The sequence below is a fragment of the Lissotriton vulgaris genome, chromosome 11 (genome assembly GCF_964263255.1).
Source record: "Lissotriton vulgaris chromosome 11, aLisVul1.2, whole genome shotgun sequence".
In the NCBI taxonomy this organism is placed as follows: Eukaryota; Metazoa; Chordata; class Amphibia; order Caudata; family Salamandridae; genus Lissotriton; species Lissotriton vulgaris.
The window spans coordinates 970,473,241-970,577,140 of NC_141699.1; the positions used below are offsets into that span (position 1 = coordinate 970,473,241).

The window sequence follows — 103,900 nt, forward strand, 5'->3', positions numbered from 1 at the left end:
GCCAATGCGGTCCTCCGTCATCCCGCAGACCATAATTTTGGCCTCTTTGAAAGTGCCCATACAATAAAAATGCTGCAGTTGTAAATACATATCAACTACCATTTATTGCGTTTGAAACATTTTATTGTATAATAAAACCTAATAAACATAAGCTGATTATTAAAGCAAAACAAAACATCAGTTGGCATACATATAAGAGACAAAAGTAGTACATAAAAATCAACATACTGTAACATCCTACCCTAGTATACAAGTAGTACCACATTCTTTATATACCTGAATTAAATAGGCACACAAAATAGTACCGTATATAAAGGCCCAGTTCAGAATTACATGGAAGGTGCTCTGTCCCAGACTACACAACGCTGCAGTTTTCAGTGGGTGCTATCATCCCACACAGGGGGAGTACACCAGATTATGCTGAAATAAACATGTGGTGCCCCAACATAGGCGCAGTTGTAAACCACCAGTCTGCTTACAAAGTAAAGCGCCTGGCAGCTATTAAATGAGGTGGCACGTTTCCCCTGCAGGTGGTTGGGGTCTGTCACCATCCTGTCAGGTGGGGGGTATACAACCAGTGCGCCTCCTGACTGCTTGTTTGTCTTTTGGCCCGTGTCAATAATACAGTGCAGTCCTTGGAGGAGTAGTCAATTTGTATTCATGAAAGAGTGACACTTGTGATTCTGGGATGTGTAATTCCCAGATAATGCCTGAACTAGTCCCCAATGGGCTATTTGTACATGGTATTGAATTGTAAAGACTTATGAGCCCTGCTAATAATAAAAAAGATTTCCCCAAAAAATTATAATAATACTGTGCAGTCCCAAGACAAAAGGTTTTCCCACATTTGAATGTGGACATGCCCAATACAAAGGAAAGCATGCACACTTAGAATCTCTCCTATGTGATCCACACTACATAAAGGGCTATGGAAGTGTCTGCAGCCTCTTCTGTAAAACAAAAGCCAAAATGCCCATAGGACGCAGAAAGAGGGTGCACCCTGATGCTTCACTATGTACGAGGGCCTTTGGTGTTCGTCTGTACTAAGCAAGTGACAGAGTTAGTGGAGTGTTTATTGCCCTCTATGTCACTCTACTTCTAAGCACCTAATACAGCTTGTACAGTGGTTACTGTCATCTGTTCACCTACATTATGCTTCATATAAATAGTGCACAATTTAGGTATTTGTGTCTGCCTACAATGTGGACCTGATACGAATAGCAGTACCTACAAGGTGGATGGTACAATTCAACAAGACTCTAAGATACTTCAGCACAACTGACTTTGCATCAACATTACGGTGGCATTAGTCTTGCTGGCAAGCCAACTTAAAACTTATCAGTACTGTATACATTATTATCAGAGACTATACTTGCCTCTTGGACACAACTTTACAACAGAAGTTTATTAATTTTCGTACAGTTGTGTGTGTATATAATAAAACAACCGACACACCATAATTGATCTATCTATTCATCTTTTTGGGTTCTGGAGTAGCATGCAACTCGCCGAAAAGCGCTTCAACACTTCATCAGGGGTAGCAAGCACTATATAAAAGCAGACCATTTTCCTCTTCTACCTTTTTCAACCCAACTAACAGACCAACATGTCCAGTTCTCAAATTAGTTTTATATTTCCCTATACTAATTCATTCATTCACCATTTTTGGATGCTGGAGTAGCGTGATACTCATCGAAAAAGCGCTTCAATGTTCGTCAGGGGTAGTAAGCGTTATATAAATGCAAATACATTACAATTACTGTTTACAGCGGGCTGCACTAAGACGAGGATAGAAGTAGAGTGGGGCTTAGAGTTGATCTGCCCAGAACAAAGCATTCTACGGAAAGTGTGTGAACAGTCTATATGTTGTGCGAGTGGCAGAGACAAACACAGCATACAATATCTATCGAAGAGTCTATTGGCTCAGTCAAGGCTTCTATTTTTAATACAATTCATCTTCGCAAGCACACGGATAGGAAAAAAGCTTTCTAATTATACAAAAGAAAATTGGATGATTTTGAAAAACGCTCCGGGCCACAACCATCTCCCATGTAGCAGGAAGGATACACTGTGAATGTGAAATCCTTTGTGGAAATATGCGCCTCTACAGGAGTTACATTTGAATTATCAAAAACATACCTCCTCCCAAAAAGAAAATGTTACTGGGCCAACTGGAAAGTAAATGTAACGGAATAAATAGGCTCTTTGGGCAAACCAGGGTTAAATGTTTCAGAAGGCAACAATTCAGTGAACCAGGCTACCAAAGCACAGGAATGCGGCTGGAGCCTCCAGCTCTGGGTCGGATTCCTGGAATGATACACGCGCTTCAGGGAGCAGATGCAAGGCGCATGCAGCGTTCTCGTGAACTACCTTGACTTATATGGTTCAAAAATCTAGGCGCTTTCATTATTTGGTATTAAAACGCATAGATATATAAGACAGACCCCACGCTCCGGATCTAAAAAAATTGATTCTTAGGCATTCTGAAATTTTTTGTGCAAGGAAGGATTTAAAATTAACTATGTCGCCTGCAAAAGGTGAGAGGGTACGGTGTGCATGATTTGGTTCCCATAACTCCTCGCAAGAAGGAGCTCGTGAATTTGAGTCTCCACAAAGCTGCCATGGGATCTCTTACGGGTCAGTTCATCTCTCCAAGCTACTAAAGCAATACATTTCTCCTTGGTTAATGCTCAGAAGCCAGCAGACTAAGTCCATTTTTCATGGGGTTGTCGTAGTCAATCTGCCATAGATTCCAGGCACAGGGTGATAAAAAAAAAACGCCTTATTAAAAGAACAAAGATCGGTCAGCAGGTTTTACGGCTCTTTGTTAAACATTGAAAAGGTCCCAAAGCAAGAGAGGGAAAGCAGAAAAGGGGAAGGTGATAAAGAGAGACAGCAAGGATAAACAAGCACAAGCACAAGCGTGTGTTCAGAGTTTAAAGCCCTTACTAAAAGCCTCGCAGGGCAGCGCATGTGCACTGGCTCAGACGAGACCTAAAAATGGTGTACAAAGCAATACAAGTATAAAGAAGGGTTTTAATATACAAAACCATCCAGTGATCATATTAATCTTCATAGAGTGGTGAATTCACTGGTGTTACCTAAAAGAATACATACACAGGAAATACAAGAATGGTTTGAAAAAATGTAGGTCAGACATTTGAACAACCGTGCTAGCGTTACATTTCAAAGCTTTTCAGTCCAGGACATACAAACCACACAATCAATGCATTGTAAGTACACAACACCACATGAGATCAGCATTCACCACACTGAAAACATTATAAATGCAAATTATTATTTTAAAAATTTACGTGTAAAAGATGAGATTTTGCACTGAAAGGGTAGACATCCATTATAACTAGATGTACTTTAAAAACACCTAATGAAGGTTTCCAGCAAACTAACAAGGGAAAACATATGGAGCTTGTTAGGTGTTGCCTGATGTGTGCCGATTGCATACAGGATTACAGTGAGGCAATAGCTAGGAGTTAATTAAACCAAGTAACACTTTACGGAGGGAAAGGTAAGCATATAGCCCGCGGGCAGGTCGTAACAGGCACTGCTTATCATTCAGGTCAGCGCCGGCAGAAGGAGAACAAGTACTCAGCTGCTGAAAACACAAACACAATTTAAAATAAATAAACACACACCTTTTCCCCTGCGAGACTGAAAAGGTGAAGGCAGGTCTGGGGCAGTTGCAGGACCAAATGAGTATCAGCGCAACCGGAGGAGACGCAGCGCCATGTGTGCTGCAGAGGCAGGAACGGACTAAGGAATAATTTGGCCAACACTGGAAATAGAAGGGCAGGGCTAAATCAGCACAGAAAAAGACACCCTCAAGCCTAAAATTACTGCGGCCCCATTAAAAAATGCAAATAAAAGGCATGCCATGAGGAGTGAAGGACGGGCCAAAGCAAGTGGGACACAGACACCGTTGATTCCAAAATCACTGCGGTGAACTAAAGAAATGCAAATGAAAGGCACGGCATGGGGCGGGAAGGGCAGCAAAGCAGTTTCAGAAAGAAGAAGGGGAGTTATGGTAAGAGAGAGCACGAGGAAAGATTAACTTAATTGTGGAGGTCAAAGGACAACTGAGTGGGGTGAACGAGACACCGTGAGTTGTATTTTGAGACTGTGTAAGAAGGGGAGCCTCCTGAGGCCGCGACGGAGTCCCCTCGAAGCGCCTGTGTTGTGAGAAAGGGTTTATTGGCCTGTGGGCGCCGAGTGAGGCTTTATCTAAGGAATGCCTGCTTTTGTGGAAATGAAAGGCCAAACCGCCCAAATTCTGGCAGCCGTGAGCGTGCCTGGAAAGGACAGTTGAGGGGCTGGAGTGTACTTCGCTTTCCCAAATATTTATCATTTCAGTGGCTTTTTGCAGAGAGAAGTGGGACTGGGGGAGGGTGGCGGGTGAGTAGAGGAGAAAGCCAAAGCGGTCTGATGGCTTTTTATTTTCTAAGAACACTACATCATGCTCTCTGAATGTAATGAATCAACCCGCAAAAGATGTTTTTTTTAAAGGGTTGTTTGATAAATTAGGAGTGTTGTAGAGGCGCGTGCTGGCGATCAGCAGCACGGCTCTCCGGACAGACACAGAAACGATTACGTTGGTACCTGGAAGTTGCTAGTGGATTAAATACCTTGGTTCTCTGCGGACTAAAACGCAAACTAATTTTAATGGCCGAGGCGAGACTTGAGTGAAATGAATGTGTCCGCCTGTAACGAAGCTGGTGAATGTGTCCGCCTGTAACGAAGCTGGGGATATGTAAGGCGCTCTGATCTGGCGCTTGAGAGGGAGGGGGGTGGGCTGCCTGAGGAATGAATGTGTCCGCCTGTAACGAAGCTGGTGAATGTGTCCGCCTGTAACGAAGCTGGTGCTATGTAAGGCGCTCTGATCTGGCGCTTGAGAGGGAGGGGGGTGGGCTGCCTGTGGAATGAATGTGTCCGCTTGTAACGAAGCTGGTGCTATGTAAGGCGCTCTGATCTGGCGCTTGAGAGGGAGGGGGGTGGGCTGCCTGTGGAATGAATGTGTACGCCTGTAACGAAGCTGGTGCTATGTAAGGCGCTCTGATCTGGCGCTTGAGAGGGAGGGGGGTGGGCTGCCTGTGGAATGAATGTGTACGCCTGTAACGAAGCTGGTGCTATGTAAGGCGCTCTGATCTGGCGCTTGAGATGGAGGGGGGTGGGCTGCCTGTGGAATGAATGTGTCCGCCTGTAACGAAGCTGGTGCTATGTAAGGTGCTCTGATCTGGCGCTTGAGAGGGAGGGGGGTGGGCTGCCTGTGGAATGAATGTGTCCGCCGGTAACGAAGCTGGTGAATGTGTCCGCCTGTAAGGAAGCTGGTGCTATGTAAGGCGCTCTGATCTGGCGCATGAGAGGGAGGGGGGTGGGCTGCCTGTGGAATGAATGTGTCCGCCTGTAACGAAGCTGGTGCTATGTAAGGGTCTCTGATCTGGCGCATGAGAGGGAGGGGGTGGGCTGCCTGAGGAATGAATGTGTCCGCCTGTAACGAAGCTGGTGCTATGTAGGGCGCTCTGATCTGGCGCTTGACAGGGAGGGGGGTAGGCTGCCTGTGGAATGAATGTGTCCGCTTATAACGAAGCTGGTGCTATGTAAGGCGCTCTGATCTGGCGCTTGAGAGGGAGGGGGGTGGGCTGCCTGTGGAATTAATGTGTACGCCTGTAACGAAGCTGGTGCTATGTAAGGCGCTCTGATCTGGCGCCTGAGATGGAGGGGGGTGGGCTGCCTGTGGAATGAATGTGTCCGCCTGTAACGAAGCTGGTGCTATGTAAGGCGCTCTGATCTGGCGCCTGAGATGGAGGGGGGTGGGCTGCCTGTGGAATGAATGTGTCCGCCGGTAACGAAGCTGGTGAATGTGTCCGCCTGTAAGGAAGCTAGTGCTATGTAAGGCGCTCTGATCTGGCGCATGAGAGGGAGGGGGGTGGGCTGCTTGTGGAATGAATGTGTCCGCCTGTAACGAAGCTGGTGCTATGTAAGGTTCTCTGATCTGGCGCCTGAGAGGGAGGGGGGTGGGCTGCCTAAAACGCGAACTAATTTTAATGGCTGAGGCGAGACTTGAGTGGAATGAATGTGTCCGCCTGTAACGAAGCTGGTGCTATGGCACTGAAAGCGATCGCTTTCGCGATCCGTGAACAGTGATGTAATTAGGGGGGGGAGGGACGGAACTGAAGTGCTGGCGGGCAGAAAGGACGGCCGTGGGAGGTGGGAGGAGATTGGGGAGCAAATGGGTCTGATAGAATGAAGCTGGTCTGCCTCCTGGCATAGCCTGTGGCCGTGAATAAGTGACGGCGGGGGGGCGCGGGGCAGCGGAAGCCTTTGATGTGGCAAATGCTGCTGGCAGGGGGAAGGCTCAGGCAAGCTCGTCCATGAGGAGCTTGTCACGTGATGCGAATCTCGTGAACTGTTGGAAATCCTCCTTGAAGAGAGCCAATCAGCTGCCTGAAGAGAGCCTTTGGGGAAAGAAGCAGATCAGCGACATAAGGGCTCACCCCTGTTTTCTATTTCTGCGAAATAGAAAAGGGGCGAGCCCTAAAAGCGGTAGTCAATGCCTTGATCACGTCCCGTCTTGACTACGGAAATGTCCTCTATGTGGGATCAAATAAAGCAAATCTCCACCGATTACAGATGGCCCAAAACGCGGCAATTAGACTATTGTGTAAGATATCAAAAAGAGAATCGATTTCTGCATTTTGACGTAAACTACACTGGCTAAACATTGAAAATCGAGTGAAATTTAAAACACTCACTTATATGCACAAAATAAAAACCAACACAGCCCCAAAATATCTCTGCACCCTGGCCAAAACATACACTTCATCCAGAAACCTAAGATCGGCCTCTCACGGCCGTTTTTACGGCCCCTAAATTCAAGCTAGCACGTATTGGAGGCAAATCTTTTGCCTACCTAGGCCCCTTATACTGGAACTCTCTTCCTATCTCACTAAGAAATGAAGCAAACTATCCCAGTTTCCGCAAGTTGCTAAAAACCTGGCTGTTTGATAAATAAGTCACATTCATTCCACCTATCAACTGGCTACTCTGCGCCGGGAATCCCTTTTCGGGTAGCTGTTGCGCAATACAAGTGCAAATAATAATAATAAAGAACTGTATAAAATATTGAATGAGTTCGCTTCTCCGCAGGTGGAGCAATCAGTATTTATTCCCACCTTGGAGTGGGTTAACTCACTGGCAGCCCATTTCGACAATAAAATTAAGTCGATTTACTCTACGTTTGCAGTCTCCGGACCTGATGTCACCCAAGTCAGAGAGGCATCCCCCCGTAATTCCTCTATCCTAGAACATATTGAGCGTCCATCTTTTACGGAATTTGAGCCCACCACGACAGCTGAAGTATTAGAAGCCCTCAGGAAAGTGAAGTCGGGTTCCCCCACCAACTCACTGGCCCCTCAAAAGTGTAATGAGATATTCCCGCCTCTGGCTAGCTCCCTCACCAATATCTTTAATACCTCATTTGAGCTTGCAGCCATATCCAGTAGCTGGAAGGTGGCCCAGGTAAAACCCATTCTTAAAAAACCCACCAGTGACCCCACTATTATGTCTAACAATAGGCCAATATCGCTACTGCCCCATGCTATTCAACCTGTATCTCACCACCCTGGCCAACATTATAAAATCTCATGGCTTTTCTACGGAGAAGTGTGGCTCAACGGTTAGAGGCGGCAGACCCGGAGGCAGATGACGGCCCAGGACCAGGGTTCAATTCCCGACACAGCAGGGTGCGGGACCAATGTCAGCGGGCTCGATAAATCTCACCTCGGTGCCACTCTAACCATGGGTCCCACGCTGCAACTCTGGGCAATAGCTTGCTTAATCTCCACTCCGGCCCCACCACTGACGGGGATGCCTGGCTTCACCTTGGGGATGCCCAGTAAAAAAGGGACCATCTCACAGGGAAAGCCAGGACGGGTTCCCCAGCGGTAAGCGCTGGGACGCTCCACGGTAACCATGCGCTCTATAAAACCAAAATTCATTCATTCATTTCGGAAAAGTACTGGAACACCTAGTTAACAAGCGTGTCTCCACTTTATTTGAAGCCCATGCGCTTCTAGACCCCTCGCAGTCAGGGTTTCGTGCTGCTCATGGTACGGAAACTGCAGTAATTGAGATAATGGACAATATCCGTCTCACCCTAGACCCAGGCGAGTCCGCAATTTTGATACTAAATGCAGAAAGACAACGGTGTCAGGTTTGAGCCCAGTTCAGATCGCCCTGTGCAGGTGTCTTCCCTTGCCCACTCGACCTTCAGGATTGAGCCTTATGCTACTCACACAAGCTGGTCACTACTGGTGGCAAGATACCGCTGTGCACGGAGCAGGCATTTCCCTGTTGCCTGAAATCGCCAGTTCTGTTAGCGTTCTAGTGTTTCCCCTCGAACGCTGGCTCAGTGTACTTGAAGCGCGAGCGTTCTTTGAACGTCGCACTTCAACGGAATTTCCTCCGAGAGGCGAAGGTGTCATTCGCGCTCTCTTCACAGTTAGTTATTTAGAGTATCTAAAGTCTAGTTTTAGTCAGGGTAGTGATTTTAGCCCTGAATCTTCATTGTCCGTTTCTTCCCGAAGCTCCGGCGGCTTTCCTGTTTGCCGCGTCAGTCACCTTCGAAGTCCCGCTTACCTCACGGACTTCCTTTCTGAGGTTTCCAAGCGGTTCAGTCCCATTCATAGTCCCCTCCCTCCAGTCACACAATTTTTCCCTGCTTCGTGAAACTCTCCGTTAGAGAACTGCATTCCTGGTCCTCTACTGAAAACTCTTCCGTGACAGCTTGTCATTCAGCGGCAGCGGAACCTTGTTCATGGTGAGCTCGAACCAGTTTACTTGACTGAATATTAATGTTCTATTGCACCGCTTCTTGTGTTGTGGAAACTTGGTGAAACACTTTTGAAAAGACTAGTCCATGCCAGTTTAGACTTCACGCTCTACAGTTAATTGAACTGAACTTTTGGCTGCCTTCCTTTGGGTGTGAGAATTGGAGCTGGAGCTGCGTACTTCTTCATCCACACAGAGTCTACAAGTAGATAACAATATATATATATATTCTTGTGTACCATCTATACTTCGTTCTCTGAGCCACAACAGCAATGCTCCATGGACCATCTCCACTGCAGCCTTACTGAGACCTTCTAGAGAGCAGCTTAACCTCACACACTCACAGGTACTTAGGATAAGGTATAGGGTAGTTTAGGAATCCGCACCTTGTAGGTCAGAACTTAGTAATTGTTGTTTTGTTTTGCAGAACTATCTTCACCAATCCTAGAGCGGAGAAGATGAATGTGTGAGCAGTCTCTCTGTTTGTCTTATCCACTTCCCCTTTCCCTGACGTCCCTGTCGCAAGAGCAATCCGGCTCAGGGGCGAAAGGGAATTGGGAGCTATCTTCACCTTCGGTGTGGTACCCCCGCGGAGCTCAGAAACTACAGGTACTTTCTGACAGATTGAAGTGCCAGCTGTTGCTCTCCGCTTGAGTATCATGGCCGAAGGATTTGATTTGAAGGCCCTGGGATCCATCCTGGAAGATTTGCAAAAGCAATTGATGGAAACCCGAGAGGAGGTTAGAAAATCCAATCAGGAGACTAACTTTCTTCGTCAGAAAATAAATGAACTCACAGTTAGTCCAAGCCCAGATTTTGGGGGTCAGAAGTCCCAAACCTTTAATCCATCTCCAGCCACCAGTGAGTTTTCCACCCAGGTAGTGCATGCTATGTCTCCCACTATTCCTCTAGCCCCTCCCGAAAGATTTATGGGTGATCCAAACAAGGCACAGGTTTTTGTTACTCAGTGTTCGTTACATTTTTTGTGCAAACCGATAATTTTCAAGGAGGATCAGTCCAAAGTGGCGTTCATGCTGTCGTACCTGAGTGGAGATGCCGCATCTTGGTCGTTGCCTTTGGTGTCTGCTAATGATCCTGTGCTGTACAATTTCAGGGACTTTAAGACAGAATTTTTACGAATCTTTGATCAGAGAGCAATCTCTCAAACCACAGATAATGAGCTTCTTGATTTAAAACAAGGAAATCGAGAGTTGGTGGCGTATTTGGCTCAGTACAATAAGCTTATAGTTGAAACTAATTGGCCTGCAGAAAAAAGAGCAGCCATATTTTACAGAGGTCTACGAGATGAATTGAAGGACGGTCTCTCTCAGATTCCTAAGAGACCCACAGACGTTTCAGAACTCATCGACCTGGTTCTTCAAATTGATCAAAGACAATCTGAGAGACGTCAGGAGCGGCGAAAAGAAACTCGACCCCTTCCTCCAAGATTTGACCGAATGCGTCCTGAGAGTGTTAAGGCTAAGGAAGAAACCACCATAGAAGAACCTATGCAAATCGGAACGGTTCGAGGACCTCTTAGCACGGAGGAGCGTGAAAAGAGAAGGCAAGGCAAATTATGTATGTACTGTGGAGGTTCAGGACATTTTGTCAAGGAGTGTCCACGGAGACCTAAGACGGCGTCATGGGTAAAAGACAAGCTCCACCAGTAGAAGGAGTTGCTCTGGTGGAAGCCGATTCTAAGTCAACTCCCTTAATCCAGTCCTTGTCAAACACCATGCAGTTTTCAGCTCCTCATCTCATACTCTCTTGCCAAATCATTTTTGGAAAAGAACAGAGTGCAAATGTAGCAATTATGATCGATTCTGGAGCTACTGGAAATTTTTGCGATATTTTGTTTGCTAAGCGTTTGGGAATAAATTTTGTGAGAAAGGACAAACCGGAGCCGGTGCGAGCTGTTGATGGAACTCCTTTATCTTCCGGTCCGATAGCCTTTGACACGGAGACCATCTCTGTGATTGGGCCTGGAGAACATTGTAGTTACCTCCGATTTAGTTTAATTGATGCTCCTCAATTCCAACTCATTTTGGGCCTGCCTTGGTTAACGGAACATAACCCGAAGATTGATTGGGCTAAGAGAACTGTAGACTTGGCTTCCGAATTTTGTTTGGAACACTGTTTTCATTCCCCCCCACAGAAGAGAGAGTCCAGTGAAACCTACTGTTTGGCTAATCAACCGCAAGTAATTTGTTTGGTGGAACTTCCAGAAATTCCTGCGCAGTATCAAGACTTGAAAGCAGTGTTTGATGAACAAGAGGCGCAAAGACTTCCCCCTCATCGGGACTACGACTGTACTATAGAATTGGAACCAGGTGCTTCGCTGCCATGTAGTCGCATATATGCTCTTTCAGAATCTGAAAATTTGCATTTGAAGGAGTACCTTGACAAGAACTTGGCCTCTGGATTTATTCGGCCCTCTCAGTCCCCAGTTTCTTCCCCTCTTTTTTTTATTCCGAAGAAGGACAAAAGTCTGAGGACTTGCATAGACTACAGGGCCTTGAATTTGGTGACCAGAAAGAACCGTTACCCATTGCCACTTATCTCCGAACTTCTGGATCAGGTGAAGGAGGCTCAGATCTACACCAAATTGGATCTGAGGGGAGCCTACCATTTGGTTCGGATGGCAGAAGGAGATGAGTGGAAAACGGCATTTCGGACACGTTATGGTCTTTTTGAGTATCAGGTCATGCCCTTTGGGTTGTGCAACGCTCCTGCAGCATTCCAACATTTTGTAAATGACATACTTCGAGAATTCCTGGATCGATTCGCAGTTGTCTATATTGACGACATCCTAATTTTTTCCAAGAACACTGAGGAACATGTCCAGCATGTTCGGGCCATTTTGGAATGTCTCTTAAAAAATCAACTCTATGTGAAATTGGAGAAATGTGTATTTCATTCCACCAAGGTAGAGTTTTTGGGGTTCATACTCTCCCCAGAGGGAGTCTCCATGGATGAATCGAAGCTCAAAGCAATCCGAGATTGGCCTGCTCCTTGTTCAGTAAAAGAAATCCAAAGTTTTTTAGGTTTCGCCAATTTTTATCGGCGATTTATTCAGAATTTTTCGGCAAAGGTGAGCCCCATTACTCGATTGTTGCGAAAGAACGAAAGGTTTGTTTGGGGGTCTGAGGCAGAAGAGGCCTTCCAATTCCTTAAAGAATCATTCGTCACAGCTCCCATTTTGCAACACCCAGATCCTTTGGAACCATTTTTTGTAGAGGCGGACGCTTCCAATCTGGCCATAGGGGGAGTTTTGTCCCAACGTCACAAGAAAACTGGACAACTTCATCCTGTGGCTTTTTATTCTCGAAAACTTACCCCAGCAGAAGTCAATTACGCCATAGCTGACAAGGAATTGTTGGCAGTCAACGTAGCGTTTCTTGAGTGGCGACATTACCTGATGGGAGCCAGACATGTGGTAACCGTATTTACTGATCATAGAAATCTGCAATTCCTTAAGTCAGCACGAACTTTGACTCCACGACAGCTCAGGTGGTCTTTATTCTTTGCTGACTATGACTTTGTCCTCACGTATAAACCTGGAGTAACCAATGGAAAAGCAGATGCCCTCTCTCGGTTAACTGAGAGCGAGAGCCCGGAGGCGAAGACAGAAGAATTTCTCATTCCTATTAATAAGATTGTGGCAGTCACAGTGGATGATGAGTTTGAAGAAAAGATAGTCCTGGAATTCAAGAGGAAAGAATACTCCAATTGGGAGAACGAGGGTCCAGACCGTTCTGTAAAAGATGGGAAACCATATTTTCAGGAAAAGATGTTCGTCCCTGGAGAGAAACTGCGAGAGGAGATCATCCACAGGTTTCATGATCAGCCCATGGCTGGCCACAAAGGAGTCTTGAAAACCTTGGAGTTGTTAAAGCGAAATTTTCTTTGGCCAGGTATGGAAGCTCAGGTTCGACAGTATGTTGCCACTTGTGAACTATGTTTGAAAGGAAAAAGTCTCAGACAGTCTCCACAGGGACTTTTAATGCCTTTACCTGTACCTCCCTATCCATGGCACACTGTTTCCATTGACTTTATAGTAGAGTTACCATCCTCACAAGGGAAGTCAGTCATTTGGGTGGTGGTCGATCAATTTTCTAAAATGAGTCATTTTATTCCCCTCAAAAGCCTTCCAAACGCCACTGAGTTAGCCACCTTGTTTGTACAGCACATAGTTAAACTACATGGAATCCCGAAGGTTGTGATTTCTGATAGAGGTCCTCAGTTTGTGTCTAGATTTTGGAGATCCTTTCTCAGAGGTCTGGGGGTGGACTCTCGTTTGTCCACCGGTTATCATCCTGAGACCGATGGACAGACGGAGAGGGTAAATCAAGATTTAGAGCAGTACTTGCGTCTGTATCTAATGGATCAGGAGGGAGATTGGCCTTCTTTACTAGCTCCAGCAGAATTTGCCTACAATAACTCAGTGCATTCCGCCACTGGTTATTCTCCTTTCTACTTGAATTCAGGTCGGCACCCCAACATGTTGGTGGGTAGAGTAGTTGAGGATGTCCCAGCTGCAGAAGAAGTAATACGAGAGTTACAGTCAGCCTTTCAGTTAGCCACTGCAAATTTGATTAAGGCAAAGGCTTCCTTCAAGAAACAAGCGGATAAGTGTCGTAAGGCAAATCCAGTCTTTCATCCTGGGGATCAAGTTTGGGTTTCCACGCGTCATATGCGCTTGCGGGGAAACCGAAAGTTTCAACCCAGGTTTGTAGGACCTTACTCAGTAGACAGAATGATAAATCCAGTTAGTGTAAGGCTTCACTTACCCCCAACCTTAAAGATCCACCCCACTTTTCATGTATCTCTGATTCGAAAGAATCCACCTAATCTTCGTAAGGTTCTTCCACCAGTTTCAGTGCAGGTTGATTCTTCGGAGGAGTTTGAAATAAAGAGAATTCTGGATTCCAAGGTTAGGAAGGGACAACTATTCTACTTAGTGGACTGGAAGGGTTACGGTCCTGATGAGCAATCTTGGGAACCCAGTTCTAATGTTCACGCTGCTAGATTGGTGAGGGAGTTTCACAAGACTTATCCACACAAACCTAGAAAGGGGGCTTTGGTGGGGGGTACTGTCAGGTTTGAGCCCAGTTCAGATCGCCCTGTGCAGGTGTCTTCCCTTGCCCACTCGACCTTCAGGATTGAGCCTTATGCTACTCACACAAGCTGGTCACTACTGGTGGCAAAATACCGCTGTGCACGGAGCAGGCATTTCCCTGTTGCCTGAAATCGCCAGTTCTGTTAGCGTTCTAGTGTTTCCCCACGAACGCTGGCTCAGTGTACTTGAAGCGCGAGCGTTCTTTGAACGTCGCAATTCAACGGAATTTCCTCCGAGAGGCGAAGGTGTCATTCGCGCTCTCTTCACAGTTAGTTATTTAGAGTATCTAAAGTCTAGTTTTAGTCAGGGTAGTGATTTTAGCCCTGAATCTTCATTGTCCGTTTCTTCCCGAAGCTCCGGCGGCTTTCCTGTTTGCCGCATCAGTCACCTTCGAAGTCCCGCTTACCTCACGGACTTCCTTTCTGAGGTTTCCAAGCGGTTCAGTCCCATTCATAGTCCCCTCCCTCCAGTCACACAATTTGTCCCTGCTTCGTGAAACTCTCCGTTAGAGAACTGCATTCCTGGTCCTCTACTGAAAACTCTTCCGTGACAGCTTGTCATTCAGCGGCAGCGGAACCTTGTTCATGGTGAGCTCGAACCAGTTTACTTGACTGAATATTAATGTTCTATTGCACCGCTTCTTGTGTTGTGGAAACTTGGTGAAACACTTTTGAAAAGACTAGTCCATGCCAGTTTAGACTTCACGCTCTACAGTTAATTGAACTGAACTTTTGGCTGCCTTCCTTTGGGTGTGAGAATTGGAGCTGGAGCTGCGTACTTCTTCATCCACACAGAGTCTACAAGTAGATAACAATATATATATATATTCTTGTGTACCATCTATACTTCGTTCTCTGAGCCACAACAGCAATGCTCCATGGACCATCTCCACTGCAGCCTTACTGAGACCTTCTAGAGAGCAGCTTAACCTCACACACTCACAGGTACTTAGGATAAGGTATAGGGTAGTTTAGGAATCCGCACCTTGTAGGTCAGAACTTAGTAATTGTTGTTTTGTTTTGCAGAACTATCTTCACCAATCCTAGAGCGGAGAAGATGAATGTGTGAGCAGTCTCTCTGTTTGTCTTATCCACTTCCCCTTTCCCTGACGTCCCTGTCGCAAGAGCAATCCGGCTCAGGGGCGAAAGGGAATTGGGAGCTATCTTCACCTTCGGTGTGGTACCCCCGCGGAGCTCAGAAACTACAGGTACTTTCTGACAACGGTGGACTTCAGGCGCCGCACCTACCCCTGTTTATTAACTAAGGTCTCTGAACGTATTTATAATCTGATGGTGTGCAACCACAACTCCTGTACCCACCGTTGCGGGGTACAATCCATAGGCTGGAAGCAAAGTCACTGGCGATAATGGAGTTGTGCACTACCAAGGTATCCCAACATTAATGCCAACGAGATGCAGAGAGTGTCCTAAGAAAGGACACACTTGGCATCTCGTTGAATAAGCACGATATTGAGCGCAACGATGTGGCCCTTATCAAGGTGGCCTACGTACTTCACGCACTACTTCTGGCTCGGCGACTGCGAGACACGAACGACCGCTTGGTCCAGGCGACTACCACACAACTTCATATTATCGCCCTGACGAAGTTCTATGAACGAAACGCGTTGGCTGTTGCTTTTTAATCTCTGGATTTATACAAATAAAAGACTTTTTGCTACGAAGAAACTGATCGATCTTCTTTATTAATGTTGGGATACCGTGGTAGTGCACAACTCCATTATTGCCAGTGAGTACGCAATTTTGATCCTATTAGATCTTTCAGCTGCCTTTGACACCATTTCCCACAGCCTTCTTAACCGACGGCTGTGGGAGATTGGTGTCACAGGCAAAGCCCTGGCCTGGTTTGAGAACTATCTTGCGGATCAGCATACATATATTAAGGTTAATACCTTGGAGTCTAGTAAGACCCCTCTTTCTGTAGGGGTTCCACAGGGCTCTATTCTTAGCCCCATGCTATTCAACCTGTATCTCACCCCCCTGACCAACATTATAAAATCTCATGGCTTTTCTACAGTGTCCTACGCGGACGATACTCAGGTGCTCATCACCTGCAGCTTAGATTTCCTTGATACCCGTACCAGATTTAAGAAGTGCATGATCAAGATTAGCGAATGGATGAGTAAAAACAAACTCCAACTAAACTATAGCAAAACAGAAATTATGCTATTTGGTAAGGCAAAGACAATCTGGTCACAGGACTGGTGGCCCCAAGAACTCGGACTTTGCCCCGAACCCAAAGAAGTGGACCGTGATCTGGGAATCATGATCGAATGTGCTCTTTCTATGAAAGCACATGTCAACCAAGTATCAGGCATCTGTTATAGAATATTACGGAAACTTCGGAAAATCTTTAAATGGCTACCTCTCGAGTCCAGGAAACCTTTGGTTCACGGACTAATTATCAGCCATCTGGATTACGGTAATGCCATGTTCGCCACCATCAATGAGTGTCTGCTGACTAAGCTGCAAACCCTACAGAACGCCGCCACGCGTCTGGTGCTAGGGTTGCCTCCCAGGTCTCCCTCCCTGCACAGTCTTAAAGAGCTACACCGGTTGCCGGTGCGCCAAAGAAGTCAATTTAAGATCTTTAGTCCTACCCATAAACTCCTCCACGGCACAGGGCCCTCTTACTTGGCGGAGAAATTGGTCTGGTACAAACCCGCCAGAGCTGTAAGATCCAGTTCTAAATCTCTCCTAGTCCAGCCGCAGGTTCGGACTTCGAGAAATGGATGTCGGGCTTTTTCTTATATAGCCCCCCAACTCTGGAACAAGTTGCCTTCCCATCTGTTGTCCCTATCCAATCACCTGGCTTTTCGCAGGGGCCTAATAACCTGGCTCTTTCCCAAGTAATCTCTCCCAACCCTCCACTCAAGCAAGGTTGTCGTCTCCTTCTCTGTTGCCGAGCGCCTTGAGACCTTTTGGGGAAACGTGCGCTATACAAGAACATATGACCTATGACTTAATTAAAAAAAATTCCAGGCCTGAAATTTCTTTGGAGGTTGCATGCAGGCAGCCTAAGATATCCTGCAAGATTTTCTTGATGAATCCTATTGCAACTACAATATGTGCTCTCTCATGTAAACTCAGGTTGTTAGAAGCTTTTCTGCAACTCAAGATACGCCTTACTTTACATCTGGTGTGGATGAATTTTTTCATGTTTACCGAGATCTCCTTTCTGAGTAAAACGTTTCTGGTTTTCCCCTCCTGTATATGGCTTTAGTCCAGTGTGAATTCTCTCATGTGAAGGGACATTCTATTCAAGACTAAACCTTATCTGTCATTCAGACCACACAAGGCTTTTTTCCCCTGTGTTAGTTTGCTCATGACAAGTGAGAAGTAATTTGTAACCAAAACTTTGCTTGCATTTCGAGCACTCATAATGTTTTTCCCCAGAGTGGGATCTCTCATGAAGCATAACACTTGCTTTCAGATTCAAGCTTTTATGGCATAAGGATGTTTTCCAGTGTTGAGTTTCTCATGGTGAGATAGCGTTTTTCTCTGCAGCTTTTCTGGCATTCAGAGCACTCATAAGGTTTTTATCAGTATGGAGTTGCTTATGGTTAGTGAGGCTGTGCCTATCAAACAGGAATTTCTGGCATTCAGAGCATTAGTGATGTTTTTCCCCTGTGTGCGTCTGTTCATGTAGAGTGAGATTGCGTTTAAAATTGATGTTTTCCTGGCATTCGGAGCACTGAATTATTTTGATGGTGTGTTTTCTTATGGCGCTTGTAACCATCTCTACCTCTGAATCCTTTCTGACAATTAGGGCACTGATATTTTTTTTTCTCCAGTGTGGTTTCTCACATGTTCAGTGAGATGAGATTTATGGCTGAAACATTTTTGGCATTCGGAGCACTGATTAGGTTTTTCCCCAGTGTGGATTCTTATATGCTTATTGAGAGTCCTTCTTTCACTGAAACATTTCTGGCATTCGGAGCACTGATAAGGTTTTTCCCCAGTGTGGATTCTTATATGCTTAGCGAGAGTCCTTCTGTCACTGAAACATTTCTGGCATTCAGAGCACTGATAAGGTTTTTCCCCAGTGTGGATTCGTATGTGCTGAGTGAGACTGCTTTTTTCACTGAAACATTTCTGGCATTCAGAGCACTGATAAGGTTTTTCCCCAGTGTGGAATCTTATATGCTGAGTGAGACTGCTTTTTTCACAGAAACATTTTTGGCATTCAGAGCACTGATAAGGTTTTTCCCCAGTGTGGGTTCTTATATGGTGAGTGAGATTGATTTTTTCACTGAAACATTTGTGGCATTCAGAGCACTGATAAGGTTTTTCCCCAGTGTGGGTTCTTATATGCTGAGTGAGACTGAATTTTTCACTGAAACATTTTTCGCATTCAATGCACTGATAAGGTTTTTCCCCAGTGTGGGTCCTTGTATGTTTAGTGAGTTTGCTTTTGTCACAGAAACATTTCTGGCATTCAGAGCACTGGTAAGGTTTTTCCCCAGTGTGCAATCGCATATGTGCAGTTAGAAGTGATTTAACGTTGAAATCTTTTGGGCATTCAGAGCACTGATAAGGTTTTTCCCCAGTCTGGGTTCTTATATGATGAGTAAGACTGCTTTTGTCAATGAAACATTTCTGGCAATCCGAGCACTGATAAGGTTTCTCTCCAGTGTGGGTTCTTCTATGCCGAGTGAGACTGTTTTTGTCAATGTAACATTTCCGGCAATCCGGGCACTGATAAGGTTTTTCCCCAGTGTGGGTCCTTGTATGTATAGTAAGTCCTCTTTTCTCACTGAAATATTTCTGGCATTCAGTGCACTGATAAGGTTTTTCCCCATCATGGATTCTCATATGCTTAGTGAGATAAGATTTCCGGCTGAAACTTTTTTGGCACACTGAGCACTGAGAGAAGTTTTTTCCAGTGTGCATTCTCTCAAATTCAGTGAGATGAGATTTATGGCTGAATCTTTTTTGGCACAGGTAACTTTTTTCTGCAACTTGGGTTATTTTGCTTTGATTGAGGCGGGTTTGAACGCTGGATTTGTTGTCACAGCCCGTGTTTTTAGAAGGTGTATTCCTAGAGTTACATTTAGTTTTCTCTTGCTTATATGCCACGGTAAGAGTGAATCCGATTTTAGAGTCGGGCTTGTTTAGATAATGTTCAGTTTATCTCTAAAATAAATTGTGTGTAATCTTCTTAACACTTGAATTTAGCAAAATATGTCTAGAAGCAGGCCTGTAACATCTGTCGAAATGTTTTTAGCAGATAATAGTCTTTTGGTTATAGCCTCTCCGGAAGCAACTTATTTTGTGACTGAAGTTTTTCTCAAATCTATTTGTATAGGTTCTTAGCAATGCAGTGATAAGGTGTTAGTCTGATATTTAATGATTAAACTGAGAAGTACATTTTTGCACTGACGTAATGGCAGTAACTGAGGGCGTAACATGCACAGTACTGTTGTGGCTCACCAGTCGCAGAACATCAGTTCCTTTTACCCTTTCTATGTTTGGTGTAAGGTTAAGGTTTGTAGTTCTGAAGACGAGGATGTATTTACATTAGCTATAGCGCAGCGGTACTCATTTAATCAGTTTTTAGATATCACTCCTGCACAACAGATAAGTTGAGGCGATTTACATAGAATTACAGAACAGTACACAATAAAAAGGAAACAATCTGAGATGGTCATGAACACAGTAAAGTGGTGAATTTTTAAGGTTTTCGCCAGAGTGAGCAGAGTGGGTCATGGTGTTATATCCCGAGGCAAATAGTCTCAACCTTGCGTAACTGGTTAAAAATGGTTGTTGAACAAAGGTGATTTTCCAATCTTTTGGTTGTTAGCGTGTCAGCTTCGGAGTCTTCTTTCAGCGTCTTTTCTTTGATGGTCTGCAGAAGAAACCTTTTGTTATATCTTCCTTTTATGCAGTGTGTGCTTCCTCTCTGGAATTACATGATGCTTTAGATCATGCGTGCTTTAGATGAACGTTATTCTGTCATGCTGAGGCAATTTGTCTTTCTGATAATATTTCAGATGAGGATGTTGTGATTGGTTTTTCTGGCATTATTTCTGATGCGGTGTGCACAGATATGGCTTTGCTCTGGGTTAATGAAATGCAAAATTGGAGACTTCACTTACAGGTATAGTACTTTCCTCAGCTCCCACTTCTTCGCAACACCTAGATTTTGGAAATTGTTTAAACTTAGAATGCTGGATGTCCTTCAGTTTTTCAAAATAATCCTTCTTATGGCACGAACATTCAGTTGCTTAGTGCTAAATCTTGCTTTCTTCGTCCGTAATTTCAATCACCTATAGTATGAAAATTAAATAGTTAATACATAATACATGTAGATTTCCCTAAAAATAATTTATAAGCCATATCAATGCAAAATGATGAGCTGTTCTTCAGACAGAGCAGAGTGTAGAATGGTAGCCTGAGAGTACTTGGATGTAGGAGTGAGGAATTGTAGAATGTCCAACATTTTATTAAGCTTACAAAGGAGCCCTGAGTTACCACCTACTTGTATCTGGTATCCTGACTTTTGAGCTCTGGCCTCTGCCACACGCAAATCTATTGTGTGCTGCGAGGACTATGCCTAGACATATCCCTCAACTATGGTCCAGAGTATGAATCAAGGGCAATGAAATTCAGGAGTACTTTCATGTGTTCATTTTATTCCACCTGATTATCAGTTGTTAGGCTTTTCTGCACCTGGATTTACCGGGTGCAGAAAAACAGGACACAATTTTTTTCCAGACAGAAATATTTGACTGAAAAGATGCACAAGACTCTGGGTGCAGCAGAAGCAGCCAAGACTCATGCTGTTTTTTTACTAACTGGGAGAAACACCCAATTCTTCCCTCTGTTAGAAAATGCTTTCCTCTTCCCTCCCCTGCGTCACCCATCTCCCCCCAACCAACCACATGCATATATATACCACCAGCTTAAAACAAGTGGTAAATAAAAGCAGAAAAACACTATGAAATAGTGAATGGCATGTGGTTTGACAGGCAGGAGAATCTGTTCATTGTGGCAACTCCCCAGCCCATGGCGTCTAACTTGTAACTGGACGTTACTGGGATAAATCTACCACAAAACTATTACATGAGATTTTTCTGCCACCCCAGTACTGTGCAACTTCTAACAAAGAACTATGAGAGGTCTTTGACCGGTCCTGTGACCTGGAGAGTCACACCAAGTGAGCCCTTATTTAAGGCAGAGGACTGTCATGGGTTTACCAGATAGAGCGGTGGTGGCAATGCACCATGTTGTAAGGACCAATAGCCTGATAAGATCTTTGCAACGGCCCCCCGCGGCGGGATGCCTGGCTTTCACCTTGGGGATGCCCTGTAGGGACTATCTCACAGGGAAAAGCCAGGACGGGTTCCCAAGGTAAGCGCTTAGAGACCTCTGGGTGATAAGCGCTATATAAATCCAATATACAATACAATACAATACAATACAATCATGGTCAGTGGAGTGGCTTCCTACTGACACACCCATGTAATGCTCCATTTCTATACCTGTGCCCAGACTTTGCGCTAACATCAAGTGCGTGTTTAGGGTGTTGGTGTGCGTAGCATAAATGCAATGTGAGAGTGCGACAGAGTAAACAGCACCTCCTGCCTGCCAGTTGTGTATACAAGTGGGACCATCTATCCCTCTTTTATACCCCAGTTCAAAGTCCTCTGTTACCAAGGAATAAAGTGCTCTACAAAGTACTCAGATACCTGCTGTGCCACCAGGGATGGTGTCCGCCTGACAGTCTATCTAAGTTGAAGGGACATCACCTGCAGGCTGAATTACTTAATGGAGATGTGTACCTGTCCTGAAGAGCCTAGACGTCTGCCTAGAAGCCTGCCTGTCTGGTAAGAAAGGGAAGGGAGTTTGACTATCCAGCAGAAGGACAAGGCTGTCCTGGAAGAAGCAAGGTCTGACACATCCCCGTTATCTGTAGGGCGGGCCGAAAAGTCATCCAGCAGGACAAGCTAGTCTGAGGGACACCCCCCAAGACTCTCCCAGCAGTTCAAGGCTGAAAATAAAACTCTACGACAACATGATTGTTGAGGTCCAGTAGGACGATTGTGTGCTGCCAACAGGCCCATTCAAGGTTGCATTTGCCAAATTCCTAACACAACAGGGTCTGAATCTACTGACTTCTTGGAGAGCCTGTGTTGGGCTTTTAGCTGCTGAATTTCTGACTACTCTGTGCCAGAGGCCCATGAGGGACTACAACTACTCCAGTGTCAAATACACCCTGTCTGGGCTTACGCCTGTGGTCCAGCCGGCCACAGTGTGGGCTCAATTGCTGATGGTCGGGCCTCCAGAGGGGCTGCACTTACCGACAGGCCAGGTGTGACTGCTACCTTGGGACTGCTGATTTTCAGGCAACTGTAAAGAAAAGACAGAGTGGGTGCTCTACTGAATGCAGCCCTACATCCAGGACAAAAGCGCTCCACAAAAGCCTGCTGGTGGGTCACTGCTCTCTCGAGTCTTCGGGCGTGCCAATACAGTGTCGGGAAACAGGAAAGAGACCCAGACAAGACTGACTCATCCTGTGAAAGGATAAGACGCTTACGACAGAGCATATACGCATTGGGGTGACTGGAGTGACAGAACTGACCCTATACTATATTCATGATACTCCTAAATGCCCCTAGAGGGGAAGAGGGTATCAAAACCAGACGCACCTGTCTGCAGCACATGGTAGTCTGTCATGCCTGCACTATCTTTTCACCCAGACTGTCCATAAAGATGATTTTAGAGCCGCTACACACATAGCAGGGGGAATCTCAGACCATTCACTGGTGGAGGTGCAACTCGATGGTTTGGTTGTGGATTTCATGCTACCCCCAAGGGTTGATCCGTGATATTTAAAAGACAAGACATTCAAAGCTCGTATGAGAGATGGAGCAGACTTCTATTTTAAGGATAGCGGGCGGCCTGTTGAATCAGCTTGTGTGCTATAGGATGAAATCAAACCAGTGATCCTTGAGGACACGGACAACAAGGGGACGGAAATACTGGGAGAGACTTCCTGAAAGACCTGACCCTGCTGATGCTAACGAATGAGGACCGAGACGCACTAGTCCACGACCTGACAGTAGACTAAACATATAAGACAATAAGAACCTTGCAAACAGGGCACGCGACGGGGCCTAATGAGCTCCCCATAGAATTATATAAAAGCATGATGGATAAAATCATTGAGTACCTCCAGAGTAGGTTTCAGACTTCCTGAAAATAAGGGTGTCTCCCAGAGCACCAAAGAACGTCTGAGGTGGTGGGCATCCCAAAAAAGGATGAACCAGCAACTGAGTGTGGGTCTTCTAGACCTATCTCCCTGCTTAATTTTGAGACTAAGGTCCTTGCGTAGGCCCTGGAGATCTGCCTGCGGACAGTAATTGCAACAGAGGATCATCCTGATCATTCGGGCTTTATTCTACACCAGAGAATGTGCTTCTCGGAAACCTTAATGGAGTACCACATGCAACAGGGGATTCCTTTGTTGAACCAGTGGCACTGCTGTCAAGCTCTTGTATGTGGCCCCTCTAGCGCGCATGCGCGTCAATAATACAGTCTCCCGAGTCTTTGCCGTCCGACAGGGATGCTCCTTGTCTCCTATGCTCTTCATGCGTGCGTAGGTTCGCCAGGACCTCTCATATGAGGTATTCCAGTTGATCAGGAGTGGGATGAGAGAATCTCCCTCTACGCTGACGTTTTGCTGTAGGACACGTAATCAGCCTTCTCGAGTGAACAAATCCTACACATTTTTCACATATTTAGAGATTATTCAGGATAGAAGATCAATGGGAAGAAGTCCTTAATCTTCCTGCTGGAGGCAGGGACCCTGCGGCTGCACTCTAGGTGCACAGTTTGGGAGGCACTACATGGCTTTAAATATTTGGGCGTGTTTATTACAAGAGAGCCACAGGCAGGAACATACTTCCGAAATTAGACCAGCTTTGCTGGGATGCCCCACACTTGCGGGCACTCCCGCTTTCCTTACTGGGCTGGGTGGTCCTATTTAAAAGTGTTGACCCTCCAGGGTCTCCTGTACATCGTGAAAAAAACGTCCTTTAAGATCCCACCAAACCTTTTCTTTCAAAGGGTAGACCGAGAACTTTGGCTCCTGATGTGGGATGGTGGCGCTTTGCGCTGAGTAAGGTGCAGAGGGGAGTTTCAGGTGGACTGGCGGTCCGAAGCATTGTCAAGTATTACTGGGCCACGCAGCTAGTGTCAGTCAACAACTGGGTTTTTGCGGACCGTGACGATCCTGCTTACCGGGTGGATCGATGGACCATGGGCAAGAGAGGTTACCCCGGTGCTGTATCGAAGAAAGTATGAGTGCACCCTACCTACTCTACCTAAACAGTGGTAAGGGTGTGGAGAGAGGCTACCAAGTGCTTAGGCTGGGAAGGTAAGCGGACTGAAATGACTCCACTGTATGATAGTGATCTCATATAAGTGCAGTGGGAGGATTGCAGGGCTTCATAAAATGGGGATTGTTAGCTTAGAGCGGCCGGGCGATGTGTGGAGGGGACAGGCACCTGTGCCCTTCACGATCCTACAACAAAAGTATGAATTAGGTGACTAAAAACGGTTCTGACATTTGCAGGTGGGTCATGCTCTGCAAGGTCACATCTGGGAAGGGGGAAGTTGCCTGATGCATCCCCACTGGAGGACCAGCTGCTAACTAATCCCCGACCGAAAAAGCAATCTCAACCATCTATAGGAAGTTGAACTACAATTCTCTGGATCCCTTGGGGATGTTTCAGGCGGCCATTCACCAACTTTTATGTTTTTCAAGAACAAGCTTCCAAAGCTGGAGTTTGTTTTTAAAAACCAATAACTAATCACTCTCACACCCTTGGAACTTTCTCCCTGATTAATTTACTCCCAGTAAGTGGGATTCATTTAAAAACAAATTCGCATCACTACTGCCAGGTATTCCCTGGTGGTCCTGAATAGGAGAAAACTACATCAGACTGCCTGATCAAGAGAGGAAGAGCCGTCCCATGTATTTACAGGCAGACCATCCGTTTGTTGGACGGGATACTCCACCACGCTTGTGAAGGAGTACCCTGCTCACCAAACTCTAAATCAAGACCTTCATCTTGTCTGTGCTATGCATGTATCTCTAGGTCTGCTTCATTATGTCCATCAGTCTTTGTATTATCTACCTGTCATTGAGGCTTATGTGTTAAGTACAGGTTAATCTTACGGTGTGTGTGGGTTTATTTGAACCCTGCGGTTTAATATGCACTTGTTGTTTATGCAGTGTTATGTGGTGTTGTCACACCCTTGTAATTATAAAAAGTATGTGACTTGCGACCAGGTGCCTCTTGCCCGTGACGTCTGAGGAAGTAATGGTGCACAGTTAACAGCAGCAACATTGCAAAGTGTCAAGAGCCTGATTTAGAGTTCGCTGGCCGGGTTACTCAGACACAAACGTGACGGATATCCTGGCCGCTGTATTACAAGCACCACTGAATATAATATATAGGAGCCTTATTTCTTTCTTACGTACTTTCTATTTCCTTTGTTTTTATTATCTTTATTTTACTTTTTTTTCTCTTTCTTATTTCTTTGTCTGTTTCTCTCTATTCCTGGTTTATCTTTCATTCGTTTCTTAATTTAAGAATGCTTAGCCTCCTAAAGCATTTTATTCATTTGCATTTCTTGTTTCCTGTCATGGGGATGACTGCACAGATATCCTTACAAGTAGGATCTTTTGAATTCTGCATGAACCTATTTACTAATGGTCCTAATTGAAGGTGCCATTTAGAAGTTAAATATATGTTTCTTTTTTTAATTTTTATTTCAAGTCATTTTTATTGAAATTGAAATAGGAAACAAAAGCAAAGAACAATACAGTAAGTCTTCCGTTACAGAGATGGTTCGATGAGATTATTAAAGAACAAATACACAAATCTAAAGAAAATCAAATCACATGTTGCTTGCATAGCCGACATATAAACATATACATACATAATGCATGGGAGCAGAGGTTGAAGTCAGTAGGGATATCACCACCGGTGCACCTAAATGTTGTATCTAAACCACCAGAGGGGCTTGACCCTTGATCACATTCTAACCAAAGGTGTTCTGAGTACACGAAAGCCCATATTATCTCAAGGTGGATCATAGTGAAAGGAAGATATGTCCAATGATTTCCATAATTTCTTATTAGAAGGCCTCCATGTAGGCTCCTGGAATGCCGGGTTATTAGCACCTCTCAGGAATGAAAGCCATTCCTGCCAGATTTTGAAGTTCACCTCTGGAGCATTCTTCCATTTGCATAAAATCACTTTACATGCAAGCGTTAGCATTAAGTCTAAAAGCTGACGATCCTGATCAGATGGTAACTGTGGTTCGAGCGCACCCAGCATGACATAAACAAATTCCTTTGTAGGCCTTCTCTTGAAAATGTGGTTAATGCAGTCAAATATTTTTCCCCAATATATTTCTAGAGAAGGGCAATTGAATAGCATATGTGCGAGATCACCAGAGCCTGAATGACAGTTCCAACATGTAGGTGTAGCCCTTAGGTTACATTTAAAAAGCTTTTCCGGGGTCCAAAATGCCCTATTTATAAGCATATATTTTGTCTGAAATAGGATGGGAGACACTTTGTGGGCTAGAGCAGTATTATGTATCACTTCCCAGTCAAACCCTATCCCGGTAAGATTGGGTTCAGCTTCCCATTTCAATTCCACCTTTCTATGGGCTTTCTTAGGTAAGGGCAGTAAAATGTTGTACACCTTAGAGACAAAGTGTCCCGCAGATATAAGTCGTGGAAGATGAGCTATTAACCACGGTGTGTGGGGCGAGAAATTACGAGCTGTCAATATCGCCTTGATTTTTAGAAATTCGTAGAAAACCATAGGAGTGAGGTCATATTTTCTTTGTAAAGTCGAGAACGGGAGCAGGTCTTTACCGTCAAATAGGTCCATTGCCATGTTAATGCCTTTCTTGGACCAGGTATCCCAATAGAGACTTTTGCCATTTTGCTTAAGATATGGGTTTCTCCATAAGGACATGTAGGATGATGTTTTAAATGTCATGTTTGTTTTGTGCGTTTGATCGAGTCTCAGCAAGGCTCGCCTAGTATTTAACATTATATATTTAGAATGAGGTAGGTGTGACAGGTCCATGGTGAGCAAGGTTTCAAGAGGGACGTGATCCGTAAGTGATACCTCAATATCAACCCATACTGGAGTGTAGGACGGAGATTTTATCAACCACTGCGCTCCCTGTTTACACAGGAAAGCTGTCTGATAGTTCCTGAACGAAGGAAGACCCAGGCCGCCTTTATCTTTTGCTAATTGCAGCTTCCTCAGTGATACCCTGGCTTTCTTGCCCCGCCACAGGAAACCACCAAACAGCTTATCCACCTTAGTAACAAAGTCGCCCGAGAACGTCATGGGGAGCATGCTAGCCAGATAGTTTACTAACGGAGTGGACATCATTTTGAGCGTCTCCGCTCTGCCCCACCAGGTGAGGAATTTGGGGGACCAACCATCCAACAGTGTCGATATCTTTTTTAGGGTTAGTTCCTCATTTGTTTTCAGGGTGGATATCAGATCTTTATCAAAGTCCAATCCCAGATACTTAAAACACTTCGGTTGCCACGTTAGACCGGAGTCTCCAATAATGCCCTTGTCACCTATGTTGTTCAGGAGTTTGACTTCCGTTTTATCCTTGTTTAGTTTGTAGCCTGAGACCCGAGGAAAGTCCTCAATATCGGACATAAGTGCGGGTATGGCTTCCTCTGCTCTTTCCGACATCACAAGGACATCATCCGCATAAGCTGTCAGTTTCACGGTGCAATCCCCAAATGGAATGCCTGCGATGTTCGAGTCGTGTCGTATGTGGTATAGGAATGGCTCAATTGCCAGTAAGAACAGAGAGGGGGACAAGGGGCATCCCTGTCTTGTACCCGGTTTCAAGCAGAAGGCAGAGGAGAAAGAGCCACCAGCCCTATCTCTTGCCGAGGGACAGCAATATAAAGACATTACCAATGTTGTGAATGTGTCACCCAAGTTAAATTTGTGTAAGACTGCTTTCAGGAAAGACCAGTCGACCTTATTGAAAGCCTTTTCAGCATCCAATGTTATTGCTGCAGTTGGTGTGCCTAGGAGCTTTGCTTTCTCCAACACATGTGCCAGAACCCTTGTATTGTCGCTGGATAATCTATTTTTAAGGAAGCCTGCCTGAGATGGGTGAATTAACTGGGGAAGGACCTTCTGGAGGCGAGCGGCGAGTATCATAGCCAGGATCTTACAGTCAATATTGATTAGTGAGATAGGTCTGTAGTTTTTCGGTTGCATTGGGTCTTTCCCATCTTTGGGGAGTACTGCAATGATGGCTTCTGACAAAGCACCTCTGACTTCACCCTGGTCGTTTATTTCATGGAATAGGTGTATTAGGGGTTCACCTAATAGAGAGCGAAAGGTTTTGTAAAATATAGCCGTGAACCCATCCGGACCTGGAGCTTTCCCTGACTTCAGATTTTTGATTGCTTGTTCTATTTCTAGAGCACTGATCGGTGCATTAAGAATAATTTGGTCACTAGTGGAGAGTTTTGGGAGATCGCATTCGTCCAAGTAACTCTGAATCCTCCCCTTCTCTACAGATTCATTTTTTGCATAAAGATTTTCATAGAATTCCCTAAATACCTCTGTTATTTTGTCCAGTTCCGACTGTGCGACCCCTGATGCATCTTTAATGACATTAATAGTATTCTTCTGAACCTTAAACTTCAAATACGACGCCAGACTCTTCCCAGCTTTATTAGATTCGCATAGTTTGAATCTCAGTGCGCTTTACAAGTATCATCATTACATCTCCTTCTCTTGTCTAGCCAAACGCCTGCTCTTTCGCTGATTATTTTGTTGTATTCATATTTCTTATTAGCCAGGGCATGCAAAGACATATCATCTCTTTCCCTCAAGTGCTTCCTCTCTAGGATTACAATTTCGCTCTCCAGGGTTTCTAACTTCTCGTTATAATCTTTGTTCATCGCTGATCTAATTTTGATACAAACTCCCCTTATGGTGCTTTTCAGGGCCTCTCACCTTATAAGATCTGAAGTGTCCCCTTCTTTGTTAACCTGCAAGTAAGAAGAGATAGCAGATTGTATTGCAGTACGGTGATGTTCTATACTTAGGATTTCATCATTCAGTCGCCACGACGTTTGCCGAGAGGAGGGTTTAACATTAGCAATGGATAAGGAGATGCAAGAATGGTCGGACACGACTCGTGGCTCTATGGATGTGGAATCTATTCTGGGGACCCCGTTCTGTGATATAAGAATGTAGTTGATTCTGGAGTACGAGTCATGAGGTGAGGAATAAAAAGTAAAGTCCCTACTCGTGGGATTTTGTAGCCTCCACGCATCCACTAAGTGAAAGCGTTGGCATAGGTTGAGAAACGACTTATGAGATTTATGTGGTTTGAAGGGACAGCGGGAATCCCTATCTAATGTTGCATCCATAGGGAGGTTGAAATCCCCAGCCAATATATGAACAGCAGAGTCAGGGATGTTCTCAATTTGTTTATTCAGGTCTTCCCAAAATTTTAGGTCGCTAGTGTTAGGTGCATATATGTTCGTGACATAGAACTCCGTATTGTCCCTACTTAGTCTGGCCGTGACCCACCTCCCCTCGCCCCCAGTACTGGAAGATAGAACCTCAACCTTCGACTTCTTCGCTATAAGTATCAAAACGCCATTCTTTTTACCCAAGGCATCCGCACCCACCACTTCACTATAAAATTTGTTCCTCGGGTGGTAAAACTGTTTGGTCTCTAGTTTAGTCTCCTGCAACAAGACGATATCACCTCTCAATCTCCGTGTATAATCTAAAATCTTTTGCCTCTTGACAGGTTGGTTCAATCCTTTAACATTCAGAGATAATATCTTACGTGTATCGACATTAGTTACCCCCAACGGAGTATTAAATGCATTATGTGTCATCAGAAGACATCACAATCGTATCCTCAACCATATGACTCAAAGAGTACAAGAAGTAGCCTATATGGATAACATCATCGTGTGTCCTATAAAGCCAACTCGTGTGGCTACAGACTCCACAACTTTTCCAAATACCATGGACTGGTACAATGAGGACCATGCAAGCAGGAAAAACCAAAAGCATAGTACACAAAACACACACCCCACCCCACAATCCCCTCAACCCCCCCACCCTCCCCTCCCCAACTGTAGATAGTAGACATGGTGACTAGAGAGAAACTGCAACGTTCCCCCCCGTGATTATACACCAAGATGTCAATTTGGAACAAAGAACCTATTACAGCAATCCTATAGGCTATTGCTGAATAAACCATATATGCGTATTATTTTCTGGGGACCATTCACTTGTGCTCCGAGGCAAGGAACCCTAGAACAGAAGAAATGTGAGTACTATACTTCTATCTTGACACAAGGATCTAATATGGGCTCGACAACAGGAACAGCTAACGTTATCACCCTGTGAAAAGACATGGTGAGAACAACAAATTAAAACCAAACTTCCTAATTCCAGATGACATTTGTAATAAAGCACAAGATCCTTATTGTATAGCAACAACGGAATATAGCATATGTGGGACCACTTGAGGGTACAGAATAACAATATGATAAGATAATGATAAGATAATGAGCACACCGGAAGGTAAGTGGGCAATAACAGATGCATCTCCATGGCCTAGGAGCATCATAATAATCGTAATCAACAGTAAATGCAGCAAAATAGTAATAAAACTTAAGCAGAATCCGACAGAGTCATATAGACGTCATCGATAAGAAAGAGTAACACTTATGTAATACTTGAACAGAGGATGCTCATTTGTAGCCTGAGGCCAAAGCCGATTCTGACAAGCCATCAGGATTATTAGTATCCATGTCTAAATCCTCAGGACCATCCAGCATGCGTTTGAGTTTCATGGGGTCTAAGAAGATGTGTGGGGAACCCTGGACGATCACTCGATATTTCGCTGGACCCACAAAGCCATATTGGAAGCCCCTTTTCTTCAGTTGTGGGCGGAGTGCCAGAAATGCCTTCCTAACCTCCACCGTTTCTTTGCTATAGTCCTGCGAAATGTAGATTTTTGCAGTCTTCCAGAGGATATGGTTGTTTTTCCGCACAATATCGAGAATCTGTTCCACATGTTGGTAGCGTAGTGGCTTGCAGACAATGGGTCTAGGGCCTTTTTGATTTTTGTTGATCCTGTCCAGCACCCAGTTGGTCCTCAGATCCTTCCGGAATTCCAAAGATGCGAAGGTTCCCCTTTCGGTTTCTATCCTCCAACTCAGCAAGTTTCCGCGTCGTCTGGTCCGCGACTACGGAGAGGCGCTTAAGAGCGCCACAGGTCTTGACCTCTATGTCCTCAAGTCTGCTGACCCTAGATTCTGCTTCCAACAATCTCGCATTGGTGTTACGAATATCTTGTCTGATTGCCACTACCTCCTCTTTAGTTGATTTGGCTAGATCTCTTACTTCATCCAGTCTGTTTAATATCATCTCGATTGGGTCAGGGTTGTCCTTGTTCCCTTTGTTAGGAGAGTTCGGAGTTGATTGATTAGATTTGAGTCTTTTCAAACTTTTCGCCAGATCTTTGTTATCTGCCATTACTGCTTCTGTACTGTCCTTTGAAAAGATAGGAGCGATAGGTCGCCAGCACCAGCACAAGGGTATATTCACGAGAGCAGGCTAGCTGCACACAGGATAGATGGGTCGTGCAGGGTGCCTTCAAAGTGGATTTCAAAAGAGAGGGTACCCCACTGTCACCAGGGAACAGGGCGCAATAGACAAAAAGTCAAAGGGAAATCCCTGGGATATGTTTGTTAGCCTGTAATATCTATACCCATACAGTTACACTATAGTATCTAGATTACGAACTACTATAGATCACTGTTCAGCGGGGAGAGATTTGCATAATGATTTCCACAAAGAAAAATATTTGTTAACAATCTAGTTTTTTATTAAAATAAAGAAATATTTTGCAATAAAATTACACACATTTAAAATTTCAAAGAAACTTTCCCTGAAAAGTAAAAGTTAATCTGTGAGATATACATGGAAAATACAGAAATAAAGCATACAAGTACATGCACATTATGTTACATATCATGGACACAAAAAATTGTTACCAAAGACAGCATATGAAACAAAGTAAAAAGACCCCTTTAAAACGGTGGCACTTGGATATTTTTACCACTATAGATTTCCGGATCCACTAGCTTGAAATGACATGTACAATCCTACACACATGCGACAAAAATACATGTACATTCAGTGTGTATTTAAGCTTAAAGTGGATTCTCTCGTTCGCATTTCTGAACGAGAGAATCCACTTTAAGCTTAAATACACACTGAATGTACATGTATTTTTGTCGCATGTGTGTAGGATTGTACATGTCATTTCAAGCTAGTGGATCCGGAAATCTATAGTGGTAAAAATATCCAAGTGCCACCGTTTTAAAGGGGTCTTTTTACTTTGTTTCATATGCTGTCTTTGGTAACAATTTTTTGTGTCCATGATTTCTGAACGAGAGAATCCACTTTAAGCTTAAATACACACTGAATGTACATGTATTTTTGTCGCATGTGTGTAGGATTGTACATGTCATTTCAAGCTAGTGGATCCGGAAATCTATAGTGGTAAAAATATCCAAGTGCCACCGTTTTAAAGGGGTCTTTTTACTTTGTTTCATATGCTGTCTTTGGTAACAATTTTTTGTGTCCATGATATGTAACATAATGTGCATGTACTTGTATGCTTTATTTCTGTATTTTCCATGTATATCTCACAGATTAACTTTTACTTTTCAGGGAAAGTTTCTTTGAAATTTTAAATGTGTGTAATTTTATTGTAAAATATTTCTTTATTTTAATAAAAAACTAGATTGTTAACAAATATTTTTCTTTGTGGAAATCATTATGCAAATCTCTCCCCGCTGAACAGTGATCTATAGTAGTTCGTAATCTAGATACTATAGTGTAACTGTATGGGTATAGATATTACAGGCTAACAAACATATCCCAGGGATTTCCCTTTGACTTTTTGCCTTCAAAGTGGGCCTGTGTAGAGCTCAATTAGCGCAGACAACACTATTTAAAGCAGACAACACTGTTTAAAGCTATATGGCCACTTGCGTAACTCAGTGTGCATCCTTCAAGGTTCACTTTGTGCCTACTTGTCCCTCATACCCCTATGTCGTTGCACAAGAACAAATACAAGTAAATGCACCTAGGACCTTGTTAGAGCCTTCGAAAATCTACTTGTGCTTCATGAACTATTGGGAACTCCGCGCGTTAATGCAGGGCACTGATTGAGACTGAGAGCCTATGTTGCCCTTTTAAAACAGACATGTACGTGGAAAACAAACTCTCATTATTACTGCCAGTCCTGTGTTAGGTGTCCACATATGCTGGTTATCAGACCTTCCAGGCATTTAACAAGCATCCTATCGTTGCTCCTCGATTACACTACCCTTCATGTGATCGTTTGCTTGACTCGCTATGTGGCCGCCATTTTACATGCATTCTACTCCGAGCTCCGTAATCACAGCTCAATGATGATGCTCTGCCCAGAAGGAAGGCTGCCTGCGTTCAAACTTGTGACACAACTTGATTATGAACTTGTTTAGACCTATGCCTCAATTTTGGTATAGCAATCTGGATGTAGGCGAACCCAGATGAGCGAATGCACGTAGACCCAGTCCTTCATTAAGCACTGCTCTGTGTCCATACAATGCAGACGCCTGGCGCTACGATCAATTTTCAGGATTCGAAGGGCCCCTCTGTGTCAGTCGCTAGATTGAGTGTGTCCCCAATGGATATATGACGTTAAAACGCGTCCTTTTACAACGCATACCATGACCACGGATTTTTTAGAACGCAGGTCATGTTACAACGGATCCCTTTACAACGCTATTCACAACAACGCAGGTACTTTACAACGCATACCATTACATCGTAAGTATAATTACAGGTAAGTAGATAAAATTAATATTTAATGTAAATAAATATTAATGTATTATTAATTTTAATTAATTATTATTAAAAAAATAAAACATATATTAATAAAATTAATTTTAATTTTTTTAATTGTAAATATATTAAAAATAACCATGTACCCCAAAACCCAAACCCAGCCCTAAAACCTAAAAATACCCCTGTACTCCAAAACCCAAACCCAACCCTAAAACCTAAAAATACCCCTGTACCCCAAAACCCAAACCCAACCCTAAAACCTAAAAATACCCCTGTACCCCAAAACCCAAACCCAGCCCTAAAACCTAAAATACCCCTGTACCCCAAAACCAGCCCTAAAACCTAAAAATACCCCTGTATCCCAAAACCCAAACCCAGCCCTAAAACCTAAAAATACCCCTGTACCTCAAAACCCAAACCCAGCCCTAAAACCTAAAAATACCCCTGTACCCCAAAACCCAAACCCACCCCTAAAACCTAAAAATACCCCTGTACAGCAAAACCCAAACCGAGCCCTAAAACCTAAAAATACCCCCAAAACCCAAACCCAGCCCTAAAACCTAAAAAATACCCCTGTACCCCAAAACCCAAACCTAAAACCTAAAAATACCCCTGTACCCCAAAACCCAAACCCAGCCCTAAAACCTAAAAATACCCCTGTACCCCAAAACCCAAACCCAGCCCTAAAACCTAAAAATACCCCTGTACCCCAAAACCCAAACCCAGCCCTAAAACCTAAAAATACCCCTGTACCCCAAAACCCAAACCAAGCCCTAAAACCTAAAAATACCCCTGTACCCCAAAACCCAAACCCAGCCCTAAAACCTAAAAATACCCCTGTACCCCAAAACTCAAACCCAGCCCTTAAAACTAAAAATACCCCTGTACCCCTTACCTGTAATTATACTTACGATGTAATGGTATTGCGTTGTAATAGTACCTGCGTTGTTGTGAATAGCGTTGTAAAAGGATCCGTTGTAAGATGACCTGCGTTGTAAAAAATCCGTGGTCATGGAATCCGTTGTAAAAAATCTGTGGTAACAGTTGTACACCGTCCCCAATTGTATTGTAGGTAGTCCGTATACCACATCACGTTTCTATTTAGACCGTGTCTGGCTAAACGCTGAAAGCGTTATAAACTGCAGTTGCGCCTGCCATTTTGAAAACGCTTCGTGTGTATATTAAGTTTCTTGCGGTGCGGTGCGGTCTAACGGCTGCGTAGAGTGAATCGTACTCACACGCGGGCCACAGAAGCCCGGAAGATCATCACCGCCGCCGCATCTATCTCCGCTCAGAGCGATGTGTGTGGGGAGCTCGCTCGGACTGCCCGCAGTAAGTTCGCCTGTCCTTCCGGCGTCAGGCGCGGTGCGCTCAGGGAAAATCACTCATTGCTGGGCATCTCCGCCGACCTCGCATCTGCAAGTCTGCTCGCCGTTTGCCCCTCACATTCCGGACCACAAATCTCTCAAATGTGCTGATTTTAATCCGGTAAAAACGGTTCCAATCCCGTATTTAGCCCTGTGTCACGGGAGAGGGAAAGCACTACGCCGCCATCTCTTTCTGCGTCCAAACCACCCCCCTAAATATATGTTTCTTATGTGAGGTAGGGTGGGTATGTGTGAGAATGAGTGTGAGTGAGAGAGTGTGTGTGTGTCTGTGTGTCTATGTCAGAGTATGTGTGTGTGAGTACTTGAGCGTGGGGAGCAGGCACTCACTATACTATACCAAAAAGAGGTAGAGTGCAGAGAGTCCAGTGGATCCCCAGAGGTTTTACAGAGGCTAAAGTAGATAAGAACATTAGTTACTTACCTGTAAACTGTGGTTCTCCAGTATTGGTGTCTTTCATAGATTCACATGCTTGAATATTCCCGTCGTCGAAGTGGGAGTCCCACGGTGTGTGTGTATATATATATCCTTGTTGCATGGCCCGGTGTGACTGTGGCAGAACGCTTGGGGACCCGAGAAAGACTTTTCAGGACAATTACAGAACTCACCAAAAGGACTACCCAAACCCCCACTCCACCACAGGTACTTACCGACATGTTGCATGATGGGGGCTGTAGTTTTTTCATTGACTTTGCTACATCTGCAGGCAATATGGAGGAGGCGAGCTGACTTCCTGAACAGGGGAGAACGGCGGCGGCATAAAAGGAAGGGGAGGTGAAGTTCGAACCTTGCGAATAGGGGGTCTGACGAAGGCACCTTGCCGAAATGCATTATGCCCTGCACTGAAAAATAAAAGATCTTTCACAGGCCCCGTTGTGTCCTCGGAACTCTTCTTATTTGGAGTGGTCGTTGGCTGATATATATATACCTATATACATATAGAAAAGTATTGTAATCATACATATACATGAAATGTAATATATATTTAAAGCATAGAAATAAGGGTAGAAGTACCATAAAACGGAAAAGGCTCATAGAAGCCTTAAACGGAGAATTCACTTTAGTAGCATATCAGAGTCATTGTAATAGTCCACATTTCAGCCAATCAGGCAGCCGCACCCTCTAGAAACTTCTCCTCAGAAGCTCGGGCCCTCAGATTTTCGTAGCACCAAAGTGAACCATAGTGCATGAGGAGAAGGGAGCCTCTGAGGGGAGGAAGGGTGGGTCGCATGTGAATCTATGAAAGACACCAATACTGGAGAACCACAGTTTACAGGTAAGTAACTAATGTTCTTCTCCAGTATTAGGGGTGTCTTCCATTGATTCACATGCTTGAATAAGAATAGAAAGCAGTAGACCAATACATGAGTCATAAAAGGTAGTGTAACACCAGAGTAAATAAAGGCAGTGCACATATGAACATATCATACATTTAGACATATGGCAAAAACCTTTTATGACTGGAGGTGGGAAGCAACAGAGGCTCACCTTATTGGAAAAGATTCCGTAGCACCGCCTGGCCCACAGCAGTGTCTGCAGCATCCGCAGACTCCAGACAGTAGTGCCTCGTAAACGTGTGTCTGCTTGACCATGTTGCAGCTCTGCAGATTTGGTGCCGAGGCACTCCGGCAAAGAGGGGGGTAGATGCTGCCACAGCCCTTGTTGGGTGTGCTCTCACCTCAGCAGAAAGAGGCATTCCAGCCAACTGATGGCAGTAAGTGATGGCAGAAGAAATCCAGCTATTAATGGATTGTTTCGTGACTGGCTGACCCTTGGATATCCGGCCATAGGACACGAAGAGCTGGTCTGATTTTCGAAAAGGTGCGGTGCGCTGAATGTAGAATTTCAAGCAACGGTTCAAGTCCAAGGAATGGAGAGAACGCTCAGCAGGAGACTGAGGATTTGGGAAGAAAGTCCTGAGAATGACAGGCTCATTTAGATGGAAATCCGTAGGAACCTTGGGGATAAATTTAGGATTTGTCCTTAAAGTGACAGCGTCCTTGGAAAATTGGATAAAAGGAGGCTGGATTGTGAATGCTTGAATGTCACTTACTCGCCTAGAGGAGGTGAGTGCGAGTAGAAGAGCCACCTTCCACGTGAGGAATTTTAAGTCCGCTGAATGGATGGGCTCAAAAGGAGGTAGGAGGAGCTGTGATAGGACCAAATTTAGGCGCCAAGCAGGCGGCGGTAGACGTATGGGCGGAAACATTCGAAAGAGGCCCCTGAAGAACTGCCGGATGATCCGAGAGAAATATAGTGATGTGGTTCCATCATGACGAAAGCGAGAAATCGCTGCCAGAAAGACTTTTAGAGTCGAATGTGAGAGTCCTGATCTTGCCAGAGACAAGAAAAAAGGCAGGATTTGTTCCGGCTTGGCATGCATCGGATCAAGGGCCTTATTCCGGCACCAGACACAGAAACGCTTCCATTTTAATTGGTATGTTTTAATGGTGGATGGAGCACGTGCATGAGCCAGCACTTCCCTGCAGGCCGGGTCAATGGTTAAACTTGCAAACTCATTGTGCTCAGGTTCCAGGCATACAGTTGGAGATATGCCAGATCCGGATGGCAAATTTGTCCCTGGTTCATTGTGAGCAGGTGAGGCAGAGGGTGCAGAAGAATCGGATCGCACTGGGAGAATAGGAGGAGATCCGTGAACCATGAGCGACGCGGCCACCTGGGCGCAATCAGTATGACGCGACAGGGTTGAAGCCTCATTTTGTGCAGCAGGCGTGGAAGGAGAGGGAGCGGAGGAAAAGCGTAAAGGAATTCGTTCGACCAATTGATCGAAAACGCATTCCCGCTCGACTCTCTGTGGGGACTCTGTGTGGGGACTCTCTGTGTTGTTTTGCTGCCTGACATGTTTGAGCCTTTATCAGACAATCGTCTAGATAAGGGTAAAATGTAATGCCTTGCAGGCGAAGGAAAGCAGCGACCAGAGCCATGATCTTTATTAAGACTCTAGCCGCTGAACGAAGGCTGAAGGGCAACACCCTGAACTGGAAGTGCTTCGGTCCAACAGTGAAGCGGAGATATTTCTGTGTTTGTGGTGTATCGGCACATGAAAATATGCGTCTTGGAGGTCGATTGTGGAGAGGAACTCCCCGGGATTGAGGTACTGTATATTCTCCAGTAATGTTAACATCCAAAATGTTTGTGATTTGATAAATTTGTTGAGAGCTCGTAGGTCCAGAATGGGGCCCCACTCTCCCGATTTTTTCTTGATTAGAAAAAAGCAGGAGTAAAAGCCCCTGCCCTGCTCGAAGAACCACTTCGACTGCTCCTTTTAGTATCATGATCTTGACCTGAGCCAACAGTTCTTTCAGATGGGCGGGAGCGGGCCAGAGGGTGGACGGGAGGGTGGAAATTTTGTAAATTCGAGAACGTGTCCCTTTAAGATGACATCTAGGACCCAACGATCCGAAGTGATATTTGACCAATTGCAGAAGTTCTGGGAGATTCAACCTCCAATTTTCAGAGTCGGAGAACACTTTAGTCTGAAGAAGTCACTGCTTTTTAGGGGTGGAATCGGATTGGCGATTTTGAGACTGGTAATTGTATCTCTGCTTGTTGTCGCCATAGGTACGATACTGGGAGGAGCCACGAAAATTTGAAGAGTTGCCTCTGCCACGTGCTCCCCGAAAAGGCCATTTCCTGTATTGGAGTGTTCCTAAGGCACGAGCAGTGTCTGTGTCCTTTTTAATGGATTCCAGGGCATCATTGACATGCTTGCCAAAAAGGGAATCACCATCATATGGCAAGTCAAAAACCCTCGCTTGGACTTCCGGGTGAAAAGCTGTAGATTTAAGCCAGCCTTAGCGTCTTAACACAGCAGCTCCAGCAAGTTGTCTAAATCCTGTTGAGGAAACGTCAACAGCACAATCGATAATCTCCGAAGAGATTTTCTCTACCTCCTGGACGATCTTTTGGGCCTCAGCTTGGATTGAATCTGGAAGCTGGGCAACCAAAGCTGCAATTTCTGATCACATTTGATGGTCATATCTGCCAAGGATGGCTAAAGAGTTTGCCGCTCTGACTGTAGTGGCAGCCATGGTGGTGAACTTCTTACCAATTGAGTCCAATCAGCGCCCTTCCTGGTCCGGAAGAGAAGTCAGTGGAGTGGCTGGATTACGCGACCGCTTCTGGGCCGCCTGCGTGATGACCGAGTCTGCCTTAGGATGAGAAACAAGGCATGCTGGTGAGTCCGCAGGCGCCTTGTATTTTTTGTCAAGACGTGGTAGTACAGCTGTGATTGAATTTGGCCGCTCCATTAGTTTAAGACCCTCTAGCCATATAAAATCAATAATTCGGATGGTATGGGTCTGCTTGAGAGGCTGGTCCTTGAAATCATAGAGGAAGCAATCCTTTTGCTGCACATCCAGTGTTAAATGGAAACGCTTGGCAGCGCGAACCATAAGATTGTGGAAGCTTCCAATGTCCACTGGCAGGGAGGCCAAGGGCGATGTCGGTGGCGTAGATGGCGTTTGGGCTCTATAGTTATCCCAATCCGTGAGGATGCCATCGTCATCTTGATCCGTGTCTTGATGAGCGTCATCATCATTATCAGTATCTGGCTGTGGATGAACTGGTGATCCCGGCGGTGCAACAGGTGTTGACACTGGCGCCAAAGTGTGAGGAGCGTGTGAAGTAGGCACAGATGGAGGGAACCTGCGATTGTAATCATCCAGCATATGTTGCAGGTTGGATACCAAAGACAACGGTATTTGTGTCATCGGTTCCTCATGTGTATCAAACTGATCATCGTGGACTGGAAAAAGAGCACTTCCGTCATCCATATTCTCATCATCACATTCTTGGCATTTTTCATTGGAGTTCTCTTCTGCGGACTCAAATATTTGTGCTAGAAGACTAGTCCCACTTGTAATAGGACTCCTGTCCAGTGGAACCGGGCGTTTGACCACTGAAGCTGTTACCACCGTGAAAGTAGTTGCCGTAGCAAGTGGATGGTGAGTCGTCGACGAGCCCGTCGACGAGGTGGCAGTGGATGGTATTGTCAAAGCGGGGCCCACTGTGGAAGGATTTGGAGCCGTAAACTGTACCAATTTTCCTTTAGCCTTCGTTGACTTTGATTTTTGTGCCGTCGACGGAGTCATAGACGAAGAAGACGCTGTCGTCACTATATTTGCTGTCGACGAAGGTGGAATCGTCGGCATAGACGTCACCGTCGACGAGGATGTAGCCATCGACGGGTTTGTCACCGTTGACGAGGATTTCGTCGACGAATGCTTTTTAACCAGAGGCATCGACGAGGTTGTTTTGATGGCCGTCGACGAGATTTTAACAGTGGATGAGATTGGTCTCACCTCTTGAAGCGCCGTCGATGAAGAGGACGTCGTCGTCTTAGTTGACATTGGCACAGCGTCGACGGACCTCGTAGTCATCGACGGACCTCGTAGTCGTCGACGGACCTCGTAGTCGGCGACGGACCTCGTAGTCGTCGACGGACCTCGTAGTCGTCGACGGACGCGTCGACGAGCCAGTCGACGAGCTGGCGCCCGTTTTCGATGACGAGGGCACAGCTTGGGACTGCGACGCCAGAGAACCAGGTCCCGTAGGTGTAGATGTTGGCAGATCCCGTGGGGAGACAGTTTTTGAGGCGTCGACAAGCTTCTTCCTCTTCAGGAAAGGAGAAGGCATCTGAGTCTCTGACCCACGCTTAAGAGAGGCTTTAGAATGGAATGAAGACACGCTCTCCATATCAGACACAGGATGTTCAGATGTCTTCAACTTCTGTAGCCACAGAAGGAGACGGGCCTCTCGATCTTTCAAAGTCTTGGATGAGAAAGTCCTGCAAAACTTGCAGTTCCTTACCTCATGATCTGGGTAAAGACAGTAAATGCACTTACTGTGAGGATCTTCATGAAAAAGGCAAAGCTTTCCACAAGAGGAACATGGCCTGAATAAAGAGTTTTTATTTGTAGACATTTTGAGAGTTGAAGTAAGTAATTTGAAGTAGAAAACTGAGCAGAGCTCAGGGAGACTCCCTTCACACGACATGCAATAGAAAATCTGAGGGCCTGAGCTTCTGAGGAGAAGGTTCTAGAGGGTGCTGCTGCCTGAAAGGCTGAAATGTGGACTATTACAATGACTCAGATATGCTACTAAAATGAATTCTCCCTTTAAGGCTTCCATGGGCCTTTTCAGTTCTATGGTACTTCTACCTTTATTTCTATGCTTTAAATATATATTACATTTTATGTATATGTATGATTACGATAGTTTTCTATATGTATATAGGTATATATATATATATATATATTACTACTATTTTATGTACCGTGGGACTCCCACTTCGACGACGGGGAATATTCAAGCATGTGAATCTATGAAAGACACCCCTGATACTGGAGAATACTAATGCTCTTTTGTGGTAGTGTGGGTGAGCAGTTAGACGTATGTGAGGGTAGTGGTAAGCAGTTGTTGTACACACAGGTGCAATAAATGACACACACTGTTGTACACACAGTGGCAATAAATGACACACTCATTGAATAAATCTGAGACCAATTTATAAAATGATACTTGGTTAGATTTATTTTGCGGAACCACAGAATTTCATCGTGAGTAAATACGTTTTGCAATAGAAATACTGTTCAATATAAAAAGTGGATTTTGGAAAAGGTGATGGACAGAGTTTCTGAATGATGCAGAATACTCCTACCCAGTCAAGAGATCAGGGCTTGATCCATCACCGTTTTTTAGCTCACTGCAGCATCCCAGCTCAGAACCTGGCTATATGCAAATTAGTCTGTTCCTGTCCCAGTGCATGACGGGAACAGGGCAAACCAAACTACCAAGCCAATTCTTATACTGGGAAGGAGACAAGCTTCCGGGGACCGGTTTCTGGCATTTCAGCCGTCGTCGGCCCGGCTTGCTTGAATCCTGATGGTGCAATGAGCAAGGGACTCACGTCTGAGTATACCCTCCCACACTTAGTGTGGATAAAATCAATTTTGGAAAAGGTGATGGACAGAGTTTCTGAATGATGCAGAATACTCCTACCCAGTCAAGAGATCAGGGCTTGATCCATCACAGTTTTCCCTTGCTCTTGCACCATCAGAATTCAAGCAAGCCGGGCCGACAACGGCTGAAATGCCAGAAACCGGTCCCCGGGAGCTTGTCTCCTTCCCAGTATAAGAATTGGCTTGGTAGTTTGGTTTGCCCTGTTCCCGTCCCGTCTGAGCTGGGATGGTGCAGTGAGCTAAAAAACGGTGATGGATCAAGCCCTGATCTCTTGACTGGGTAAGAGTATTCTGCATCATTCAGAAACTGTCCATCACCACCCCCTTTTCCAAAATCGGTTTGTCCACACTATGTGTGGGAGGGTATACTCAGACATGAGTCCCTTGCTCATTGCACCATCAGGATTCAAGCAAGCCGGGCCGACGACGGCTGAAATGCCAGAAACCGGTCCCCGGAAGCATGTTTCCTTCCCAGTATAAGAATTGGCTTGGTAGTTTGGTTTGCCCTGTTCCCATCATGCACTGGGACAGGAACAGATTAATTTGCATATAGCCAGGTTCTGAGCTGGGATGGTGCAGTGAGCTAAAAAACGGTGATGGATCAAGCCCTGATCTCTTGACTGGGTAAGAGTATTCTGCATCATTCAGAAACTCTGTCCATCACCACCCCCTTTTCCAAAATCAATATAAAAAGTGGACAATTAGTGCAATTTTCAGACTTTGCAATGTTAACCTATGGGGTGAAGAAAACAATCAACATACGTATAGGCAGCATCTACTTACAAGACCATTCTTCAGAAGTTAAGGTTCGTATTGGACAAGGTTCAGTTCAGAACCAACAGTCCACCACCAGCGGCACGTGGGCGCCCGGGTGCAGGTGCAAGTTCAAGTTTGGAAACCCAATACAAATTAAGAGGGACTGGGGCAATCGGACAGATGCTGCTTACAGGTAAGTAACAGCGGCTTGGGGGAACTAGGTGGTCAGGAACTGAAGTTCATGGACTGGGGATGCCACCTAAAAACTAGATTTAAGGGTGTTACAAGGAAGTGACAGGTAGTGTCCAATGGGCCCTTTGCCTGGGTGTCTAGGTCCTCTAACATGCCCACCTTCTGTGAAAGGAGGACACAGTCCTAGCCCAAACTGAACAAGTCCCAGCATCTTCAAGATGGTGGGCACTGAAAAGTGTACTTGACCTAGCCTCCAGCACCCGAGGGATGGAGTTGGCAGAGGGGGGCACATCTCCTATACTATCTAAGTTTCCGACCTGTCCTGCCTCCAAAAAGGGGGTGAGGCCAGCTCTTTCGAACAGGAGAGGCTGGGGTTGCATTACAAAGGAGGCAAGAACTTTGAAGTTCCCCACCACGGATGGCTCTTCGTGTGCAAGGGGGGGGATGTGAACACCTCTAACCAGGAAAGGCTTTATTCTCAGCCTCAGAGTGCGCAGGCACTCCCCCTGAGATCAGAACACACTCTGGTGGTAGCAGGCTGGCTCAGGCCAGTCAATGACCACACTAAGGATTGGTAGGATTCTGTGTTCAATTTTTAATAAAATTGACACTGGAATCAGTGCAAGTTTATTATGTTGAGATGCTTGGTGCCAAACATCACATATGTCAGTGAAGCCATCATGGAGCTGGCGAACTCATACTGACGAGTGTCCAGCCTATGTACTTACTATGACTTCCCTGGTCACTTACAATATTCAGGAATCAACTAGGATATTGCAGGGGCATTTCATGCAGATATGCCCTCAGAGGGGGGAGTGGATGTGGCGCAGCAGCCAGAGCTGCCGACTCAGGAACTGGGAATCCGGGTTCGAGTCTCTGCTTCAGCGCAACATCCTGTGATTCTGGGCAAATCACTTTATCACCCCGTGACCAAAGACAGCGTCTGGAAACCATCACGGGTGATGAGCCGCACTGTATAAATCTGTGAACTTTAACTCACTGCCTGAGATATGGGTAAGACACCCCTCTAGCAGTGTTCATGGGTATGGCACACAGGTTGGCTCTTCAGTTTTGTCTGCACCAAGACACTCAGGCTGCTGTGCCAGTGTGCATGTGCTAGGTGAGGGGTCCCTTTGGGTGGCATAATTTGTGCTGCAGCCCTTAGGGACCCTCTTTAATCACAAGGCACTTGGTATCTGGGGTACCTTTTACTAGGAACCTATATGTGAGCTAAAGGGGTGCCAATTGTGGAAATGACGGGAACAGTTCAGGGAATGAGATCTGGGACAAGGGACCTGGTTGACAGGGGACTCTATGCACTACTGGTCGAACCCACAATATTTTCCAGGCAAAAAGTGGGAGCTAACAATGTCCAAAAGAGGCACGTGTATCCATGACACCCACCCGCCTCCAATGAAAGAGGATGAGAGTAACCTTCCTCTACAGAGTCTTCATCGTCCTCTTGGTGGACAATGTGAGTAATGCAAGGATACAGGGCTTTGCCCTTAAGTGGCTTACGTCTTTCCAAGAGGATCGCACTGCAAGCTGTACGCTTTGCCCAATTCTCTACCTCTAAAGTCAAATTGACTTGTGGGGTGCCGCAGGTTCCTCCCTGTCACCGCACCTTTTTAATCTGTACCTGTATCCTCTAATTCAATCCTTAGGCTAAAGGAAGGTATGCACTTTCAACTACGCTGACCATCATCAACTGATCTTGGAAATCGACAAGTCTGCAGCCTCCGTTAGTAACTTTCAAACTACCATGTGACATATTGGAAGCTAGATGAACAGCAACCACCTGCATTTAAACCCAGACAAAACTGAAATGATCCTATTTGGTGGGTCAAGGAACTCAAATTTTTGGCCGACTGAGTTGGGAAACCCACCCCTACCATCTAGATCAACTAAATGACTTGGCATCACAATTGACTGCGCTCGGTCTGTGAAATCCCAGATTGGGACGGTGGTCTCTACCTGCTTTTTTCAGCTCAGGAAGGTCAGGAAAATGAACATAAGTTACTTACCTGTAAACTGTGGTTCTCCAGTATGGTATCTTTTATAGATTCACATGCTTGAATCATTCCCCGTCGCCAAAGTGGGAGTCCCACGGTACATAGAATAAATAGCAATATAGCAATAGTATAGCGAAAGCATAGCTAAAAGAGTAATAGGAAGTATTGTAACATAGAAGTTAATAGGACAAAAACTTGTCACTTTAATAACTTGTCCAAGTGTTTAGATATGGTCCAAACTCCAGCCAATAAACGACAGCACCCTCTGGAACCTTCTCATCAGAGGCTCAGGCTCTCCGATTTTTGAGCACAAGTGTGGCATAAGAGCCAAGGAGAAGAGGGGAGCCTCTGAGCGGAGGAGGGTGGGTCACATGTGAATCTATGAAAGATACCAAACACAGTTTTCAGGTAAGTAACTTATGTTCTACTCCAGTATTGGGGTATCTTTCATAGATTCACATGCTTGAATCAGAGTAGATAGCAGTAATTCGAGAACTGTGCATGGTAAGCCCTAAGTAAATCGTAAACAGAGTACGAGAGAATACATATACGTGTATTACAGTATAGCAGTAAACATGGGCACATCTGCAAAAGCAGAAACATATACATTTATACAATGTGTGCAGGAGGAGGTAAGAAACAGAGGCTCCCCTTACTTAAAATGATAACGTAGCACCGGTTGCCCCACAGCTGTGTCAGCATTGTTGGCAGCTTCCAGACAGTAGTGCTCGGTAAAGGTGTGCCTGCTGGACCATGTCGCTGCTCTGCAAATCTGATGAAGAGGCACACCAGCAAAAAAAAAAGTAGGAGACTGCTCTAGTAGAGATCGCTTTAATCGTTGCATGAAGTGACTTGCCTGCTTGCCGATTGCAAAAGGAAATTGCTCTAGATATCCAACGTGCAATAGTCTGTTTAGCAACTGGAGGTTCTTTACGCATCCTGCCGTAGGCTATGAAGAGCTGATCAGTTTTACGGATACTGGTTGTTCTTTGCAAATAAAATTTCAAACATCTCTTAACATCTAGAGAATGTAAAGTCTTTTCTGCTGACGACTGTGGATTAGGGAAAAACGTTTTTAAGATGACCGGCTCATTCAGGTGGAAATCAGATGGAACTTTAGGAATTAAGCACCACAGCGTCTTTGGTGAATTGAAGAAAAGGTGGTTTGATAGTAAAAGCTTGTATCTCGCTGACTCGAAGTAAGAGCTAAAAGCAGCGATGTCTTCCAGGAGATGAATTTAAGATCAGCCCTACAAATGGCCTCAAATGGGGACTTCATGAGTTGTGCCAACACAATGTTCAGAAGCCAAGGAGGGCGTCGAATTGGAGGGAACATCTCAAATAAGGCTTTGAAAAATTGTTGAATAACTCTTGAAGAATAAAGAGAATTGGAGCCATCCTGCCGGAATCTGGAAATTGCAGCCAGAAAAACTTCAGGGTAGAGTGAGAGAGGCCGGATTTTGCTAATTGTAGGAAAAAAGGCAGAAACTGCTCTGGCGTAGAGTGAACAGGGTGAACATTTATTCAGTTATTTTATTGATCATTATTTGTAAAGTGCAACTGACACACTACGGGTAACCTGGCGCTGTGATACAGGCGACTAGCTTAGGGCCGAGAGACTGTGTCCCCCGCCAGGAAGGAGTTAGCAGGATGCCAAGGAGCATACTCGAGGGTAGAGCCAGGTTTTTAACCTTTTTCTAAACTGCAGGATGTTGTCTATTTGTCTCATATCAAATGGAAGAGTATTCCAAAGGTGGGACGCTGCCGCTCTGAAGGCCCTACCTCCTGATTTGACTTTCCTCACTCTAGGCACCCTCACCAGATTAGCCGATGAGGAGCGCAGTGCTCATTAAGGGACATACGATGTCAGTTTCTCCTACACAGATTTGGGCCTGCGACCATGTAGCGCCTTAAATACTATACATAGTGCCTTAAAACGTATCCTCTGCGAGACTGGCAGCCAGTGTAAATCTGTGAGTGCCCGCGAGGCAGAGGAGTGGCGTGGTTGCACTAGTACCCTTTTGGCCACCATGGTCTGTACTCTCTGCAATCTCTCAATCAGATATTGCGGGGATTCTAGTAAGAGGCATTACAATAGTCCAGCTTACTGAGGATGGTGCTCCGGACTATCAGCGCTCTGTTCTGTTAAGAGAACATCGGAAGGATTTTCCAAAATGCTCTGATCAGAGTAAAACAACTTCCAACTGTTTTGTTGACAGTTTTCTAATGTAAATTTATTGTCAACCATGACTCCCAGATTACGTACCACGCTACTGGGAGCCAATGGAGTAGCAGGGGATGTTGGCCAAAACTCAAGCGGAAGTGTAGGAGGGATTCTACCTACTGCACAGTGTAGAATCTCTGTCTTCTCGGAGTTAAACTGAGGAATTTGAATTTGAAGCTTCACACCAAAGATAGAACCTTTTCCACTTGAGTTTGTAGGTTTTGATAGTGGAGGGTGCTCTAGCGTTAGTGAGGACCTCCCTGCAGTCTGGAGGAATAATCAAATTAGCAAACTCACAGTGCTCAGACACCAGGCTGCCAATCGCGGAGAAGTTGGATCCGGATGGCAGATCAGGCCGTGGTTCATAGTAAGAAGATTCAAAATTGGGCACAGCCAAATTGGATTGCACTCCGACAGAAGGAAGAGCTCCGTAAATCAGAACTGGCGAAGTCATCTGGGGGCTATGAGAAGAATGCAGCAGGGTTCTTTCCGCATTTTCTAAAGTACCCTTGCGACTAGAGGAATCAGTGGAAAAGCGTGAGCATATATTTTTGACCAGTTCATCAAAAACGCATTCCCGCACGATTCTGAGTGGGGAAGCAAACTTGCATAGAATGGACATTTGCGGTTCAGGTTGGTCGCAAATAAATCCAGATTGGGGTGTGTATTGCTTTGCCCTCTTGCGTAATCTGAACTTACGCACACCACTTACTCACACAGAAACTTCAACACTCCTCTGGAGGTAAAAATGAGCTTTATTAATATTGTAGGCAAAGGCAATAAGTCACTGAAGCTAATAAATTCTTAGGCACCGAGTGAAAGGCAATAAACAATGAATACACCACAATATACACATAAATATGAAACTGTGAATAAAGGTAAATAAACAGTTAATGTACAAAGCACCTCACCAGATTCATTTGCCACACCGGAGACTTCAACATCCCTGACCAAGCACTGAACACCAAGTAGGGAACCCGTAGACCGGGGCTCAGGGAGTAATCTCTTCGGGCACCAAAGTTGTCTCGCGAGTGCGTCCACTCCAAGACTGAGTTCCTGAGCTCCAGCCCACAGACACCGCTTTTCATAGTTTAAAACAACCTGTTCGAGAAGCCTCTAGCAGGCGCTCTCGCCCATCTTTTCACCTGGGCTGGCCCCGTCTTTGCATCCGCCCCACCCGGACAGACCTGGCCAGATTCTGTTTGGGCTGTGCCGAGGCAAAACACATTCCTTTCCCTATCTCTCTGGCTTTGGAGCCTGGCACGGCCATCCTCCCTCTGTCCTAGAGATAAGCATAGAATGCACGAAAGGTACAACATAACCTCACGATGCATCCTCACGAGATGCCTCGCACCAGCTTGTACTGGTTTACGTGAAAAACATGTTTATGTTACTGCTGAAGTGTAACTACAGGGCACGGCAGCACAAAATGGAAGTGCGATGCAACAAAATGGAAGATCAGAGCATTGCATGGAATCGAGGTCAACATGTAATTTAGCACGTGTAAAATGGCAAATGCAGTACAGGGTGTCCGCAAAGGTGAAAGATGCAGTCCAGCATCGGCTGATGAAGTTCCCACTAGTGGTTTGACAAGACAGACCTGCTCAGGGAGTCCGCTAGAAGGTTGGACACTTCCGGAACATGGACTGCTGCTAAAGTGATCTGATGTTGAATCGCTCAATCCCAAATTTTCTGAGCTTGTAGGGATAGCAAAGTGGATCTTGTGCCCCCATGTTTGGTCACATAAAGCATGCTTGTTGTGTTGTCCGTGCGGACCAACACTGAAGCTCCTTGAATGAGGACCTCAAAGCCAGGAATATCACCAGTAACTCAAAAAGGTTTATGTGCCAAGTTCATTGGTGGGTGTCCCATTTTCCCTTGACTGTGAGGGCTTGAAGATGCGCTACCCACCATTCGAAGGAGCCGTCTGTCGTGAGGATGAAACTTGGAGTGTCCACTTCAAACGAACAGCTGAGATGTTTGGTATGAGAGTCAATCATAGCGATGCTCTTTGTATCTGAGAAGTGATGTTGATGACATCGTCGAAGGACCCTGAGACTTGTTGCAATTGGTTGTTGAGTTCCTCCTGTCGGGGTCTCATTTTGAGGCGACAGTTGGGAATTAGGGGAATACAGGAAGACAGCATCCCCAGAAGCGATTTGAACTGTCGAACAGAACCATACTTTTATGTGAGCAGGAGAGTTGCCAGTTTGGAAATCTGCTGTTGTCTTTCGTTTGAGACAAAAGCCCTTGTTTGCTGTGTGTCTATGATGGCCCCCAAGAAGGTCCTCACTTGAGAGGGGGTGAACTGAGACTTCTCCAGATTGATGGAAAGACACAGAGACAGGCATGATTGAGTGTGTCTGGTTGCAACTGCAAATGACTGCTCCTTTATAAGGCAGTCGTCGAGGTAGCGAAATATTTGGAAACCAGCATGACCAAGATGTGCTGCCACCGGCGCCACGACTTTAGTGAACATTCGGGTGCAGAGCGAAGGCCAGATGGAAGGACTTGGAATTGGAAATCTCTGCCAACCACTCTGAAGCGCAGGAATTTTCTGTGTCTGGGTAGGATAGGGACATGAAAATAGGCATCTTGAAGGTCCAGTGTTGGCTTGTAATCCCCTCGAGACAGTAATTGAAGCACTTTAAGGAGAGACAACATCCGGAAAGTTTGCTTCTTGAGGAACTTTTTGAGGGAACGAAGGTACAGAATGGGGCACCACTCCCCCGATTTTTCCTTGATTTGGAAGAATCTTGAATAGAAGCCTGCATCCCTTTGAAGATTCGGTACACTTTGATCGCTCCTTACCTTAACATGAGATTGATTTGGCATAAAAGTGGAGGAGGAGGACCACTGGGGGGAGACTTTGGAGGGAATTTCACAAATTCCAGTGTAGTCTCTGGACACTATGTCCAAAACCTATCGATCTGTAGTTACTTCGGACCAATTGGAGAAGAAATGGGAGATCCGCCCTCCAACTTTGGTTGGATTGATGGGAAGAGCGGTTGACAGATGGCAGTTGTCACTGCTTTTTTGAGGAATCTCTACCTCAGCAGGAGGATTTCCCTCTGTACTGCTTGTAAGAGGCAGCCTGCGGCTGTCGAAACGACTGCTATTGCAGTGAGGAGGAGTAACACGGTTGGTCCTGATAGGGATGGTACTGCTGATATTGGTTGTAACCTCCCCGAAAGGAAGAGGAGGAGCCACGACCCCTCGCACCCCCCAAAGGGCTGCATTTTAAACTGTACAGTAGACACTACACACGGACCCGAGAGGCCTGGAATTTAGACATTGACATTCCAATGGAAGATCAAGGCTGGCAGCGGGCCTGTGAACTAATACTCATGGTTTCTAGTAATGCCCATTTTCGACTGATACATTATAATTTTCTGCAAATAACCTACTTAACGCCACAAGACCTTTATCGAATGGGTGTGTCTTGCCCAGATATATGCCTGCGCTGCAATACTGTGGGGGCTGATTTCCTACATTAACCATGGTCCTGCAATGAAATACACTCCTTCTGGCAACAAGCTGTCGAAGAAATGTGCATGCCACACAACTAAGTATTGAGCTGACACCCAAATGCTGCTTATTAGGCCTCTTTAGATGCCAGAAGGGCTCAAGATAACCTATAAATTTGGTCAGTCGCCTATGGTACTGGCATGACGTAAAATTGCAATCACATGGCTGTCCCACCATGCCCCAACGATTGCGCTCTGGCATAGAGATGCGCTCGAATGGGCCCTAGCTGAGGAGACACATATGCGCCTTAGCAGAAAGGATGACATATTTGAGGATACACTAAACACTAGCCGTGCTCATACAGATAACTCCTAGCTCCTGCTTCCCGAGTGACAACAGACACAGACTCTGGCTCTGAAACTGATGAGGCAGAACACTACGACACTGGGGATGAGCAGGGAGGTGTCTCCACATGATAATTATAAGGTACATTCCCATTTAGAGAAATGGGACACTTATTGATCACCTGGAGTGGGAAAGCAGATTAGTGCATGTGTAATTATTGACTGCTTCTTCATTAACCTACTCATGTATAACATATTGGTATGATATGTCTCTGTATACTCTGACTGCCAGGTTGTATGTTGACAAAATAAAAATAAAGTTCTGAAAAAACAAAATAAAGTCATTACATTGACCCTAAACCCGAGTGGCACTAGGTTTGGGGCCTTGTCCTCAGTGTAAAGGATTCCCTCCTCCCAATAGGTTGTGTGTGCTGTAGGGGGGTCAAGGGGACCAACAATGTCAATCATTGCCCTTTCAAAGGGAACGCCAACAACTGGAAGCGGGATTAAGAGAGGTTTTGGGTGCCCACCGGTCGTGCCACTGGCTTGACAGATGGGACAGGAGTTACAAATCTCCTTCACCTTCTGGTGCATCCCTGGGCTTTAGTTCTGGTCTGGTCAAGATGTCCAGCTAGGGGGATGACATAACTGGGTCCTCTAGGAATGATACAAACAAGTTTGCCCCACTGAAGGGAAGATGGGTTAACAAGAGCTTCTGAGAGTTACTTACCTTCAAGACTCTCATCCAGATATGCTTTGTGGCTGCTGTCACTGATCTTAAAGCAGATGTGGCTGCACAGACGCCAAAGAATACGTCAAATACAACTCTGACCCGAAGTTCTATCATGGAAAGCAGAGAAGCACATTCAGTTCTTTGATAATCTCGAAGAGTCTGGACAGAATAAGTCGTATATGTGGCTGCTTATAATGCACAAATGGAGGCGCAGGAACTCCCCAAACACCAGAGGCTCTACCACTCTCCTAGTTGCACTAGGTTTGGGGTCTTTGGCCTCAGTTTAAGGATTCCCTCGTCCCAATAGGTCGTGTGGGCACCCCTGCCATCCCCTCCTTCCTCTGCTGCAGCTTGCCGTCACAGGTTTTCAAGAGTGGGACAGGTTTTCTGTCCCTGGCACAGATCTTCCCTAGAGGGTCGCCCCAGGGCCAAAAGCTCATCCTGGTAAAACTTCAGCTCCTGAGGCTCGGTTGTCTCTGGGGCTGACCCTTCTTCCTCCTGAGGAGAACGGTCTGGTGTCTGACTAGAAGCTGGTTCTCCAGTTTTCCTGCCTTTTCTCTTGGAGGACTGGGGCATTATTCCAGACTTCAGCACCTCTTTTACACCCGGGTTCTGCTCTGTGCTATGGTTTTCACACACACCCAGTGTGAGGTTCCAAGCATTTCTGCATGGATCCTCAGTTCTGCCTCAGCCCAGAGGGTTACTGTATCTGCTACAAAGAATATGTACCATGCAGATCACAGAAATGAGAGGGAGTAAACTATGAGTAGCGCTATAAAAAACTGAATGTTTGTCAGAAAGGTGCTATAGAGAGATGAGATGAGGTGCATTGTTGGACAGCAAGGGAGTGAGAGAATTTGATTGAATAGGTCAGGGATGAGGAGAAATGTAAATTGCAGAAGAGCAGTGTGGGTACGCAATAAGTGAATGTGAGCCAAAGGTGAGGGCTTCTGTTAGAACAAAGGGGAGTTGTGAAAGATGAATGGGGGGACTGCAGAGGTGTAAGATACAAATAGACAAAAAGTTGCATGGAGAGATGAGGTGAATGAGAAGTGCTGAAGGGCACGTGAGGTGTCGGGCCAGAGAGGACATGAGATAAATGCGAGACACTGTTAGAGATGAGGGCAGTGAAAAGACAGAATTGCAAGACGTGATTAAAGGTGAAGTGAGAGGTTGAATGTAGAGAGTTCACAAGTTGTAAAAAGGGGTGAAAGAAAATGGCCTGCAAATTGAGAGAGAGATCCGGGGTTCGGAGAGGAGAGAGGGATGGAAGAGAGGGGGTGAGAGGAAAGCGGCATAGGTAAATTGCTTAATTCTGCCAGGGTTTTAAGGGTCCCCTGCTGCTCCCGGCCAGGGCCAGGTGAGCTTCTAATATGGCATCACATATTCCTGCGGAGTGGAAGACATCTTTCTGGCGTTAATTGTTGTATTTTGGATATAAACAAGTACTGATGGGGTAAAATCTTTCCTCAGTGTTACTGTGTGTAATAAATCAATTTCAAGATAATTAAGCAATGCTAATCCAAAATATACGGCATCACATAATATAATTTACATTTTCTTCCCACACAATTTAGTCAAGCCTGTCGATTCATTTGGTCCTCAACTGCCTCATAATTCCATTAGCCCTGCCTACAGGTTTAGACATTTTTGTCAGGAGGGGTCCTTACACCTCAACATGTTGACAGGGGGGTCTCGGCATCCAAAAGTTTGAAGACCTCGGCTCTAGAGGAAAAGGATTGGATGTTACCTTTGTAAGAGGAAACATTTGGGTCTGAGGATGTTGTTTTGGAACCTGCTATGTAAAACGAGCAGTGAAAGGAGCCTCTATTGGAAGGGGACTGGAGTGCTCCAATGGATTTTGCTACTTCAGTGTCCTTTTTCTTCTTGTCTAAGGCTTGGTCAACTACAGGACCAAATAGGTGTTCTTTTTCAAAGGGAGTGTTCAAAATGGACTGTTGAACCTCAGGAAACCCTGAGATCCTAAGCCATGCACGCCTTCGGAGGAGAATGCTGGAATTGATCTCTTGAGCTGAGACCGTAAGCCATGCACGCCTTCGGAGGAGAATGGTGGTATTGATCTCCCTAGCTGAGACCCTAAGCCATGCACTCCTTCGGAGGAGAATGCTGGTATTGATCTCCCGAGCTGAGATCCTAAGCTATGCACGCCTTCTAAGGAGAATGCTGGAATTGATCTCCCGAGCTGAGATCTAAGCCATGCACGCCTTCTAAAGAGAATGGTGGTATTGATCTCCCTAGCTGAGACCCTAAGCCATGCACGCCTTCTAAGGAGAATGCTGGTATTGATCTCCCGAGCTGCGGTGTCTGCTGCGTCTAGAGCACATCTCATTGAGGGGTTAGAAATTAGTTTCCACTCTTCAACTAACTGCTGTGCCTTAGTTTTGTGTGAGTCTGGGAGATATTGGAGCAGTTGCTCGATCTCATCCTAGTGTGCCCGGTCGTACCTAGCTAGTAGGCCCTGTGTGTTTACGATGCGTCAATGGTTAGCGGTTTGAACAGCTACTCGTTTCCCCGAAGCATCTGTAAGTTTGGAGTCTTTATCTGGGGGAGGTGCATCCCCACAGGTTTGCGAGTTAGCTCTTTTGCGAGCTTTGGATACTACTAGAGAGTCAAAAGGTAACTGTCCCTAATAAACACAGGATCTGATGGTGGGGGTTGATATTTTTTATCTAACCTTGGAGTTATAATACCTGCTCTGACAGGGTCTTTAAAGATATCATCTGCATGCCTCATCGTGCCTTCAAGCATAGGGAGTGTTTGACGTGACCTGTGCGTAGACTCAAGTGTTTCAAATAGAAAGTCCTCCTCTAATGTCTCTTTGTGTGATGGTACAACCATGATACTCTGCTGCTCTGGCAATGAGCTGTTCATAAGCCATATTATCATCTGGTGGTGATGGCTTTGCTGGGTAACGGTCTGGCTCATTGTCTACTGGAGGTCAATGGTGTAATCGTTCCATGGGTCTGCAGGCAAATGAGTATCATCACAACCTTGTCCACATCTGGATCTTGTTGTGGAGATCCCTGAGGTGTTATGTATAAGGGCTCTTCAATTATAAACTGTGGAAAAGAAGGTGGAGGTGGAGAGGTTGTGGGGCAGGATAAACATGGCTAGCAGCCATGTCCTTCTTCTTTAAGGGAATCTTATCAGAAGTGTCCTCTCCAGGATGCTTGTGTTTCGCTGGATTTATGTCCAGTATCAGGATTAATTAAAATTTCCTTTTGTTTGGGATCCAATTTGGCCTTAAGAACGTCTAAAATTGGTTCTGGAGGCTCAAGAACATTGTCCTCGGATTTCGGCTAGTCTTTAGAATGTTTTGGCTCAGAAGAGAGATGGTGTATCGAAGCGGAGGGTTTCGGCTCCAAACCAGATTTGTCCTGGAGCCTGATGATTTTGGATCCGAAGGTAATTTCTTCTGACTCGATCCGGAGCTAGAAGGCTTGACGGTTTGTTTTGGTGCAGAGCGGAGGGACGTGGCATTGGAAACATTGTCTCGGTGCCGACTTTGGCCAGAAGGCAGAGGTGGTGCTGTAGCCTTATGAGTTTTAGAAGAGGATTTAGAGGGCAAGGGGTCTTCGGTACTCACAGCACCATGTCCCGAAGGCACATCTTGGGACTCCAGATAGATTTTGAGCTCGTCATCGAGCCTGATGATCGGGTAGAGTCCTCTTGGACCGAGCGACTTACAAGCGTCGCAGTCTTCCTCCTTGTGCTACGGAGAGAGGCATAAGTTACAAACTTGATATAGGTCAGTGCGAGGGTACTTGGCGTGGTACCAAGGAAAGAAATGGAATGGAGTCCGTTCCATTTGTAGAAGGCTGGCCCTACGTAGCCCGACGGTTGCCCACAAGGTTTTCTATCGATAATGGAGAGTTTGTCGATCGATCTGAAATGCTGAGAACAAAGAAATGCATACTAAAACAATACTGTCGAGGGTAGAGTGGACTGCGCATCGAGGGGAACCAGAGGAACGGCTTTGGAGCGCAGCAATACACGTCCGAACCCGTTGGGGGTAAAAAACAATCTAACAATGGAGTCAATGCCCATGTGCACTATCACCGAAAGGAGGAGTCACCTTACTTCGTGACTGGAAAGACATCTTCAAAGAAAAACAACTTGCGAACATCCGGACCCAACACAAGATGGCAGGAGTATGCAAAGCATGTGCATCTACAGCCCACATGCCTCAAACAGAGGATTAATGGCCCCAAATCCCTGCCGTGGTATCTGGTCATGTTGTGGCTGAGTGTGCCATGTGATGTGGCAGGCTATAGTGCTTGTTGTGATTTAGTCATTTTTGACAAGGTGAAGTGCTGAACGGTTAGGCAATTTTTGATTTTCTTTGTTTTTGGGAGCGTGTGATATAGTGCGGTACCTACCGTATGATGTAAGTAAATAAATTACATTGCTATTATACAGTAAGAATGTGGGATGAATGTCATTATGGCCGAAGCCTTGCTGATTATATGCAGAATATTTATTTATAAACAGGGGAACCCGAGTAACCCAAAGGCATCTGGGAAAAAGCAAATCAAATAACGGTAATGCCTATGGTATCGTTTTGTATAAACAAAAATCAATTGTAGAAAAAGACACCATCAATTGTCCTTTCTAAACCTGAAATAATGGTCAAGATTCAATCACGAATTAATCCAAGTACTTTCTTCCTATATGAGCTAGACATACATCAATCACTCTAGGTGGGATTTATAAAGGCTATTTATTATTTCTTTATGCCAAAGTTTTTTTTTATATATATATATATATTTTGTTTAAAGTAATAACACTTTTTTTTGCCAACATATATATGTACAAACATACAAATATACAGTACAAACAGACAGTAGTTCTTTTCTTAAAACAAACAATTTCAGTGGTCTGAACAGCCCGCAACTTTGTTTTCATTGAAAGGAAGTTGACCAATAGTTATGTCACACCATTCCTTATCTAAGGTCACCAGCAAGTACTTGTATTAATTCGTGATTGAATCTTGACCATTATTTCAGGTTTAGAAAGGACAATTGATGGTGTCTTTTTCTACAATTGATTTTTGTTTCTACAAAACGATACCATAGGCATTATCGTTGTTTGATTTCATTATATGCAGAATAACAGGTCTGGGAGGTCACAACTGACTAGAGGAGGTTAGCAGCTGCACAGGCCTTGGGCATGGATCCTATTGAGGATAATATGTGACGGGCACTGGAGCTGGCTAGCAACAGCGCTAGCCTCTGGTATTCATTACAAGCAGGGTAACAATGCATGTCAATATTGACTGGAACTGGTTGGCAGTAGAGTTGACCTCTGGTTTTGAATATTTGCAGGAGTTAAGATACAGGGGTCACTACTGACTGGAGTTACTTAGCAGGATAATAGGTCTCAGGGGGCCAATACTGACTGAAGCTGGTTAGTATGATCACTAGTCCCAAGGTGCTACTAATGACTCAAGTTGGCTAGAATGACAACAGGTCCCAGGGGCCAGTACTAACAGGAGCTGGCTAGTAGGCTTACATACAGGTCCAAGGGGCCACCACTGACTGGAGCTGGCTAAAAGAATAACAGGCCCAAGGGTGGTGGGGTGCGAGTGGCACCAGAGACCGGAGTTGGCTAGAAGCATTGACAACCTTTGTTATTGATTAAATGCAGGATTCCAGGTCACAGGAGGCACTGCTGAATACAGCTGGATAGCAGCAGTGGTGGCCTCTAGGAAGAAGGAATTGAGAAAGCATAACTGGATATACTGGTTTCTTTAATACCGATAATTGGTTACACATGAATGCCATAACGTGCATTGATATATTACATTACCAAATTACAATATTCTTATATTAATTTGATGTGACTGTTCGCCTTAATATGCCTGCAAAGTTACATGATTCTATTAGGGCCCAGAACCATTTTATTTAGTGATGTCCACCTGGACACTTTCCTGAATCTTGTAGTAAATTGAATATTGACAAACAGAAGTGTTATTTCCAGAAAAGGTGAATTCTGCAGATTGTCTGTGTATCTTTGATCTGCACCTCACGGACTCCTCACATTCCTCTCGAGAAAATATCCTGCCTCCTACTCATTAGTGTTGTTTCAGTAACTGTTTCTATCACGTGTTCATGTTTCATTGACTTGTATTAGGAGAAAAATGTATAGAAATACATTGTGTAGCATTAACATTATATACTCCAACTTGCTTTAGGGTGCATGCTCTCGTCCATTGCAAAGACAATTGTCACTTGTTAGTATGCTTGGCCTTTTGCTATTTTTGCATTACATTTATGATAGATTTGTTGGCCTCCCGGTGTGTTGTGTTTTATTTTACATATGACAAGAGATGACGAGGAAAATGACTGTCCAGTATACACATTCTTCATATAAATCAACTCACAGTATACTGTTCTGGAGGTTCAGTCCCACGGACATTATCTCTAACTGAACGCAGGCACCCTAGGAAGCATGTGCTTTTCAAACCAGTTGCCCTCTGATGCGGCATCCTCGCTATTGGATAAGTCGGTATGTCCTGAATTTTAGGAGGGTTACCGTATCTAGTGCACTCTGTTAGGCAGTGCTCACCTGTGGTAGTAAGATGTTAATAGGCACCTTATCATCTATGCATGGTGCAGGGCTTTGAGTTACAGAGCTCCTCACGCTGTGGAGAAGATTATGTCACTTTTACCCATTTTCCCATATTTGGTCCTGATGAAATGCCAACAGATTGCGCCATGACTACACAAGGTATGAAATATGTTGACATGAAGAATAGACCCCAGCTTACCAGCAAGTCCATAGGTGATCGACACTTTCACACAGTGATAGGGGCCATTAGTTCCTCAATTTCTCTGTCACTGTTTTTAATCTCAACATGGACCAGGGTGATCACATGAACTATAATGCGGCAACTGGTCGATAGTTGATCTTATATTCAGACTTTCACCAATCTCACATCTTATGACACAACATACTCTGTCCTACTATGCTCATCCGGCATACTTAATAAAAGATCTCCGACAAAGTGCCCTCTGGTGGTGCCCGCCAGGCATTGTAGCGCCGGCCTGGTGAGGAGAATTGCCCAATGATGAAGCATGTCACCATCAGGTGAGTGAACGCAACTTGTCTTAAAAGCACATGCTTCCTAGGGTGTCTGCGTTCAGTTACAGATAATGACTCTGGGACTGAACCTCCGGAACAGTATACTGTGATTTGATTGTGTTTTATTTTAACAAATGTACATAGCAAATATTGGCGCTTGCTTGTTTCACAAAAATGATCGGATACCTGCCTCAGGGCGCACTTCTTACAGACAAGTACGGGGTTATCATGTTGCTGCTACAACCTCCTTACCTGTGTGAGTTATCGGGAACGATGCAGGGGCAGACCCAAACCAGCCACACGTGGAGAGATCAATAACAAATACTGAAGAATTAACAGAGCTTCCAAGCTGGTAACCATTACTTAATTGACCTGAAAAATAAAAGACAAGTTTTTAGTATTTTTTATATTTTCTTTTATTAACTGTACAATTAATTAAAATCATTACAGTAAAAAGTACTCATTATATTACAGCTAGATGAATGATTAAAAACTATTATTTGTAACAGGAGTTTAAAACACGTTTTGATAAAAAGAAAAAGAAAAACTTTGACTCCCCTCCCTAAGTTCCACCAAAGTCGGTCTTCCCCAGAGTTAGTGTTTACGGAGGTGTGGCTTTAAGGTTGGCCCGGGCTCCCATGTTGTTCTGTGGGTGGCATTGTCAGGTTATGATTCCTTCCCCTTATCCTCTAGACCACAGCTTTCCAAACTTTTCATGTTGGTGACACACCTTTTTGTAAAAAAATGTTCAGGGACACGGTAAAACGAGTGAGCGCAGCAAGCGAGCCCGAACCACCTAAGGGGGGTTCGGGCCACACACTCCTCCACACACACACCCCACACACACACACAACCCCACACAATCCCACACACACCCACACAACCCCTCACACACACACACCACCCCACACACACACCACACACACACACACCACACACACACACACACACACAACCCCACACACACACACAACCCCACACAGACCAACAACCCCACACACACCCACAACCCCACACACACCCACAACCCCACACACACCCACAACCCCACACACACCCACAACCCCCACACACAACCCATCACACACACACAACTCCACACACACACACACACAACCCCACTCACACACACACACACAACTGAATTGAAAGTCCCCTCCTCGCAGTCTTTTTATTTCCTAAACCTAAACAATGTGTAGGTAACGCAAACGTAGTACTTGACCATTTCATAATATTGTTTTTTTTCAAGCCTGAAGCGAGGGCGGGCAAACATTTCAAACAAACATGTTCATTCAGCTTGAGCATCCGGCATCAGACGCTCCACGGCTGGTTTATTTTAACATTGCGATGATTAATAACCAGCAAGGAACCATACGATAAAAAAAGAGAGACATATTGTCTGCATATACAGTTTAAACTCAGCTGCGGGACCTTAAAATACAATCCATTCCATAACTTGACAGAGATTTAGCTTTTTAAAATGCCCCAAAATGGTCTAAGACTCACTACTTGCTAACAGAGTGAGTGCAAGAACAGTAGTACCAGCACCAAACTGTGGAGAAGAAAAGATGAGGCCTCGGTGGGCTACTCCCACTTGACAGGGGGCTGCGAGGAGCTGCACATGTCCTCATGGGAATGTCGCAGCTTCTGCCCCTGTGTTTGTTTACCATAGGATAGGGATGGTTTGAGGGGGGAAGATTTAAAACAAGACATGAAATGTTCCCGTGGCTGGTGTCCCGTATGATGCTCCATTCTCTGTAACGTTTTCAGAAAGATTCGGATTATCCCTTTTATGAACATCCTGCTGCGGCCTTCTGAATTTACTAACTCACTGACTGGCCATTATTTTTCTTTGTAGGACTTTCTGTTTAGAGTGTGAATGCATATTAAGTATAACATATTGGTCCATCAGTTTGTTTGATAATAAAGTGCATTCTGGTAAATGTGGTCTCATTTGTCAGCATAAAACAAAAAAGTTGTATTTTGACACTAAATTGACAGCACTATCTCCAGTGAGCTGTAAAAAACATGTTAGTACTGTTCAGCTGAATGTCTATCATTTCTCTGTGAAGCAGGATGAAAGCCCGAAGCAGCCCTGTCGAGATTAATGTACATTCATGATGAACCATCTATCAGCGCCTAAAGAACAGAAACTTCAGATGCAGTTCACAAAGCTTTTTTTCCCAGGAGTAGCCGGGGGAGGGGCTCAATACTCCCACTGACCTCTCGCTACATAAGCCTGCACACCGCCGCTGAGACTCTGACAATGCCCCCATTGTAGGATCAGGATCTCGCTGTAACACCACACCCACTGAGTCTCGGTATCGAGCTCCTGACCACGAGGCTCCGCTCCGCAGCTGCTCCGCCTTCCGCATTCCCCTAATATCGGCCAGCAGGCAGACATTGTCCCATCGCGCAACACAGTATTGTGTTGCGCCACACAGTTTGGAAAGCTGTGCTCTAGACCATTCACCATGAGAAAGGTTTTCCTGACTAGGATGCTGGAAGTACGGATAAGCATCGATGCACGGACTATGCCACCTCAGCATCCTTGCACTGGATTTGTAGTGAACTTCCCGGGGTTTTATTGCCTTAATTTGCCAGTTTTAAGTCAGTCCTAATATGATGGACAAATTTCCCCAGTCTGGCTAGAATCATCGTGCTGTTTGTGGAAAAACACATGGCTGATGCTTCGCTGCAGGACTTTGTTCCATTAGTGGAGCAATTCGGACACAGTAATCGCCTTCTTTCCTTGATAAGACTGGGGCAACAACATAGCAGGTGGAGCCACGATTCCCTCTTGTATGGGCAGAGTCTGCATTTAGTGGCTTCCCCTCTGCGAACCCACTCAGGATTGAAATCCACAATTCCTAGGGTGATAAGTCTCATGGACAAGATTTTACTTCGAACTGATGGTGTAATGGCGTCACTTAAATAAGCCTGGGCTTTTCCTACTGTGTAAGAAATATTCAAGTAGACTAAGAGTGGACTTGAGCGAAGGGATTTGTGGTCCTAATCAAATGAGATTTCACACACCTGTTTATTTATCACTCTTTTCGATATGTTCAGGGGGATGTCCGGCCTCGATATGCTTTCTTTCACTATATTCAATGTCTGAATCGCTTTATCGAGTGCAGAATGCCAGGGCGTGCAAGGCTCTTCAAAGACTGATTTTAGTTGAGAGTTTTAAGGAGTAGGCCGGAGCCCTTAAAATCCTGAGGTAGAGTTATATGAGGTCACCCTGGCACATCAGGTCCGGCCTTGCCATTCCCAGCTCCAATCTTAGCCTTGCTGCCTTGCTGCCCTTGGGATTTAAAGCACTGTTTTATAAGCTTTAGATTGCGCTGTATTTAAGTAGGCCTGCAGTGACCCGGGGAAAGCCTGGTGGCCATAGCTGATTGCAGGTAGCAGTTTCGCTTTCATAGCTTTCAGTATTGGGCCGGCAGATGGACTAATCAGCTGACTGTTTAGTTGTTTGAATGAATATATGACCCTGTTGGCCTTAGTGCTCTGATGTTTCAAATGGGCAGTCGCCTTAGCCCAATCAGTCAGCCAGACCCCTAGGTAATTGTATGACACCGCCGTCTTGATTTGCAGGTTGCCCAAATGCCATTATTTTCTCTTTTTCTGATGGTAGGACCCAACGATGACAACCTCGGTCTTTCCTTGATTTACTGTCAGATTATTGATGTTATTAAATTGATATAAAGCAGTCGGGGCTCTTTGGAGACCCACTTTTGTGTGATCCATTATGGCAGTGTCGTCAGCGTATTGGAGCACCGGCAACTTCATATTTCCTAGTCTTGGAGTTACTAGGCTGGCTCCTTTTAGGGCATCGCCCAAGTCCGCCGTGTAAAGATTGAAAAGAATGGGAACCAGCACGCTACCATGTTTCAGCCCGTTCTCTGTGTTGAGTTTCGAGGACACAGTGCTGGCGCTGGTTTTGACTCTTACCCAGGTATCTTCATAAAGCGATCTTATTGCCTTCAATAGGTTCGGTGGAATGCCCCAGTTTTCTAGCTTCCGCCATAATCTTCTTCGCACCACTTTATCAAAGGCTGTGCTGTAATCCACGACACAGCAGAAAAGTGGGGGATGGTTCTTGGTGGTGGCCTGGGTGGATAAATAGGCCAGTGCCAGTACGTTATCCATGGTCGATGCTTTTGACCTGAAGCCCGTTTGATAAGATGGTATAATGCTGTTCTCTTCTGCCCACCCCTCCAAGTCCTTTAATAGTAGGCGAGCGTAAGCCTTGGCTTCAAGATCAAGCAGAGCAATAAGCCTATAGTTTGCAGGTTTTAAGCGGTCTACTTTTTAGGTGGAGGACCGTCGCACTGCGTAGCAGTGGGCGGAGCCGAAGATTTTATGTTTCTTAGAGGGGGCTTGGAACCCGCCCCTCTTCTCCATTGGCTGGCCTAGTAAATGCTGGCCAGCCATTGGAGGAAAGGGGCGTCACTTCCTTTAAGCCCCGTCTTTTTCGGATTCGGGGCGTGTTTTTTAGGTTCTTTCTATCGGTGACGTCATTCGTCACTCAAACTTAAAAAACACGCTTGAATCGCAAAATGAACGTGTGTTTCTCCGAGGCATTTCTGCCTCGCCTCGGAGAAACATGGTCATGTGGAGCGCTCCTCTCTTGTTTAAGTGCTTGGCCCTCTGTCAGCTTCGGTGCCGCCCTGCCCACCGATGCACCAAGCACGGACGCAGTACTGGCTGAAGGCTGCAGGTGAGTCACACAGCTTCCAGAGCGGAAAGCGCGTCCACATCAAAGACATCAGCCTCCCTCCCACAGGCATCTGAAGCCTCCCCCAGCATGCGCTTGGCCTCAGGCATTTCTCCTTCCCCCTAATTATTCACCCCTGCTGTTGCTGCCCACGGCCGGCCGTACTTTCACTTTCACGGCCGCCAGGTCGTGTCTCGCATTTCTCCTCGCCTCTTCAAATTTTCCCTCCCACCCTTCCGACTTCAGGCTTTCAAGCGTGAATTTTCCCCAGCACGCAATGCCGAGGGCTTGTTGTTTTTACCAGCATTCTTCTATGCCACATGCCTTGTTTTTTATTGATTTAGGACTTGTGCCCTGGTCTCCCCCCCCCCAACATCTTGTATATATATTTTTCTCAGCATTTTTTTCTGAATTTATAAACAATCTGGTCATCATTAGCTTCTATAACCAGCTCCGCAATCCAGCCCCGCCTTTACATTTGTCGGCATGAACTTTATTCATTTATCATCCACTACGGGCTCTGAGTGGTATTTACGTGTTCTTATACATTCCACACACGCATACGACAGATACAGCATAGTCTGTCTTCTTTGCCCATAGACAATCCACCACTTGATCGAGTGGGCGGGCATTTAAATGTAGTACCGGCATGAACGCCGACTTCCAGTTACGGCGTCTATCTCCACCGAATCCCGAAGGCAACATCAGGTAAGCGAGCTCCGGGACGCCGATAATATGCTAGGCGCATACCTACCGTGGGTCTCCTTAAGTTTATTAGTGGCATCAACATAGCATTTATACACACAGCAAGATTTCTATATGTGATTTACTAATTCGCCCTGCGTGCTTCTTTAACGTCTTTTCAGCACGAGTTCACTTCAATACCAGCCTTCAATCTTTGACGAATAAGTGTGTCATTGCGTTACATACCATCCAGAACACAACCTGCATCTCTTAAAAACTGTGCACAGTCCATTATTAGGTAAGCACTGCCCCTTTCCCTGAATTAGAAGTCTCAATATACTTGCTTCACCCAGTTTACTGCAAAATAAAGACTAATCACATACCGACATTAGTTTGTTTTTATGGTACATCATCAATGCAGCTTTCACGCTGACAACCCATGCCGATTTTTTCAAAAAACATCATTGTGTACTGTGTTAAGCTTCACCCTTGAAGCTTCCAATATTATACACATTAAGGTAATCTAACATCCCGAATACCCTTAGTGATTTCCAATGCCACATTGCTCTTCTTTCTAACTTTACACTATTTACCTTACCAGAGCAGGACTCTCGGTGGTTACAGATTGGACACACAGAATCATAATTGATGCCACAAGGCTTTGTGTCCTCGGGCACTCCGAGACAGAGTGAGTTTTGTGACATTTCTAGCACCTTATCTCATCTTATCTTAAGTGTCATTTGTAAAGCGCACTGTCGCCGAAGCTTCCTGGCGCTAGAGACAGAGTGAGTGAGGAGGAAGTACGGGATGCACGAAGCCTAGCTGAGGGGGGGGGGGGTGCGTTTTTAGCAGTTTCCTGAATTTAAGAAGGGATGTAGAGGATTTGATTGAAAGGGGGAGGTGGTTCCAGAGTGCAGGAGCCAGATGGGAAAAGCGGCGGCAGCCACATTTTTTGGTTTTGCTTTTGGGGGTGACTAGCAGATCACGGTGGGCTGATCAGAGGTTGCGTGTCGGACAGTGAGGATGGATAAGGGATTTGAGGAAACCGGGGCTGGGGCAGTGAAGAGCTTTGAAGGTGAGACAGGCCACCTTGAAATTGGAACTCTGGTCCACCGGGAGCCAATGGAGGCTACGGAGCAGAGGCTTAGCTGATAGCCATCTAGGGGATCCGTGAATCAAGCGAGCCGCTTGATTCTGGACGACTTGGAGACGGTGGATCAGAAATAGAGGGAGACCGTGATAGATTGCGTTGGAAAAATCCAGTCGGGATAGCACAAGTGAAATAACAGTTTGGGTGAGTGCTTCGAGGGGGAGAAGATGACGGACTTTGCGAATCCTCCGGAGTTGGTACATGCAGGAGGATACTACAGCTCCAACTTGGGTTTTGAGGGAGAGTTCGGCGTCAATGATTATGCCCAGGCTTTTTACAGCTTTGGCTGGAATGGGGGGAGAGCCGAGCTCTGGAGGCCAGTACTGAGGGCCCCAAAGGGTACGTCTTAGTCCCGGGAGGAGGAGCTCAGTCTTGCCGGGATTTAGTTTTAATTGATTCTGGTTCATCCAGAGCTGGATGTGAATCATAACCTCGTGAAATGTTTTGGTGGCATGAGGAGAATTGAGGGGGAAGATGAGTTGCAGGTCTTCTGCGTAGTTAAAACTATGATATTCCATTTCAGAAGAGATTGGATCAGTGGCCGAAGGTATAAGTTGAAAAGGAGCGGGGAAAGGGAAGAGCCCTGGGGGACACCACAGGAAGTGGGGGTCTTGTTGGCAGTGTAAGGACCCATGCGGACTGCCTGTGTTCTTCCAGTAAGGAAGGACTTGATCCACTCCTAAGCTGTTCCTTGGATGCCCGCCTGCCCGACACGGTGGAGAAGGATGTTTCACGGCCGGCCGTACTTTCACTTTCACGGCCGCCAGGCCGTGTCTCGCATTTCTCCTCTCACCAGTGACATTGTTTTCAAATATGTTACACATGCCGTGCAGCGCTTTGTTTACTACTTTGTTTATTGCGTGTGAGGCAAGCCCAAAATCTTTGATACAAAAGCAGCATGTTTTTATCCGTTACAGCTTTGTCTGCAATCTGCCTGCTTTTATATTTACTTGGCTTCTTTGAACACATTGCAAAGTTAATTTTTTTAAGGAGTGCCTTTCCCGAACTTTTTGTTGCTTTTGCTTGCCCACATCGCATAGTTTGATTTTGAGATTGTGGCTCCTATTCGCGCCTTTTGCTTGCCCACATCGCAGCGTTTTATTTAGAGTTTGGTTAGCAACATTGCAGCGTTTTATTTTGAATTTGGGTGGTGTTATATGTAACAGGCACTCCGAGCTACCTGTCAGCAGCTATCCCTATATATATTAGACAACTTTGAATGTCAATGCTTTAAGTGGATGCTGCAGATGTATTTGATCTGTAGTGAACAATTCTCTTGTCACAATTTGGATGTGTGCTGTGTAGCGCTGCCTCGTCCTTTCACGCAGCGGATTATGTTTTAACAGGAGGCATATATTAGACTGCCCTCGTGTACAGATATGTACGCTTTAAAAATTGGGTTCACTCATTTATATCAATGTACTAGTGCTGGAATTGGAAAAGCTTTATGCCAGGAACACAAAGTGGGGGTCAAGGTGTGGCAATAAAAAGGGAGCGGTTTTCTTCACGCCCGCCCTCCTCCCACTGTCGGTTGTGTTACTTCTGTTTGGTGCTGCAAAATTGTAATTAATGTTTTTTTTCAGTCGGAGTGCCTCTTGCATTTTCAGTACAGAGCTATCACAACATCCTCCCACTGCGCCTCGTAATGCCTCTGACTTGTGGACGATTCTATGCACTGAATACTTTTAGCTATCATCTGTGCGTCTTCTATACTATGCAAAGCTTAGCCCGTGCTCACTACACCCTGACTGGCAGCACCAGGACATGCAGCATAGTGAAAGAGAGAGATAGGCTAATGTGCGGAGCGGCCGACTTCATAACTGCAGGACTTTGTTTTGAGTCCCGTCCTTGACTGTACTACATCCTGTGATTCTAGTCAAATTTATTGATCTCGTAGTTCCACACCACATCAAAGGCTTCTGCTCCCCCTCACTCACACCCCATCCCCATATGCTCCTTCCCTCCCTCCCACTCGCTGGCTCCCCCGCCCCCCACCAGGCTCTTGAAACGTGACACTTCGCCAGCGCTTTCCTCCCACTCGCTCACTCCCCTTCTCCCTCGCCCGACTAGTTTTTTTTATTGCTGTTGTTGGCAGATAGCAAAGTGGGCACTGCAGTGTTCGGGGCACGCACTGTTTATAGTGTTGTAAGCCGTGATTGTAATCCATTCCCAGCCAGGATTCCTAGTTTGCACACATTGCAGGCTTGGCCCTCCCTCCCTCTTGTTACAGTTTCCTTCTCTTCAAAGACTGGAATGTAAGATCTGATCTTCTCAAGCCCACAAGGTAGACGTGGTTGCAGATGTTGTCCATTACGGTGCCTGCTTTCATACCTGTGCTTTTCTCTCCATGTGAAGACACAATTTTAATAGCTATTAACATTTTTTTACTGGAAAATGTTAAGGCTGCTCAGCAAAAATGCTTAATTTATTGGGATTGATGCGCTTTACACATGCATAAATGCCCCACTGATCACTGGTGTTTGCCACCCTTTGTCATGCAAAGTTGCCTGTGAACTCTATTTATGCTTTCAGGTTAAGTCTAGTCACAGTATTTTTTTTATATATAAATATAAAAAAAGTTCATTAGATGAAGTATTGATAAAAATGTGTACAGGTCTTCACTGACATTCACGCCGTCATGTTGTTTGGAATCAAACTGTAAAATAAAGGGAGTTTTAATTTCCTATCTCCGCCTCTTTTCTGTGGTGGTACGGCCTCTATAACATAATACTTGAGATGCTTTGGATTGCTATTGTGGCAGATTTTAAAGTGTCTCGCCACTGGATAGCTGTCATCATCGTTATTGATGGCACGGATATGTTGAAGGATTCTTTTGTGTACAGCTAATTTTGTGCTGCCTATATATTTGGGGTTACAACTTCAAAACAGAACATATACAGAAATTCTGTTTTGGAGGTAAGGTGTTGCCCTATGTTTTGTGATTTGGCATTAAACGCAGTTGTATAAGACATAGCGTTAATGCCATATTGGCAGGCTTTGCATGTAGCACATTTAAAGAATACCTTTCTAGCTGCAAGCCACATATTATTGCCCTGATCCTCAAAGTTACTCCTTACCAGCATACTGCCCATGCTGTTGTTTTTTTTTAATGTAACAGCTGGACTTGACGGTAAGAGTTTACCAATCACCGGGTCATCCCTCACAATGGGCCAATTGCGTCTAACACTCGCCCTGATTTGTTTTTCTTGTCGTGAAAAGGACAAAATAAGTCTGGTGGGTAGTTGGGTCTCATCTTCACAGCTAGTTTGTATTTTGTATCGCAATAAATCATCCCTGGGCCTGTTCTTTAGATTTCGCTATGGCTGCATCCACTATCTCTGTTCTATATCCCCTAGCTAGAAGCCTAGCCCGGCTTTCTGCTTGCTTGTTTTTGCTGTCTTCCTCGTTGCTGCCTATTCATCTAATGCGCAACATTTCCCCACAGGGGATGCTTTTAATTAACCCTGGGCGTAGTTTGCGTAGCAGCGCTACAAGTAGTTGAACGTAGTATACTTTGAACTACATGTAGTCACATAGTACTGCGTAGCGTAGCTGATGGCACTGTGTACTTGTCTGCACTGTGAAATAATTGCAAATACATCTTGCGCAGTGGATGCCAAAGATGATAAAAATAAGTATCTCTATCTATACAGCATTTAGTACTTTCACAAAAGTGAAACTGAAAAATTAGCAAGCAGTGAGAGAGGTGATGATTTTGGGATCCCCCCTAACCTAGGGGGGATCCCAAAATCTAGGGAAAGAACCAACCAGATGCCTTGAAAACAAAAGCACATCTTGTTGAACAACTTGGTGGTGGTCCCATCCTCTTACGACCACCCCAAGCACAGTTATTACGGGCAAAAAAACAATCCCAACCAAAGGCCCTGCAAAGCATTATGGGATGAGATTAGCAGTGGGGAGTGAATATTATATTATACAATACCAAAATTATTCTACAAAGAGCTGCAGTTCAACTGGTGGTTACTAGATGTCCCTGCCTTCTGGACCAAGACATTTCTCCCTGCCACATTTGGCGTGATTCCGTTAATCAGTATGACCTGTAGACTTGTCTAAAGTTTCCTCATCAGAGGTTTTGAAATGTTAAATGGGGAAGGACATGCAATTCACAATTCCAGGGCCCCCTCTGTGGACAGAAACACAAGGTGTTATACTGGATGCTTTCCTGGACCTTGTAAAACTTGTAATTGGGAGGGTTGTTGCACTCTTCACCCCACCTGTAATGGACCCCTTAAAATGTTGAAATTGTCTATATTAATTGAGCTCTCTTGAGTCAGAATATGAGACAAAAGAACTTTGAAATAGGTTTCTGCATCTCTATACCCTTCTGGGCAATTCCCTAAATGAGCTGTGTCTCCCATATTTAAATCCTCGCTTCTGCTCTCATCACTTTGTATTCATTAAATTTCCATATCAAAGTTGGATGTGAGTTGCTGTGTTTCTTCGGGTATACATTATATGGCATTGTTTTGAGTGCTTTTTATTTTAAACGAGAGACCAATTTGAATAATTTTACTACAATTTACTATCATTCACTCACATTCCAATGGTATTCTGGCAAAATGGAATGTATTCCAAGTTTTAGAATTGCTAAGTGTGTTTTTAACATGCACTGATTGTGCCGAGATATAAGTTGGTTTCTAAAAGTCTGGAACGATTTTGGGTGCCATAAAAAGAATATGCCCATTAGAAGGCAGATCAATTTCTCGGATGAATAAAAGGCAGCATAATATCTACAACAAACAACTACCGTTCCAGGGACCGACACACGATGAATTATCTGGTAGTATATTAACAGCAATAGAGATCGAGATGATACAAAAAAACATGCTTTCACTGGCATGTTTGTCACTCTTTCTTGAGCTTTGTGGGTTTTTCCACAGCACAGCACCACTCACTCGCATATCTCCACTTACCAATTTAAAGAACCCACAGCAAATGCATGCACGTGTGAGGGGCGGGGCTATCGTGCTCAAAGGAATTCTAAATATGAACAAAAAAACGTTAAATAAATTCTAGCGTTTCTTTCTTTTCATAAAACGAATTCAAATTCAGTCAGCCAGCAATCCCTCATCTTCCGGGGACCGTAATGAAGGGAAGTTAGTGCAGATAGCTCTATTTACAAGTGAAATAAAAAGGCACGTTCAGACAGCAACAGACGAATAAAGTAGTTTTCTTAATTGGCAATATGTTTTATACCACTTTAAATGCATATGTGCCTCCGGAAGCAGCAGGGTAATAGAATGGGGTGTCTGCGTGCACGCTCGTATTTTATTTGAGCAGAATCGGTACTACTCTGACAGGGAAGCATTGATGGGACCTGCTGTCTTCTCTCTTTACTGCTCTGTCGACCAGTGAGCGCTCCGCTTTGATCGGGTTTACCTGCATACTTGGACATACATCAGGGGAACAGATAGCTGTGCAGCGGTTATTTTGCACAGTCTTGCATTTCAAACTCACCCCTTCACCGTGCTCATGCTTGCTTGTGTTGCACTGAAGCAGCTGTGTAGCGCTTCATACCCTGTCAAAACCAGAAAGCGCTTGTTTGTGCCATTCCGTCTGGCTTGCGGGTACCACGCATGCAGGTTTCTAACACATAGATTCATCACTATATATCTTTGTTAAATTAGGCAGGTCTTGGCTAGCGCAGTGCCTGTTACCACTTACAAGATTCATGGTGATAAATTGCTAATCGTTGTGTATGAATTGCAGTACTGGAGGTGTTTAACGCTTTACAGGGTTTGCAGTATTTCAGCTGATGTGTAGCTATATGAATTTTGTATGTTTCTTGTTATTGTATTCTTTTTGGACAGTAGTTTCAAAAGGCATGCATGACTCCAAACGCCAAAGGCACAAAAGTGGACACACAGAGATAAACACACAGTCACCTATCTGTGTTTGTCTTTTTTTTTAAACAAAAAGAACGCCCAAAGATGTAGAGTTTTGCAAATTAATGATAAATTAGTTTTCTGAAAGTCAGTACTTGTAACTAAGGCAGCCCAGTATTGCTGTGTAGCTCAATTCAAGTGTAATTCTGATGGTTTGTCTAGTGCTGAACGCAACAGCAGCGAGAAGGCGCTGTTCTGAGGCGCTGTGCATAGCATACAGGTGCTCCCTGAAGCGACACTATGTTTAGCAATCGCAGCTTCTCGTTAGATACTTCAAGAAAGTACATTTTGAGCACAGATTACAACTTTTATTGCAGCATGGGCGATGTTATCTGGGCGAAGGGTCAACGGCTGCAAGTGACGTGTTGCTGTGAGCAGAAGGACCCCTGTGTAAAACTGGAATACACCAGCGAGTGAGGGGAGCATGCGGCGGGACAGACAGACACTCAGTATTCTGTACTCCCTGTCAGCGCATCGTGCACTGGTGCTACAGCAGCCTCGGTCAGTATTCTGTACTCCCTGTCAGCGCATCGTGCACTGGTGCTACAGCAGCCTCAGTCAGTATTCTGTACTCCCTGTCAGCGCATTGTGCACCGGTGCTACAGCAGCCTCACCGTCTGCGGCACGGGAGCCCCGACTTGCATCATTTCAACTACAGACACAAAGTGCATTGTGGGGTGCCTGTTATGTCTCAGTGTTGCCTCCCTCCAGTGGTCTGGCGGAGGGCACATTGAGAGTGGCGCTGGGTACCCTGCCTGCTGCAGTGCCTTCCTTCCGGTGCTGGTCACATGGCTAGCGGCACATGGCACCTTCCATGCCCATTGCACTGTGTGATAACCGCACCTCTGACAGCCCCCGCTGCCTTATTCACACATCAACGCCTAGCTTGACTCACCCTCAGCAGGGGCCTCCTTCCCCGGGTTGAGTGGTTGCCATTAATTGCAGTATTATCCTTCTACCTGCGTTTGGTACTCGTTCTACATTGGGGCGTTTGGGCGCCGCCCCCCCTGATTTCTCGCCGTGCGAGAAGAAGGCAGAAACAAATGGTAGTTATTTATTTATAACTACCATTTGTTTCTGCCTGCCCTTCTTGCACGGCGAGAAATCAGCGAACTTCCTGGTTACTAACTCGAGCCTCAGGGCAGGGGGGAGTGGCTTGGGGGAGTGGCTTGCCCAATGTTGTGAATACGGACTGTTTGGACAGCCTGAGAGGCAGTCCAAACAGACAGTATTAGCAACAGTGGGCAAGCCACTCCCCCAAGCCTCCTCCCATTCTCCGTTCTGCAGGATGCAGACTCGGAGAAATGACGTATTTAGGGCAGCCAGCCGAACCAATCAGCGCTGGCTGCCATGGAGGGGAGGGAGGCTGCCTGCAGGCTTCCGTGAGGAGAGCGGCGGTATTCAAATGCAGGACGGCGGGAGCAGTCTCGGGACTCGAGTCGGGAAGCCAAGGTAAGTTTGTTATATTTAAATTAATTTTAAATGTAACCTTAATGACAGTAAGCTGGAAGCGATCTTTTACCTTATACAAAGCGATATGGTTAATGGTTAGGGCAATCTGTGTTGCTAGTTGCGATCGTGCATGGAGCGTGAAATGAGGCTTGTAGGGGTGACAGTGTTCTCATGTCGTATAACCCTGTTTCTCCTGCGCGCCGTGTCACTTCGTACTTTATATTCCGTGCATGAAGAGATGTTTAGTGTATTTTGTTTTGCCGATGCTATCTGCTAGCGAAGTGGGAAAGAAGTGGGCGTGGTCCTCGAACCAGCAGTCAGTGGAGCCCTCTTCCTCCTGACTGAGAGGAGGGGCGGGCTGGGAGCTCCAGCTTTGGTATTCACGAGAGAAAGCAGTGGCTAATGTATCTGAATGGGGATTAACATGGAGACACCCTCCGTCTCATATTTACCTCTTCTGAGGGAAACGGGTCAAAATCCGCACTCATTTGCTACCTGCTTTGAGCAGGAGCAAGTATGTTTGGGGCCATTTTTTGTGTGTCCATAGTGCTGGGGCGGGGGAGGCGGTGTATTTAAGGTGTCTCTTGCGAGACCTCACTCGGCAACGTGTACTGAGGGCCCGAGTGCAGTACGGGAATTGTTTTACGCCCTACCACTTTCAAATGTCACCAGCCGCCCACTTTTCTCTTGTAACACGCTGGTTGCTCCTCTTACATTTTGTTTGCTTTACACACTTGCACAAGTGCCACCATTGCCTACGTAACGTTTGTTCTTGCGTTGGAGTGCGTTCCATTTATTGCAGTATTATACCTCTACTTGTACTTTGTACGCATTTGTAACTTGCACACATGTCACTTTTTCCTCCTGTAATGCACCGTTTGCTCCCTCTTGTATTTTGTTTGCTCACTATTGTGGTGTGCGCTCTAGTCTATGGAGTGTACGCGATGACGCGTCACGCCATAGACCGGAGCGTTAGGAGCGCGCGCATGCGCAGAACGAGAAAAGAGCGAAGGCGCGAAACGAGAATAAGCAGTTGGCGACCGGAGCTAAGCACAGCAAGACGCTCGGCGCCCTGGCTCAGTAGTTTGTATCTTTAAGGCAATAAATACCTGTTACCACTACACAGGCTCCAGTGTGTACTTGCAGGGGGAAGAACCAGACATTACATTGGCGACGAGGCTGGCACCTAGAACATCACCGTGCACACAGAACTGGATCTACATCCTCCTAACAGTCCCACATCAGCCAGAGGGACAGGACAACAACCAGCACGAGCACAGGGCGTGGCAGCAGCGCAGAAACCACGAGAAAGACCGGGAAACAGCGTAAACCACCAGGTCAGTGCTGCCCAAAGTACAGAACTAACAGCCAGCACCCTGGCAACCAAGGGCATCATCCCCAAGTCAGAAGAAGAGACACAGGGAGATAACCTCACGCCACCCATAAGGGATAGTACCCCAGGCAGTCCCAGGAGTCAAGGGGACGCAGCAGGGAGTGCAGGAGCATCCAGGGGGTCCAACCAGCTCGGTGCCCAGGAGGCAAACCCCAGAGGTGAAGCAAAAATGGCAAACCAAGCTTCAGCCTTGATGGCACCAGTACCATTCCTACCCAGACCGGGTGAGCCGCAGTTAAAATGGGAGGACTGGAAAGAATACTTTCTAAACTACATTGAAGCTCTGGAAGATGAGGGTGAAGCGGAATACACCCCGGCAAGAAGGAAGAGATTGTTGCTTCATAATTTAGGCCCAGAAGGGGTGAGGGTATTCAAGAATCTTGTACCCAAGGAGAGGGGTGCAACAGAGACAGACGTCTTCAAGAATGCACTCGATGACTTAGACAGCCACTACCGTCCAGCAGTGTGCGTCTCCATAGATCGCTACAACTTTCAGCAGAGAAAACAAGAGGTAGGCGAATCCATTGATGATTATGTGGCAGCCCTACGACGCTTGGCCATCACGTGTCAGTATGGTGTTCTCCAAGACGAATACATAAAAGATCAGATCGTGATGCACACGACCAGCCGAGCTGTCCAAGACAAGTTATGGGCTATGAACGAAACGTCTCTCAAGGAAGTGGTGGCGATGGTCAAGAAAGCAGAAATGTCCAAGCGAGGAGCAGATGCAGCAAAACGGGAGAGCGTGCCAAGGCAAATGATCAACAAGATTGACGAGGTACCTCACTCCAGCAATCCCAAGGGCAGGTATGGAGACATGAGGAAAGACACCAGAGGAACGGGTAAGCAGACGAGTCGCCCCAGCCCCGGCAGTAAATTCGCGTGCTACAGGTGTGGCAGCACGGCGCACACGGCCCAGGACCAAAGATGTCCCGCGTTCCGCGCCAGGTGCGCGTTCTGTGGTTTGACCGGGCATTTTGAAAAGGTATGTCGGAAGAAAGGGTCGAAATCCTCCGTCAAGTGTGTAGAAGCAGCCACCGTAGACGTGAGCGGAGAAGATGATCTGGACGAGGGTGATTTGGTGCTGTGCATCGAGGACCAAGTGCTGGAGGTGGCAGGGAAGCGAAGTGATAAGCCCCGCACGGACATGCTCATTGGAGGGGTGAAAGTACATGTGGCGGTGGACTCAGGATCCCCCTGGACCATCGTGCAAAAGTCCATCTGGGAGGAAGATTTCACTCCGGTTGTAGGGCCAGACTTATGGCCTCCGGACATCAGGCCCATATCGTACACGGAGAACGCCATTCCCCTGGTGGGGTGCCGGGACTTCGAATTTGAATTAAGAGGAAGGACGGCCACGTGCACCCTGTATGTGGCGGAAAAAGGCCCATCTGTGCTGGGATGGAGAGACGCTGGGGACCTGGGCATCATCCTCAACCCTGGGGGGAAGGAACAGATACTGTTGACAGATGAGTGGCCCCTCCACAAAGACGAAGATTGGAGAGCAGCATACCCGAAAGTCTTCGAGGGCACAGTGGGCAAACTGGACAAATTCGTGCACAAGATAGTCCTCAAAGAAGGAGCAGTACCAGTGGTGCACAAGGTCCGGAACATTCCCATTTCCACGAGTGAATTGGTACAAGAAGAATTGATGAGACTGGAAGAGCAGGGCATTATAGAGCCGGTGGACAGTGCGGAATGGCTCTCACCCTTGGTGGTGGTCAAGAAACCTAACGGAAAGGTCCGCCTCTGTGTGGACCTTCGTGAACTCAATAAAAATCTCATCGTGGAGAGGTTCCCACTCCCCAGAATCGAGGAGATGCTGGCGAAAACAAAAGGTGTCACTCATTTCACCACCATAGACCTCACGTCAGCGTACTACCAGATAGAGCTGCACCCGGCGAGCAGGAAGTACACGGCCTTCATTACACCCTTTGGGTGCTACCAATTCAGGAGAATGCCCTTTGGCCTTGCATCCGCTGCGGCTGTGTTTCAGAAGCTGATGCACAGATTGTTCAAGGACATATCAGGGGTGCAGTATTTTCAAGATGACATCCTGGTGATGGGCTCATCCAAAGGAGATCACGACAAAAAACTGCATAGGGTCCTAGGGGTGCTGCAGAACAAAGGCATGACGGCGGAATGGAGTAAGTGCCGGATTGGGACACAGGCCGTGACGTACTTGGGTCACGAAATAGGGACGCATGGCATCACACCGAAGGTACAGAATGTGGAGGCAATCAAGAAGGCCAAGGCCCCATGCTCCAAGGAGGAAGTGCGGTCATTCCTGGGGATGGCCGAGTATTATAGCAAATTCGTGAGACACTTCGCCACCCGAACACACAAAATGAGGCAACTAACCAGGGACAAGACCAAATTCGAATGGGATGCGGAAGCCCAACTAGAATTTGACACCGTCAAGAATTGCATCAGCCAGGCCATCCCTCTGCAAGGATACATGCCCGATGGCAAGACCATTGTGACTACGGACGCGAGCGACAAAGGCTTGGGGGCGGTCTTGGCGCAAGTAAGAGAAGATGGGTCCACGGAGACGATCAGCTTCGCATCCCGAGCGCTGTCCCCAACGGAACAGAGGTACAGTGTGATCGAAAAGGAGATGCTGGCGGTCACCTGGGCAATGAACAAGTTTCGCCAGTTTATATGGGGCACCAGATTTAAACTCCAGACGGATCACAAGCCACTCGTGAAGGTCTTGACTTCCTCAGGCCATGATACAGCGACCCCAAGAATTGCTAAAATGACTTTAAAACTGCTGGACTACACATATGACGTGGAGTATCTGCCTGGGACACAAAACAGGGTCGCTGATTACCTCAGCAGGGCTGCGGCCATGGAAAAGGCACCGGAAGATGCCCAGGACAGGGAAGAGATGGTAGCCAGCATGGAAGACCATGAGACAACGATCAGTGCTCAGGAATGGAAGGCCGCCTATGATTTGGATGTGGAGAAGACGGAGGTAAAAAGGCACCTCATCTCCGGCTGGCCGAACAAAAAGGTGCTTGCAGACGGAGTGAGGAGGTTCTTCGAAATGAGGGAAGAACTGTCCATAAGTGATTCCGGGATATTCTTGTATAGAGGGGAAAGGGTCGTACCCCCGGATTCCCTAATACCCAAACTGTTGGAGCAGCTGCATGAGGGTCATTTGGGCATAGTGAAAACCAAGGCACGAGTCAAGCTGATGTACTGGTGGCCGGGCATGGACGCACAAATTGAAAGACAAGTGAGGGAGTGTGGGCAGTGCCAGGGAGCAGACAAAGTGTTGCGACCTCTTAGACCAGCACTGGGGAAGTTCGACACCCCTCAAGGCCCCTGGGAGAATGTGGCTATAGACATCTTAGGGCCCATCCTGGACAGCAGAGGAGTGAACAAATACATATGCGTCATGATGGATAAGTACTCCAAATGGCCCGAAGTGGACATACAAGAGTCCATGGAAACGGAAACAATTCTGAAATTTCTGTCGTCCGTCTTCTTGAGAGAGGGTATACCCAAATCTATCCTCAGTGACAATGGTCCACAATTTGTATCGGACAAATGGGTCCGATTTATGAGGAGGAACGGGATTGAGTCAAGGCACACGGCTGTGTACCATCCTGCCTGCAACGGCCAAGTGGAGCGGTTTAACCGCGTGTTAATGGGATCCATACAGGCAGCTATCTCGCAGGGAAAAGACTGGGAGACAGAAGTGATGAGCATGCTGTGGGCCTACCGGATCACCCCCACGGCCGTGGGGTACAGCCCCTTCCAGGTACTAAGAGGCCGACATCCATTCACACGGGACAATGTAGTGTGGAGGGAAAAGACCATCACCAGCAAATGGTCCCCTGCAGTGGTGCAGCACAACCTGGAGAAGGCCCAGAAGATCTATGCCGCCCACTACGACAAAAGACGTAATGTAAAGGAAACAGGGCTGGAAGAAGGAGAGTGGGTCAGGGTCAAACTCCCTACCATGCAAAGGAAAGGCGAAAGCAAATTTAGCCAGCCCCTACAGGTCAAGGAGGTACGAGGCAGAGCGGCCCTCCTTAGCGACGGGAAGGTGTGGTCCCAAGACCGCATGGCCAGAGTTAACAAGATAATAGTGTGGCCCAAGTCCGAGGAGGAAGAGATACGGATGGACTGCCAAGTAGCAATGCCCCAACCAGAGTACAATGCTGTAGACCAGTGGGAAGGAGCAGAAGTGGACAATGAGATAGATGCGTCCAACCAAGAGTCTACCGACAGAGAAGAGGCACCAGCGAGTGTAACACAGAGAGGAGATTCGAGAGATGGTGAGAAATCACGGTGTGAGAATGAGGTGGAAGAGAACATGCCGGTAAGACACACCCGCAGTGGCAGGCCTGTCACCGCGCCCTTGCGATACAAGGACTTTATAATGGATGGACAGTAGAGAGGGGTCACTCCCTGCATCCTCCTAGACTCTGACTCTGTCCACCGGACACCCAGCACGCTGGGGAGGAATGTTATCTCAATTTATATTTAAAAGGGGGGAGATATGTGGTGTGCGCTCTAGTCTATGGAGTGTACGCGATGACGCGTCACGCCATAGACCGGAGCGTTAGGAGCGCGCGCATGCGCAGAACGAGAAAAGAGCGAAGGCGCGAAACGAGAATAAGCAGTTGGCGACCGGAGCTAAGCACAGCAAGACGCTCGGCGCCCTGGCTCAGTAGTTTGTATCTTTAAGGCAATAAATACCTGTTACCACTACACAGGCTCCAGTGTGTACTTGCAGGGGGAAGAACCAGACATTACAACTATTGTCACCTTTGCCTCATGCAACTAAACGTTTGCTTTTGGAATTTGTTCACTTGTAATTTTCATTAACGTTCCTATTGTGAAGCGCTCCCACACCTTCGGGGAAAGCCCGCGCTATAGAAAATAGATTTTAAAAAAAAGAAAATAACAAACAAATAAATAAATAAAAAAGAAATACTGCGGCTCCCGAAGTCCGGCCCTGTCCTGTCCTGTCCTCCGCTCCAGCATCCTCTGACTAATCCCCAGCAGCAGACCATGCAGCACGGCTCCACCACCACCAGGAACGGTACTACAGTGGCAGCGATTGGGCGACGGGCGCTGCCTTAAGCCAATAATCGCCTCCGAACGGGCCCTCTCGTCCAATGGCAGGCCAGGTTTCCAGAGGAGCAGCAGTATTGCTATTCGCTCGGTTGTGTCTGACAAACTAAGAGGAGTGAGCCCATAGTCTCAGGCAGTACATATAGTACTGTGGTAGTGGACGCGCCCGCTCTCTCTCTCTCCTCCCACACACCCACTGACCCTGCCCTCATTTCCACGGACTCCGCCCACTGACCCCTCCCCCACTTTCCGACCCTAAACCCACAGGCCCCGCCCCCCTCACCCACATGCCCCGCCCCCTCACCTTGCAGTTCCCGTACTTTACTGCTCTTCGACCGCGGCCTCGAAGCCATGTCTTACCATAGCACCCTTCGTGCTTTCGCTCTGAGAGGCGGCGAGGGGAGCGCCACGCGGACAACCAACAACAAACCCCCTGGTGATCTGCAGGTGCGCATGCGCAGGACACGCGGTGTGTCAGATTTCCGTACGTTGTGACTGCGCATGCGAAGAAATTAGCAAAGCACAGTGAACTGTAAGATTGTGTCACCAAGTAGTGAAGCGTTCTTCCGTCAAACACGGGAACGACCCAGGACCGAACTACAAGCGCGGGTTGAAGGGGGCCTGATGGATTAATTGCGCATGCGCTGAGTACAGACACTGCCTCCCGCCACTAAGCGCGGGTTAAAGGGGGCCTGATGGATTAATTGCGCATGCGCTGGTGACAGATACTGCCTCCCGCCACTGAGCGCGGGTTAAAGTGGCCTTGGATTAACTGCGCATGTGTTAAGGGCAAACACTGCCTATCGCAGCCGAGCGCGCATTAAAGTATGCTTGTTGGATGAACAAGTACGCATGCTCCTAGAACAGACACTGCATCCCGCAGCCGAGCACCCATTAAAGTATGCTTATTGGATGAACAAGTACGCATGCGCCTAGAACAGACACTGCATCCCGCAGTGGCGCGCGAGTGAAACGGGCCTGGTGCAGATTAGAACTGCGCATGCTCAAAGGACTGATAGGGCTCAGCTCTGTCATAAAAATAAAACCTTTACAGCAGTCTACTCCTCTTATTATGTATAATGCTGCTAGAAGGGCAGCGGCGCTGTCTGCCTGTAGTGTATAGTCCTTTCTCCATGTTTATTATTGTAAGCTTGCTGTCAATGGAATCACTAGTCACTGTTCTAGATTCCACTTGTTGCATCCTCGCAGAGAGTGAAGATGCATCTCTCGTGAGGCTGACTTCCAGTTAGGATCACATCTGTTGACCAGGCATTCAATCAATCAATCAATCAGTGACACTTATAAAGCGCGCTACATACCCGTAGGGTCTCAAGGCGCTGGGGGGGGGGGGGGAGGGGGGGGGGGGGGGAGAGCCGCTACTGCTCGAACAGCCAGGTCTTCAGCTTCTTCCTGAAGGAGAGGTGGTCTTGGGTCAGGCGCAGGTCGGGAGGGAGGGAGTTCCAGGTCTTGGCGGCCAGGTAGGAGAAGGACCTTCCTCCTGTAGTCGCTCTTCGGATGCGGGGGACGGCGGCGAGGGCGTGGTTGGCTGATCGGAGGTGGCGTTTGGGAGTGTAGAAGTTGACTCGGCTGTTGAGGTAGCTCGGGCCTTGGTCGTGTAGGGCTTTGTGTGCTTGGGTGAGGAGGCGGAAGGTGATTCTTTTGTTGACGGGGAGCCAGTGAAGGTCTCTCAGATGTCCGGAGATGTGGCTGGTTCGTGGGATGTCGAGGATGAGTCTGGCTGAGGCGTTCTGGATCCGCTGGAGTCTCTTCTGGAGCTTGGCGGTGGTACCGGCGTAGAGGGCGTTGCCGTAGTCCAGTCGGCTGGTGACGAGGGCCTGGGTGACGGTCTTCCTGGTCTCGGTGGGGATCCACCAGAAGATCTTCCGTAGCATGCGTAGGATGTTGAAGCACGCCGAGGAGACGTTGTTGACTTGCCTGGTCATGGAGAGGGAGGAGTCCAGGATGAAGCCCAGGTTGCGTGCATGGTCTGTCGGTTTGGGTGCGGTGCCCAGGGCGGGAGGCCACCAGGAGTCGTCCCAGGCGGAGGGAGAGGAGCCCAGGATGAGGACCTCCGTCTTGTCCGAGTTCAGTTTCAGGCGGCTGGTCGTCATCCACTCGGCTACCTCTTTCATCCCTTCGTGCAGGTTGGCTCTGGCGGCGGCGGGGTCGTTGGTCAGGGAGAGGATCAGCTGGGTGTCGTCGGCGTAGGAGATTATGCTGAGGTTGTGTTTGCGTACGATGGCCGCGAGGGGGCTCATGTAGACGTTGAAGAGGGTGGGGCTCAGAGATGATCCTTGGGGGACGCCGCAGATGACTTCGGAGGCCTCTGACTTGTACGGTGGTAGGCGGACTCTCTGTGTTCTTCCGTCGAGGAAGGAGATGATCCATTCCAGCGCCTTGTCCTGGATTCCGATGTTGCTGAGGCGCCGTACTAGGGTGCGGTGGCAGACCGTGTCGAATGCCGCGGAGAGGTCTAGGAGGATGAGGGCCGCTGTTTCTCCATTGTCCATCAGGGCTCGGATGTCATCGGTGGCGGCGATGAGGGCGGTCTCGGTGCTGTGGTTGGCTCGGAAGCCGGACTGTGAGGGGTCGAGGGATCCGTTCGTCTCGAGGAAAGCGGCCATCTGCTTGTTGACGGTCTTCTCGATGACTTTGGCTGGAAACGGGAGGAGCGAGATGGGGCGGTAATTCTTGAGGTCGGTGGGGTCCGCTGTTGGTTTCTTGAGTAGAGCGCTGAGTTCGGCGTGTTTCCAGCTCTCAGGGAAGATGGTGGTGTCGAAAGATGTGTTGATGATGTCTCGCAGGTGGGGTGCGATGACAGCGTCGGCCTTGTTGAAGACGTGGTGAGGGCAGGGGTCGGTCGGTGATCCGGAGTGGATGGAGTTCATCGTGCGGATGGTGTCTTCGGTGCTGATCGGGGTCCAGGCGTGGAGGGTGGTGGTGGGGGGTGGTTGCTCGGTCATGGTGTGCGTTGGTTGGTTGTTGAAGCTGTTGTGTATGTCCGCGATCTTGTTGTGGAAGTATGAAGCGAGGGAGTTGCAGAGGTCTTGCGATGGGGTGATGTCGTTGTTTCCTGCGCTGGGGTTGGAAAGCTCTTTCACGATGTTGAAGAGTTCCTTGCAGTTGTGTGCGTTGTTGTCCAACCGGTCCTTGAATGCTGTTTTCTTGGCGGCGCGGATCAGCTGGTGGTGTTTCCGGGTGGCAAGTTTGAAGGAGGTCCTGTTGTCCGGTGTCGGTTCCCTTCTCCAGACTTTCTCGAGGGCTCGGCAGTTCTTCTTGGAGCTCTTGAGTTCGTCGGTGAACCATGGGGCTTTCTTGCTGCCGGGTCTGCTGGGCGGGGTCCTCAGTGGGGCGAGTTCGTCCGCGCAGTTGCTGATCCACTTCGTGAGGTTGTCGGCGGCCTGGCTGGGGTTCGCTGAGCTGGCAGGAGGGTGCTGGCTCAGGGAGGTGGCGAGCTGGTCTGCTGTGATCTTGTTCCAGCTTCTGCGGGCGGCCTGTTTCTGGTGTTGGTGGGTCGTCGTTTTCTTGAAGGTGAAGTGGACGCAGCTGTGGTCCGTCCATTGAAGCTCTGTGGCGTGGCTGAAGTCGATGTCTGTGCTGGAAGAGAAGACTGCGTCGAGTGTGTGTCCGGCGAGGTGGGTGGGGGTGGACACCAGTTGCTTGAGTCCCAGGTTGGCGAGGTTGTCGAGCAGGGTGCTGGTGTTGCGGTCGTTGTTGTTCTCCAGATGGAAGTTGAGGTCTCCCAGGAGGATGTAGTCAGCGGAGGGGAGGGCATGCGGGCTGACGAAGTCGGCGATGTCCTCGCTGAATTGCGTGCGTGGTCCAGGGGGTCGGTAGATCAGGGTGCCTCTGAAGGTGGTGTTCGGGTTGGTGTGGATCTGGAAATGCAGGTGTTCGGCGGTGGTCAGGGTGTTGTCGGTGCTGGTCGTGAGACGGATGGTGCTCCTGTGGATGATGGCGATGCCTCCTCCCATCTGGTTGGCGTTCGGTCCCTCCGGACGATCTTTTAGCCCTCTGGGATGGCGATGGCGATGTCGGGAGCTGAAGAGGCGTTCATCCAGGTCTCCGTGAGGAAGGCAACGTCTGGAGCTGTGGTGTCGAGGAGGTTCCAGAGTTCGATGGCGTGTCTGTGGACGGAGCGGGTGTTGAGCAGGATGCACTTGAGGTGGGTGCTGCTGGTGTTCGGCTTGGTGGGTGCTGGTGCGAGGCTGGTCCGGATGCAGGCGAACTTGCAGGCGTGGCAGCTGAAAGGTCCGTGGGTACGTCGTGGAGTGGCTTGATGGCATTCTGGGAGTCGGCCGGTGTTGAGAGCGGTGAGGGTGGCGGCGGAGTACGTCAGGCGGGTCGGTCGGGGTCCTCGAGGGCCAGGGGTCCTGGCACTGGGCGCGGTCCAGGCGTAGACGGGCTTACCTTTGGCGCGCCTTCGGCGTACAATCGGCGCGCCCGCTGCGCGTGACCGCTGCGCGTTCGCACGGTCGCCATTTAAGGCGAAGTGCGCGGGTGGGCGGAGCAGCTGGGAGGCGGGAGCGGGGAGGGTACAGAATAGAAAAAGGGGCGGGGAAAAGCGGCGGTGGCAGGAAGGGAGGGCGGCGAGGTAGGCGGACAACAAGGAAGGAAAACCAAAACACGGGGAAAATAAAAATTAAACAGAACAGGCACAAATTCTTGACAAAACAAGGGCAAAATGAAAGTTAAACAGAACAGGCACAAATTCTCGACAAAACAAGGGCAAAATCAACCGCAGCGGAGGCAGCCGGCAACCGGCAAACGAGGCAGCAGCGAGGCAGAGGGCAGGCAAGGGGCACACGCAGCAGCTGGTGGCCGTGCGGCGCGGGGGTGTCCCACAAGTGGGTCACACTCACCTGCGTCGCACGGTCGCCATTTAAGGCCAAGTGCGCGGGTGGGCGGAGCAGCTGGGAGGCGGGAGCGGGGAGGGTACAGAATAGAAAAAGGGGCGGGGAAAAGCGGCGGTGGCGGGAAGGGAGGGCGGAGGGCGGCGAGGTAGGCGGACAACAAGGAAGGAAAACCAAAACACGGGGAAAATAAAAATTAAACAGAACAGGCACAAATTCTTGACAAAACAAGGGCAAAATGAAAGTTAAACAGAACAGGCACAAATTCTCGACAAAACAAGGGCAAAATCAACCGCAGCGGAGGCAGCCGGCAACCGGCAAACGAGGCAGCAGCGAGGCAGAGGGCAGGCAAGGGGCACACGCAGCAGCTGGTGGCCGTGCGGCGCGGGGGTGTCCCACAAGTGCATTCAGCTCATGGTCCCACAAGAGCATTCAGCTCATGGTCCGACTTGAAGGCAGCAGCACTCCCGTGATATGCCGTGACTCAACTTGCAATAAAACTGCTGAATTTATACATCTCCTGCCTCTGCCTATTTTTGTGAGTGGATACTTTATTCAACCTTTTTGCCCACTTCACTCTGCCCCGCGCACGTCACGTGACTGCTCAAGTCATCCTCTTTTCTGTTCTATATCTTTCCACTCTTTGAATAACAAATAAAGTAAAGGGTTCATACTCCGCAGGTATTCGAGGTAGATCTGTTGTGGTGTGCTCCTGGGATAGAGGTGTGGAAATATGAACTCGGGCAGCTGTACCTAGGTTAGGTGCCAACTCCCTGGGCACAACCAAGAGGAACGCTACTTCAGGCGTTGTATCAAAAAGTTGAGTACGTTGAATCCAAAGAAAATGATGTTAACAATGTGGTTCTTTTATTTCATGTTGCTCCACATGAAGTCATAATATCAATCCTTGTCAATCCATAAAGAGTGTTTCAAAACATGTTCAAACGCTGCATCACTTCTCTATTCAAGATAACGAGTCACCCAATGCATTTCGTACACTAGGTTCTTCATCAGGGGTATTCTGTGAAACGATACAAAAATATATGGCTATAGTCGATACCTGAAGACTACTTAACGAAAGTAGTTAAATAAATACATGCAAAAGCTCGAATCACGGATGAAAATGTGACCAACTTAGTGTCGGGTATATAAAATGAGAGGCGGGTGAGAAAGACAGAATGAGAAGGTGTATTAATTGTAAAGTAAATGTAAATAGTAAAGCCCGGTGTCCACACATACTCCAAATTAGACATAAAAAACGTAACTAAAATCGTGTTCAGCAGTAGTTCAGGAGGCGCGCTGTGTTTAATACCTCACAGAGAGGTACCGCTATTCAAAATAGTAGACTGAAAAGTGCTCCCATTATTTTAAAAATATCATGCAAGTAAAGTTAGTACATAGAATGGTGCAATGATGAATCTTTCGCTTACTTTTGGCAAAAAATGCTCGATATCAAACGCTCTCATCCAGGTCACCATAATCGGCGTACTGGCAGCGGTAGGCTGTCCCGGAAAACTATATCCGGTTATGGTGCAATGAGCATAGAGAAAGGACTCAAGTGTAGGCGCCATGATGGAATGTGCAAATTGCAACAGCGATATGATTGCTTAGAAAAACACGGAAATCATCACTATAAATAACAAGGGGAAAACAGTGAAAACATAAAGGAGAAAAACGAGGATGAGAGAGTAGGAATGAGGGTAATAGAAGAGTGGAGATATGTATGTATGAAGCGATATAGTGAAAGAAAAAAGAGTATAGGTAAAGTGCAAGATATAGCACATAGTGGTCAAGATTGCAGACAACTAAATGTAAACATGATAAATAATTACAGATAACATAAAAAATTCCATTCGATCATTGAGACCATGTGGTTTCAATGATTGTAAATATTTGATCCAATAGTTCTCTCTTTATAGCAAGAAATTATTATTGTATCTGTCATCACGTTTTTTCACTACTTCGATAGCGGCAAACTACAGCTGGCTGATGTTGTGACGTGCTTCTTTGAAGTGTGTAGCTATCGTGGAATTTACACTTCCTGTCCTAATGTTGCTTTTATGTTCGTTGATTCTTGTTTTTAACTTTCTTGCTGTTTTTCCCGTGTAGACAAGCCCACAGGGGCACTTTAAGATGTATATAACGTTTTCAGTGTCACATGTGGCATTGAACTTAAGTTGTATATTGGTTCCTTTCATAGGATGTTTAATTATTGGTCCTTTGATTAAATTGTTGCAATTTTTACAATTGAGGCATGATTGATTGCCTCTATTGTGTTTAGTGGTGCCTGAATCAGGTCTTGTGATGATTTCTTTGATGTTGTTGCCCCGTTTATAGGCAAATAAAGGAGATTTCTCAAAAATATGGTTGAAATCAGATTCAGTGCTGATGATTGGCCAATGCTTAAGAATGGATGCCTTGTATGCTTTACTAGTCACAGAGTATTTTGACACTACTACTGATCTTCTAGTTGCTGGTTTGTGTTTGAACGTCAGTAATTCATTGCGGGTCACTTTCTCACTGTGATCCTTGGCGTTCTTGAGAATATCCACAGGCTATCCCCTTCGTTCAAATCTTTTGATCATGGTAGCTGTTTGAGTCTCAACTTGATTAACATTGGACACAATCCGTTTTACACGTAGTAATTGAGAGTATGGTAGGTGGTTTTTTAAGGCCGGTTGATGAAATGATCTGTAACGAAGAGTGTTGTTGCGATCTGTAGATTTTCTGTATAGATCAGTTTCCAGGTGGTCCAATATACGGTCAACCTTAACATCCAAAAATGCAATCGAGTTCTGATGATATTCAAAAGTGAATTGGATGCGGTCGTTGATGGTGTTCAAATCGGTGAGTGCTGTATTAAGCGACTCATGGTCTCCTCTCCATATGACAAAAATGTCATCAATGTATCTTAGGAATATAGCAGCATGTGTCTTCCAACTGGGTTGATTCAAGATGTGATTCTCTTCAAAATGTCCCATGAAGATATTAGCGTAGACCGGCGCTGCACAGTTGCCCATAGACGTACCGGACAACTGTACAAACTGCTGGTCCTCCCATTGAAAATAGCTTTGATACAAAGTAAAGTGTATCAACTGCATGATAAAAATTTGAAAGTCAGTGTTCAGATCTGAGTTGAGCAGAATATTTTCAACTGCTTCCATACCCAGGTCATGTGGTATGGAAGTATAGAGTGATTTGACATCAATAGAACACAGCCAGATCTGTTCATCTTGTCCAAATGTGACTTTACTGATGTGGTTGAGAAAATCTGTTGTATCCTTTACATAGGTACGTATCTTTTGAACATAAGGTTGAAGATATTTATCTAGCAGTTTGCCCACTGGCTCATGGATGCTTCCTCAAGTTGAAACTATTGGTCTAAATGGAGGGTGAATCAGATTTATGTGTATCTTGGGAGTCATATACATGTTAGGTGTTTTGGGATGTAGAGTAGTCAAATATTTGCCAGTTTTTTGATTTATAACTCCATTTTCGCAGGCTGTAGAGACAATAGTATTCAAAACTGCACTGAACTGTTTGGTGGGGTTGTAATTGATAGCGCTATATGTATTCTCATCAGATAAGTGTTCGCGTAGTTGTCGTACATAGAAGTCAGTGTCCATAAGGACTAATGCTCCCCCTTTGTCAGCCATTTGGTAGGTGATCTGAGAGTTGTTGGCCAATTTGTTCAATAGAGCATATTCTTTATTGGTCATGTTGGTATGTTTCCTGTTGCGTTTGTAGTTGAAACTATGTATATCTGCTCTAACTAAGTTCTCAAAAATATCAAAGGATTTGTGGCTCATGGGTGCAATGAATGTGCTTTTTGGACGTAGTCCTTTGAGTTGATCTGATTGGTTGCTTTCGGTGTCTGTTACTATGTTTTCAAAGAAGTGTCTGAGCCGTAGATTGCGCATACATTTGAATAAACTGATTTCAAGTTCTAGCTCGTTGGTGTGGCTAGTAGGTATAAAAGAAATACCTTTTTGCAGAATTTTATTTTCTTCCTCTGTTAGCATATAGGAGGATATATTCACCACTAGGTTAATTTCTTCTTCTGTTTCTCTATCTTCTTGGAGGCTGCACTGCTCCTGGTGTCCCGCTCCGTTTCTTTTTCATTTCTTTTGCCCCTCCGGGGTCGTCTCTGTCTCCTGAACCTTTTTCCAAAAAATGAACCGCAGATGTCTCAGGAATATTTGGTGTGTTGTTACGACTGGTAGAAGGTTGCTGGGAACCAGTCTTCTGGCCAGTTGTTCTTGTGCCCTCTTCAGATGATGACGTCTCTGTTGACGGGGAGCCAGTGCAGGCCTCTCAGGTGGGGGGTGATGTGGCTGCGTCGGGGGACGTTGAGGATCAGTCGTGCCGAGGCGTTCTGGATTTGTTGTAGTCGTTTTAGGAGCTTCGTTGTTGTTCCTGAGTAGAGGGCGTTCCCGTAGTTGAGTCTGCTGGTGACGAGGGCTTGGGTGACCTTTTTTCTCGTGTCGGGAGGGATCCATTTGAAGATCCTATGGAGCATGCGGAGGGTGTTGAAGCAGGACGCGGAGGCGGCGTTGACTTGCCTGGTCATGGAGAGGGTGGAGTCTAGGATGACCCCCAGGTTGCGTGCATGGTCTGTGGGTTCCGGGGCTGTGCCTAGAGATGTGGGCCACCAAGAGTCGTCCCAGGCTGATGGGGTGGGTCCGAGAATGAGGACCTTCGTCTTGTCTGAGTTCAACTTCAGTCTGCTGTCCTTCATCCAGTCGGCAAAGGCCTTCATTCCTCTGTTGTGGTTGGCTTTAGCGGTTTGGGGGTCTTCTGTGAGGGATATGATCAGCTGGGTGTCATCTGCGTAGGAGATGATGTTGAGGTTATGTTGTCGTGCGACGTGGGCGAGCGGTGACATGTAGATATTGAACAGCGTCGGGCTGAGGGAGGATCCCTGTGGGACGCCGCAGATGATCACAGTGGATTTCGAGCGGAAGGGTGGGAGGCGGACGCTTTGGGTTCTGCCGGAGAGGAAGGATGTGGTCCAGGCCAGGGCTTCTCTTGAATTCCGGCGTCATGGAGGCGTGCTCATAGGGTGCGGTGGCAGACTGTGTCAAAGGCTGCTGATAGGTCCAGGAGGATGAGGGTGGCTGTTTCTCCTTTGTTCATCAGGATCCTGATGTCATCAGTGGCGGCAATGAGGGCGGTCTCGGTGCTGTGGTTGCTGCGAAAACCGGATTGGGAAGGGTCCAGGATGTTGTTGTCTTCTAGGTAGCGGGTTAGCTGTTTGTTGACAATCTTCTCTGTCACTTTCGCCGGGAACGGGAGCAGAGAGATGGTCTGAAAGTTCTTGAGGTCCTTGGGGTCCGCCTTGGGCTTCTTCAGAAGGGCGTTGATCTCAGTGTGCTTCCAGCTTTCCGGGAAGGTTGCTGTCTCAAAGGAATTGTCGATTGTTTTCCGGAGGTGGGGCGCGATGGTTGTGCTGGCCTTGTTGAAGACGTGGTGAGGGCAGGGGTCGGATGGGGATCCGGAGTGGATGGAGTTCATGGTTTTGATGGTTTCTTTGTCGCTGACGTAGGACCAGGCGGTCAGGCGGCTGGTGCGGGTAGTGGTCACGGGGGTGGTGGACTCGGTGGTGGGTGCGAGGGTCTTGGCGGTCTCGGAGTTGAAGCTGTCGTGGATGTCGGTGATCTTGCTGTGAAAGAAGGTGGCCAGGGAGTCGCACAGGTCTTGTGATGGTGGTATGATGTTGGTGTTGGAGCTGGGGTTGGAGAGTTCTTTCACGATGCTAAAGAGCTCTTTGGTGTTGTGTGCGTTGTTGTCTAGGCGGTCCTTGAAGGCGGTCCTCTTGGCGGTCCTGATGAGTTGGTGGTGTTTGCGTGTGGCGCTCTTGTGGGGTGTGTGGCTGTCTGGTGTTCGGTCGTGGAGCCATTACTTCTCCAGCTTCCGACAGGTGCGCTTGGAGATCCGGAGGTCTTCAGTGAACCAGGCGGCTTTCTTGTTGGTGTGGTTGGTTGTGGAGGGCTTGAGAGGGGCAAGGGTGTTGGCGCAGTCGTTGATCCACTGTTGGAGGTTGGTCGCGGCGGTGTCGGGTCGGTGGGGTCGGCGGGTGGTCTCAGGGCGAGGGTGGTAGTCAGTTGGTCCTTGGTGACCTTGCCCCAGCAGCGGCGTGGCAGCTGTTGGGTGCGGTGGTGTGTGGTGGGTTTCCTGAAGGTGAAGTGGACGCATCTGTGGTCAGTCCAGTGGGGTTCGGTGGTGTGGTTGAAGGAGACGTGGGGGCTTGTGGAGAAGATGGGGTCCAGCGTGTGTCCGGCGGCGTAGGTGGGTGTCATCACAAGCTGTTTGAGTCCAGGGTTGGCGAGGTTGTCTATCAGGACGGTGGAGTTGGCGCTGTTGTTATTCTCGAGGTGGAAGTTCAGGTCCCCGAGGAGGATGTAGTCCGTGGTAGCGAGGGCGTGGGTGCTGACGAGGTCGGTGATGGTGTCACTGAACTGTGGTCTTGGTCCGGGTGGTCTGTAGACGAGTGTTCCTCGGAGGGTCGTTTTGGGGTCGGTGTGGATCTGGAAGTGCATGTGCTCTGCTTTGGTGAGGGTGTCATCGGTGTTGGTCGAGACTCTGAGGGTGTCCTTGTGGATGATGGCGATTCCCCCTCCAACTCCGTTGGTGCGGTCTCTGCGGGTGATCTTGTAGCCCTGTGGGATGGCTATGGCAATGTCTGGTGCCGAGGTGGTGTTCAGCCAGGTCTCCGTCTGGAAGGCCATGTCGGGGGCGTTAGAGTCTAGGAGGTCCCAGAGTTCGATGGCGTACTTGCGAGCGGAGCGGGTGTTGAGACGGATGCAGCGGCAACAGTCCAAAAACAGCAGCAGGCGGGGGAAAAAGGAGAGGGGGCACAGGGATACAGAAAACAAGGATGGGCACTTAAAGAAACAGACAAAAACAGCAGCAGAAACAGACTCAGCCGCGATGTAGGCGGGCTGGCACGAGCGGATCACAGGTCACACAGGGGGCTGCGTGGCTGTGAGGGGAGCAACCTGCCTGGTGACAGGGTCAGAGGTCGCTCTCTCTACGGCTGCGCGGCCTCCATATGAGGGTCGGAGGGAGGGAGGAGTAGCTTGGAGGTGGGAGCGGGGCGGCCAATGGGGGACAGGGGGGCGGGGCCGCAGGGACGCAGCGGCAGGAAAAAACGGCGGGGGAAAGAGGAGAGGGGGCACAGGGGCAGCAGGCACAGGGTTGCAGAAACAAAGGATGGGCACCTAAAAACAAACCAAAAACAGCAGCAGGCGGGGGAAAAAGGAGAGGGGGCACAGGGGAAGCGGGCACAGGGGTACAGAAAACAAGGATGGGCACTTAAAGAAACAGACCAAAAACAGCAGCAGAAACAGACTCAGCCGCAATGTAGGCGGGCCGGCATGAGCGGATCCCAGTTCACACAGGGGGCTGTGTGGCAGTGAGGGGAGCGACCTGCCTGGTGACAGGGTCAGAGGTCGCACTATCTCGCCTCTCCATCTACTGACACACTATATAATCTTCACTGACTTCCAGTTCTACTATCTTTGATACCTGATTTTGATCTTCCTAACTTAAAACATTCTTTTTTTTTTTTTATTTGTTTATTAGCAGGACGAAAAGTATACAAAGCTGTACGCCTACAACCCTTCTCAGGCCGGCAGCCTCCACAAACTGTTCTGTATAGTTACACAACAAAGAGACAATAGGGTACATGTTACATACGCATATGAGCGCCACCAACAGTGGCCACCTTATCATCATCGCGTCAGAGTCCGACATCATTGTATTTTCAACTTTTTTGTCGTAACTTTCCCAACCCCCCTCCTCCGTCAAAAAAGAAAAAAACAACAACAGCCCCCCCACCCCTACCCCCCAATAATCCTACCGGTGCTCAGGCAACTTGGCCGCCCCGTGTATCAGTGTGATGTAGCTATCATTGTAGTGCGGGTACCCAAACCTGCTCATGTGAAGGCCTAACCCCCAACCACTCCACTGTGCTCCCCCCCTGTAGGTGCCCCAGTCCGGTCTCCCATAGGGGAGATAATGTCCCCGGAGTCTCGCCCAATGTCGAAGTTTCGAACCTGGTCCGCCACCCCGTCTCACCAAGCAAGCGCTGTCTATGGATCTAAATCCTCCAATTCTGAGAGCTCATCACGAGCCTGTGGCGGGGCCTCCTCCCCAGGTTCCCTGGAAGTCATATAGGTTTGGTACAGTCCCCAGAAGTTTTTGGGCCTACCCCTGGGTGGAAGCAGCTCGCTATACGCCTCTGACTGAGTATTGCAATACAACATGTCTCTGGACCCCCGTTTCATAGTTGGCAAGGGGCCTCTCATCCAGCACATGGCCACCACTCTTTTAGCAAGGAGCATGCCCATGTCTACCAGCCTGCGGACTGCCGCCGGGACCCCTTTCGAGAATCCGAGTAGGGCAAGGGCTGGGTCTAACTGCAGTTCTAAGTCAACTATATTACTCAATTCAGCGAAAATCAATTGCCAGAATCTCAGCACTCCCGGGCAAGCCCAGGCCATATGCAGAAAGTCTGCCACCGGGGCATGACATCTCTCGCATTCGGGGTGTCGCACAGGCCATACCTGTGCAGCCTCTCCGGCGTATAGTACACCCGCTGCAGATATTTAAAGTGTACGAGGCGATGCCGTCCGTTTAGGGATATACTCCTAGTGTTCGCACAGCAGTACTTCCACATGCTATCGTCTATGTGTGTGTTTAAGTCGTGTTGCCAATCTAAACGTGCTTTGGTGTACCGCAGTGCCGTGTGTTCGTGACCTATTTTATAGAGTTTCGTGATAAGTTTTTGAGGTGCGGCCGTGTCAATGATGTACGTCAACTCCGGAACCTCCGGCGGCTCCTCCAGGTCCGGACCCAGCAGTTCCAGGAATGCGCTGCGAACCCTATGAAATTGGAATCGCTGTAGGATCGTGGGTCGTATTTCTCCTCTTTTGAGTTGCTCCCACGTCCTAACACTCCCATGGTCAAAGAGGTCCCCCATAGTGTGAATTCCAAGCTGGCGAAGGGCACCTTGGACTCCGGGTTCCACTAAGGTGGGGAGCCACATCGCCCAGTGAATAGGCATGTGCGGGGAATATAACAACACTTTATCCTGCATCCGCATTAGCGAGTGCCATCCGCGGTTAGTGATCATAATAGAATCGAGTGTCCCTACCCTGCGATCCATAGGGCCGCACACCGTTGCCGTAAGTGGTGTGGGGTCTGCAAACAATCGTTCCAAGATCACGTGCGGTATATCAGTGTTTCCGTGGATCCAGGTGTGGAGGTGCATGGCCTGCGCAATCCTATAGTACCTTTCCATATCAGGGGCACCTAGGCCCCCCTGCTCATATGGGAGAATCAATACCTCCCACTTCACTCTGGGCTGTTTACCGCCCCATGCCAGGCGGATAAGGAGTTTGGTCAATGTGGCGAAAAAGGCTTTGGACAACACTATCTGTATGTTATTAAATAGGAATAAGAAGCGCTGGAGCACCACCATTTTCATAAGCGCAATTCGACCCATTAGAGATAGTGGCAGTTTGCACCAAATTTCCACATCGTCGGTCAGCTTTCTGAACGCAACCCCATAGTTTTCCCTTACCATCACTTCTGGATCGGTGTGGAGCATAATGCCCAGGTACCGGACCGGTTCCACAGACCACTGCAGGGGGTATTCCATCTCGAAGGGCTCCGTGACCGGGGTGAGCGGGAACGCCACCGACTTCGTCCAGTTCACTTTGAGCCCTGACATGGCACCAAAGTGCACCACTTCCCTGAGGACTGAGGATAAATTGTTAACCGGGTCCCTGACATATAGCAGGGTGTCATCAGCATAGGTAGATATTCCAATCGTATACGTTGGATAACAGATGGCCTCATACGAGTGGTATTCTCTGATCGCACAGGACAGGGGCGAAAGAGGACAGCCCTGCCTAGTACCTCTGCTAATGGCGAACGGCTCCGACACCCTATTGCCCAACCGGACTCTAGCTCTGGGACAGTGGTACAGAGCGCCCAGCAGTTGTAGGAATGGTTCGCCAAGTCCAAGTTTCCTAAGTACTTTCCGCATGAACGGCCACTCTACAGAATCGAATGCCTTCTCCATGTCCAGGAACACCGCTATGGCCTTGGTGTCCTGCCGAGTGTGTTGCATAGTCCCCATCACCGTACGGATATTATAAGTGAGGTTGCGGGCAGGAATAAATCCGGCCTGTTCTGGGGCAACCAGTTCGGGGGCAACCATCGCCAGGCGTGCGGCTAGGACATTGGCATAGAGTTTTGCATCGACATTCAGCAGTGACAGCGGTCTATAAGATCCGCAGTTGGTGGGAGGTTTGCCCGGCTTAAGGACAGTGACCAATATCGCCTCCCGCATGGAGGGTGGCATAAATCCTGCCTCGCATATCTCGGCAAAGAGAGTAGACAGGTGGGGGAGCAGCTTGTCTTTGAACGCTTTGTAGAAGCTCACCGTCAGACCATCTGCCCCTGGGGCACTCTCCGATTTCATGCTCTCCAGCGCATCTGATATCTCCTCCTGAAGTATTGGAGACATAAGGAAGTCTCTCTGCCAATTTTCAAGAAACGGCATCTTGATATAGCTCAAGTAGCTATCTATCCGCTCCTCTACGCCGGATATCTTAGTGGTGTACAGGTCGGAGTAAAACCTGCGGAACTCCTCAAGAATCTCCCCCTCTTCCGTAAGTGTCCTGCCCGCTTCTACTTCCAGCTCAGTCACCACTAACTGTCGTCTGCTACCTTTCACTATTTTAGCCAAAAGGGAACCAGGGCGCTCACCTTCCCCATACACACGTGCAGTTGCGTACTTTCCCAAGTGGCGTACTTCCCTATCCGCCTCGTCATTAAATTCCCTGATCAACTCCTGGAGTTCCCCAGAGTCGACTGCCCCCAAGTCCTCCAGCCGTTGCCTCTCAAGGTCTGCTATCTGTCTCTCCAAATAAGGCAATCTCTGTCTTATAGCTTTTAACACACTGGCGTGCTTAGCCATTGCCACTCCCCTGATGCAGACCTTAAAGGCTTGCCAAACAGTTTGGAAACTGTGCACAGAGCCCACGTTCAAGTCAAAAAATGTATCAATCTCCTCGCCCAGTTCCCCTCTGAAGACCTCATCCAGAAGCGAGTAAGGGGGGAAACGCCATGTGAATGGAGGGATTCTATGTGTCTGGGTGTCGAGTATGAGCAGCAGCGGTGAGTGATCCGACAGGGTGCGCGGCAGGATCTTGCATGACCGAACCAGTGGTAGTATGGAGTGCGTGGCCATCCAGTAATCTATTCTGGTATGTATATTGTGGTAAGCTGAGTAATGTGTGTATCCCCCTCTGTCCTGGTATCTATCCCTCCAGACATCCACCAGCTCCAACTGCACCATCTATGTCAGTAGTTGTAAAGCGGCAGCCGCCGGGCGTCTATTAGGCCCTGAGGATCTGTCTAGGTCCGGGTTTAAGACCAGGTTGAAGTCACCCCCAGCATTCTAGCGGGCCCTTTTCCCGTGCAGAGCTTGGCTAGGGCAGAGTAGAAGTCGGGTGAATCATAATTGGGGCCGTATACATTGAGCACAATAAGGTCGTGACCCTTCCCCACACACCTGGACAGGACATACCTCCCCTCCGTGCCAGCCTGCAATAACGAGAGTTGCAATTTAGACTTAGGGTTAACTCACGTTAGGACTCCTCTGGCGTGTGACGTGAAGCCTGCGTGTGTGATGTTACCAGCTAGCCCCCTCGTGTTGAGCATCCTGCTGTTGGGGGTCAAATGCGTTTCCTGCAGTAACGCTAGAGCTTGCGAAAGTCATTCAGCCCCCTTACATTCCATGTCGTAGCTGTAAAGGACTCAGCTACCACCGCCGAGCTTCCTGAGAGGTCCTCAACCATACTCCTAGTGGTATCCCGCATGTCGATCATGTATGACTACATCCGCACATTTGAAAGGTGTAAGCGGTTCCGCACCATTCCAGCACATGATTACCGTGTGTTTACCTCGGGGAGCCGGCGTTGTCGTACCAGTATACACTCTGTCTAGGGCTCCCAGTGTGAGCAAGACAACCAATGATTCCTGAGCCATTTTTCCTACTTCTGATGTCCCCTTCCCCAGAACTAACAACATTAGAACATCCCACACCCCCCTCCGCCCACAGCTGACCACCCCCAACCTGTTCAGACCGAGTTCCCTGCCACCCCCCCTGACCCCCCCCATTGCCCGCAATAACAAACCCTAACCAGGGTCCAGAATGGACCAAAAGGGCTAACAGCACTAGGGCAGAGGTCGCCAACCATTTCCAGAAGACCTGCTCCCTCAGGTTGCCTTCCCTGAAACAGCCAATGATCCTGTCCCTACGTCATCACCCCTCTCATCTATGTTGACAATAGTCAAGCGCGTGGTCTAACCACTCACTAATCGGAGAACACTTTTGCCCCGCCACTCCACCAGAAGTCAGCAAAGTCTTAGGTCCGCAGAGGGAGTGCTGCGTGTTACGCCAGGTTCATGTCCCCCGATTGCCCAACCTAGCCCCCCCACCACAGCGCGCAAACAGTATGGGAAGTTCTCACCCAACGTAGATTCCAGCACATCACCCATCATATAGTGCACTTGCGTAACGAAGGGGTTGTCCAGCAAACTTGTGTGTTCCCAGAGTCGATCACTCCCGATGGAGTTCGCCACAGACCCTCCATTGGGTGTGCTGTCCACCTAGTCCTGTTCGTCGAGGTCATTGCTGTGCTCCGTCTCCTCCGTCCGGGCGCTGGGGCTGCCCCTCTGTTCTCTGGTCCACACCTTCAACGATTTCTGCAACTCTTTTGATTCCGTAAAGAAATGGGAGTGCCCCTGCCTGTTAATGCGGAGCTTCGCCGGGTATAACATGGCGCAATCCAACCCAAGGTCTATGAGCTGTTTTTTGTATGGGGCAAACTGCCTTCTCTCCTCTTGTACCTTCGCCGTGAAGTCCGGGTATAGTGAAATGTCCATGCCCTCATACTGTAGCTTCCCCTTCTCCCGCGCTGCCCTCAGCGCCGCGTCCCTGTCTCTGTAATTTAGTAGTTTCGCAATTATCGGCCTGGGGTTGGCTCCCGGGCGGGGGCGCGGTCCAAGCGTTCGGTGTGCACGTTCAACTATGAACATCGGGGAGAATAGGCCTTCCCCCAGGAGGGTGACAAGCAACTTTTCCACAAATAACTCCATCTTGCCAGTTTGCGCTGTTTCCGCCACTCCTGTGATGCGTATGTTCGAGCGCCTCAAGCGCGCTTCCAAATCCTCGGATTTGTCTTGTATGACCTGGAGCAATCTGCTGAATTGTCTGCGGTCTTTGTCCCACTCAGATTGCGCTTCCTCGGCCTCTGTCAGCCGCCTCTCCGACATGTCTAACCTTTCCGCATGTTTATCTATCCTTTCGGACATTCGGTCCATGCGGTATGAGAGGGCATCAATTTTGGAGCCGATCGCCGACATACCCTCCTGGAGTCCTTTTTCCATAGTAGTCAGCATGTCTTTAATCTCCGCACATAACGCGCCCCCGGGATCTCCAGCTCGCGTCGGGGTCGCCTCCGCACGTGGCTCCGGCTCCTTCTGGCTTTTTTGCTCAAGCGACAGTTTAGGTTGTGTCCTGTCTCCTTTACCCATGTTGGCGCGTGGAGACCGGGGAGTCCGAGCCCCCAAGGTGTCCACAGGTAGTATCAATCCCGGTAGGCCTCAATCCAAGTCGCACTCCTCCCAGAGGTCGCACAGTCCTAGTGCAACCCAACTCTCAGCTCACGAGGCTCCTTCCACAGTTTCTGGGCCACTTCGCAGGCGGGCGCCCTCCCGCTAGGTCACTCACTCAGTTAGAGGTGCACGAAGCCCCGGAGGGCGGGGGGGCGGCAGAAATTAAATCACTCCCCCCACGCTCCTCACCGGTTGCAGCAATGTCCTCTTGTCCACAAAGCGGTTATCATGCCACGTGGCCAGCCAGGCCTCCAACTAGTCTCGGGGTGAGCCCGTTCCCCACTGGGAGGGGTGCACTAGCAATCTGGACGGGCTCTGCAGCTCAAATCCGCCGGTTGTACACTGTCCCGCCTGCTCGTTGACCCCCGGCCTCCAGGGGGGGGGGCGCAGCCTCGGAGCGCAGGGTCGCACAAATCCGGGCCTCTAAGGCCAGTCCTCCAGGCCCCGTGTACCGCCCTCCAAGGGCACCAGACCACCATCAGCCGCTCGGGCCATCCACCGTCGTAGGCACACAGGTCCGGTGTCCAGGCTTGCCCTCGGGAAAACTTCTCCACTCCGCCGGGGCTCCCCGATGTGTGGTCCCGGCGCCGGCCGCACGCAGAGCGACGCACAGCAGGTCGCGCCACAGGAAAGGCCAGGGATCGCGGCCCAGTCCGGCGCCAGGGGGGTCTCTCGCCTACGCCGGCTTGCGAGGTTTTCGCATCCCTCAAACTTCGGCAGCGGGGCAGCTGAGACGTTAGGTATGCCTCCCGTTGCCGTTGTAGTCTGGCCAAGTCATTTTAGGATCAATTGCAGGATCTTTTCAGGGTGAAAGCGAGGAGCTCCTCGCTTATGCGTCCGCCATTGACGCTGGCAAGCTCCGCCCCCCAACTTAAAACATTCTTAAAGTTCAAATTGCCTTGCCTTATTTTCTCAATTATACTAAGTTTGTCTGTTTTTTTCTGTGTTACCAAATCGTGTAAAGCGCTCTGATACTCTTGAGTCCAGCTAGTGCTATATAAAACCTTTTCAATAAATAAATAAATAAAATAAATCATTCTTCATGTGTGTTACAGGAATGGTGGGGTCCTTGTGTGCGTCCAGACAAGCGCTGTGCTGTACTATTTTCAAAAGAGTCTTATGTTATCTGTTGGCACGAAATCAGAAACGCCACTCCAAATACGCTGAACCAACTGCTGTGGCATGAAATCGATACAAAAGGGGATGATGGACGGAGCGTTTGAGCAAATCAAACACTCACCCCCAGTCAACTGATCTGGGTTTAATCCATCACCATTCTTTAGCTCACTCCGCCACCCCAGTTCAGACATGGCCATATGCAAATCAGTCTGACCCTGTGCCTCATGGGAACAGTCCAGCCCGAACTGCCAAGCCATATCTTCCCTGGACCGGAAACAAGCATCCTGGGACCGGTTTCGGATTCATAATCCTCATCAGCCAGGCTATCTTGAATCCAGTGGCAAAGTGAGCAAGGGACTCACGTCTGAGCATACCCTGCCACACTTAGGGCGAACAAAGCGATACAAAAGGGGATGATGGACGGAGCGTTTGAGCAAATCAAACACTCGCCCCCAGTCAACTGATCTGGGTTTAATCCATCACCATTCTTTAGCTCACTCCGCCACCCCAGTTCAGACATGGCCATATGCAAATCAGTCTGACCCTGTGCCTCATGGGAACAGTCCAGCCCGAACTGCCAAGCCATATCTTCCCTGGACCGGAAACAAGCATCCTGGGACCGGTTTCGGATTCATAATCCTCATCAGCCAGGCTATCTTGAATCCAGTGGCAAAGTGAGCAAGGGACTCACGTCTGAGCATACACTGGCCATCCAAGTCCGACTGCACTGTGATGTATGCAGGCTGGGGGGGTCACTATCCCAGCTATGTTCTAGGACACTGCACCAGGGAGGCGTCAGATAACTGATTGCCGCCACACAGGAGCCGCACCAAGTCCCTGTTGATACACCTGTGTGTTAGAGACAGTCTTGCCGTACAGTGGAGTAGTAAATAATTTATTTCTGGTTACTCAAAACCATAAAAATAGGACAAGAGAACTTGTTCCATTGTTATAAAAGGAAATTAAATAGTTAAAACCGTAAGCTGCATTAACAGAAAAGTCATTAAAATCTAGAAATCATTAGTCCGTTTGTTCTTCAGCCCTCAATCTTCCCTGCTCACAATGGGGTGAGCTATACAGTCTCGACAGGCCAACACCTCAGTGCAAGTACTGGCCCGATTAATTAGCTGGAAAAGTCCATCAATTTCCGTCAAGTATGTTCAATAAATGTACCGAATGTGGCCATGTTTTTCACTGTTTCCAGTGTGTACAGAGGTTGCACAGCCTCCCTTACTGTTCTAATCCCTTGTTGTAATAAAATTGGCTTGAGATACAGTCTGCGCTCCAAGCCCAAGGCCGGGCAACAAAGTAAAATGTGGGCCAGACTCTCCTGTTTATATTTGCATAGCCGGCACTCCGTGTACCCCGTTCTTATCGACTTCGAGGGATAAAGTTCTTTAAGGGGGAGAGGATGTAACCTGAACGCTATGATCCTTTGTAAAGCTTGTCTTCCCACTGATTGTGTAAGATGGAGTTTAGGCTTGTGTTCTGTATGAGGGAGCCTTTGGGTTTCATGGAACCCTCTTACTTCCAGTGACTTCAGGTCTGAGGTACGAGAACAGAGGCGAGCCTGTTTTTTTATCGCACTTTTGATGGCAGTATATTTGGTTATCTTGGGGTCCCAATTTTCCACTGCGAGACTCAGAGCTTCTTTGGCGATAGATAGGCTAGTTGACCAGGGATTATTATGCTCCAGAAAAATACTTTTTAAGGTAGACTTCAATGTGTTCTCAGTTGCCCCCATAATGAGAAAAAAGTGTTTGCCCAGGGAAGCCATCTCTTCCAGTCCTTGTTGAGTTAAATTAAATTCTAGCCGCACTAGATTGTTTCTGGTGCATGTGGGTAGATGGAATATCTTTTTGTATGCCGAGCAATGGATTTTTTCTAGGGCACTTGTTAATTTCCCTGGGAAGGCCAATTGTGCGTAGTTTAGTGATGGTATTAACTTTGCCTTCAAAACTCTTTGAATTGCAGTTGTGATGGGGCTATGTAACGAAGCGTAGAGCTTGCCAAGGGCGTAGGTGATACTTTTTCCTTTTGTGCGTATTTTGTCAAGGTGAACTCCAGGGCGCCCTGATTCACTGAGCCAAACACCCAAGTAATTGTAATGTGCAATGTGATCCAGAGTCAGCTGTCCTAACCTCCATTTTGCCAGTTTTTTTTCGGGTATTGCCCAAAGATTATTATCTTTGATTTAGATTGGTTGGCAGTCAATTTGTTCTTTCCGTTGTAAATTGCAAGGGCCAAGAGAGCTTTTTGCAAGCCAGTTTTAGTGTGATCAAGAAGAACCAAGTTGTCGGCATATTGAAGTAGTTGGATCTTAGTATGACCGATCCTCGGTGTTGCTAGTGATGCTCCAGTCAGAGCTTGGCCCATGTCAGCAGTGTATAAATTGAACAGCATTGGAGCTAATGCACATCCTTGTTTCAGCCCGCGATCTGTCTCAATTTTCTCTGAGGCCGAGGCTGTGGAAAGTTTGATTCTGACCCAGGTTCTTGAGTATAATGATCTAATAGCTTGTAATAAAGAAGGCTCAATGTTCCAACTTGCCAGCTTCTGCCAAAGAATCAAACGGTCAACCCCGTCAAATGCTGCCGTGTATCAATGAAACAGGCGAACAGCGGTCGACATTTTCGTGATACAGCCTTCTGTGCAAGGTAAGAGAGGGCTATGATGTTGTCCAGTGTTGATGCTCCGGATCTAAACCCTGTTTGATAAAATGGCAAGAGGCCCTCAATGCTGACCCAGTTTGAAAGTTCCACCAAAAGGGTGCTTGCATAAGCCTTGCCCTTGATGTCAAGCAAAGCAATCATGCGGTAGTTTTGAGGGTTGGATTTTAGCCCTTTCCTACGTATTGGGTGCAATAGCGACCCACTCCAAGAATCAGGTACGTCCCCGAGGAGTCGGCATTCAGCGTATAGCGTGGTTAGTTTTTCTATTCAAAAGTCTCTGTCTTCCCTGAAAAGGGAGCCTGGCAGCCCGTTTAGTCCTGGTGCCCCATTGAGTCTAATCTTTTTTAAGATTGTTCTAACCACCTTTTTTTCGGGAAAGTCTAAGTGGTTCACAGTTATTGAGGAATGGGTGGTGACAACTGGGCGTCCAACCTCGTCCGGGTCTTTATTCCGAGGAGCTGTACTTCCTTCTTCTTGGTACAAGTTTTTCACATGCTCTGCCCAGGTGTCAGCATCAAGGGCGTTCTCTCTATGATTGACTCCTTGGTTTTGAGAGTTTAGATATTGCCAGAACTCTTGGGACTTACCGGGTCTCAGTAGCTCAAAGATCTTTAGCCATTTGGCTTTAATACAGGACCTTTTTGCTGCCCAAACTTTCTTTGAGTGGATTTTAGCTGCCTCTTGATATAACCTTTTAGCGGTTGCTGTGCCCGTTTTCTCGAGGGCCCTTCGTTTGAGACTTAATTGTTTTGCACTCTCTTTAATAGCAGGAGTGTGACCAAAGTTGCCCCGAGGATATTAAGGGGTATTAGTTGTTATGCCTCCTTGAAGTTGCTCTAGCAATTTACGTGCAAAGTAAGTCCATGCTTCCATTGCGCCCCCATGGTTGTCGCTTTGTAGCCCGCCTGCCCAATCTTTTTTCCATATCTTAAACTTATTAATTGACACAGGTCCCCATTTGATCCTTCGCGGCAGTGTGAACAATTCTTCCCCGTTTGATGACCCAACGCATTGTAAAGTATGGCAGTTTTCTACTGTTAGTTTTAGCGTAATTCTTAGTGCAGCGTGATCACTTTCGTTACGTGGGTCGACTTTATAGTCTGTCATAAAGTTTTGTAGTCCGCTGCTTAGTAGAATATAGTCTATAGTAGTTTGGTTATTATATGTTGGCTGGAAGAGGGCTCCTGGAATATCCCTTAGGAAGAGAGAGTGAGCTGTTGACAGCTGGTAAGAGAAAATAAGGGCATTAAAGGCCTCTGTGGCCGCAGAGCGAGATCCTAGTGCTGCCTTAACCCCAATGTTATGTGTGTTAAAATCCCCAAGTATTATTGGGCCATAGGTGCATACTGTAGGAGAAGGTTTTCTATATGGCTTATTAACTCAGGCAACTTGTCCTTGTCTCCCGGCCCATGAGGATTGTAATAAACATTAATTAGGAGTATCGTTAAAGGACCCTTGTTTGTCGATAAGCCTTTCAGGGTGCCTGCCATGAACCTGTTGGATGATGTTTTTATTTCTGTAAATTGTATTTTCTGTGAGATCTTGGTATATATCGAGATACCTCCAGACGGTCTACCAAATATGTTCTCCTTAGTTGCTGGTTTACAGTGTTCCGCGAATCCTCTTATTAATGTTGGTTTGGTGGCCCACGTCTCTTGGACGCAAATTATGTCCACTCCAGCTAGGAACGACAGTATTGCTTGGTTTTGTAGTAGCTTTAAAATCCTTGCTACGTTCCAAGGCATGATTGTTACACTTTGAACGTTATTCATCGGGATTTTTTTACAGGTTGCTGGAGGGGCTGTTTGCGGGCAATGTAAGGTTTTCTTCATTCCGATGCAGCTGGCATTAGGTGTTGTGATTTAAGGCCCTTGGCACCCAGGACCAGTCTTGACCGATTTTGTTCTCAAGTGGTGGTGCGTTGGCGTGTGCTCACAGGGCAACAGTGCAGTCAGACCTCCTCCGATACAAACTGGTGCACCCGGGCCCCAGGACTGTTTGCTGTTGGCCACCTCGTCAGAT

General features: G+C 47.2%; 1 protein-coding gene and 1 long non-coding RNA gene across 2 annotated transcripts; both read right to left on the bottom strand.

Annotated features, from left to right (window-relative positions):
* Nucleotides 1–17,745: 17,745 nt before the first annotated feature.
* On the bottom strand, nucleotides 17,746–19,094 carry LOC147683791 (uncharacterized). Its single transcript, XM_086942577.1, has one exon. It carries the CDS (start codon nucleotides 18,871–18,873, stop codon nucleotides 17,746–17,748), a length of 1,128 nt encoding a protein of 375 aa, XP_086798703.1. The 5' UTR covers nucleotides 18,874–19,094.
* A 257-nt stretch (nucleotides 19,095–19,351) lies between these two features.
* On the bottom strand, nucleotides 19,352–79,977 carry LOC147683792 (uncharacterized). Its single transcript, XR_015301059.1, has 3 exons — nucleotides 79,900–79,977; nucleotides 59,396–59,515; nucleotides 19,352–20,249 (listed from the first exon to the last, which is right to left on the bottom strand). It is a non-coding gene; the product is annotated as an uncharacterized LOC147683792 (long non-coding RNA).
* Between the last annotated feature and the right edge of the window lie 23,923 nt (nucleotides 79,978–103,900).

Excerpts from the sequence above, each read along its gene's own strand:
- LOC147683791 (XM_086942577.1), bottom strand. The coding sequence starts at position 18,873 with ATGCACACTGGAAAAAACTTCTCTCAGTGCTCAGTGTGCCAAAAAAGT.